The 143,733-nt window shown below is 36.5% G+C and overlaps 13 protein-coding genes and 4 pseudogenes across 16 annotated transcripts in view; 9 read left to right on the top strand and 8 right to left on the bottom strand.

Annotated features, from left to right (window-relative positions):
* LOC143556421 (F-box/FBD/LRR-repeat protein At5g56420-like) overlaps nucleotides 1–12,321 on the bottom strand; it is a 21,272-nt gene extending 8,951 nt beyond the window's left edge. Inside the window, exon 1 of the mRNA XM_077045745.1 lies at nucleotides 12,292–12,321. Coding sequence (XP_076901860.1) covers nucleotides 12,292–12,321 — 30 coding nt within the window. The remainder of the gene's footprint in view (nucleotides 1–12,291) is intronic.
* A 5,904-nt stretch (nucleotides 12,322–18,225) lies between these two features.
* LOC143556420 (FBD-associated F-box protein At5g22730-like) lies at nucleotides 18,226–20,532 on the bottom strand. The gene is made up of 4 exons (XM_077045744.1): nucleotides 20,503–20,532; nucleotides 18,834–19,673; nucleotides 18,616–18,759; nucleotides 18,226–18,528 (listed from the first exon to the last, which is right to left on the bottom strand). Exons 1-4 carry the CDS (start codon nucleotides 20,530–20,532, stop codon nucleotides 18,226–18,228), a joined length of 1,317 nt encoding a protein of 438 aa, XP_076901859.1.
* A 30,147-nt stretch (nucleotides 20,533–50,679) lies between these two features.
* LOC143556419 (carbamoyl phosphate synthase arginine-specific large chain, chloroplastic-like) lies at nucleotides 50,680–65,812 on the top strand. The gene is made up of 4 exons (XM_077045743.1): nucleotides 50,680–51,856; nucleotides 64,398–64,459; nucleotides 64,619–65,311; nucleotides 65,792–65,812. The coding sequence occupies exons 1-4, from the start codon at nucleotides 50,680–50,682 to the stop codon at nucleotides 65,810–65,812; spliced, it is 1,953 nt and encodes a 650-aa protein (XP_076901858.1).
* On the top strand, nucleotides 65,234–67,467 carry LOC143556418 (carbamoyl phosphate synthase arginine-specific large chain, chloroplastic pseudogene; annotated as a pseudogene). The gene is made up of 3 exons (XR_013139375.1): nucleotides 65,234–65,311; nucleotides 65,841–67,367; nucleotides 67,433–67,467. The product of XR_013139375.1 is annotated as a carbamoyl phosphate synthase arginine-specific large chain, chloroplastic pseudogene (transcript).
* Nucleotides 67,468–68,857: 1,390 nt separating this feature from the next.
* LOC143556404 (amino acid transporter AVT6C-like) lies at nucleotides 68,858–72,443 on the bottom strand. The gene is made up of 5 exons (XM_077045731.1): nucleotides 72,064–72,443; nucleotides 71,436–71,588; nucleotides 70,760–70,963; nucleotides 69,647–70,112; nucleotides 68,858–69,085 (listed from the first exon to the last, which is right to left on the bottom strand). Exons 1-5 carry the CDS (start codon nucleotides 72,440–72,442, stop codon nucleotides 68,968–68,970), a joined length of 1,320 nt encoding a protein of 439 aa, XP_076901846.1. The 5' UTR covers nucleotide 72,443; the 3' UTR covers nucleotides 68,858–68,967.
* Nucleotides 72,444–76,032: 3,589 nt separating this feature from the next.
* On the bottom strand, nucleotides 76,033–78,963 carry LOC143556403 (amino acid transporter AVT6C-like). Its single transcript, XM_077045730.1, has 5 exons — nucleotides 78,550–78,963; nucleotides 77,754–77,906; nucleotides 77,472–77,678; nucleotides 76,803–77,268; nucleotides 76,033–76,209 (listed from the first exon to the last, which is right to left on the bottom strand). The coding sequence occupies exons 1-5, from the start codon at nucleotides 78,935–78,937 to the stop codon at nucleotides 76,083–76,085; spliced, it is 1,341 nt and encodes a 446-aa protein (XP_076901845.1). The 5' UTR covers nucleotides 78,938–78,963; the 3' UTR covers nucleotides 76,033–76,082.
* A 6,093-nt stretch (nucleotides 78,964–85,056) lies between these two features.
* On the bottom strand, nucleotides 85,057–86,786 carry LOC143556417 (uncharacterized). Its single transcript, XM_077045742.1, has 2 exons — nucleotides 86,104–86,786; nucleotides 85,057–85,948 (listed from the first exon to the last, which is right to left on the bottom strand). Exons 1-2 carry the CDS (start codon nucleotides 86,784–86,786, stop codon nucleotides 85,057–85,059), a joined length of 1,575 nt encoding a protein of 524 aa, XP_076901857.1.
* Nucleotides 86,787–87,217: 431 nt separating this feature from the next.
* LOC143556402 (alpha-soluble NSF attachment protein-like) lies at nucleotides 87,218–88,951 on the top strand. Its single transcript, XM_077045729.1, has 6 exons — nucleotides 87,218–87,294; nucleotides 87,378–87,529; nucleotides 87,604–87,763; nucleotides 87,827–87,874; nucleotides 87,938–88,018; nucleotides 88,731–88,951. The coding sequence occupies exons 1-6, from the start codon at nucleotides 87,253–87,255 to the stop codon at nucleotides 88,809–88,811; spliced, it is 564 nt and encodes a 187-aa protein (XP_076901844.1). The 5' UTR covers nucleotides 87,218–87,252; the 3' UTR covers nucleotides 88,812–88,951.
* A 1,276-nt stretch (nucleotides 88,952–90,227) lies between these two features.
* LOC143556408 (uncharacterized) lies at nucleotides 90,228–91,734 on the top strand. The gene has a single exon (XM_077045735.1). The coding sequence runs from the start codon at nucleotides 90,230–90,232 to the stop codon at nucleotides 90,971–90,973; it is 744 nt and encodes a 247-aa protein (XP_076901850.1). The 5' UTR covers nucleotides 90,228–90,229; the 3' UTR covers nucleotides 90,974–91,734.
* LOC143556416 (uncharacterized) lies at nucleotides 91,160–91,684 on the top strand. The gene has a single exon (XM_077045741.1). The coding sequence runs from the start codon at nucleotides 91,160–91,162 to the stop codon at nucleotides 91,682–91,684; it is 525 nt and encodes a 174-aa protein (XP_076901856.1).
* An 869-nt stretch (nucleotides 91,735–92,603) lies between the features above and the next one.
* LOC143556415 (putative 38.1 kDa protein) lies at nucleotides 92,604–94,657 on the bottom strand. Its single transcript, XM_077045740.1, has 7 exons — nucleotides 94,572–94,657; nucleotides 94,292–94,490; nucleotides 93,446–93,633; nucleotides 93,309–93,365; nucleotides 93,018–93,177; nucleotides 92,877–92,945; nucleotides 92,604–92,765 (listed from the first exon to the last, which is right to left on the bottom strand). The coding sequence occupies exons 1-7, from the start codon at nucleotides 94,655–94,657 to the stop codon at nucleotides 92,649–92,651; spliced, it is 876 nt and encodes a 291-aa protein (XP_076901855.1). The 3' UTR covers nucleotides 92,604–92,648.
* A 1,612-nt stretch (nucleotides 94,658–96,269) lies between these two features.
* LOC143556407 (uncharacterized) lies at nucleotides 96,270–100,698 on the bottom strand. Its single transcript, XM_077045734.1, has 9 exons — nucleotides 100,647–100,698; nucleotides 98,973–99,140; nucleotides 98,386–98,438; nucleotides 98,226–98,279; nucleotides 97,889–98,140; nucleotides 97,737–97,799; nucleotides 96,886–96,954; nucleotides 96,696–96,741; nucleotides 96,270–96,592 (listed from the first exon to the last, which is right to left on the bottom strand). The coding sequence occupies exons 1-9, from the start codon at nucleotides 100,678–100,680 to the stop codon at nucleotides 96,531–96,533; spliced, it is 801 nt and encodes a 266-aa protein (XP_076901849.1). The 5' UTR covers nucleotides 100,681–100,698; the 3' UTR covers nucleotides 96,270–96,530.
* A 4,046-nt stretch (nucleotides 100,699–104,744) lies between these two features.
* LOC143556414 (PRA1 family protein B3 pseudogene) lies at nucleotides 104,745–105,338 on the top strand (annotated as a pseudogene).
* A 6,501-nt stretch (nucleotides 105,339–111,839) lies between these two features.
* Nucleotides 111,840–114,854, top strand: LOC143556401 (putative leucine-rich repeat receptor-like protein kinase IMK3; annotated as a pseudogene). The gene is made up of 2 exons (XR_013139373.1): nucleotides 111,840–113,561; nucleotides 114,212–114,854. The product of XR_013139373.1 is annotated as a putative leucine-rich repeat receptor-like protein kinase IMK3 (transcript).
* A 5,386-nt stretch (nucleotides 114,855–120,240) lies between these two features.
* On the top strand, nucleotides 120,241–123,425 carry LOC143556400 (laccase-12-like; annotated as a pseudogene). The gene is made up of 6 exons (XR_013139372.1): nucleotides 120,241–120,490; nucleotides 120,560–120,711; nucleotides 120,794–121,039; nucleotides 121,572–121,700; nucleotides 121,784–122,727; nucleotides 123,210–123,425. The product of XR_013139372.1 is annotated as a laccase-12-like (transcript).
* A 2,726-nt stretch (nucleotides 123,426–126,151) lies between these two features.
* Nucleotides 126,152–128,363, top strand: LOC143556398 (uncharacterized). The gene is made up of 2 exons (XM_077045728.1): nucleotides 126,152–126,364; nucleotides 127,406–128,363. The coding sequence occupies exons 1-2, from the start codon at nucleotides 126,351–126,353 to the stop codon at nucleotides 128,361–128,363; spliced, it is 972 nt and encodes a 323-aa protein (XP_076901843.1). The 5' UTR covers nucleotides 126,152–126,350.
* Nucleotides 128,364–134,500: 6,137 nt separating this feature from the next.
* LOC143556413 (uncharacterized) lies at nucleotides 134,501–138,478 on the bottom strand. Its single transcript, XM_077045738.1, has 11 exons — nucleotides 138,305–138,478; nucleotides 136,508–136,550; nucleotides 136,300–136,353; nucleotides 136,130–136,226; nucleotides 136,035–136,091; nucleotides 135,843–135,946; nucleotides 135,705–135,743; nucleotides 135,513–135,601; nucleotides 135,356–135,434; nucleotides 134,739–134,786; nucleotides 134,501–134,646 (listed from the first exon to the last, which is right to left on the bottom strand). Exons 1-11 carry the CDS (start codon nucleotides 138,466–138,468, stop codon nucleotides 134,575–134,577), a joined length of 846 nt encoding a protein of 281 aa, XP_076901853.1. The 5' UTR covers nucleotides 138,469–138,478; the 3' UTR covers nucleotides 134,501–134,574.
* Between the last annotated feature and the right edge of the window lie 5,255 nt (nucleotides 138,479–143,733).

Raw genomic sequence — 143,733 nt, 5'->3', positions numbered from 1 at the left:
CCATATCTAGTTCGGAAGGCTGTCTTTGGCGCGTCTTCCTCATGGACCCTAAGTTGGTGGTATCCTGACCGTAGATCTATCTTCGAATAATAACTGGATCCCTGCAACTGGTCAAATAAGTCGTCAATCCTCGGTAAAGGGTACCGATTCTTGACTGTCAGCTTGTTCAGCTCCCTGTAGTCAATACACATTCTGAACGAACCATCCTTCTTCTTTACAAACAGTACTGGAGCTCCCCAAGGTGAGAAGCTTGGGCGAATGAAACCCTTATCCAATAGTTCCTGTAACTGATTGGATAGTTCTTGCATCTCAGATGGAGCTAATCGATAAGGCGCTCGTGCTACTGGCGCAGCTCCTGGGACCAAATCGATGCGAAATTCGACTTGTCGCGGCGGCGGTAATCCGGGCAGATCTTCAGGAAAAACTTCTGGAAATTCGCGCACTACCGGTAAGTCTTCAATTCTTCGCTCATCTTTCTTCTCTACTACATGCGCCAGGAAGGCGTAGCACCCTTTCCTTAGGCACTTACGCGCCTTTAGGCACGAAATCAGTTTCGTCGCAACTCCCTTTCTTTCCCCTTGAATCATCAAAGTTTCTCCGTTCAACAGTGGAATCCGAACCTGCTTCTCATGACAAACAATCTCCGCGAGATTCTCGACCAACCAATCCATACCTACCACAATATCGAAACTTCCCAAATCTATTGGCAACAAGTTTATATTGAACTCATGACCTCCCATGACTAATACACATTGCTCAGTCCTTTCATTCGCGCATAACTGCCTACCATTGGCTAGTTCTATAGTATAAGGTTTGTCTAGCCTACTGGTCGCTAAGCCCAGGGAGTTTTTAAACTCATGGGATATAAAACTTAGGTCAGCGCCAGTATCAAATAAGACAGATGCATAATGACCGTTAAGCAAAAACGTACCGGTTACCACATTCGGCTCTTCCTTTGCTTCACCCGCGCCGATCACAAAAGCTCTCCCGCGAGCTTGGTTTCCTTTCTGTGGGCAATCCCGGCTGAAGTGTCCAGGCTTCCCGCATGCGTAGCAGCTGTCGCTCGATCCAGCTTCTCTGATGCGACAATTCATCGCCTTGTGTCCTGGTCTGCCACATTTGGCGCATTCGATTTTCGCGCATTCACCCTCGTGGTGAAACTTGCATTTGCTGCACCATGGGCGAGGCCCGCTGTATCCTTTTCTTGATGGTTCCGCGGCTTGAATCGCGTAAACCCTTGTGCTTTCCTGCTTCTTGGGCGGTGGCTGCTTGAAGTCTGACCCTCGGTGGGAGTTCCATTTCCTCTTGGAGTCGGAGGTTCGCTGCTCGTTCAAGCGGGTGGTCAACATACCCGCACGAACCGTATCCCTTGTAAGGGTGATGGCTCGCGCAACCGCCTCGTCAAAGGTCGGAGGTGCGGCGGCGTTGAGCGGGACTCTAACGACAGGAGGTAACCCAAAGATGTACCTCTCGATTTTCTTTTCTTCTGTGTTTGCCATGTCTGGCACCAGCTGGCAAAGCTCGTTGAAACGATTGGTGTAGGCATCGATATCCGTTCCTACCATGGTGTGGTTCCAGAATTCTTGTTGCAAGCTCTGAATTTCTGCGCGAGAGCAGAACTTTCTCATCATCATTTCTTTCAATTCTTCCCAGGTCTTGTGAAGAGCAACTTCTCGCCCCAAAGTCTTTACTTGGAGCTTCCACCAAGACGAAGCTGCTTCTTGGAACATGCAGGTCGCGTAAAGGACCTTCTGGTTTTCACTACATCCGCTGATGGAGAGAACGGTCTCCATCTTGTCAATCCAATTGTAGAGCCCAATGGCTCCTTCGGTGCCTTTGAACGGCCAAGGCCTACAGGCCATGAATGTTTTATAGGAGCATCCTTTGTTCAAGGCTCCGGATTCGGGTTCTGGGGTCTCGTTCTCTTGGCGACCCTGACTAGATTCGGCCTTGCTGGCCTCATGTGTTGCAATCGCCTGCGCGATTATTTCTGCGAGCTCCTCGGGTGTCATGGTAATTCCCTTGGCTCTGGTTGGAGGCATTCTTTTCATAAAAAGAAAATATAACAAACTTAGCGCATGTACTCAGAGCACATAATGTTCTTATCTCTAGACACTGTGACCCGTGTTCCTAAGTGCGTGTGTGATTTTTCTTTTGAAAAGATTCTTTTGAAAATATTCTTTGAAAAATATTTCTTGCGATTCCCCAAAGGTTATAGTCTAGGTTAAAAACTTCTTTTCCTAGTTCGCTATAACCAGTGCTCTGATACCAATCTGTCACACCCGGCCCTGAGCGGCGGAAACAGCCGGGCGCGCACGAGTGGGGATTGATAATTAAGCACGGGCCATTGCAAAACATTCAAAGATTTTTATTGCGCATGAGAAGTTTATTACAAACACATTACATTGTTCAAAGATTACAAAAAGAAACATCCAAGTATAAAACTGAAGATTTCCTCGCCATATCCCCTTACGCGGCGGGTAACCATGCGCATCGAGGGGATAAAACCAAAATCTTCCAAAAAGCTTGTTTTAGATGTTCAGCGTGTGGTGCTCTAAGTGTGACTCCATGCGCTACCTAGTTATCTCCTGAAAGACACGTAAAAACATTTGAATCAGTATAAACTGAGTGAGTTCACAAGTTTTAGTAACTTGATAAAATCATTCTGAAACATTTCTGGCAACATCATTAACATCTGCTTGGTAAAATCGTATTAACACAATTCTGACAATATTCTGATAAAAAAAATCGTTCCGCGGGTTACGCGTGAACAAATTCTGGATACGGTGCTCGTCTATGTAAGTGGCGCAGCCACTACGAGCGAAAAATAACGTAAAACCGTCCCGCGAGTTACGCGCAGACGTTTCTGGAAAACTATGCTCGTCTATGCAAAGAGGCATTGCCCCTACGAGCTAAGGATACCGTCCCGCGGGTTACGCGCAGACGTTGTGCCGGAAAACAAGGCGCTCGTCCATGCAAAGAGGCGCGACCCCTACGAGCGGGCTCAACCCCATAGTACTGCCCCATGCCAGGCACTCGTCCATGCAAAGAGGTGCGACCCCTACGAGTGGGCGGATCAAACCAGCAGTCCCTACCCTTAGAGTTCCAATGGTAAAGTGATCACTTACTCGAGTTCTAGCGCACATACATTGAAAACCTTAGATAACCGTTTGCATTGCCCATCATGCAACATAACTTAAAACACATAATCGCTTGCATAGCTTGTAAGTATACCATGATAAAACATTATTTAAGTACGTGTCCCTCGCCCCGAAAGCAATTTAAAAACAGTGAAAACAGTGAAAATAGGGGCTGTGAGACTCACCTGAGGTTCTTGTTAAGGGTTTAATCGAGATTCGGGTTTTCTTGGTGTTGGCCTCGGAATCGAAGGTCTAGAATACGATTAAATAACAAGTATATATATTAAGATCAAGAAATAGGAGAATATAAGGGTTGGATAGTAGGTCTCAAGGTTATATTCTCGGCTTACCTAGTAACAGGATCGGAGCTGGAAACAACGGATGCTTGGGAAAGGATTAGTGCAAGTTTGTAGTTCTTTGAAGTGTGTTTTGGGTGATAATTTAGGCTACAAATTTATAGGCAAACTCAAGGGAACACAATCCCTTGCTTTAGGGGATTAAAATCTTTTCATATCTAAATGTAATGATGATAAAGTATGGAAGTTATTATTATTTACTTAAGAGTGGAGTGGTGGATAAAAGATTTTGATTTGATTTGGACAGAACATGCAGATCTGGGGTTGGTGAGAATAGGGTGGCTGACAGTTGACTTTTCATGTTACAGTGTGCTTTTTCAGGTACTTTTGTCAGTGTACAGTAAAAAGTGGAAAATCTCTGAAACACGCTACTGTTTCCTTTCGGGCGGGAGTAATCTCCTTAACTGGAGAATAGACCAAGTGTTCTGCGCGTATAACTTGGTGCGCATAGCTTTCTGCGTATAGGACATGTCTTTGCTGCGGGTAGGTGCGTAACCTTCTCGCAGTTAGGGACATTTGAGTTTCATTTGTAGATTCTCCAGGTGGTCTTGGTATTTCAACATAGTGATCAGTCATGTTGAAGTCAATTCCATCTTGGAGCTTCAGACAAACTAGCTCTCAACGTTCCCGCCATGCGGGTAGGTTAGTTCCCTTCCGCAAGCGCATAAACGATGTAGGATGCACCCGCCTTAGCATCATGCGGGATGGTCAACCCATAGACAACATAATGTTTAAGTTACATGAAAACATAAAGCCAAATCATTCACGCATGGCGCATATAACATATGCTCACGCTGGTTCTTAACATGGTGCGCTCGCGCAGGTTGCACATAACAACTGCACGCGCTGACTAACATGGCGCGCTCGCGCAGGGCGCACATAACATATGCACGCGCTTAATATTCACAATCACCTAATTATTAGGTTGATTACTTAGCTTATGGGTTTGGGAAAATTACCGGTTGTCACAGTGGGATAGGAAGGAACCGTTCGTATGTATCTATGTTTTCTAATAAAAGCCTACAAGTTTTGTCACTTGTTACTCACACGTTAAACCTCATTCTTTTTGAATACTTTAATATTTACTTCTAATTTATTTGTGCATGTATTGTATTTTGTTAATGTTTATAATTGTAAGGCTAAATTCGATAGGCTAATGTAACAACATAGTAGTTGGTTGCTTGTTTTGTGTATTTTTCTTGTATTTGGGCCTAGGGCCTCCATGTAATCCTAGAAGGCCTATGACTATATATAGCGTTATCATGTCAAGGCCCCCAACATGCAACAACTTCAATATAATATATATATTTCACACACTTAGGTACTGTTTTTTTTTCTAAAAAAAGTCTGTGTTGGGCCCTATTTTGTGTCATAGTCTTTTGTATTATTTCATATTGTCCACGATCTAATTTATTAGCTTTCGGTTTCATTTATGTATGTTTGGGACCGAGGCCTTGTATTTTAGAGCCCATTGGGCCGATTAAGGCCAGCCATAAGGGAGGGAACGCTCAGCCCCATGCCCATCCCCCATAGAGGGCCTATGGAATTTTTCTTAAAATTTTATTTATATATATTCATTTTTGGCACATATGGTTCGTTTGTTTAACACAGAATATGAATGAGATGAAGGAGATAGAATAAAGTTTGAGATTTACCTGCATAGTTGTATATGCTACTATTTAGTTCATATAGAAATATAACAGAGATGAATGAAGAAGATGATGCTTAAAGCATGGTTTTATGGTTAGATTTTTTTCTTTTTTAATTATTTCTTTCCCGACAAAAGCATGTTTTATTATTTCTTTGGTTTCTAGGTTATAGACTACAACTAGGGTAAATTGACTACACATTAGTTTTCTGGTTGACTTTTATTTTTGGATTATTTATTTATGTTTTTATTAGATTTACTTGTAGGTTAATTTTTATATACTATAAATAAATATATGTAACATAAATATGTGAAATATCAGCAAAATGTGGCTAACTAATGTAAACTTAGAAATCTATAAAAGTATATTATGACACTAATAAAATAACTGGAATGCCAATAAAAACCATGTATTTTATTATAAATTTGATAAATTTAATTTGACTTGTATTTATATATAAGACGTGATCCTGCTTGATCTCACCCGTAAATAATTTAATTACATTTGGTAATAAACAATAAACCCTTGTAAAAAGTATTTATTGGTCTGTCACTGGATTTCTCTGATCTCTAATTCCCTAAATTATCCATATATGAATTCTTCGTTCTACCAGGTTAGTTGTTTAGAATAATATATATGTAAAATTTTTCATTAACGTATTATTAAATTATTGATGTTTAATGACATTAATCAATGTTTTGAGTTTGTATTTAGGGTCTTTAGTTTTTCATGTCCTGGGCCCTATTTTTTTTTTTTTGTATTCTCGGAGACGGCCCTGGGGCCTATATAAAAGATGGGAGCATGGCATGGCTTCACCTATATAAAAGATGAAGCACGCACATGCTAAACCTAAACTTTTGGAAAAATTATATTGTCACACCCCAACCTACGTCGGAAATAACAAGGCCCAAACTAATTGCTAACAGCTCAAAGATACTATCATAAAATAAAAATATGACAATATCTATTAATTGTCATATATTTCAAATTAAAGTGCACAAATATTCAAATATGGCAAAAGCAATCCAAAACAAATAGATAGTCTCAAACAAATAATAAAAATATAAATAGTCTTCGTTATATTTCCTAAGATCTTTCTAGACGTTCTTTACGTCAAACTTCTAATCAACTGATAACCTGCATATGCGTAGAAAATAAAGTAGATTTCGTCAACACGAGGTTGAGTGAGAATATTTCCAATTTTCATGATACAATAATATATATAAATAAGCAAGGCGAAATAAATGCGGTAACAAATAATCAAACCGTGAGCAAATAATGTGTCAGTTGACCATTTCCATCATGCATATATATAAATAAGCAAGGCGAAATAAATGCGGTAACAAATAATCAAACCGTGAGCAAATAATGTGTCAGTTGACCATTTCCATGCGAGTGGGCGTTGGCTACTGTGACAGTCATATGATCATACTATAATTGATTATGATGAACCTTTCCGAATGCGATAAAATAAACACGTAAGCAAGTAACAAGCAACATTTGATCGAATACACACAATTATATGCTTGCTAGTTTGTGTATATATGTAATACAAAATAAGTATTAGTACGCACATGTCCCCAAAACTTTGATAAAATCAGTAAAGTAAAATAGAGGGGAATGATAAATCTCACCTTATAGTTTAGGCGAGTAAATAAAATAAGAATAAACGTAAGAAAAATAAGCAAATCGTCTTCTAACGCGTCGTCTGAGATAAACCGAATGAACCTGAAACTTTGAGAAAATTAACTACTATTAAAACCGAAAACATTGCCACTGAATCGTTCCAAACGGATGTCTAAAACTCAGGTTATGAGAAGTTAAACGTTTAAGCGAGCTGGTACTGACCAGAACCCGAACTGCGAGTCGGAAGTCAAGTTTTGGTAGCCCTAAAATCTCGAAAAAAAATAAAAGTCTTCTGGACCGAAATTCGGTTCCGACCAGAAGTATGAGAAATTGATTAGTCAAATTTATTGACCAATATACCCTTAAACGGGTTTGAGTTAAATTGACCTGTCAATACCCCTCAATCTCATAAATTGGTTGAGGGTTATTGACAAGTGAGTATTATTGAACGATTCATCAGTTAACAACTTACCCCGAAAATGCTTGAGTTGACGGGAAATCGAGGTCAAAGATCAGATAAACGTCAAAGTCAAACTGCAGCTTGTAAACTTCGAGTAATAAATAAAAAATGAGAGCGTAAACATCAGGTTACGCTCTAAAAATGCATTTTTAAGCGATTTTAAGAGTTTCTAAGGGTTATTTGGCACAATTGAAAGTTAAGGGATTATAAATTAAGTTACACACAATTATTTACTAATAATTGCATAATTTTATTGATAAGAAAGATCCGAATACATTCCCAAATCAGGTAAACAAATACAAATACAAATACAAATGCGGAAAAAACGAAATGTTACATCTATCTTATCATTCTACCAACCCTCTATACTCCCTCTCTTTTCTTTCCCTTTCGGCAATAATCCGAACACAACAAGATCCGAGATCTCGGTTCCTTGTGAGTGATTTTCAGCTAGCTCACGAGTGAGATTGATCCAAGAACATTAGTGTTTGATCCCGTCTCTAGGACCTACAGTCTGTATATATAGACTGTTTTGTCTGCACCACGCGGACAACATACAAACATTGCCATATGCAGACTGTTTGTTTTTCGAAGACGTTTCGTGAACTCTTCTTGGTGCAGACTTGGCCCATCCACTTTTAAGATCTTCTAAGGTCTACAGAGGCCGAGGGTTAAACACCACCACCTGCCAACACCCACTGTCCACCACCGCCACCAACCGCCCGCCGCCACCACCATCCACCACCCACTACCACTGTCACTACCATTGTCCACCATCATGCACCACCACGTACCACCGTCCACTACAACTATCATCAAGTACCACCACCCGCCACCACAATCCGTACACCACCATAGTTTATTTTAGCAGTCTACAAACACCGCCATAGTTTATTTGTCATCTCATAAATTATGAATTATTTTTTAACAATTACGGGCCTCGGTCCGTCGCCCTCCCTTTGACCGGGCCTGAGTCAACAACCCTAGCCAGAATCCACTGTTCTTATATTTTGCCATATGAATCGTAAAGGGTTTTAACTACTGATCAACAAGTTGATCTGCATATGAGGGTAACTAGGTTTTAAAGAAAGTTATATATAATGTCCATCAATGTTGGTTGATGGACTTAAACAAGGCCCAATTCAAACAAACGGTCATAATTTTGATTCAAAAATAAGAACCGCCGCTATAAAGACCTAAAATCTAGGTTCTTCATTAACTCTAGCATCTAAACCTCGACAATGGTTAACGGGAGTTCAAGTAGCAGCACCCACATGACGATGATGTCCTCCTGGTCGGCTCCGCCCCCGCCTCCGCCCCCATCGCCAAGGCAGACATCGAATGCAGCCATCAAGAAGCCCCCCAAAGGCAGAATCCGAATCCGGGCATATGCCCGCAACTTTTACCATGAAAAAGCCCTTAACGGGCATATAAGATGGCATACCCCAGAAGAAAGACTCGGGCTATGGGATCACAGCCGCGATGGCCGCGGCAATGCCGAGGAGATACTAGACACCTGATTTGAACCTGCTGCTGCTAGAAAGCGATGATGAAGGCGAAGGCTACAATTGAATGCGTGTTTGTGTTAATTTTATAATAAAGGCCCATGTTTATCATTAAAAGTTGGGGGCTATTTTATGGTATGTAATATAGTGCTTTGACAGACTATAGTGTTAAACGAGACATTTGGACCATATAAGATTTATATTTATTTCTACATGGATATTTAATAATCTAGTATTAGAGTCAAATTCGACACTAAAAAAAACCCTCATTTTAAGAATATAAAACAATTGTCGGGTAATCTTTCTCGGTTTAAAAATATTAAACAATCGTTTGGGATAGAAACCCGAATATGAGGAAATACTATTGCATTCATTAATTAAGGGTATTGGGAAAGTAATTTTAGATATTGATTAAAATAAGATCAAAATTGACAGTGTTTATTGTTCCCCTCGTCTAGATAAGAATGTGTTAAGCCTACGACAATTAAGGCTTCAAGGGACTGTGACTGAAATGGACGGTAACAAATGTTCACTCAAAAATATGTTTGAAAAATCCCATGATGTTGTTTCAAACAACACTAAATTGTTATATAATCTGGGAAATCCATCAGTTCATGAAAATTATGAACAAGAGCATCTTAACTCTTATTTTGAACTATTGGAATTAAGTCAAGATCAGACTCGGTTTCACAAAATAAAACATGATAAATGATCTAGAATTTAATTCCGTTGATGATTGTGTTGCTCTGTTGGATTTGATCGAAACAACAAACGAAGTTTGGTCCCACCGTGAAGTGTTTAAAGATAAATTTCTGCAAATGGTTGTTCATGGGTTCTTATATTTTTATCTGGTGATGTCAAACCGTCCAATCCCTCCAACATTCAAGATGAATAAAAGAGTGGAATTATTTGATCTCTACATGATGGTCAAGATGGAAGGAGGATATAAACGGGTCACAGAATACAACATGTGGGTCATAATTGCAAAAGATTTAAATCTCGACTATGAAGATTGTGATTTGGTTCAGATCCTCTATGCTCAATATCTTGATGGTCAACATGGAAACTCAAGAAACAGAAGACAAAGGGACTGCATGAATTATTGAAGAAGAATATGCACTCTATCTGGGAGGAGACTGGAAAGTAGCAAAGAGATTAATCAAGCGAAAGAAAATTGACTTTGCAAAAGAAACCGCAGCAGCGATGAAATCCCATTCGAGTCTGCCCAAGAATCCTCTTAAACTTAATAATGTTTAAGGGGGCATATTAGATAAAGATAAACATTATTAATTATATTTAAGTTTGTATTATTACTGTGACATATTTGTAATAGTTATTTATTAGGTTAAGACTTAGGGTTATTTGGGTATGCGCTTAATAAAACACGGGAATAGATAAACCGTTGAAAAACGGTTTCCTATTTAACCGTCGCATCAGTTGGAAACGACGCATCCCTTTGATCCCTAGTCTATATATGAACGATTTCTGAACAGTTGTAATTTACCAAGATTAATCATATTATTATTTATTAGTCCAATTCCTGTTGTTATTTACAATTTCAGTTGTGATGTCCTTCTGATTTCCAATATAACCAAAGGCGTGAAGCTGCTCAAAAACACTGTGATTTAATCAATCCATGTTGCTTCTTTAATTACTTAGCTATCAAATTTTGTAATTTTGAAGGATTTAATTTTGTTGTTTTTGTTGACGTTGCATTCGACTCGTTTAAAATTTTAAGGTATACGTCGAAATCACACATCGATTATCCCAAAACTTTGACAATCTACGATCTAGGTCTGCTTCTAGGAAATTCGTCAGAAAGGAGATTATGTTGAAATTGTTGGCTAAATCTACATAATACCATGAATAATAACTGTTGGGCCAATATTATATATTGTTTTCAGGATTGTGTAGGTCCCGAAACCGGATCCGACAACGAACGGTTTTGTTCTTGATAAGCACACGAGACGGGTGCAGTAAATCAAACGACCGGACATAATATAAAGATAATATAAAGTATATAGGAACGATCTCGTTATCGGTAAACAGATTATAGTATTAAACGAACCGACCCCACCCAAGGTGAGCTCTCCTTGGGTGGGTGATTTACACCATGAAAACACATACTAAAATAAAATACAAAGTTCCTATTTATAGCCTAACACATAGTCTAGAAGTTTTCTTGTTGAAGTTAAACGCGTGTCGAAGCTCTCGTCTCGTGTCCGTATTTCTCGCCCACTTTAATTATTAACTTGACAGTGAATAAATAATGGGTTTCGTAATTTGATATCGCAAGTCATAAATATTGGCCTTACAGATTGTATATGTCGTTTTAGTTTGCTTTTAGTCAGTATAGTACGTACTCGGTATGTTTATTTTATAGGTTTATTATGTAAACTTTGGAGAAATGGGGACCCTATATAAAAGACACACCCATTTCTCCATTACTCCAACACAACTCCAACTCTTTCACAACATATTCCACACAACTCAAGGAAATAAAGTCCCTCTCTACTTTTCTTCATTTTCTCTCTTTTATAATAACAAACTAAGATCCAGGATCCGAGTGTCGTTGATGATTTCCGCTAACCAACAACACGAATTAATCCGAGTCAAGTTGTGAGATCCATCTAGAGGACCTACAAGTGGTATCAACTCTTTCACAACTCATTCCACACAACTCAAGGAAATAAAGTATCTCTCTACTTTTCTTCATTTTCTCTCTTTTATAATAACAAACTAAGATCCGAGATCCGAGTGTCGTTGGTGATTTCCGCTAACCAACAACACGGATTGATCCGAGTCAAGTTGTGAGATCCATCCAGAGGACCTACAATAACTTAAGAAAATATAACGAAGAATTTATTAACATTAATTCGAACCACTACATCATTGCGTTCTTGTGTTTTTTTAAGGAAAAACATTAATCAACTGGCTGAACTTTAGAGTGTTTTAAGTAGTATAATGTTGATAACGATTAACTTTTCGTTGTCTTTTTTTCTCTCACAAAAATTGCATTGAGTAACTTAAGTAGACCACTTTATCTTTCTTTATTGTTATCGTATGGCATTCTACTAATAGTTAGATTATTTAACATATTGTTCATAGAATTGTGCCTAACGATATTTTATTGCATAAATATTTTTAAATTGGACCTGGTCTGTTTTAACTATTTTACCAAGAACTAACATGTTTCATGTGATAAATCAAATCCCGATTCGTTTTGGATAAACCGGGGAGGCTTGGAAGATCTCATGGGGAGAAAAAGGAGGAGATCACATCTATCCATTTAATATTTTATATTTAACTAAATGTTCGTTTTGTTTTTTGAATTAGTTTCATTGTTTGAGTCAAATTAGAATTAGTATGCTATAAATATGGTTTATTGAGTTTCGTATTCTGAAGTTTATGTTTCTCTCGTTCATATAATAAAAAGAGTCTTGCAGGTTGTTTCCAAATACTTGTGAATATCAATTGTTTGTTCCAACAATTGGTATCGGAGCGTAGGCGATCTACGATCTCTGGAAAGAATAAGATCGGTGTGGGGCGACTAACCACATCTGGTGACGGAAACGTTCCAGCCATAAGGAGTACGGCTCACGGTTTCTCGGATCAAACTAGAAGAAACAGGAAGAACTCGAAAAGCAGGTACCATGGCAGAAGGAGCAGCACCTGGGAACCATGCGAGAGAACCGAGCTCGACATCTCTGCAGTGTCTGAAGCTCACAAAAACAAACTACAACACATGGGTTGTAATCATGGAGTCGATCCTTGATGCTCAAGGATTATGGGAAGTGGTGGATCCGACTAGAAACGATGTAGACGAAAGGAAAAACAAGTTGGCAAGGGCTATTATTCTTCAAGCCTTGCCGGAAGGCGTTCTTATGCAAGTTGCAAGAAGCCGGAGTGCCCGAGAGATATGGGAATCGATACTGGTCAGATTTCTTGGAGCGGATAGAGTGCAGCAAGCTCGCTTACGATCGTTAAAGCGAGAATTCGATCAGCTAAAGATGGGAGAAAAAGATTCCCTTGAAGAGTATGCCAGTAAGATAACGGAATATGCCTCACAATTTGATAGTCTTGGAAGCCCGATGGAAGAAGTAGATCTCGTGAAGAAACTGTGTCCCGATCGATTTATAGCTATTGTGGCAACCATAGAATAATGGGCAGATCTTTCCTCAATGCTTTTTGAAGACTGTATTGTAAGGCTTAAAGCATTTGAGGAACGGATAAAAGGAAAGGAAGTTGCTGCCGAGATGGCAAGCTTCTCTATTCTAAAACCGATAATCAAGGAAGACGGGACGCCATTATGGTCGGTGCCGGGGTTTCATGAACCATGACCAACGCGGTTGCGGTAGAGGCCGAGGACGGGGTTTCGGCAGGGGACAAGGCCGTAATAACCAAGCACATGACAACCGTAGAGAAGGAAATCAATCGAATCAAAACATCCAAGGTAACCAAAATAACCAAGGGAGAGATAAAAGTGGTGTTCAGTGCTATAATTGTAATGAACTCGGACCATTCGCTTGGGAGTGTACGATACAACCGACTCAAGAAACTAGTTTAAATCAAACCGAAACTAAAGCGCCAGCCCTTATTATGGCATCGGTTGAGTCGGAAGATGATAAAATCCTACTAAATGAAGATAAATTTCATCCGAAGTTGTATGCAAACGACTCTGAGGATGCGATAGTTTGGTATTTGGACAATGGGGCATCAAATCAAATGACCAGAAGCGAATCCTATTTTCCAAAGATCGATTACAAGGTGAGTGGTCTTGTTAAGTTTGGATATGGGTCCAAAGTGTGCATTAAAGGAAGAGGTTCGATTGTGTTTAACTGCAAGAATGGGGAGCAGCGAGTTATGAATGAGGTTTACTATAATGTGTGAAACTTCTAACTTATTTATTAGTTACCAAAAAACAAAGCATGAAAATTTTACTAATATGTCCTAGTAATTAATTAAACATAAAATAAAAGGAAAATTATATGATTGGCTCGAAGGACTTCTCGCAATAAGAAAACTTATGAAATGAACATAATCCTATATATATATATATATATATATATATATATATATATATATATATATATATATATATATATATATGATATAAAAATATGAATTAGATACGCATATGTCCCCAGAAGTTATTAAAATCAGTAAAATAAAAGGCGAAAGATATATGTAGACGAGTGTGCGAGAAATAAGAATAAAAACACAATTAAATGAACGAATCGTCCTTTAACGTGCTGACTGAGATAAACTGAATAGACCTAAAACTTGGAGATAGTAAACTATGATTATAACCGAGAACATAGCCACTGGAATCGATCCAAGCGGATGTCTAGAACTCCGGTTATGAGATAATTAACGTTTAAGCGAGCTAGTACTGACCAGAATCAGAACAGCAAGTTGGAAGTCGGGTTTTTGTCAGTAACCTTAAAATCTTGAAATAAAAATAAAAGTCTTCTTAACCGAAAGTCGGTTTAGACCAGAAGTGATAGAATACAATTGGTCAAAGTTGTTGACCAATATGCCTTTAAACGGGTTTAAGTCAAATTGACCAGTCAATTCCCTTCAATCTCAAAAATTGATTAAGGGTTATTAACTAATGAATAATAATGAACAACTTATAGTAAACAACTTACCCGGAAAGTACTTGAATTGATGAGAAAGTTGAGTTAAAGGATGAGAATGCTTGAAAGTCAAACCAAACACTTATAACTTCTAGTAAAATAGCAAGAGCGGAAGAGAAACCGAGGGTTTAATGAGGGTGACGACCGGGAGAGTTGTTTATTAGGGTTCAGGGATGAGTTTGGCAGATAATTAAAGGCTTGTTTATATATGATAGGTAAGCATAAGTTAATTTTAGTTAAAAAGCTCGTTTAAAGTAACCGAATCTCGTTTAATGACGAAATTAACTAAAAACTTCATCAAAATTCGTTCTGGTTGAAGGGGTTAATGAATTTGGGCATGTACCAAGCCTAGATTAGTTTTCTTGGGGCTTAAAACATGCTATTTGGTCCAAATATAATTGATTTTGCACTAAAATACGAACTAAGAGTTAAACTAACAAAAATGAGTTGTGCAAACCTGTGGTCGCGCCCCGCGGCCACCACAACTCCCTTGGTCATGCAGCGTGGCGTGGTCAAGGGGTGGGGAACTTTGTGTTTTGGCAGATTTAGTCCTTGTGCTTTAAAAATGCTAATTTTTGATATTTTAAGAGTTTTTAAGCAAGAAATGGTAAGTGTAAACAACACAAAGGGTATGAAATGAAAATACCTCCATGAATACTTTTAAATACATTATTTTATTAATAATAAAGATCCGAATTACGTTCTCGAATCGGTTTAAACATAAACGAATACAAATACGAAAAGTCCGAGATGTTACAATAGGTATGTATATAGGCACCTGAAATAGAATTGTTGAAGATGAAGAAAGCCGCTCGATCTTCGCACCATCTGAAAAGAATCGTTCCAATGAAGCCATCAAGCGTTAAGCTGCTCACACTTTAATTCAAATTTCATTGGATAATGACTAAAATTGGAGAATATTTTTTGGTATTGAATGAAAATTTTCAAAGCTTAACTAGATGTCTATTTTCTTTTGGTTTTTGGCCTGTGTTGATGGTTGTATTCGGCACTTTTACTTACCAAATCTATACTCTCCAATAAAAAGATACAAGTTTTGTCACTTGTCACTCTCACATTAAACCTCACAATTTTTTACAAATTTATAATAGTAAAAATAATATTTACCATTCTTAAAATTTATGGTTTAAAATTTGTTAATTTAATATTTACTTCTTTTTTTTCAAACTTTTGATATTTATAATAATCTTTTACTTTAAAGTTGTTTTAAAGAATATTGTGCAACGACTGTGTAATAATAGTGTTTAATAGATTTATTTTTCTTGTATATCGATTGTTTATCAAATATAATATTTTCAAGAAATACCCATGTAGCAGACGGATCTCAAACTAGTAATTAATAACGTGTTGGACATGGTTTCCTATATGTTTAAGAATTGATACGGATACATAGATTATAACTAATCTAACTAATATATTAAAACAACACAATTTTGTCCACATGTCCTTCACCTAGGTTGTCCATATAGGCTTTCATGTCATCAACCTTCCATAAATCTAATTTTCACATATTCACAATAAAATTTTAATCAATGATATTGACTTTTATATTTTTGTAACTTATTAATATAATTATGATATTAATTATTCTAATTATTGCTAGAATTTAAAAAAAATTATTAAATTTACTAGGTTTAAATTATTCATTGTTTCTTCTTTAAAAGGCAAATGCTTCATTCAAAAATCATAATGCTCCTCATCGTTTGTAACCAGGTTTTTCGCCTCATTTATAACCGGTTCTTCATGATTTGTCGGTGTTATAATCCAAACAACATCAAATATATTTCATCGTTTGCAATTATCAGGTATGATTTATATTTTAGTGTTTAATCGATTTTTGTGAAGAACAATATCAAATTGATTCACTTTTATTGGATTTAGGGTTTAACTGCATGATTTTTTTATACTAACGGTTAATAGATTTGATATTTAATCTTTTCCTATTAATCGATTTATGTTTTTTGTTCTCATGTTATAAGTTATAAAGATGTTTTAACTTTTTATTTATCTTTGTTAGTATTTGTATGGTTTTGTATTTGAATTAAAGTAACAATTTAATGTCTCATAATTTATGTAAAGGTATCCTTTTTATATAAATAGGGCATTTGCATTTTACTAGATTTATAATATACACATATATATTACCTTTTAAATATGTTCTAACCGTGTGTAACACGGACACTATCCTAGTAATTTTATATGTGTACACCTTTGAACAATGTAGACAAAGTTTATATTTGGCAAGATATTGGTCTTTTGCCAACTTGTAAACATCGGCGTCACTAGTACCACTCTTTCGATTGTTCATATCGTTAATGTATATCAAGTTAAACCACGGAAACTTTCTACCCATATCCCTCCACTTTCCGTTTAGGGAATTATTTTTCCTATTAGTCACTTGTCATAACATTTCATGAAATTTGATTGTGGCAACCTCAAAAAAACACGGTTCCGATTATGTGTTTCCTAATAAGATATCAACAATTTTAAACTATTACTAACGTCAAAATGGATCAGTGAGTTGCGAACCCCCTCAGGGAGAACCCGTGTGATCAGGGAAGAGGCGGCACGGTGTTTCACGGACATATGAGCGCCTGGTCATCCATGACCTGTAGGTCGTAAATACATGATCAAACAACTATGTTCTTGGATCAATCTCACGCTAAGCTAACAGAAATCACTTGTGTGTAACCGAGATCTCGGATCTTGTGTGTTTGAGTTTATGTCTAGAAATAGAAACAAATAAAGGATAAGGAAGAGAGAGAGTAGGTGAAAGTTGGTAATTTAGACAAAAGGTTGTGTTGTGCATGTAAGTTCCATGCACCCATGCTTTTATTACTTCGCTCCAATGGGCTCTTCATTACATTACATGGCCTCCGTCCAAACATTACAAGACTAAGAAGATACAAAAGCGTACAATCAACAATAAACGGAAATAATACAAAAGACTAAACGACATAATAGGGACCAACAGGACCCACACCCAACAGCCTTAGAGAACATGTTATTTCCGGTCACAAATGTCTAACTATTAACTATTGATGATTTGCTTTTGGTGAAGAAGGGTCACGAGGCATCAAATTCAAAGACTTCCATCAACAGCTTACCATTCGAAATTCTTATTTTGATACCGTCATTTTTTACCGGAAAAGACATTGTGGTCACCAGCAGTGCTTGCAAAAATGGAGGTTCTTGTGGTGTGGTGTCTAAACAATTCGAACAGGTGAACCGTGTCATTCAAAGTTACAACCATCCGGTGGTTCTCGGATTTATTTTTGTACGAGTAATTTATTTATTAATGGCTCCAGTTTGCAGTAAACAAAAAGGTTGAGATTCTTGAACTAGATATGCAAACCAATGTCCTTCCTATAACATTATCAAATGCTACGGCCGTTGAGCCTGTCTATTTAAAGAAACTTTACTTGATTACTTGACTAACATTATGGTGAGAGACGCAGATCTTGAAGAATTATTAATTTTGTGGTGCATGTGACGACTAATTAAGCTGGCAACTATTATTAGAGTGACTTATCCTATCAAATATTGATTTCTTGAAACTGAAACCAATGTTAACATTATTAAATTATTATCAACCAAATGTACTCACCAAATTTGCATAATAGGTTTTAAAACAAGAGTCAAGTTCGATTTTATCAAGATCACTCATTAAAACTAAGGATAATTATTGAGATAGCATTTTAATAATTCTTAGCATCCAAAAGCATTAACACGTTCCTACAGTAGTTTATAGATTTAAAAACGTAAAGTAGAACTTTTATGAGGGATAAATCGAAGCAATGAAGCAGTAGAAACTTGTACGACATGCGATACATTACAGTATGGCCAAATTGACACCTGGAGGCAATAGTGATGTGAGCTGGCGCTTTGCAGCAGATCGAGCAGCTCGTTCTCTCTTCAACTTGTCATATGCAGTTACCCCAAAAGGGTGGCAGCCAGGATCTATAACTATATCTTTTAGTGCAACAGCGTTGTCTATGGCATATACAGCAAGCTCAAGGTCACTGATTCGGCCATCATATCCATTAATCTCCACAAGCTTAAGGTGTTTGTGGCCTTCAGGAGCTACAACTCGCCTTACTTTCCTCCTCCTTTTCAGAGGTGATAACCATAGCAGCTGCAAAAACAAAATAGCCACTTTATGGTCTAGTTATAATTAATTCAAATATATATATATAATGGCATATATAGCACAAGTACTTACAGATATTGAAAAAGTCTCCAACCTTGGACATGCCTGAGCTATTGACATGAACTCTAGTAGACAGTTATCTTCTTCAGCTCCCACTGCCAGCTTTAGCTTCTTGACATTTGGAAATTTGGGAATGGCATTCACATCTAAAATTTTCTGAAAAACATGAAAACATTCACGGTATTGTAATTATTGAAGATTACGAACAAAAATAGAAAATAATTACTAACCTCTGGATGCCTCACTTCCAACTGAAGATCCTCAAGGTAGGAAGCACAAGATGAGATCTTCCTGAACACGTTATTCTCCAATCCTAGACTAGCTTCACCAATTCCGAGTATTGTAAGCTTTGGAAGTTCAGTAAGATGCAATCCTATTTTTTGACCACGGTATTGGAAAAATTTAAGGTCAAAATCAAATAAAGAGACAGATTTGATCCCAGCACAAGCCACTAGTTGAAATTTTTTCAACTTAACGTCCCGCCCACCAACACGAATATGAGGGAACAAAATGGAGCCAAACATGGATAGGCCTTCAAGATGTGGAGAATTCTTCAAGATTGCATTTAGGTTTGGTTCGTTTAAGTTGACACGACGCAAGGTCAGCACTCTAAGAGTAAGAGACATTGTATTTAATGATGGTAACATGAAATTGTAGCTTTTGTCTAGATCATGAAGACGATCACTTTTGTCCAGTAAATTCAGTTCCAGCACCTGAACTTTCTTCTCTATAGAAAACTGAAACCATTTGCCAATACATTCAGAGTAACTGCGATCCAAATCGAAGCGAATCCGAAAAAGCTGGACCATCCCGTCATTGTGACTGCTAATGACATTATTCACCTGCTTGATGAACTTACGCCGCTCTAAATCACAGAGCATCTCATCATCGCCCATCTTATCTAAAGTTTCAGTGCCATCAAAGTTCAGCCAGAACAAATTACGCCACAAGTGCCTCCATCTTTTGGAGAGACTGCCTGTGACCGCGGCACCTTTTACTTCCAACCGTGATAGTATCTTAACAAGAATATCATCCGGCATTTTGCTGATGTGATCAATCAAATGACCCCCCTACACAAATGCAAGCCATCAACAGTTAAGAGTAATCCCATACACAAGTAAAACAGTAAACCAAATGTACTGATTGTGCTTTTGGAAATCAAGCCCTTGACCAAACACACAAGCACGAGACTGAACAAATTCGTCCGACTCACTTATTATTATAAAATAAACAAAAAAAAATAACTACATAAAACCCTATTTAGAAAGACCCAATCCTAAACCTATCAGGACTCAAACACCTATTTTAATAAATATTATAAATCCAAACTAGATAAACATATAACCCATTTAAATATAAATACTAATAATTAACTGGACCTAACAACTCCATAATCAAACCATAACAAACTTTATCTTCAACCTCTTGATTTATCTCAAACACACTTCAAACCCGATTAGGATTAAACCCATTATGTATGTGCAACATTCACATAATTAAGTGAAATTAACCCTAGAACAATAATATGCAAATTTCAGCGTTTAAATCACTTAACTTTATGTTCAATTTTGATTCAGCTATTTTCCATTTTCATTTCGTGAATCATTATAAATTAGGTAAACAGTAATGATTAGTGATTGCATACACAAATGAAGCAGTAAACCTAATGTACAATAAAAACAGAAAATAAATATTTTATTGCGATTCAAAAAGGGGTAGCGGCGCAGCTTGTTGCCCGCTTGCCTTCTGTTTCGATGTAATCCAATAAACAATCATATATTATATTTTTGTTCAATGAAACGTGAAAAGTCATTTAAAAAAAAAAATTGTTAAATCACTTGATAAATTCATGCCGACTTTACAGCGAATTAATAAATTGAAACTAAAAAAACTAATCACCTTCTTTTGAGCAGCAGATCGAAGCATCATTTTGTTTTGCAAAGTAGTGCGGAGAAAACGGTGATTTTGCATTAAACTTGCGATCTTTTTTATATAGAATCTGTGATTGCTATTGGGCCGGGCCGGGCTGGGCCAGGCTTACGGACTATGAGCTGGGGCTGGAGTTAGACTATTACGGTGATAGTTTTTATGGTACAAATCAAAAACCGATTTTAATATTGATTTTGTGTATGCCTTTATTAAATGGTGAGGATTCTCTTAGGATAGGAAGGAACCGATTTTAATATTGATTTTGCTATTGGGTGGTTTTTTTTGTTAAAAAAATTAATAATTAGTAGTAGTTACATTAAATAATGTATAATGTAGTGAATTAAATATACATTACTAAATGCAGTGAATTAAATAACTAAACATGGATTATAAATAATGTATGCTAATTACTAGTGGCTATAAAAGACAATTTTATCTTTTAAAAAACTTATATAACTTTAAGTAAATTGATAAAGTGTTGGTGTGTAATATGAGTAAAGCTTATAAACTCTTAAAATAAAAAACTTCTTAACATGTGCGAGAAGTGATATTAGTGTGAAAAGTGCGAGTCATTGATTCAGTGTAGGGATGAGTTCGGTACCGATCCCAAATTTCCCAAAGTTCTGGTACCGGTAAAACAAAAAAGCCATTGAGTCTGCTATCGGTATGGTACCACTTTGGTACTTGTAACCGGTACCATTTGTTCATCCCGGTACCATTTATTCATCCCTTATTTAGTGTAATCAGTGCTCCAAAATAAAAATGGTAATTTTGTAATTAACAAGAAACTAATTGCCTAGGATCAGTGTTGCAAAAATCACGACTAAGCGCCGATTAATCGCTAGTCCCCAGTTCACTGATTAGTTTTGAACTAATAGGTCAGTTTTTAATTGGTCAATGGTAATCCGGCCAAAATCAGGATTAATCGGCTTTTCCTAATGAGGTTCTGGCCAAAATCTACAGTTTCTAGAGAGATTCCGGCCAAAATCAACGGTTTCGGACGTTATTCCAGCCAAATAAGGGATCCATTGATAATCCAGCCAATTCATGGCCAAAATGTATGTAGAAATTGAAAATTACATATAAAATTGTGTGCTTGTATATATAAAACTGAAAATCATACATTAAAATCCGATCTAATTAATCCTAACTAATCGCAAGTCCCCGCATCACCGTCCGACTAACGACTAGCGGTTTTTATAACACTGACTGGGATTTTAATAAAAGTGATAGTTTAGTCTTGTAAACTTAAAATAGTCAAAAGGAGTTATTAGTGACTTTTAATTGATATTTATTATTAATTAATACAAAGTTACAAATCAATTTTCTTAGATTTTAGTTTTGGTAATTTATTTTTTAATTGAAATTATTGTTAATAAAATATCATTTCCTTTTTATTTAAATACCAAAATATCTTCATTTATAATTCGTCAAATGCGTCAAATATGCCAGATGTTTTATGTATACAGATTCATGTATTGCCTACATAAATTTTAGTGTACAGTGTTGGTGGTAGTACGAATGTGTATATGAAAAGGTAACAAATATAGGTTATTAGTATGCTTTTAGTTTTATGTGTAAAATAGAAAAAAAGTAATGAAATATTGAAGACAAAGAACCGTCATTCCACACTTTTTTCGCCCGTAGATGCTCATACTGCTAAGAAATCTAGTTCAAGTGTTTTGATAGCCACTCAGAGGGGAAGGGACACTCATGGGTATTACCCATGCACCAGTCAATCATGTAATGCCACTTCATTTCTACACTTAATTACCCACAAACCACAAAGTTACTTGCAACACCTACCCACAAATACCCTAGAACTTTATTAATTCATTTTAATTCTTCAATGGTTAACATGAATCAATTTTGTGTGACAAACCTTTGCCATAGAATGAAGTCATGCATCTTACCCACATGAGATGAGGTGGTGTTACTATGTGGTTTGGAAGCCATACATCCTACCCATATGGGTGCCCCTTCCTCTCTGAGTTGTATGTTGAAACCAGTGCATTTGTGATTTGCCCTGGGTAAATTTGGAGTTGTGCAGTGACCATAGCCCGATTCTAATGTTCTAAAGGAAAATTATTATGTCTTGCCAATATGAATTGTGAAGAGCCAACTACTAATCAATAACTACATGTGAGGCTCATTGGCTTTAAAGGAAAATTAAATAATTAATGTGCTTTTTAATTTCATTGCAGTAGACGAATCTATGAATTATTATGGTAATCTATCTGCTACACTATTAAAACAATATCTCTTTTTATAATAATATGTTTTTTTGGAATTTCTTTCTAATAAAATAATTCAAAATTATATTAAATCACATTCAACAAATTCTAATCTACTATACTATTAATATATGTGTTTCTTAATAAGTTTGTTGTTTTCTCAAAGTTTCATGGCAATTATTTTTTATTTAGGTTTCATTTTGGATTTTGGCTTTTGTTCGTTTTCAGCTTTTATAAATTTGTTTCGGTTCAGTTTTGTTTTTTTTTCTTAGTTTCGTTTTAGGCGGGTTTAACTTTATTCAATTTTTCGTTTTGGTTTTTACAGTTTTTGTTATTGGTTCGGTTTCAGATTTATTGGTTAATTTTTCAGTTTCATTTCGGTATTTGTTTTAGTTTTAATTAGGTTTTTGGTTTTGGTTTTGTTTTGTTTTATTTTTTTTTTCAATGTAGTTTTGTTTCAATTCATATATAGTTTGGTGTTTGGTTTTAGCGCCTATTGAAAAACAAAAGAATATAGAGGGTTCACAAACTAAGTGAAAGGTTCACATGAGTTTCAACCTTGCCGATGCGCTTCTTTTAGAGGAAATCAAAGCAAATCAAAGACAAGAGGTAGAGGCAAAGCAAAGGAATAAATTTGTTTTTTTTTTATTTTTTTCTTAATTTTATAAAGATTTTAGTGTTTTTTATTAAAAAATATGTTTTAGTTTATAATATTGATTTAAATTTGAGAAAAAACAGAAAATTCGTTAAAGCCCCGTTCACCTGAATCACGGGTCAGGTGGCTTTAGCAGGGGCTTCAACGAGTGCGCAGTCAGCGTCAGCCACAGCCAACACTAACACTGATAGCTTCATTAACAACACACAATCTAAGATAATGGTTTCGTTTTATATTATTTAATGATTAACTCTTAATGTTTAATAGTGTTTAACTTTTTTCTCTAGAGTACTGCTAATAGTGTTTATACTTAATAGTTTTATTGGTAAATAATATATGCAGTGGAGTAGACTTATAAATTATAATCATTATTTTTACACTAGTCTTATTTGTGGCCGAACAAAATAAAGCCAACACAACAAACGAAATTGAAGCTTATTTATGCATTTTGCGGACATAAAAGCCCACCAAAATAGCATCCCTTTCGCAACTTGTTACTTAACCCAAAACCCTATTTAAATCAACCCGATACAACTCGACTCAATAAACCCTAGAACCAAAAAAGACAAATCTAAAATGGTTGGTTATCGAATTAGATTCCACCATTGAAAATCAGAAGAACCCGGCATGATAAACTAGGGATGAGCTCGGGATGGTACCGGTACCGACCGTTACCGATCCCGAAATTCGGAAATAGTTGGTACCGGTACCGAAATGTTCGGTTCGGTACCAGTATTTCGTGAAAAATTCGAGAAATACCGGTACTCTACCGAACCGTACCGATACTGAAAACTCAAAAATTGGTACTGATTCGGTATGGACAGTACCAAATCGGTACCGATACCAATCGGTACTCGTACCGATAACACTCATCCCTATGATAAACCCAAAACCCGATAAAACCCACGTATATACTAATAGGGAGTTGAATTAAAATCTCATAATCGTAAACATTAATATTACCATATGCGTTAAATTGCCTTCTATGAACGATCAACATGTTATGATGTGTTCTTCACTGTCCTGAAGCATGAAACCGATAACAAGTAAGCCTGCTATATTGGTGAAAGAATCGAAAGCTTACAATAAAATTAATACATATTTCTCTCACAATAAAAATCCCAACAAGATAGAAAAAATGCATGTAACAAAACAAGATTTAAAGAATGTTTACCATGGGATGATGTTTCTTTTCCTCTATCATTGTAATGAATCGTTACCATTTAGGGTTGCTGATGACGGCGGCGACGGCTTGGTGCTATTGAAATTATGAATGGAGATTTAGGTTAATGATTTGGCGTGGAGTGTGGTGTGATATTTATAGTTTATCTTATGGGCCACTAAAGAAAATTGGTTAACATGCTAGGCCTAAATGGCCTATTGACACCAAAATGAATAATATACGGAAAGTTAATAAGCACGACATAGAGATTCGAACCAAGATCAAGAGGGCCACAGTGTGGGATACTTCTAATAAATAATAACATATTTGATCAAATAATTAAATTACATAATAATGTCCTGTTACATGTATATTTTTTTAATGTAGCCCAAAACTGTTGAGGACGAAGCTTTTACTTATCTTCAAATAAAATTAAAAACTATATTAGGTTTTCACATACGCATGTAAATCATATGTACTTATCCTGCTATTATAATAAAAAAAATTTGTGACACGGGTCGTTTTGTGTTCAAGCCTCACAACTATTTTCCTTCCTAAACTAATATCTTAATTAACCCTAATATATGTCATGGATTAATAATTATTCATTTTTATTTTACACTATATTTATGTTATATTTGTACATCTTTATAAAAATAAATATTAACATATTATATTATTATATATTTCAAAATATATTTGGTGAAATTCAAAAATCAACAACAAACCATGTTTATTAAAGATTGAAAAGAATATAATTTTAAATTTTCTCATTAAATATTATACTATGTATATTGCTAAAGATTTAAAAAAAAAAAACTAAACTCGAATGTGCTTTCATTTTACGAAGCAATTTTTTAACCACTAAATTATATTATGTATATTGCTAAAGATAATGTCGCTTTTATCCGTAAAAGACGCTGTGGTCACCGGTAGTGTTTGCAAAAAATGGAGGTACTTGTGGTTTGGTTTAACCCAATTGAACTTTGATGCTACTGAGAGTTTGTACAAGATCACAAAGAATAACTTGCTATATCGTTCAGAGCGGTCCAAGTACATCGAGCAGGTTAACAATGTCAACAGAAGTTACAACCACCTAGCAGTTCATAAATTCCGGGTTAATCTTGATTTGAATAGATCATGAGTAAAGTATTTATTTCGGATATGTTAATTAACTAACTGAACTACCTTAGATATTGCTGGTAATATGGTATGATGAAGAACGTAATACTTTAAAGCTCTATTGTTTTTATTCATATATGAACTCGTATATGGATATATTTATGCTATTGGATGCAAAAATTTTATGCTTGGATATCTTTTCTGTTGGTATGTTCTAATTGTGCCCATTTATATACCCAAAAAATAAACGTATCCGCACAAACCGGTGATGTTGGGTTTCCTTATTTTCTATGCTAAAGTTTACATATAAATCACATGTGCTTGAGATGACAAAATTAAGGGTGAGTCAAATTTTGGGACCCATTTTGTAGCAAAACCTTTATAAATGAGATTGCCCCGGCCCGAACTTTATTGGTACATATTTTGTGACTATGGACCACAATTGTAAGGTCAAAATTGTGGCTTGCGATATTAATGTGACGAAACTCGAGCCAATCAATCAGTTTAAGTTGGCGTGTAATCCGGATCCGAGATGATTGCTTCGATGCACACGATTGACTTCAACATGGAGAAAACTACTAGAATGTTAGGATTTTGTGTTTAGCTATAAATAGAAAACTTGTTTTCTATTTTTAGTGTGTACTTTCTTGGTGTAAATCACCCACCCAAGGGGAGGTCACCTTGGGTGGGATCGGTGTTTATTCAATATTTGGATCTCTTTTATATCGATTACGGAATCGTTTAACATTTATATTATCTTTACATTTTTCTTCGATCGTCAGATTTTCCATGCCCGTCTCGATCGATTATCAAGAGCAAATTCGTATGTTTGATAGATCTGTGTTTTAGGAGATCTATATATGGTATCAGAGCGGGTTGAATCATTTTATTCAACCTTGCTCTTGATATTCGGGTTCTAATTCCATGATTACTAAACAAGACGTTCATTTTTAAAAAGTTTGGAAAAAAAGTTTGAAGATTTTGGATATAAATGTTCTTAAAGTTTGTCTTGGGTTCGTAGATCTGGATTCGGCTGTTTAAAGGTATGTTTTTTAATTGATTTTGAGTTGAAAAGGGTGTAATCTTTGTGTTCTTGCTCGGTTCGAACATGGTTCGGTTTTACTTAGATCTAGTCCGATTGGAGGTGTTTCGGGATGAAGCTTCAATATTTGGCTGATATTGGTTCAGATCTAGAGTTACACAACCTTTGGTTCATGAATTAGAAAGCTTTAAGGGCTGCCTTTTTTTTTGTTGTTTTTTTTGAAATTGGTGTTTGTTATCGGATCTGGTACAAAATGATGAGCCGTACACCAGAACCATGGCTAGATCTGGATCTGTAATTGTTTTTGGTAACTATAAAGATGTTCCAAATGTTGAAGTTGATGTTAAGGTGAGGTTACCGGAATAATTAAGATTTTCCGGTCGGTAGTTTGCAGGCGGCGATTGATGTTGATAGCGGTTTAAGAGGATGACGATAATGATGTTGAAGAGTTACCGGTCGAAGTGGGGCTGTTTGGCGATGGGTGGCTGGTGACCTCAGGTGTGCAAGATGAAGCATGGCGGTTGATGCTAAGGTTTTTTTTTTCTAATGTCACCTGTTCATTTCTGTTGATGTCATTTGTCCACCTCCCCATCTGGTAAGTAATATTTTTGTGAAAATACATTATGTGTTGGTAGCCTAAACTACATCAGAAAACATATTATTTGCGGGACAAAACGTTTTTTATCCAGCATGTTGAACCTTTTGTGGGCTAGGCCTATTTCTAACCTACCATGGGCTGCTATATTGGGTTGGATATTTATCCAGGTTGTTTTTGGGTCTGATTATGGTTGTGGGCTGCTAGAATATTTGATTTGGGCTTATTCACACAAAGTTTTTTTTTTTTTTTTTACAAAGGCAAGGACAGAATAGTTATATTTCTTGTGCCCCGTGGGTGCAATCGTTGGTGGTTCATTAGGCAAAGGAATCTATCCCGACTTATGGGAGTGCAATCATTGAAAGAAACCGAACTATGGTTTCATCCCCGGGTCTGAAACTTTAGGGAGGAGTTCTTTAATAGATGCAATATGTGACATTTGTCAATTTCGAGTTATTTTATACTTGTATTCTTAATATAAATCCGACCCGTTTTGTATCCCGAACCTTTCGATATTATCAAAATGATGAATTTTATGTTACATATTTGTTTTATACAAATAGTTGTTGGATCTAAATAAAACACCCTTTTCGGTTCTTAAAATGCCCCGAAAACGCTCAAAACGAACTCCAGGGATTAAAACTACCAAAATGGAGATTTAAAGGACCCATTTGTATTTTGTGCTTTCTTGGGTCTATAACCAACCACTTTCATGCAACACCCTTTATGAAAGATCCATTCAACTTACCCTATATATACACACCCATCTTCTTCATTTGTGCTTGCTCATTTCCTCATTTCTCTCCCAAATTCTTGAATTCTAAGGTTGTTCTTCATAAGCTAATCTTTCATTTTAACTAACTTCTCAATACTTAAAGCTTGATGTTACAACATATATATAATATACACTCTTTGTTTACCTTCGGTCTTTCATTTCTCCGGTCTCGGCCGGTTGAAATGTCGGGCTAGTGAGGCAAGGTTACATGGAGGACTTTGTAGTCCTTGTTTATATATTTAACAAATCTAACCGTATAACTTGTTATACTTACTTAACTTCTGCATATTTTAGTTTATTGTTCATATTTGTCAAATTCCATGGTATTGGGTATGTGGTGACTAGCCTCGGTTTCATCCCGAGTTGAGAACCGAACCAAAAACTGAACTTTTGTTTAAAAGCTTTATTGTTAATTTTTTGAGTGTAAAACTTGAGTATTATTATTTATAAGTTATTTTACAAGTTCCATGGTAATTGGGTATGTGGTAACCATCCTCGGTCTTATTCCGAGTCAAGGACCGAACCAAAAAAACCGAACTAAACCGAGTTCACTCGCTTAAGACACACAAGTGTGTTTTTAGCCACCAAAACTCATATTTTTCTTCAAGATTATATTTTAAATCAATTTTAGTTAATTTCTAAACATACTTGGCATGTCGGTAACCAACTTGATCTTATAACAAGTTCGGACCGATAAAGTCGTATACTCGCTTAACGAACGTTAAGGTTCTTCACAATAGAACTACATACTTGGTTAATTCTATTTTGATTTTTATGGAGTTATCTCATAACATTTATTATTTTGGGAAGTTAACTTTGAGCTTGGTCAATTATCAAGTCTCGAACTGACAAACCCGAACACTCGTTTAAACCTCGGTATTCTTATAACCAAGGGTTTTGCAATATTGCATTTTAACCCACATTGTTACTTAACATAGGTTGAATAAAAAAAAGAAAAAGAAAATGAATAGAATACCGAGACCTGGTTTCGAGTAAACTTATTTTACAAAACTCGTTTCTTTAATTTCTCAAATATTTACATTTTAAATCCTAAACTTTATTTATTTACTTTATTTGTCATGTATTTTATTTTAAACCCTTCCAAGACTACCTACTAACACAAGACCCGTTTAATATAGGTCTTGCTCGTTAAACCGATCTCTCCGATTATTCACGACACTATCTTTCAAGTTACTTGTTAATGTGAGTACTTTTTCATCCCCCGTTTTCCATCTTTCCTTTTGGGGGTGGCATTGCATACTTATTCAAATTCAAATGATTTATACTTGAGCCTTAAACCACAACACTTATTGTATATGTTTACTTAAATAAATGCTCGATTTGGTGTTATATGCTTTACATGATTATGTGCAAATTCTTGAATGCGAAGGCGGGTAGCCTCTTGAATGCTAAGGCGGGTAGCCTCATCAAAGTATGATCATACGTTAATTCCGCGTATATATGGTATCCCCATATAGAAAGGTGTCGTCAATGTATTCTTATTGACGATTTCATTATTGTCGTCAATGTATTCTTATTGACAGTTTTATTATCTAAATTGTTGCTATTATTTATTGTTTTCATATACTAGTTGTGGATTTCATACTATATACTTATTGTTCAAAACTATGAAAATTGCTCACCAACCTTTGTGTTGACAAACTCTATTTTATGCAATGTTATAGGTTTGATGTTAGCTTGATTGGATTACTTGAAGAAACTGAAAGAGCTTGGTTAGGATCTAGAACTTATGATTACGACGATACATGATGTTTAGGTATACAATTAAGGTCGATATACGCTATGATTGATACGAATGATGTGAGAGAATGAATTGGCAGAGTAACAAGAGAGAATCGATAAACAAACTTGAAAAAAACCTTTTTTAATGAATAAGTTACAGCTTATAAATAGGGGATGACCACATTCGTTAACACAACAGTTAACGAATGTGTCATTCTTTACATTAAACCACACGAATGAACTCTTCATTCGTTAATACATTTAACATATAACGAGTAGCCCTCATTCGTTATCTCATTAGTTAATCTGGGTTAACGAATGAGTTTACAGATTAGACGAATGTGTTACATTCGTTACAGGGTAACGAATGTAACTTACATTAGAGCGAATGGCCCATTTAGCCTTATTTACATTAAAATCCTATACTTTAAACTAATTACATTAATGTCCTGATAAAGACTGAGACGTACAAAATGTGTATCAACAAACTCCCCCTCGTCTCGAGCTCTTTATCATACTTTAGCGTTGAAACATCTTTGTCTTCCAATCAACGTAGCTATGAATTTTGTATGCGTAGCAGATACGAACAACCCTCTGAAACTGCATTGCAAGATCATAATCCTTTACATTAGCAAATCTGATCTGACTAGTGAATAATGCATCATTGTCAGACTCAGATAGATTGACCAGCCACATCGGATCAAATACACGTAACGTCTTCGTGCGTGAACCCTGGCCATAAACAATAACCGCTTCACCTGTACGATTATCATAATACCAATAATTAAATGAGGTGAATAGACTCTGAGGGAATATCTTCATTGGAACCCTCTTCATCGTCTTCGGCGACTTCACTATTAAAATTAACTTCCTCCATCCTGTGCGTGCATTTATTTCGTCAATATACTTGTGTGTCGGCACCTGAGGCTGGAAGAATTTGAAACGAAAGCGAGTTTCATGCAATAACTGCCTGTAGAACCAGCTAGCCCATTTATCGTCTCCATGATTAACAAATGGACGATTAGCTAAGGTTCGTACATCCCATCGAGGCATAGATAAAATATCGTGTGGGCGTCTGAAATAATAAATACCGTGTTCCCACTTCACGATATATACCTTAAGATCTGAATCGTACTGCCAGGCCACCATATCACCTTTAACGTCTTTAGCAGGCTTGTACTTATTCATCTGGTATGCAGATTCCCGAGCTTTCTCAACTTTCACATCTTCTCGGTCATGATATCTGAAAGTCTCGATCATCTTATTCATCTTCTCAACATTATGCTCAAACATACCATCAAAAGCACGTTTCTCTTCTTCTCTGTAGTGGACACATGGCTCGATTCTGTAGCTTTTAACTTATCTTTTTCCGGGGTTTAAATCTTTTTCCTTTTCTCAATGATTTAATTCGCAAGCTTGGCAAATCGAAACTAAAGCAGAAAAAAAAATAAAAATACAAAATCTTTTTGTATATTTTGAAAATTTTCAAGTAGTAAAGAACTAAACATAGTAAATGAAAAGCAGTACATATTTTTGTGAGTTGAGCAGGGAATCATATTGACTAATAACGTCCTAGACTACACTTCAATTTTGACATTATTATGCACGTAACCTAAAGAAGATTGTAGATATAATTGTCCACTTTAAACTTTAGACAGATCCGTCCGTAACTTTACGATACATTTTAAGGTTCAATTAAGCACAAATCTTATGTGGAACCCACCTGTCAGACACAGTTTCATATCTCTTATACATTGAATTTCACATGTACGTTTTTCTTCTTTGAATTGATTAGTTGTGACTCATACAAAAATAACGAAAAGAAAATAAAGCAGAAAGTTAAAATTTTCCCTTAAGATCGGTATTACTACACGCAGATAAGGTTCCATTTTAACAAAAATAACAAGATAAAATAAGTTGAAGTTGCATAAAATCTTAACTCTCAATTCGGATAATCCCGTATTATCGCGCAGAGAAAGTCTAAGATTTTATACGAAACACCAAGAAAATAAAGCAGAATATCCAAATCTTAACCCTCAGGTCGGATAATCTTATCGCGCAGGAGAGGATCCAAGATTTGAATAAAAAAAATAAAGAAAAAAATGAAGTTGAATTTCTTTGCAAAATTAAAGATAAACCAAAACAGAATTTTCTTCAAAAATGAATGTATGCACACACAGCAATCTTTAAAGTTTTTTTTTATACTTAATACAGATATTAGCTATGCATCAAGATGTAACACCACTAGATTTGGCAAGCATTTAGGTTTATATCTTTTCAGTACTTATACGATCTGTTAAGCCTATCATACACATCATGCAATTGATCTTACGGCACTTTTTAGTCTACTTTATTCATGTGTTAGGTCCGCTAAGTCAATGTACTATCATTTTCCCTTTTTGGTTCAAAAACTCAATATTGAGGAGCATTTTTCAATGTTTTTGTATTTTTCAATATTTGAATGTTTTTGGAGTTTATAGAATTTTTCTGTACAAACTAAAACACAATATTTTTGTATTTATCTATTTTCTCCCCCTAAAAACAGTAAAAATTGAAATAACAAAACAAAAAAATGATCTAACCAAGCTTTTGAATTTCTGTGAAAGATTTTAAACCGTTTATACCAAGCAAGTATTGAAAACGCGTCTTGTCAAAAGCTTTGGTATAAAGGTCAGCCTTTTGAAAATCCGTATGAATTTTTTCAATTGATATTAATTTCTTTTCATAGCAATCACGTATAAAGTGATAACGGATTTCAATATGTTTTCTTTTTTAATGTTGAACCGGATTTTTGGTGATAGAGATTGCAGCAGAATTATCAATAAAAATAGGAGTAGTAAGAAACTTCAAACCATAATCCGCAAATGTTGCTGGATCCAGAGAACCTGTGAAAAGCAACTCGATGCCGCCACATACTCCGCTTCGGCTGTTGAAGTAGAGACCGTTGTCTGCTTCTTACACTGCCAGGAAACAAGCCGGTTTCCTAAGAATTGACATCCCGCTGTTGTCGATTTGAAATTGATCTTGCAACCTCCATAGTCCGAGTCAGTAAAGGCGGTGAGATCGAATTTATCGTCGTTGGGGTACCATAACCCGATGTCTGGAGTTCCCCTCAGATAATGTAAGATACGCCTTACTGCCGCTAGGTGAGTCACTCGGGGACTCGATTGATACCTAGCGCACAAACAAAAAGCAAACATAATGTCCGGTCGAGAAGCAGTCAAATACATGATTGATCCAATCATGGCTCGATATAGGGTCGGATCTACGGTATCTTCCAATTCATCCGGTGATAAATTGTGAGTAGAGGGAATTTTGCCATCGGATATCCTGAATCGGCTCAAGACATCGTTCACATATTTTGTCTGATGGATAAAGATCCCGGCGTCAGATTGGTGAACTTGCAAACCCAGAAAGAAACTCATTTCTCCCATCGAACTCATCTTGAATTTTGTCTGCATCGTTTTCTCGAATTCTTTGCATAAACTATCGTTTGTCGAACCGAAAATAATATCATCCACGTAAATTTGGACGAGGAGCAGATCATCACCCATATTCTTGTAAAATAACGTACAATCCACAGTTCCCCTCGTGAATCCACTTTCAATCAGATGGTCAGCCAATGTACTATACCAGGCTCTCGGGGCCTGATGCAAACCATATACAGCTTTGTTTAAACGATAAACACGCTCAGGAAAGTCTGGATCCTCGAAGCCAGGAGGCTGTTTCAGTACACTTCTTCATGAATTGCTCCATTCAAGAATGCCGATTTCACATCCATTTGATAAATTTTGAAGTTTTTGTAAGCTGCATAGGCAAGAAAGATTCGTATAGCCTCCAGTCGTGCCACCGGAGCATACACTTCTGTATAATCTATGCCTTCCTGTTGATTATAACCAAGAACGACCAATCGTGCCTTATTTCGCACGATAACCCCACGGTCGTCCTTCTTGCACTTAAAAACCCATTTTGTAGGAATCGCCTTTTTAACGCGATCGGGTTTGTCAATTAAGTCCCATACACCCAGTCTAACAAACTGTTGCAGCTCCTCCTGCATAGCTTCAACCCATGATGGTTCCGTGAGTGCCATTGCGACACTTGTCGGTTCTATCTGTGATAGAAAGCAGGTGTATTGTGCGATACTAAGGATACCCGAAGAGTGCAAATCCGCATAAGCACAAACAATCGAATCCTCAGTAGGAGATACGTTATGATCAGATTGATCATCACATATGTTAGCCAATTGGTGCCTTGTGCGAACCCCGTCGTTCACATCACCAATTATCTGATCCTGTGGATGTTGCAAATGAATCCGTAATGTAGGATTCGCAGGAACATATACATTATCACCCAAATTGGTGATATTCTCCTCCGCAGTGTCTAAAGAGACAGATGATGAATCATCACTGATTAGAATAGGCTCTGTAGTTTCTTGAGCTTCATCTATCATTACAGATGATGAATCAACAAACTCAGCATCATCGGAGAATTCAGAAACATCGATTGACGTTTCAGATACATTAGGAGAGTCACTTGCATCAACCGAAGAAAACCTTGGACTTGGAAGACATTGGGCCTCTAAATACGATCTAACAAGATCTTCAGGTATGTCATTAACTATTAATGTAAATGAGTTAAATAATCGATCGTAGTCGAACATCCAATCGAGACCTGTACCAGTTGGTGGAGTCGTATAACTTTGACAATCAACGTGATACCATTCCTCCACGTAACCAGAAGAAATATTGAAAATCCGCTTCTTTGGAGAGTTATAACCCAAGAAATAACCCTCAAAAGCTTTCTCATCGAACTTTCCAACGTCTTTCTTCAACACAGTACATGGACACCCAAATGGTTCCAAATGCTTTAAGTTCGGCTTACAATTATGTAGAAGCTCGTAACAAGTCTTCTTGAGCTTCTTTACCGTTAGTACGCGATTTAATGTGTAGCAGGCGGTATTCATAGCTTCGTTCCAGAATTGAACAGGTAGCTTTGAATCAGCCAGCATTGTACGTGCAGCTTCAATCAGTGTACGGTTCTTTCGTTCAGACACCCAATTCTGTTGAGGAACATAAGGTGCACTGAATTCCCGATGAATTCCTTTCTGTATACAGAAGAAATCCAATACATTATTCCTGAACTCAGTTCCATTGTCACTACGAATTCGTCTCACTTTCAGTTTGTAAAGTGATTCGATCTTTGTAATAAGGTTCTGAATTAGCACAGGAGTTTGATCTTTCGATCCCATAAATAATACCCACGAGTAACGAGAGAAATCATCCGTCACAACTAAACAATAAAAATCTCCAGCAATGCTAGCACTGTTCACTGGACCAAAGAGATCCATATGAAGTCGTTCCAGAGGAGTAACGATATCGTTTAGTGATTTGGTCGGGTGAGATTTCTTCTTTTGTTTCCCCTTCTTGCATGCGACGCAATTATCATTAAATTTAAAGTTCTTGAGGGACACTCCATTCACTAAATCATTTGTCATCAAAAAGTTCATTTTCTTAAGTGAATGTGTCCCATGCGTCTATGCCAAAGAATAGAATCTTTCTCTGTTGCTTTAGACACGAAGCAAGTAGATGAGGGCGAAACTTTGACATCGTAACACATGTCAAGTACATAAATATCATTTGATCGAGGTGATCGCATGACAACCATGTCTTCTGGAATTGTGTATCCCGGTTGAAGAATAACACATTCCTTGTCGGTGAATATGGTGATGAACTTCTTATCGCAAATCTGTGAAACACTCAACAGATTGTGATCCACCTTTTCACAATAATTGACTTTTTCAAACGTTATTCTACCGTTTGAAACTTCCCCTTCTTTTGTAATCATTCCTCCTTGATTACCATCAAACGCCACATAACCCCCTTGAATATCTTTAATGTTGTTCAGAAGGTCTAAGTTGTCGGTGATATGCCGAGAACATCCTCTATCCAATATCCATTTTTGACTTGATACGGACCTAGATGTACCCTACACAAACAAGTAAAATGATTAGTCCAAAAAGGCAGCCCAAGCCTCAGTCTTGGGCTCTCCCTTTGAAACTTTTGGAGAACTTAATAATTTAACACACGTATTCGGTACATGAGAATAAGTGGCAGTTTTCTTGGTTTTCTTCTTAAGATAACCATCACGGATTCTTTCCGAATCTGTGTTTAAACAGATGGGTTGAGCACGATCAACACATGAGTTTAATACTTTAAGAGTTTCAACCCGAATTACTTTCATCGGATTGATATTTGAATACATTATCATAGAATCATCAACTTGATTTTCCTTTGTGTTTGAAAAATATTTAGTCTTGCAAGTTGAATAATCTTTGATATTGTTGATCTTTTCTTTGCATCGTCTTGAAACATGACCCGGTTCACCACACTTGAAACACAGTCGAGAGTCATTTAAATTTTATTGTGATGATGTACCAGTTGTTTGTGATATCCAAGTTTTAAGATCAACAAATTTAGGTGTCTCAAATGTGGCCTTCTTTGATGACTCATGTTTTAAACCCTTCTTTGTTTTGTAAAATTCAAGATTTGTCAAATTTGATGAATTTTCCAAACCTGACGATTTTATGAATTTTATAGGTTTGAAAACATTTGTTTTTTGTTTTTGAACATTACTAGTTTTTGATTGAAATAATTTCTTCTCAAGTTCAGTCATTTCAGTAGTTTCATCTTGAAATACACTTTCAATCAATTCTGGTTTAAGAAGATTCAATGGAACTTCTTTGTCTGAAAACACTTTTGAGAGACCTTTTAATTTAAATATTTTTCCAGTTGAAGTTTTCAGAGGAGGATTAATGAATCGTATTAATTCCTCATCAGATATTAAAAGCTTGTCTGTGGAAGTTACATTAACATGTTCCTTTAGAATTACTTTAGGAACACGTGAATTGTTTGCAGAAACACTTGAGGATTTTGCACCATAAACAGCTTTTTCAAAATCTTCTGGTTCACACAGAATGTGATTGTCAATTGGAATGTCCTTATTTTTAACAATCACATCTGTTTCAGTCAGCTCCTCAATTGAACCATCCATTTCATTTTTGGTAAACACCTTTTTGCTTTCAATATTAACTGGTTCACGAGTCGGTTCAAATGAATCAACATTTTCAGGTTTATCAGTAAGCATATTTAAAGAATTTTCTGCCTTAGGAATGCTACTGTAATCCTGATTAAATGGAGGAGGAATTTCTACGTATCCCAAACCTGCTTTTTCATTCTTTTTATGTGAATGATTAACCTTGATTATTTCATTCAACAAGAAAGAAGAATCTCTGAATTTACTAAGTTTATGATTTAATTCCATTTTTTCTTGTTCAAGATTTGAAATGCAAGTTCAAAGACGAAGAATCTCCTTTAAATATTGATCCACTTCAATAATTTTATAATGAACCTTAGCTTTAAGATCATGATTACTATCTGAGAATTTCTGAATTTTCAGATTAGCTTGCTCAAGCAATTTTGTCTTTTGCTTATAGCATTCCTTGATAGTAAAGTAATCATTAGTAAATGTATTGTTTTGAGTTAATGCTGTTTCAAGTTTGGCTTTTAACACAGCACACTCAGAACAATCCATCATTATTGATGCAGGATCATTTACATTAATTTGAGGTGTAGGACATACCTCATCTATCTTAGCCATGCAGGCATAAGATTCAGTTTTCTCAAGAGTTGATTCTGGTTGAGATGACAGAGATTGATCACTGTCAGTTTCCGAGTCAGATAATCACTACTCTCCAACACATTTTCACTACTGGCATCCTCAAAATTCTCCACAGGCTCAACGATAGCAACGTTTTCCTGGTTTCCCAATAAGCGCTGAGACCAATCAACTCCATCATTTACCAATAAAGCTTGAGTAACAGGAGATTTGTCTTGATCACCAGAGCCAGCAGTGTTACTTTTATCTCCTCCAGATGAAGACTTTGTAGAAGCACGGTCAGAATTGCGTGAGCCAGAATAATCTTTCTTCGGCTTGTCACACTCTTTGGCAAAGTGGCCAAATTCACTGCAATTATAACACTTGACTTTTAACTTATCAAACCCAACCCTTTTGTTCAACGTAGGAAGATCTTTTCCCGTTCGTTGCATGAATATTTTAACCTTTTGAACAATCATGGCCATGTTCCACTTCAAATCCATAAGCTCAAGATCATCTGGGTCGATTTGATCGTAGTCCTCATCTGTGAGATCGCTCGTAGCAATCTTACTTCCCACCAGTTGCTCATAAGAAGTCATGAACGCACATACAAAAGCGAACTGTTGTTCAGCTTCTTGTAAATTGACCTTGGGTAAGCTTGAAGTATGAGCATTTGAGTTGCCAGTTGTACCACTCGTCATGAAACATACATTATGAGGACTGTTTACGTTAGGATCCTCTTGGGATTGAGCAAAGAATGCATTAATAGGCACTGAGCTTGTCGCATTATTTGCTGGTAATGCAGCACCATAAAGTAACGGGTTTTGAGTTGACGACTGCTGATGTTGATTTTCTTTCAAAGTAGATTGACATTTAAGATTGAATTCCCTTTCTTCGATCTTATTAATGAATTGTACAGCAGTCAGTTCAGGTTTCTGAAAGAATCCGTTCTCTTTAAGCACAAACAGGAACGTCGAATAGTCTGTAGGTAAAGCATTCTTCAAAGTATCAATCTTGTCCTGTTCTGTAGGCTCAAGATCAACAGAAGACATTTCAACAATCAAGTGGCTGAAACGGTTGATCATTTCTTCTACAGTTTCATTTTTCATCAGAATAAAGTTTCTGAATTGGAATTTCACTAAAGTCTTCTTGCTTTCGAGAGTATTGCCCAAACTTCTGGTTTTCAAGGTAGTAAACAGTGAAGCACAGACTTTGATCGTACTATATTGATGAAAAATATGTTCCGGTAAAGCCATAGTGAGTGTAGAATAAACTTTCGTCTCACTTTCAAAGTCCTTCAACTCATGTGTCTCATACTCTTTAAACGGTTTCGGAGTCCAACTCGTGTTGTCATTACCGATCAGTGGTGCAGCATAAACATCATCAAGAAAACGAACACTGCTAGGATGCACTGATCCCAGATGTGCACGGAATCTTGGTTCCCAACGGGCAAAGTCCGATAGTTTCAACAGCTTGGGACATTTATTATGACTGCCTATCTCGTTATCCATCGTCAGCATCTGTTGCAATAAGACGTTCTGTGACGCTAACACATAATAAGATGAATTCTGAGCAGCCATCACAAACCAACTGATAAACTTCAGGGATTTAACAAAGTTTACTGTTCACACAAATGAACTAGTAACGAATGAACAAGTAACGAATGGGTTTTAATGAATCTCTTCACATTCGTTAACCCAGATTAACGAATGAGCTAATAACGAATAGGTTTTAACAAATGGAATATTCGTTAAAACTGAGATACTTTAACGAATGGGATATTCGTTAAAAGTTGATTACTTTAGCGAATGTCTAAGATATTTGTTAACGAATATGGCTTAACGAATCAGGCTTTAACGAAGAAGGTTGAACGAATAAGGTTTGATCTTAGCATATGAGTGTAACGAATCAGTCTTCATCCTAACGAATAAGACTTCATCGTAACGAATCAGTCTTCAACGATTCAAACTTCCAATTTCAACTTCAAACTCGTCCGAATCTTACTGAAACTACTTAAAACTTATACCATAACAATCCAACACCAAATCTGAACCTATCTAGCCATGTCCAAAGTCACAAACATTCTTCAATCAAGTTCAATTTAACTAATAACCAGTCTCTGGTTTTGAACTTCAATTAAATCACAAAATCAATCAATTCATGTTCGAAATTGATCAATTGATTACGATTTTAACTCGATTATGTATCGAAGATCAGATCCAAGGCTCTGATACCACTTGAAAGAGCTTGGTTAGGATCTAGAACTTATGATTACGACGATACATGATGTTTAGGTATACGATTAAGGTCGATATACGTTATGATTGATACGAATGATATGAGAGAATGAATTGGCAGAGTAACAAGAGAGAATCGATAAACAAACTTGAAAAAAACCTTTTTTAATGAATAAGTTACAGCTTATAAATAGGGGGATGACCACATTCGTTAACATAACAGTTAACGAATGTGTCATTCTTTACATTAAACCACACGAATGAACTCTTCATTCGTTAATACATTTAACATATAACGAGTAGCCCTCATTCGTTAATTTGGGTTAACGAATGAGTTTACAGATTAGACGAATGTGTTACATTCGTTACAGGGTAACGAATGTAACTTACATTAGAGCGAATGGCCCATTTAGCCATATTTACATTAAGATCCCTATACTTTAAACTAATTAAATTAATGTCCTAATAAAGACTGAGACGTACAAAACGTGTATAAACAGAAACTTATCATCTTGGCTTTAGGATATTAGAAAATGAAAGAACAAGTTATTTGTTTATCTATCTATTTGGCATTTTGTATGAATAATTGTTGTGTTATTTATGATGATATGGATTTAAATGAGGTGTTTAAATATTGTAACTTTATAGTGTCGTTGTGCAATGAGCAATCATGTCGCGCCTCGATGTTTCCACCTTCATTGGTCGGGGTGTGACACAATATATTAAGAAGAAGAAGAAGAAGAAATCATAGTGGCTGCAATTGTTTATGATCGTTCTAATGCACCAAATAGAGCTTTAAAACTGGTATATAAGAGAAGATGATTGTAGGTTAAATGTTTCGGTAACGTGCATCTTGGAATCCCACTTTAGCTTAAGTTGATTTTCGGGAGTCTAATGAGGAGAAAGCTAAAGAGGATTCGGCTATGTTTGGGATTCCTTATTCGGACTAAAGTTGTATGTTTGACTTGTAGAAGAATGTGGGTTTTAAGATGAAGAGCCAATGATGGATGTTAATGATGGAGTTGATGTGATTAAATTGATGCTTAAAGTCAACAAGTGATGTGACAAAAATAATTATAAATCAAGCCGCACGGGTTTACTTATTTAAACCTGAAAGCCTTACAAGACTCATGGTTGAGTCTTCTTTAAGCCCGAAGAATTTGATGCGGGAGCATTCGACCTGATATTGTGACCTGATTGGTTTGCACGTGTGGAAGAAACATAGTCGACCTGATAGCCAGACTATGTTTTTTCTTAGCGGCCCACCCTGGCTTCAAAGTTTGGCTTGGGCGTTCCCCCGAAAACTATACCGTCGACTACCACTTGACAGTCGTTGTGCTTATCTATTATTATTATTATTATTTCAAATTCCTATTTTAATTATTTCCTAGTTTGTCTAGTTTATATATATATATATATATATATATATAGAGAGAGAGAGAGAGAGAGAGAGATAGATTTGGTTATAGGTTTTGGGTAGATTGCATTGATCAAAAAATATAGTAATCTTCTTTAGAGACATCGAGACAATATTCCTGACTAACTAACTGGAACTATTCGCTTCAAAGCCAATGAATAACTCATTAAGTTCTTGAGCCATTTGAGTAATTATGTGGATGCGGTATCATTAAAATTAAGTGATGCAAGAACAAAACAGTTAAATAACTTAATAACTCGGTTATTAAAATCAATCGCTTTAACAAACCGAATGGTTCAAAGAAACCTCAAAGGTGATCTTTACAATAATCAAAACTCAAAAAAAAATTGCATTCAACCCTAACTTATACTAAACACAAAACAGATAAACATGAAAACATAAAAAGATAGCAGATAAACCAGCAAATAAAAGATAACGCCATCATATTCTCCAAAGAAAATAAAACCTTCCAACCAACTCAAATGAATCACAATTAGTCACTGTTCGTGGTGGGTTTGAGTCAGATTAGAACTTGATCTGTAATTGCATCACTTGTTGCTCTTGGTAGCCTGCTCCGTTTATCAAAGAAGTGTATTGAAGGGCATAGCCTATATTGAGAAAACATAATCGAATTAAATGGAATAAAGCAAATGAGATACTGAAAAAAAAAACAATTTTGATTCATAAATAATAATAAATGGTGTACCACAAAACTTTATGTTCAAATGTGTAATAATCAGTTAATCATCAACTAATAAAATAATTTTAACTCATAGTTTAACAAAATAATTTTGGGTTCAAAGTTTTTGGGCCAAGATTCATTATTTGGGCCTTTTTTGGGCCCCAAGTTTTTCAAGGTCAAATAGTAATACCGAAAATCTAAAACAAATCTAAACAATTTTGAAACCGAAAATATAGAACGTTTCAAACTGAAACTAAACCATGCATACCCCTATTAAGAAACATATATGAAAATCTTAAGGTGTGATCTTTAATAATAACAACAGGTAAACCCGATATTGAGTTATCGGACTAGATTAAAATACCCATTTAGCTAAGATCACCTCCACACATTTAATAGGGAGAACATTTATTTACCACATACCGATATTGACTAAACAATTTCGATACATATACTCGTTGGGAAAAGTTAAAAGGCAAAGGGAGACAAATATAGAAGTGTGATAAGAATTTGTGCAAAAAAAAAAACCTTAAAAAAATTCAAAAAAAAATTAAAAAAAATCATAATTCAAAATATAAATAAAAAACAAAAAAATTTAAAAAACTAAAAATGTTTCCCCTGTCAATCCCATTCCAAAAAAACGATGAAAAAACAAAATGTCGAGTAACAAGACACAATAACGAATATAAACAAAAAAGAACACAATGATAAATAAAAAAAGACATAATAACTCGCAAATATAGCACAATGTCGAATAAAACATAATACAATGTTGAGTAATATAACACAATATCAAGAAAAAAAAAAGACACGATGTCAAGAAAAAAGACACAATGAATGACGAAAATATACAAAAAAAAAACACAATAATAAATAAAAATGACACAATAGTCTTTTCTCCTTAACATTGTGTATTTGTTTTAGAATGAGAAACAGGGTGGAAACATTTTTGTGGTTTTATTTTTTTCGTTTTTTTGTTAAAGTTTGAGCCATGTTTTCTTTTACTAATTTTTTATTACTTTTTTTAGGATTTTTTTTTTTTGCTATAAATCATTCTTATCCTTCTCATTTTTGTCCTCCTACGTAGAATATCCTGACCCTATACACGTTATCATGCTTTCAGTTTCGGTATTTTCAATAGTACCGGTACTGATCGGGCGGTATTTGCTATATGGTTTAACTTTTTTTGTTATCGATATTTTTTTGGGATCTTATCCCTACTTTTTACATAATCAAATTAGTTAAAAATTAACTTATTATATATAAAAAACTTTGTTAAGAAAGATAACTCATAAAAATTGAAGTATGTTATAAAAAATAATATTTTTTAATATAAACATTACATATTTTATTATTTTTTATCTAATTACTATACTATACTTAAAATGACTTAAGATAGAAATTAAATATTATATAAAAATCATTAAAGGACGTGGTGTATCTGTCTATATATGTAGATAAAGCACTAAAACTTAAATTGGAAATTTAAGGAAATAAAAACGCACTTAAATAATTGATTATACCCAAAAAATAAAAGGGCGATGCTTTAACCTTGAAAGTTTAAGGGTATAAAAGAGTCGAGCCTGACCTCTAAAGCTCCAGTTCAGTTTATAAGTAATTTCTAAACCTTGAAAACACTTAGACTAAACTCATTTGTTATTTTTTAATTAGTTTATACATGTTTATAACTATTTTTCATTAATACATATTATTTATTTATTAATGTCATTATGTATGATAAATAGTTAATATATTAAATGCAAGTCATATAAATAACCGGTTCGTTTAGACTCACGAGCTCAAAAACTGATGTATTTAAGAGATATGTATAAACACTCATGCAGGTGCCTTAACATGTGTTTTAAGAGCCTACAATGGTCTTAGAATCGGTATTTGGTTGTGTGCGCGCACGTCATGCGCACGTGTGCGGGTGCGGGTGCGGGTGCGTGTGTACACGGCGCTCAAACTCGATAAATTCGATAAATATAACTTATTTGCAAGCTATCATTAAATAAATCACTTTTTAAGCTCAACCTTGTTTCAATTCGGTTTAATTTAAACTTCTAATAAACCAGTCTCCGATAGCTCACGAACAACTTAACTCGTTTACGCAACGAGTTAAGTGCTACTCTCTAGTCTCCATCGATCTTGCCCTAACATGGGCCACAAGCCATACCTTCTTCAAAGTGGAACATGATATTTTAGACAAACTAAAAGTAAAGTTGAGTGGTAATCAAATAAACCTAATATACGCCGCTATCTTTTATATTCTTCTACTGCAAAGCGCCAGCTCACATCACTATTGCCTCCAGGTGTCAATTTGGCCATACTGTAATGTCTCGTTTGTCGTACAAGTTTCTACTGCTTCATTGCTTCGATTTATCCCTCATAAAAGTTCTACTTTACGTTTTTACGTTTTTAAATATATAAACTACTGTAGGAAGGTGTTAATGTTTTTGGATGCTAAGCATTATTAAAATGCCATCTCATTAATTATCCTTAGTTTTAATGAGTGTAAAATCGAACTTGACTCTTGTTTTGAAACCTATTATGCAAATTTGGTGAGTACATTCGTCATAGGCACCGCAACGTTAATGATTCTTCAAGAAATTAAATTATAATAAACTTTGTTATTTATGAAAGTGATTGGTATATACCATCCTTACATTTTAACACATATATAGTTTATTAAATTAACCGAAAAAATAAAAGGAAAGATTTAAGGCATATATTTATAATTTCAAATTTATATGACAATTTACAAAATAATAATAATATTAATAATAGATAAATGGGTTAATTTTAAAAAAATATATTGACTTTTATGCATATATATATATAATTTAGTTATTAAAAAATTGCTTCGTAAAATGAAATCATATTCGAGTTTAGTTTTTTTTAATATTCAGCAACATACATAGTATAATATTTGATGAGAAAATCTAAAATTATATTCTTTTCAATCTTTAACAAACATGGTTTGTTGTTGATTTTTGGATTTCACCAAATATATTTTGGAATATATAGTAATATAATATGTTAATATTTATTTTTATAAAAATGTATAGATATAACATTAATATTTTTTAATGAAAGTGAATAATTATTTATCCATGACATATATTAGGGTTAATTTAAAATATTAATTTAGAATGGAAAATAGTTGTGAGGTTTAAACCACAAAATGACACGTGTCACAATTTTTTTTATTAGAAGAGCAAGATATGATTTACATGTATATGTGAAGGCCTAATATAATTTTTAATTTTATTTGAAGATAAGTAAGAGTCCCGTACTCAAAAGTTTTTGGCCACATTAAAAGTATATATATATATATATGTAATTTAAATTATTTTATCAATTATGTTATTATTTACTAGAAGTATTCCACACTGTGGCCCTCTTGATCTTGGTTCGAATCTCTGTGTCATGCTTATTAACTTTCCGTATATTTTAACATTTGTTTTTTGTGTCAATAGGCCATTTAGGCCCAACATGTTAACTGATTTTCTTTAGTGGCCCATAACATAAACTATTAAATATCACACCACTCTCCGCGTCAAATCATTAACCTAAATCTCCATTCATAAATTCAATAGCACCAAGTTGCCGCCGCCGTCGTCAGCAACCCTAAATTGTAACGATTCATTACAATGATAGAGGAAAAGAAATATCATCCCAGGGTAAACATTCTTTAATTCTTATTTCATTACACGCATTTTTTTCTATCTTGTTTGGATAACTATTGTGAGAGAAATATGTTTTGATTTTATTGTAAGCTTTCGATTCTTTCACCAATATAGCAGGCTTACTTGTTATCGGTTTCATGCTGCAGGACAGTGAAGAACACATCATAACATGTTGATCGTTCATAGAAGTGTTTTATATGTGGTAATATTAATGTTTACAATTATGAGATTTTAATTCAATTCCCTATTATTATATATGTGGGTTTTATTGGGTTTTGGGTTTATCATGTCGGGTTCTTTTGATTTTTAGTGGTGGAAATCTAACTTGATAACCCAACCATTTTAGATTTGTCTTTTTTGGTTCTAGGGTTTATTGAGTCGAGTCGAGTTGGATCGGGTCGATTTAAATCGGGTTTTGGGTTAAGTAACAAATTGCGAAAGGGATGCTATTTTGGTGGGCTTTTATGTCTGCGAAGTGCATAGACAAGCTTCAATTTCGTTTGTTGTGTTGGCTTTATTTTGTTTGGCCACAAATAAGATTAGTGTAAAAATAATGATTATAACTTTATATGTCTACTCCACTGCATATATTATTTACCAATAAAACAATTAAGTATAAACACTATTAGCAGTACTCTAGAGAAAAAAGTTAAACAATATCAAACATCAAGAGTTAATCATTAAATAATATAAAACAAAACCATTATCGTAGACTGTGTGTTGTCGATGAAGCTATCAGTCAACAGCGTTGGCTGGACGTTGACTGCGCACTTCATGAAGCCCCTGCTCACTTCAAGATCTGCGTCTCTCACCACAACGTTAGTCAAGTAAAGTTTCTTTAAATACACAAGCTCAGCAACCCTAGCATTTGATAACGTTATAACAACGACATTGGTTTGCATATCTAGATCAAGAATCTCAACCTTTTTGTTTGCCACAGACCGGAGCCATTCATCAATAATTTCCGGAGTGAAAAAACTATTACGAAAATTATTCCGGAATTTATGAACCACGGGATGGTTATAACTTCGGAGGCACTGTTCACTTGCTCGATTTGCTTAGAGTGCTGAGGATAGAAATTCACATTAGAAAAAAAGTTCAAGTTGGTTAAACGACGCCACAAGAACCTCCAGTTTTTGCAAACACCGCTCGTGGCCACAACGTCTTTTACAGACAAAAGTGACAGTATCATAAGAAGAATTTCATATGGCAGGTTGGTGATGGAAGTCTTTGAATTCGATTCTCCGTAACCCCCCTAAGTCACAAAATGCAATTAGTCGTCAAAAGAAGATAATCAACTGTAACTAAAGCTTCTCGAAGACTCTAAAAACTTTTGTTGTTTCTATCTTTAGTTATTTTGTCTTTTCAAGTTATGCATTGTAATGACTCTTTATTTAATTATGGTATTGGATAATTTCAATTTGGATTATTTAACTTTTGCACGTTTTATCTCATGAATAAAGTTTCTTTTATTTATCAAGTTTAATTTCTTTTGATATCATACTCCCGTCTTATTTTCTTATTCTTGTTCATCATGATCCATTTCAATATTCGCTTCAAGAAATCCAATCCTTTTCAAATTTTCAAGATTTATATTTTTACATCAAAAATTGTTTTAGAAATTTCATTGTTTTATTAAGCAACTCGAACATTCATTTTTAGAAATGTTTTGTACATTGATGGTTTTTTGGTTTATATTTAAATTTATTAAAACTTTTGCTTTCTCTCAAAATTATGTTGTAAGGCCCCCGACCCGGGAACCCTACTTTCTCGCTGGTTGGATTTACTCGTTCACAAAATTTTTAAAATCAGAGTTAATTAAAACATTTCGCGGAGTTAAAAGTCATTCATTCGCTCATACCATAACCATCTTGTCTTAAAATATCATAACATAAATCCATAAAACATAAAACGACACGGGTGTCTTCTTCATAGCGATGCCAGTCTTCCTCTTATTGCCACGTGTCCTCATCAAGCAACTTGCCTCATTCTAATTGCCTGCATACATACTAAAAGTCAGCTACGCTGAGTGAGTTCTAGTTAATTAACATACATTGCATTCACTTACTTACTAATACGCGTCCGAAGATACGTATTAATACTTACCTGTTCCTTTATTAATCAATCATACATACATACATTCATACATTCCTACATTCATACTTCTTATTAATCACATACCTCGGATACTATAAAGATCCGGTCCTCACTTACCTTGGATATTATAAGGGTCCAGTGCCCTACATACCTCGGAATTTATAAGGATCCGGTGTCCTTCATACCTTGGATCTCCTCAGAGTTCAATCCCTACTTACCTTGGATATTATAAGGGTCCAATTCCCCACATACCTCGGTTATTATTAGGGCCCGGTGCCCTCTAACACATCATACCATTCTATCTTCGTTACATTTCCTTTCTATTACTTTCAATCATACTAATATAACATGATGTGCATAGTTAAACAATCCATATCATTCACATTCATACACAACCATATTTCTAAAATACACTTACCATTTAAGTGAAGTGTATAAATCTAAACACATCGTAGTATGCACACAGCCCCGAAAACATAACACAAAAAGGAGCTAGAACTCACCTGGATCCTGTTACGTTCACCGTTTATAGTAATTCCCTTCCTGCGTTGTGCGCGGCTAACTGTTTAACATAATTATTCATTAATTAACCACGTACTAACATAATTAATTAGATTTGTATTTATTAATCTAGCGTACTTGATAAGCTAGGCTCGTATGTTTGGGCTAACAAATCTAACGAAATAACTTTATTTAACGACGGTCATTATTTTGCGTTCATATCCTCCCATTATATATATATATATTTCTCTTCATTAATACATGTTCATTTCCTTTAATATATTATTGTGTGTGTGTATATATACATGTACCTTTCTTTTAATTATATATATATATACAAATATATTCCTTTTCTTTAATTGATTATTTATCTTAAAATATATCGGGTTATACGGAGATAACGAAGTTGGTTGGTTTGGTTTATTTTGATGGTTTATCTTGGATTAACTAAAAATGGCCCAGTTCACATCATATGGCTCAGTTCGCTTCGCATGAGCTGGTTCACTTCGCTTGAACTGGTTCGCTTCGCTTCGCATGGCCTCGGTTCGCTTCGCATGGCCTGGGTCCATTTGAGTTGCATAAACCAAAAATGGGTTGTGTGAACCGGGACTCTAACCCGGGTGATCTCACACCCACAACAGTGGACTAACCACCCAGCTACCAATGTAATGATGTTTCATGACTCCAACTAAATGCCGTCATGGCCATTTATTATTTGGCGTCAAGTTCAAATCTTAACTTCCAAGGTCTGACCATCAATTCTCATATATGATAAATTATTGTTTGCTTCACTTATTTATTTATTATTATTATTATTATTATTATTATCATTATGACGTTACGATACTACTGGTTACTACGGTTACTTAAACGAGCTTTTTAACTAAAATTAACTTATGCTTACCTATCCTATACAAACAAGCCATTAATCATCTACCAAACTCATACCTAAACCCTAATAAATAACTCTCCCAGTCTTCACCCTCACTAAACCCTCGGTTTCTCTTCCGCTCTTGCTATTTTACTTGAAGGTATAAGTATTTGGTTTGACTTTCAAGCATTCTCAACCTTTGACTTCGGTTTCTCATCGATTCAAGTACTTTTCGGGAAAGTTGTTTACTATAAGTTGTTCATTTTTATTCATTAGTCAATAACCCTCAATCAATTTATGAGATTGAGGGGAATTGACGGGTCAATTTGACTCAAACCCATTTAAGGGTATATTGGTCAACAACTTTGACCAATCGTTTTCTATCACTTCTGGTCGAAACCGACTTTCGGTTCAGAAAACTTTTATTTTTTTTAAGATTTTAAGACTACTGACCAAAACCCGACTTCCGACTCGCTGTTCGGATTCTGGTCAGTACCAGCTCGCTTAAACGTTAATTATCTCATAGCCGGAGTTCTAGACATCCGTTTGGATCAATTCCAACGGCTATGCTCTCGGTTTTAATCATAGTTTATTATCTCTAAGTTTCAAGTCTGTTCGGTTTATCTCAGTCAGCACGTTAAGGACGGTTCGTTTGTTTGATTGTGATTTTATTCTTTTTTCTCGCACACTCACCTAAACAATAAGGTGAGATATCAATCCCCTTTTATTTACTGATTTTAATTACTATACTATACTTAAAATGACTTAAGATAGAAATTAAATATTATATAAAAATCATTAAAGGACGTGGTGTATCTGTCTATATATGTAGATAAAGCACTAAAACTTAAATTGGAAATTTGAGGAAATAAAAACGCACTTAAATAATTGATTAGACCCAAAAAATAAAAGGGCGTTGCTTTAACCTCGAAAGTTTAAGGGTATAAAAGAGTCGAGTCCGACCTCTAAAGCTCCAGTTCAGTTCGTAAGTAATTTCTAAACCTTGAAAACACTTAGACTCAACTCATTTGTTATTTTTTAATTAATTTATACATGTTTATAACTATTTTTAATTAATATATATTATTTATTTATTAATGTCATTATGTAGTTAGTACATTAAATGCAAGTCATATAAATAACCGGCTCGTTTAGACTCACGAGCTCAGAAACTGATGTATTTAAGATATATGTATAAACACCCATGTAGGTGCCTTAATACGTGTTTTAAGAGCCTACAATGGTCTTAGAATCGGTCTTTGGTTGTGTGCGCGCACGTCATGCGCACATGTGCATGTGCGTGTGTACAAGGCGCTCAAACTCGATAAATATAACTTATTTGCAAGCCATCATTAAGTAAATCACTTTTTAAGCTCAACCTTGTTTCAACTCGGTTTAATTTAAACTTCTAACAAACCAGTCTCCGATAGCTCATGAACAGCTTAACTCGATTATGCAACGAGTTAAGTGCTACTCTCTAGTCTCCATCTTGCCCTATAAGGGTTAGTGTCACATGGGCCACAAGCCATACCTTCTTCCAAGTGGAACATGATATTTTGGACAAACTAAAGTTGAGTAGTAATCAAATAAACCTAATATACGCTGCTATCTTTTATATTCTTCTCATCATCTTCTTCAGTCTTTCACTCTCAACCATTTTCAACCCGCAACTATGGCGGCTCACTGCTTCAACCCATGTGACAACATCCTCATAACACCCACCAACACCTCTGCTTTCATTACCCACAAACCCAAATCAAACCCCTTTTCGTTATTCTCCAAAATAACCCGTCAATTTTCCACTTCTGAAACACGCACACCAAGTGTTCGACGAATTGCCTGCACTTCAAAAACCCCTCAAAAACCCACCAAATCGACTCAAGATCACAAACCACATGTGGGTAAGCGAACTGACATTAAAAAGATCATGATTTTAGGCGCTGGCCCGATTGTTATCGGGCAAGCGTGCGAGTTTGACTACTCGGGTACTCAGGCGTGTAAAGCTTTGAGGGAAAACGGTTATGAGGTTGTGCTGATTAATTCGAACCCTGCTACTATTATGACTGACCCGGAAATGGCTGACCGGACTTATATCGAGCCTATGACACCGGAATTAGTCGAGCAGGTGATCGCGCAAGAGAGACCGGATGCGATTTTGCCCACGATGGGTGAGCAAACCGCGCTTAATCTTGCGGTTGCGTTGGCCGAAAGAGGGGTGCTTGATAAGTACAATGTGGAGTTAATTGGAGCGAAACTTGAAGCGATTAAGAAGGCGGAGGATAGAGAGCTGTTTAAGCAGGCAATGAAGAATATTGGGCTCAAAACGCCACCGTCCGGAATTGGTACTACCCTCGAAGAATGCTTCCGAATTGCCGATGAAATTGGTGAGTTTCCATTGATTATTAGGCCTGCTTTTACTTTAGGAGGTTCGGGTGGGGGTATTGTGTATAATAAAGAGGAATTTGAGGCGATTTGCAAGTCGGGACTTGCGGCGAGTGTGACATCACAGGTGTTAGTTGAGAAGTCTTTATTAGGATGGAAAGAATATGAGCTTGAGGTTATGAGGGATTTGGCAGATAATGTGGTTATTATTTGTTCAATTGAGAATATTGATCCGATGGGTGTGCACACGGGTGATTCGATTACTGTTGCGCCTGCGCAGACTTTGACCGACAAGGAGTACCAACGGCTTCGTGATTATTCAATTGCGATTATTAGGGAAATTGGGGTTGAATGTGGTGGGTCGAATGTGCAGTTTGCGGTGAATCCTGCAGATGGTGAGGTTATGGTTATCGAGATGAATCCTCGGGTTTCGAGGTCGTCTGCTTTGGCTTCTGAAGAAACACTAAGTGACCCCTGGCAGATTATGGGTAATCTGGGGGCTAAGTAATGTTTCCCACGAAGGTTAGGTCCAGCAGAGTAAGTTGTACTTCAAGGAACCTGCAAAACAGACACCGTAAGCTCGTCACTGAGAAGGGGGGGGGGTTCCTCCTTGTGACCACCCTCCGGCGTGAGAATCAGTCTATATTGCTCTTTAAATATAAAAGTATATGAATACTATTAGAGTAATTATCAAGTAAGTTATACGAGATCGTAGATGATCCAATGATAATACCATTTGCTGTCTTTTATAGCCGAAGGTGGGTTTCCAAGGGGTTTAGCCGGCCCAACACGCTACCAACTGTAACCTATGCACGTGCCCTACCTGTGAGTGGTGGATAGGTAGCGGCTGACACAGAGCAGGCGTGCCGTGCACTCTTCGTCTTCTGCCCACTGCAGGCTAGGCACGTGGTCTGGCAGGAGTTGGTGGGCAGGCGGCGGCTATTGGTCACAGTGCTGTGGCGTGCTGTCTGCCACGCTGCTGTCAGTGAGCTGTCGCATTCTTGGTCAGATCTTTTGTCTTTACCTCGTCAGGTATCACGCAAAAGATCCTCCATCATACAGACTGGCCCATTTTGGCGGGAGTTTTCCCCCTCCCGCCTCTGCTCATTCTTTCAGGTGACACTGAATATTTGTAAGTGTTAAGCCTTATGCGTGTAGCTATGCTGTGCGGGTAGCCTTCCCTGATGGCTTGTATCCGCAACTGCGGGAACAGGCGGGTTACTTTACCATTGGGAGGCTTTTCCCTGCGTATGCAGCTTGCATACTGCGCGTAGGCTTCTCTGAGCATGGTGGGTCCTGCGGGAGTAGATGGTCTTTGCGCAGACATCCCTGTTCAAGGTGAGTCATGCGGGACCAACTGAGCCCTGCTGGGACCTACCTCTTCAAGTCCCCCCAGTCCAATGTTCTTTTCACGAATGTCTAATAAAGTGAGGTGAACTTTTGGACTTATAAGCAAAGGGTTTTGAAAAGGGGTTTTTGTAAGGTTTTCCATGGGGGTTCTTCCCGCGGAAGTCCTTGTCACTTGCAGAAATTCCCGAGTTTCCTGCTTGGTCTTTGGGTATGATGCGGGTAGGTCTGTAACCTCCTCGCAAGTCAGGAGCATTGAGTCTTAGTTGTGCGGATTCTCCCTATGGTTCTGGTAGTTTTTTGAACATAGTGATCAATTATGTTTAAACCACCAATTCCATCTTGGAGCCTCAAACAACGTAGTACTCGATGTTCCCGCTATGCGGGGATATTATTTCCGTTTTCACAAGCATTGCCCAGAAGATCCTTCCTGGTTTCAATTCTCAGCGGGTGCTAGGTATGTGAAGGGTTTTGCCTTTACACTGTACCTGCATCCGTCTTATGGTTACTTTACTTCCAAGGTATTCCTGGCGTCCATTCCCTGCGGGTGCTAGGTATGTGAAGGGTTTTGCCTTTACACTGTACCCGCACCCGTCTTATGGTTACTTGGTTGCCAAATATTTTGGCTTCAATTCCCTGCGGGTGTTAGGTATGTGAAGGGTTTTGCCTTTACACTGTACCCACACCCGGCTTATGGTTACTTGTTTGCCAAGGTAAGGGGTATTTTCCCGCTTACTTTTTTGAACCTTAGTCTTCAAAAAATTTTTTAAATTTTGAAATTTGAAGAGTTGGTGGATGGATAACAACCCAATACCTCAAACGTCGTGCGACGGTTTCTTCTGACTGTGTCAGGACGTGCCAGAAGTTATGGCGACATGACATTATGTGGTCATTCCAGTTGCTTTTTCAGGCGCGTGGGCACGGGATTCCGGGCGCGTAGCCGCGAAATCTCTGGCACACGTCCTTTTGACAGCTGTTGCCAGCTTGCCTTTGCCACGTGTCATAGTTTCATTGCACCTTTGACTTCTCTCTCTTCCGTATTAATTTCATCGCATTAATTGCGATTACTATATAAAGGGGGAGAGGGTAATTTGCAATTCACACTTTCCACTTTCATCTCTTCTTCTCCAGTAATTTCCGGCGAATTTCTCTTTTCAGTAAAGCATTACTCTGAAATCTCTTCTTTCTTCCACCATGCCTTCTCATGATGCTGATGACCAGAAGACTGCTGGCGAGTGCCAGTGCTCTCTTCCTGTCGATCTGTACCAGTATATTGTCAGGAAGTTCATGCTCGAGTCTCTCGAGCCTGAGTTTCCTGAACCCCACCATACTGTGTACGATGCCCCTAGTGGCAAGATCGGGGTTTATGCTGCATTCTTTGTCTACGGAAACCTTAGGTTTCCGTTGACAAAGTTTGTGTACCGTGTTCTGGAGAGGCACGGTGTGCACCTGACAGAGGTGCACCCCATGGCCATTGCCAAGGTCCGGCACTTTGAGTGGGTGTGCCGGATACTGGGCCTTGAGCCCCTCGTTGACCGTCTGATGACCTTCTACACTTGGAGGTGCATCCAGGGGTGGTACACTCTTACAACCCGTATCAAGGGTTTAAAGATTTGTACCACCGAGCGGAGTCTTCGCTCGTGGAGAAGAGAGTTCTTCTTCATATCCGCTCGCGCCATCCCCATCGCCATGAAGTTCAAGAATGGCCAGGCGCTTCCGAACCTTCCCGCCCTCAACTACGAGGAGGCGGAATGGTTCTCGAAGATATCCCGGGTCCAGTCCCCGGTTTTCCGTTTTCCGGAGTCGGCGATGGTGATGCTGGGGATGAGCCGGGTGTGGAAGGCGGCGAATGCGGATAAGGTTCCGATCGTCCTTGAATATGGTTCGAACTCTGTCCCTTATGGTACGTCTTGTTTCATTTTGCTGACTTCGATTTTTTCTAACTTTCTTGTTGATTTCAGAGGGGAACGATCTTCAGTCGCTCCTGAACCCGCGGGAGGAAGATGGTCCCGCGCGGATGGGTACTCGTGCTCTGGACGAGAACGAGTTGCCCATCTTAGAGCAGACCGCGGGTCGGTTCGTGGAGGTTTACCCGCCAGGCCAAGAGATCCTGAGCCACCGACGGCCAGGTAAGCCTATCTTCTACCCTGAACCTCTCAATGCTGTGCCTGCTGCTGGAGTTGACATTTCTTCTTCTGAGGAATCCGCAGAAGGTCCTCCACTGGTGCGGAAGAAAAAGGCTGCCGTCGGGAAAGGCAAGGAGAAGGTGGCCTCTACGGCCGACCCGGTAGTCCTATCTGACTCGGAGTCAGATAGTGCAGAGGTGGCGGGGGAGCCCGGTGGTGAGGAGACCACCGCTCCGGAGGCTGTAGCTGTTACCTCCGGGGAGGCAGCGACGACGACGGTTACCGGTGTCAAGAGGCCGGCTCCATCGGGTTCGCCCCCGCTCGTCCGTACGTTCAAGCTCAAGAAACCCCGTAAGTGCCCCCATAATTCTTGTCTAGATTTGTTGTTTCAAATAAATTTTTCTAACACTTTTGCTTGTGCAGGTGTGGATGTTGACGCATTCCAGGGTGGAGTTGGAGCAAGTATTCCCCCGCCAATGAGGGAAGGCTCGGTCAGCCTTCCCGAGGCGTCGATCCAGGCGTCTGTGCCCGCTTCCGCTGGTTCCAGCCTTCCTGAGGCTGTTCCAGCTGAGAAGTTGTCTCCGCCGGCCGTGAGTGCAATTTTTACAGCATCTTTCACGGAGCCGGCGGTTACTGTTGCTGAGGAGGTGGCGCCAACAATGGCTACCACAGCGGCTGCCACTATACCTGCGCCACCGGCACCGATGGCCGGACCATCAGGTACGCGCCGGGCTTCCCGCCGATCTATGCCACCTTCCCGTCTACCTGACCTGTTGGATGGATTTCCTTTAGGTTCAGGTGATGGGTTTGGCGGCTATCGGCCTGTTATTGACCCTACAGGTACGTAGGGTTCTTTTTCCTCTGTATATTTTTATCATCTTTTCCTAACTGCCTTTGTTTCTTTTGCAGTGTCGGATTCCAATGAAGTGTATGTTCCAAGATGGAACATACGCCGAGGAACAACCCTTCGTACCCCTGTGGAGTGCGTGGACTGGGCTCGCCACGCTGCTCCTCATGGTGCGTTGGGGGAAGCCATGGCTAGCTACCAAGAGGGTAGGCTAACCAATGAGCTTCGGGTTCTCCAGGCCCGGACGCAGCCCCGCGTCGAGCTGCTTTGTCGTGAAAACGACAAGTTAAAAGCAGCTCGCGCCAAAGATGTATCTGAAGCGCGGGCTCTTCGGGAGGAGAACCGGCAGTTGGCCGCTGCCGCAGCCGAGAAGGAGAAGGCATTCAAGGCCCTCGAGGTTGAGGTCCAGGCGCGACTCGAGGCCCGCTCCAAGGCTGCCCAAGCTGTGAATGAACAGCTTCGGCTGGCTAAGGAGACTGCGCGAAACTCAACTGAGAGGGCTGCCAAGGCTGAAGCTGTTGCTGAGCCGCTTCGCGAAGAGAATGAGCAGCTTAAATGCAAATTAAAGGCTCTTCAGCATGCTCATGACGCCTTGGCAATGGAAGATGCCAAGAAGCTGCAGGAGATCCTTGACCAGAGGGGGGTGCTTGACCGCACTGAAAGGAAACTCAAAAGCGTCGAAGAGGCTGCCGCCAAGGAAGTTCAACTTGCCAACCTTGATAAAAGCGGAGCCGAACGTGCTTACAAAGAAAGTCAAGCTACCCTCCAATGGCTGCTTCGAGAAGCGTTGCCTCAGGTATCTTTATCTTTTTCTTTACGCTTTCCGCTCGTAATTAGAAAATGTTCTAACTTGTATTCTTTTGTAGGTTGTGCGTCGGGTCCTTTCAGAGACCTCTTATGACGATGCGATGAGCGCAGCCCTCAACGCTTCTCATGAGGATGGGGAGAAGACTGGCTTCCTGCTTGGTCTAGGGTTTGCTGAGAGAGGCTTTCCGCCCTCCAACTTCCCTTTATTCAATGTTAATACTGAAGCTGCTTATGACCAAGCTGTGAACCAGTACGCTTCCTTCCCGCATCCAGTGGTGGAAAAGGTGAATGAAGCTGCTGCTGCTGATGATGGGCTAAACATCCTTAAGGCTTTCCTTGGGCAGCCGCGCTCTGACGGTGCTGGTCCAAGCGGAGGTGGCCCTGAAGCCTGATCCTGAAGATCTTTTCCCACTGCTAGGATAGACTTGGCTTTGTATAGATTTCTTTTAGGCGGGTAGTTACCCAGCCATTCTTGTAATAGATTGTGAAATATTAATCTTTTTGCGTATAAGATTGTTATTTCCTTCCTTGGGTTCTTTGCTTTATAAACTTATGACTTGCATACTTAGTTTGAATTAGCAATTTTTCAAGTGTTTAGAATAAGGACCTTTGAACGTGGTTGATGATGGGTTAAAGTTTTGCCTCCTCCTTCGTGATTGTGCGGGTAAAACCGTCACTTGCACTTGGTAGGATGGCTAATCTTTACCCTCTATCTGACCTGCGTGTAGGTTTTCCTTTTCGAAATTTCTAAGGCATTAAGTTAAACCTTTGAACGTGGTTGATAATGGACTAAAGTTTTCGCTTCCTCTTTCGTGATTGTGCGGGTGCAACCGTCACTTGCACTTAGTAGGATGGCTTTAACTTTAGACCTATATCTGACCTGCGTGTAGGTTTTTCTTATCCTTTTTTAAGTGTTCATAAGTTAACCTTTTAACGTGGTAGATGGTAAGTTTGGCTTCCTTGTTTGTGATTGTGCGGGTAAGACCGTCACTTGCACTTACAAGGATGGCTAAACTTTACCTACATCTGACCTGCGTGTAGGTTTTCCTTAGAACTTTTTAACATTTTGGCGTTGTGTTTATGCGGGTATTGCCGCCTTCCACACGCAACTACTTCTTCCCGTAAGGGAAGTTCATAGGTTACAAGCTATCAATACATCATGAAAGGAGAATCATTTCCATTAGAAGTGGCTCTAGGCCTTTTCTTTACAAGTTGGAATTGATCTACATATAACATTTGCGTAATTGAGCTCCATTCCATGTTCTAGGGATGGGAGTGCCATCGAGCCTTTCGAGCCGGTATGCGCCCTTTCCCAGAACTTCTTTGATAACGTATGGCCCTTCCCAAATCGGGGCCAACTTTCCTGGGCGTTGTTGGTTCGAAGCCTCGTTGTTACGCAGTATGTAGTCTCCTTTATTGAAATTGCAGAGTTTTACCCGCGTGTTGTAGTATTTTTGCATTTGTCGTTTGTAGTTTTCTTCACGCACGGCGGCTAAGTCTCTGCGCTCTTCGGTTAGCATAAGGTCTAACCGTCTTTCCGCATCATTGTCTTCTGGTTGGATTAAGACCCTTGGTGAGGGTAAACCGATTTCGACTGGGATCATGGCTTCAGTGCCATAAGTGAGACTGAACGGGGTTTCTCCCGTACTGGTCTTCTTCAGCGTTCTGTTTGCCCAAAGGACGTGTGGAAGCTCGTCCACCCAACCGGATCTATGTTCCAAGAGTCTTCTCTTTATGCCTTCGACGATGCTCTTATTTGCTCTTTCCACCTCACCGTTACCTTGCGGGTGTGCCACTGAGGTAAAGGTGTGGGTGATTTGAAGTTCTTTCAGCCACTGCTGTAGCTTCTTGTCAGCAAAGTTGGTGCCATTATCGCTTACCAAATTCTGTGGAAGTCCAAAACGACAAATAATAAATTCCCAAATAAATTTTTTGATATGCTTTGCGGTTGTTTGGGCTAAAGGTTTCGCTTCTATCCATTTGGTGAAGTAGTCAATGGCTACCACTAGGAACTGAACATTCCCAGCTGCTGTAGGAAATGGGCCTGTCACGTCAATGGCCCACTTCTGAAATGGCCACGAGGAAGTGACAGGAACAAGTTCATTTTTCGGGCGATGCGTGTTGGGTGCGTAAAGCTGGCAAGATCTGCATTTTCTGATGTATGCCAACGCGTCCATATGCATCCCCGGCCAGAAGTATCCCGCGTTGTTTAGCTTGGCTACCACAGCGCGGGGGCCTGCGTGTACTCCACAGATGCCTTCGTGAACCTCCCTTAGGAGGTAGTCGGCATCTTGGTTGTCCACGCATCTTAACAATGGGCCAAGAAAGCTACGTCTGTAAAGGATGTCATTGACCAGCTGATAATTCAGTGCTTTACAGCGTAGTTTTCTTGCCTGTGACTTCGACTCTGGTAACGTTCCTGCTTCAAGGTATTTTATTATTGGGGTCATCCATGTTTCTGTACCGGTTTGGATGACACAGATTTCCTTGTGCGGGACTGATGGTGTTTCGAGGAGTTCCACGCGGATGTCCTTTCCCAAGTGGGTGAAGGCCAGTGATGCAAGCTTGCTTAACGCATCCGCAGATTTGTTTTCGCTGCGCTTGACGTGTATCACTTTACAATCATTAAAATCGCGCATGATGGCTTTGGCCTGGGCAAGGTACAGGGCCATTGTGTCGTTCACAGCCGTGTACGTCCCGTTTATTTGGTTTGCCACTAGCATGGAATCTACATGGGCTTCCAAATTTTTTACACCCATTTTACGCGCAATCCTCAATCCGGCCAGGAATGCTTCATATTCAGCCTCGTTATTCGTACTTGGAAAATCCAGCCGAATAGCATAAGTATATTCCTGGCCTGCTGGATTTGTTAATTTTAACCCTGCGCCTGAACCCTCGTTACTAGCTGCTCCATCAGTGTAGAGTCGCCAGACCTCATTGATTTCGTGTGCTGGGGAGGGTTGAACCTCCTCCTGGCACTCTTTCTCCCGTGAAGCGGGGACTTCTGCAATAAAATCAGCCAGGACCTGGCCTTTAATGGCCGGTCTCGGCTTGTATTGAATCGCATATTCTCCCAATTCAATTGCCCACTTGGCTAGACGTCCCGATAACTCGGGTTTGCCTAGAACATTTGAGAGTTTGAAGTTGGTGAGAATAGTGATTGGGTGACCCTGGAAATATCGTCTCAACCTGCGTGAAGCGTGAATAAGTGCCAAGACCAGTTTTTCCAGGGTAGAGTACCGGGTTTCCGCGTCTGCCAGCACGCGGCTAACATAATAGATTGGCATCTGGATGCCTTTTCGTTCTACAAGCAGGACTGCCCCGGTTGCTCTATCTGTTGCGGAGATGTATAGGATTAACTCCTCCCCCGCTTGTGGTGCTGTGAGTGTTGGGAGTTCGATCAGGCGTGATCGAATCTCTTGAAAAGCTGCTTCCGCTTCTGGTGTCCAGCGGAAGTGCGTTTTCTTTAAACAATTTCTTAGCGTTGACACAAATGGGAACGACCTATCCGCATGGTTTGCCAAAAAGCGGTTAAGCGCGACTAGTCGTCCATTCAGTGTTTGAGCCTGTTTTATGGTGGTAGGTGATTCCATTTTGACAATGGCTTCGACCTTTTCAGGGTTCGCTCTGAAGCCATCTTTAGTAATAATGACTCCCAAGAACTTCCCTTCTTCCACCCCAAATGAACACTTGCTCGGGTTGAGCTTCATGTTTATCTTTCTAAGTGTGTTGAAAGTTTCCTCAATGTCTTTCAACATCGCCTCTGGCTCGGGGCTTTTGATGACCAAATCATCCATATAGACTTCCAAGTTTCTCCCAATTTGGGCGTGAAACTCTTTGTCCATTAGTCGTTGGTACGTGGATCCCGCGTTCTTAAGTCCGAATGGCATCATTTTATAACAAAATGTGCCATCGGGCGTCCGAAAGGCGGTTTTGTCCTGGTCATCTACAGCCATGTGGATTTGATGGTACCCCTTATACGCATCCAAGAAGCATTTAAGGCGAAATGGTGCCACCGAATCCACCTTGAGATCAATTTCTGGCAACGGATAACAATCTTTGGGGCATGCTTTATTCAAATCTTTGAAATCTATGCACATGCGCCATTGTTTGTTATTCTTCGGTACCATTACGGGATTTGCAACCCACGTTTGATATTTGCTAAAGCGCACGATGCCCGCATCAAGGAGTTCCTTGACTTGGGTTCTGCACGCGTTGGTTTGCTCGGGCCCCATTACTCTGCGCTTTTGTACGATCGGCGTAACGGCCGGATCGCATTTGAGCTTATGCTCTGCCTTACCCCGGGGTACACCAGTCATGTCGGCTGGTGTCCACGCGAAGATGTCTGCGTTTCGCTGCAGTAAGCGCTTGAGTAAGGTGCGTGTTGGATCAACAATTGTCGGGCCAATGGTAACGGCCTGATCGGGATATTTCCCATTGAATGCCCACTGTTCAGGTTCAGTGATGGTTTGTTTGGCCATCTTCGGTTTGGGTTTAGAGGAGACAGATGCGATGCATACCTGGGGAATGCCCGTGATCATCGCTACGCCTTCAGTTGTTGGCCATCCCATCATGCCGTGGACTGAGGATACCACGGCGTTGAATCTTGCCATCCCGTCTCTCCCGAATAGGATGTCATACGTATGATGTGGTTTTTTCATTACAACAAAATCCACATCCTCCGTGCGTGAATAATTCCCATCGGTGAGAGTGACGGGGAAAGATAGGATGCCCAAGGGAGTGTTCATGCTGCCGTCAAACCCTTCCATTGAAGCGTAGACCGTCTCCAGGCGTTCCTTGTCTTCATCGTCGAGCTTGTCGAAGAACTGCCTGTACATCACTGTCGACGATGCGCCATTGTCAACGAGGGTGCGGGAAGTGATGTAGTGCCCCAGCTGGCTTTTAATGACAATGGGGCCTTCTTTGTTTGGGCCTCCCGGCACTCGCGGGAAGCGCACTTCTGCTTCCTTCCATGCGCATGGTTCGGTTATCGGTCTCTTTCTTCCTCTGACCTTACCCTGGACCATGTTGATGCTAATGTCGACGGGCTTTCGTCCGTTACCCCTGTACCTGTTGTCGTTCCTTCCTCCCTTCTTGATAGATGCCACGAGGTGTGCGAGCCTCCCATCCTTGACAAATGTCTCGACGATGTCCCTCAAGGATGTGCACTCCTCAGTGCTATGGCCCTTTGTCCCATGGAAGTCACAAGACTTGCTTTGATCCGCATTGGGTTTCTGTCGGATCGCTGGGGCTTTTGGCCATGGCAGTTTTTCCGTGGCAAATATCTCCGTGACGCTCTTGGTGAGTGGCGTCCAACGGTTTTTCCGGTTCGAAGGGTGCGTGTTGTCCCTTCCGCCAACCAGAGGGCGAGAGCTTGAGGGGGTGTCAAAGTTTATCCTTGACTGCCAAATACCTTGCCGCCTCTTTTTGTTTAGCCGGGCGGTTCTCACATTGTTCTCCCTTGTCCTCTGCGTGTAGAGGTTTGTATTCTGGGGGAGATCTCTTCCCAGCTGTTTCTCCGTTTCGGCAAAGCGTTTGGCTGCCGTCATTATGGCATCCCACGTGGATGGCATGCCGTCTTTACCCGTCAGAGTGCGGATGAGTTCTGGGTATTCAGCGCCCTGAATGAAAGCGGCGCGAACGAGGTCTTCACTGATGTTGCCCAGACTCAGCTTCTTGGAGTTGAAGCGGGTGATGAAGTCCAGTAAGGATTCATCCTCTTCTCTCACACAGTTGAGGATCGTCCACTGCTCCTCAGTGTGCTTCCTCTGTTGACTAAACTGTTGACTGAACTTGTTCTGGAAGTCTGCCCAGTCATAAATGTGGTGGACCGGTAAACGGTCGAACCATGCTCTGGCTGCTCCTACCAGAGTCATCTGGAACATGTAGCACCACGTGGGTTCCGTCCAGTTACTGACGGTTGCCCCCGCAATGAACCTGTTCAGATGGTCATCTGGGTCGGATATACCATCGTATGTGCCAATATTGGACATTTGTTTGGCACTCCTCGGGGCGATTGCTTCTGCAATGTCCCTTGCAAATTTTGACCTTCCTGCGTTTGTGGCAGTAGGTCTAAAGGCCTTGGAGAAGTCACGCGAGCTTTTTTCCGTGACTGGTTGGAATGCTTCCCCAAAATTCCTTTTTGGCTGGGGATCCGTTTCCTTACGCTTCCCTTTCGCCCTATGGCGAGGGTTCGCGTCGGTGTCGGAGTCTTCCCTCTCGGCGTCTGAGTACTCGTACTCACTACTCATGTTGAGGTGCTGGCGAGTACTACCGAATTCCTCAGCTTGTTGGACTGAACGCAAGCGTTCGTCCAACTCAGCCTGAAATTCTCTTTGACGTGCCTCGGCCCATGCCTTCACTTGATCAAATGTTTGGCGAGGGGCTCGAGTTCGTTTTTCCAGCTGGGCATCAGTGAATCCCAGTGGAATATTTACTCCACTTGCCCCTACATGAGTGACTGGGGTAGTGTTCGTAAAATGTACTTCACTTGCCCCAGCTTGGGTGGCTGGGGTAGTGTTTGTAAACATTGTGTTGCCGGTGTTTACCCCAGTGGCTGGGGTTGTGGTTACCGGAATTTCTCTAGTCATCTTGGAAGTTTTGAAAAACTGGAGAAAGATGTAGTTCTAGCTTTATGCACGGATGGCGCCAATGAAGAAACACTAAGTGACCCCTGGCAGATTATGGGTAATCTGGGGGCTAAGTAATGTTTCCCACGAAGGTTAGGTCCAGCAGAGTAAGTTGTACTTCAAGGAACCTGCAAAACAGACACCGTAAGCTCGTCACTGAGAAGGGGGGGGGGTTCCTCCTTGTGACCACCCTCCGGCGTGAGAATCAGTCTATATTGCTCTTTAAATATAAAAGTATATGAATACTATTAGAGTAATTATCAAGTAAGTTATACGAGATCGTAGATGATCCAATGATAATACCATTTGCTGTCTTTTATAGCCGAAGGTGGGTTTCCAAGGGGTTTAGCCGGCCCAACACGCTACCAACTGTAACCTATGCACGTGCCCTACCTGTGAGTGGTGGATAGGTAGCGGCTGACACAGAGCAGGCGTGCCGTGCACTCTTCGTCTTCTGCCCACTGCAGGCTAGGCACGTGGTCTGGCAGGAGTTGGTGGGCAGGCGGCGGCTATTGGTCACAGTGCTGTGGCGTGCTGTCTGCCACGCTGCTGTCAGTGAGCTGTCGCATTCTTGGTCAGATCTTTTGTCTTTACCTCGTCAGGTATCACGCAAAAGATCCTCCATCATACAGACTGGCCCATTTTGGCGGGAGTTTTCCCCCTCCCGCCTCTGCTCATTCTTTCAGGTGACACTGAATATTTGTAAGTGTTAAGCCTTATGCGTGTAGCTATGTTGTGCGGGTAGCCTTCCCTGATGGCTTGTATCCGCAACTGCGGGAACAGGCGGGTTACTTTACCATTGGGAGGCTTTTCCCTGCGTATGCAGCTTGCATACTGCGCGTAGGCTTCTCTGAGCATGGTGGGTCCTGCGGGAGTAGATGGTCTTTGCGCAGACATCCCTGTTCAAGGTGAGTCATGCGGGACCAACTGAGCCCTGCTGGGACCTACCTCTTCAGCTTCTAAAGCTACGGGCTTTCCGATTGCTAAAATGGCTGCTAAGTTGTCGGTTGGGTATTCTTTGGATCAGATTCCGAATGATATTACTTTGAAGACACCGGCTAGTTTTGAACCGTCGATTGATTATGTTGTCACAAAGGTTAGAACCGTCTTTGACCTTTATATTATGTTTTTCACTTTCTTCATGTTAAATGTTGGTGCTTGGCTATGTTTTTCACTTTGGCTGGTGTTAAAAAATCTTGTTTTATTACAACAGTAGATTATGAGATTTTAATATTTGTAAAAACACATGCAGTTGCTAAGTGGCTGATTTTTTATATGGGTCAAGGAATTATTTTGGATAATGAGAGTAAGACTGTAAGATACATTAAAGTTACTGACTTATTCTTTTATCTTAATTTAAGAGATTTTTTACCCTCATTTTACAGGATTTATACATTTTTTTTACAAAAATGGTTTTTTTTGGTTAATTACTTATTTTGCTATTAATTTCATAAGTCTACAATTTGGTTTCAGATACCGAGATTTGCGTTCGAGAAATTCCCAGGATCTCAACCAGTATTGACAACACAAATGAAGTCGGTTGGTGAGTCCATGGCAGTCGGACGCACATTTCAAGAATCTTTTCAGAAGGCAGTTAGATCACTTGAATGTGGTTACTCGGGTTGGGGCTGTGCACCAATCAAAGAGCTTGATTGGGACTGGGAAAAAATCAAATACAGTTTGCGGGTCCCAAACCCGGACCGTATTCACGCCCTATACGCTGCAATGAAACGAGGCATGAAAGTTGATGCAATCCATGAAATAAGCTTCATTGACAAATGGTTTTTAACGCAACTTAAAGATTTAGTAGATGTTGAACAGTATATAATGGCGAAAAGTTTATCTCAGTTGAGTAAAGATGAGTTTTACGAGGTTAAGAAGCGCGGGTTTAGTGATAAACAGATTGCGTTTGCTACAAAGTCAACTGAGAAAGAAGTTCGGGTCAAACGGTTGACTTTAGGAGTTGTCCCGGCTTACAAACGGGTTGATACTTGTGCTGCTGAGTTTGAAGCGAACACTCCTTATATGTATTCATCTTATGATTACGAATGTGAATCGGCTCCAACTAAAACGAAAAAAGTTTTGATTTTGGGTGGTGGGCCCAATCGAATTGGTCAAGGGATTGAGTTTGACTATTGTTGCTGTCATGCTTCATTTGCTCTTCAGGTTAGTCTTATTTTCTTTACTCTGTTCTATGTCACTAACTTACTGTTTTTTACTAGTTTTTATTTTTACTAATTCGTACTAATTCCTTTACCAACTTGTACTATTTTTACTAATCTTTTTTATTTTTACTAGTTTCTTACTAGTTTTTACCAATCCTTACTATTTTGTACTAATATTTATAATTTATATTAATATTTACTAATTTTTACTAGCTTTACTATTTTTTACTAAGCTTTACTAATCTTTTTTTATATATATAGTTAGTTTTTTTACTAACATTTACTAAATTTTACTAATCTTTACTAATTTTGTTACTAACTTTAAGTCTTTAACAAGTGTTGACAGTTTTATAATAATTATTTACTAATCTTTAATGACTTTTGCTAATCTTTACTAATTTTTCATGAACTTTTACTAATATTTACTGATCCTTAATAATTTTTGCTAATCTTTACTAATTTTTAACTGAATTTTAACTAGTTTTTACCAGTTGTTTACTAATGCTATTAATTTAATTAAACTTTTGTAGGAGGCAGGATATGAACTATGATGATGAATTCAAATCCCGAAACCGTATCCACTGACTACGATACAAGTGACCGTCTCTACTTTGAGCCCTTAACAGTTGAGGACGTACTTAACGTTATCGACATCGAACGGCCTGATGGGATCATTGTGCAGTTTGGTGGTCAGACCCCTCTAAAACTCGCCCTGCCCATCCAACGCCACCTAGACGAACACAAACCACCATCGGCTAGTGGCGGTCGGGTCCAAATTTGGGGCACATCCCCTGACTCCATTGATGCAGCCGAGGACCGCGAACGGTTCAATGCTATTTTAAAAGAGTTACAAATTGAACAACCGAAAGGCGGGATTGCTAAAAGTGAAGCCGATGCGTTAGCTATTGCGTCTGAAATCGGGTACCCGGTTGTGGTAAGACCGTCTTATGTTTTGGGTGGTCTGGCCATGGAGATTGTATACAGTGACGAGAAGTTAATAACATATCTTGAAACTGCGGTTGAGGTTGACCCGGAGCGACCAGTTTTGGTTGACCGGTATTTATCAGACGTTATTGAAATCGACATTGATTCACTCGCGGATTTGCACGGGAACGTGGTGATTGGTGGAATCATGGAACATATCGAGCAAGCGGGTGTTCATTCCGGTGATTCCGCGTGTATGATTCCAACAAAAACGGTTTCAAAGTCGAGCCTTGAAACGATCCGATCATGGACCACGAAATTGGCTAAACGGTTAAACGTATGCGGGCTTATGAACTGCCAGTATGCGATTACGGGATCAGGAGAAGTTTTCTTGCTTGAAGCAAACCCGCGGGCCTCGCGTACGGTCCCGTTCGTTTCAAAAGCGATCGGACGCCCGTTAGCCAAATACGCATCACTTGTAATGTCGGGAATGTCGCTTAACGAGCTCGGTTTAACACACGAAATCATCCCAAAACACATTTCGGTCAAAGAAGCGGTTTTACCATTCGAGAAGTTTCAAGGGTGTGACGTGTTTCTCGGGCCCGAGATGCGTAGCACGGGTGAAGTAATGGGCGTGGACACCGAGTTCCCAATCGCGTTCGCAAAGTCTCAAATCGCAGCGGGCCAAAAACTACCTGTTTCGGGGTCTGTTTTCCTTAGTCTAAACGATATGACAAAACCGCATTTGGGAAAACTTGCACGCGCTTTTTTGGAGCTTGGGTTTATGATAGTTGCAACTTCTGGGACCGCTCATGTTTTGGAAATGGATGGAGTTCCAGTTGAGCGGGTTTTGAAGTTGCATGAAGGTCGACCACATGCGGGGGATATGGTTGCAAACGGGTTAATTAATTTAATGGTGATTACGAGTTCTAACGACGATCTGGACCAGATTGATGGGCGTCAGTTGAGGCGAATGGCACTCGCTTACAAGATTCCTGTTATTACGACGGTTTCGGGCGCTTTGGCCCCTTGTGAAGCTATAAGAAGCTTGAAAAATTCCAAGTTTAAAATGGTTGCTATTCAAGATTACTTTGTGGAGCAAGAAATTGGTAACACAATATTTTTATTATGTTGTGTTTTATTATAATTATTAAGTACAAAGTCACTGATTTTTTTTTTTTTTTTTTTTTTTTTGCAGGTAAGACAGCTGCGGCGGTTGCGAGGGAGTTGTAGGTTTATGTTGCAGTGATTTTTTGTTATGTGTTATGATGAACACAGTGTTATGCTTTTCACCTTTGCGATGCTTGTTTATGTAACAGAAGACACGTAATAAGGTGGTGTTTGTAAGAACTAATTTTTTTATATAGCCTGTTTGAAGATTTTAGTTTTGGTTTTGTAAATTATGTTACTGATATGAATGTGGTAAGTGATTTATAATGTTTGGTAGGTTGTTGGGCTGAAAATATGGTGGCAGTTTTCTATAAGAAATAATCATGGTAATGCAGAAATCATAATAAAAGAAAGCAACATAAAATCATAATTGGATCTTGGCAAAGATAAACCAATGTGCAAAAATACATTGGGTCTGATAAGTGTTAGTAATCGCTGGTTGGTTGGTGAGATTGGGGCTAACAACTAATCGGGAAAATTTATCGGTCCCGGTTATAGTCTGGTATTTGACTGGTTTTTCTGGTTTTTTTTAGGTTTCGGGTAAGTTAGGGTCGGGTTTTGACTGGGTATTTCGGGTTCGGCGGTCCAGGTCGGTTCCGGGTACGGCTCCAGGGAGAATCGTGTACCAAGACAGGTCGGGTACGGGTAGAAACCGGTTCCGAGTCCGGTTCTGGATCCGGGTATTTTGTGCACTTGCCCCACATGTTTCCACAAACATGATAAACCTGAATATGGTTCGGCAGCCCATGTGTTGAAAAGAAATACACTAATACGAGTTCTTTAATAATTTAAGTCAACTAAAAGGGAGTGTGGAAGCTTTGTCATATGGTATAACATGAAAAAACTTGTACCTCCAAATAAAAGAAATAATATGAATTTTATAAACTAATACCCCTCACTCCTAAAAATATTTTATGTGTAGTAAACTATATAAAGCTAAGAAAGTCAAGAACAAGATAACTCATGGTACATATAATGGTATTGCGAGGCTAGTCAAACTTGGTATAAGAAGCGTGGGTGGGAGCTCGTTTATTAGAATAGCTCCATCTTAAACTCAACCTCATTGAAGCTCGGTTTGATTCAAGGTATAATAAATCCAATATCGACTAGCTCACGATCAACTCATTTACGGCTACATATAGTTTCTAATCTAGCAGTCAATGTACCATCCACCAAATGAGCATGTCAAACCAAAGGTTATGATTGTTTACTTTATGTTTGAACCTATCACCTTATTATGAATCATTGTGTCTGTATGGGGTCCTTAACTACTCATTTTGTGGTTCACACCCACAACACCTCTTTTAAGCCTTCACCTCTTCTTTATTGTTGAGATGTAATATCTTTTTCAAATTCCTTAAAAATGCATCTAGGAACATATTATTTCCTTAAAAGTTAAGAACATTTTATTTTATATCAATAAGCTTTCAACTGTTTCCTCATAAATAATTTATAATTTGTGATACATCACATATAAATACCAATTTCTCTTCCATACAAAAAAAGCAAACTAGCAAGAACTATTATACAAATAATCACAACAAAAGAATCATAACTAGCTAGCTAGCTTCCTAAACTGTAAATGTTGGAGGAGATTGCAATTGTGCTTGTAATTACAGCCAGAAGTATCATTGTTGCTCCAATTATCTTGTCCTTTCTTGAAGATATACCATGAACATCTCTGCACAAAACTAAAAATTTTGAGAATATATAAAAAATTTCATTTTTAGTGCAATAACAAATAATAATTTCACACATGTACATAACCCTTAACCAAAAAAAAATACTAGAAATAGTTATGCCAATTAGATTCAAGTATCTAACTTTCTGTATTCACGTTTTCCTAAAAAAATGATGTTCATGTTGTGTCACATAAATGATATGTGAACCATACCTATGCAACTTATGGTGTGTGTCTCATGGTTTGTATCATGTATGTGTGAATTTGTTCGGACGTGACTATATACGGAAATAACACGCTAAGAAAAATGGTTACTATTTGCTCTAAATTATTTCAATAATGATATAAATTTTTTATTAAAAAAATTTTGGAAAAGCAATTTTGTGTGTTCGTTCGCACTAACGCGTAAAAACATATATAAACGTAAGATACATGCGCGCACGCATATTACTGTGAAAGGTTTCCCACATCACACCCTCCCCAAACCCAACTAATAGCTAACTGAGATTTTACAAGATATATTTGTTTTTACGCATGCAGGGGTGTACACACACGACTTACCTCAAAGCAAGCGCGCCAGGGAAAATGAAGGCAATGCAAACCGCAGATGTTGATCCCATGAACTGAAAGAAATACCATATATTCGGAATGGCTATGGCAATAAGGTAAGCTATTGCCAAGAGAAAAAATGTGAGGCACAAAAATCTTTTTGTGTCTTTAACAAGAAGAGCCTTATCGGGGAAAAGTAGCTCATCAATGTTTGCCCTTAAAGAGAAGTTTAATAAAGGGAACACAAGCATCAAGTGGAGCGCGTAGCTTAGTCGAACAGTATCATTTAATAATGATCCAATTGTTGATCCGGTTGATTGATCAAAGTTTACTAAAATGTCGGATTCGATTGAGTCTCCAAATAAAATGTAGCCGAATATCCCGATAGAGAAGTAAATAAGAGCACATAGTATTAGAGAGATTCGAACTGCGGATGCCATTGCAGCCGGTTTTCCTAGCTCAATGCCAATAGCATGCACTGCAACAACAAAAACAAATATATGTTGTATTCAGATAAAAAAATAGCCCTGCTTGCGGTGCGCACATATGATGTATATATGTGTGAACCCTCGGGTGGGCAAAAGTGAAATTGCACTAATTTTGACGTTATTTTACTAATCTCGTGAAAATAACGTTAAAAGTGACGGACGGTTAATCAGGCATCATGTAGTGGCGTTGATAGCTGAAAGATAAGGGTACATGCACCGATCAGCCGGTGTCCCGATGATTGAGTGCTATGTGCCTTATGTCCAAGGCTTGATGCAAAACTACTATCGAGCCGGGGGTCTCACCGGAAGCAGCCTCTCTATCCCTATGGGGTAGAGGTAAGGCTGCCTACATCTTACCCTCCTCAGACCCTACCATAGCTTTGCTATTGGTGGGATATACTGAGTACGATGATGATGATGATGATGATGATTCAGATAAAAAAAATATTAAATATTTTAGAATCATTAAAAAGTTAAGAACTACTTTATTTTTTAAATTGTTCTCAAATTTTTAGTGGCATTAAACCAATAAATACCAAGTGATTTTAAAAAGAACTAACAAAGTAACAAGTAACTTTTTAGGTGCATTATCTAAGTATATTATTATCTAAGTATTATAAAGAAGTTCAATTCTTACCATTGAAATGGAAAGTAAAAGCTGTAACAATAACAGGAATGGCAGTAAAGAGGTTGAAGAAAGCAGCTTGATCATCAAGCTGAGGCAACAGTCTAATACTCCTTGACTGACCTTTGACCGCCGCGGCTACCGCCATGGCTGTGCATATTCCGACAAACACCACCGCTAGCAGAACTGCCACTAACGAGCTCATTGATAGCAATTCTGTTTGTACAAATCAAATTCATTAATAATTTAAGATAAAGAATTGAATGAAACAATAAAAGAAGTTCGTTAGGTTTATGTCACAGTCATAGATTTGGAATAAATGATATAACAATAATAATAAGTGACCAATACACACGGCATCTGATCCTATACCGTTTCAAATGACCATTTAGATAGAGGTCGCACGAGCTGTTTTGATGCAAAAAAAAAAGTTTGATTGTTTATGGTTAGAACAACTGTTCGAATATTTTTCAAGCGGCCCTGTACAATAATTTATAAAGTTTGGCTCCCAATGGCCAGAACACCGTCCGAATTTTGTTCAAACGGTTGTTCTTGGCCCAACATATTTCAAAGCTTTTGAATTTGTTTTTTCAAAACGGCTGTCTGGGTGTTTTACAGACGGTCATTTGATGGTGTGAAATCAGATGGGACAGTGTAAGTGTAGCTATAGCATGACCCTTATACTTACCAACACGGCGGAACAAGACCAACGGAAGCATAATGAATACAACGATAAACAAGATAGCCACGGCACGTGTATTCCACCACTGAATACCAAACCATTCCTGCAACACGCCTAAATGAACAGATTCTCCCGATGGATCGCCAGACAACACGTCTCCTGATCATACAACACGAATTAATCATAAAACTTAACTAAATAAAAAAAAATTTGTTGTAGATCTATCATCTATAATCACAAATATAATCAATTAAACCAAAATGTTCCAAATTAAACGAAAATCAGAGTGTTACATTTTACAAACAACTGAACAAGTCAAACCCGAGTTCCACTAGACTCAAGTTGACTTACTAGAGCGCAAGCTCGAGCTCAGCTTGTTTATTATCTATTAATTAATTTATATACACTTTTATTTATTTTATATATTTTGAGAATAACTTCAAACGAGGCATGGTTCGTGTGTTGTACCTTAACAAGCCAAAGCTCGGCTTCGCAGTGTACGGTTAATATTTAAAATTCCAAAAGAGTTAAAACTTTAAAATTATACAAAGCTCGAGCTCGGACCTGATTAATAAACCAGCTTTATTTGAGGCGCGGGCCCAACTTTTTATTGATTTTGGTTATAATTACGTACCGATTATAATAAGATAAATAATTAAACACCCGAGGTTCGTGATCATAACCGAAACCTGAACCGCAACCGATCCAACCCGTCCAAACGACTCCTTCATCACACCGGCGTACGTCGTCGATCCACCGGCGTACGTAAACCTCAACAAGAACTCCACCGACACATCCACCAGAACCGCAATCAATACAATTAACACAAACGCCGGAACAACTCCGAGCACCTTAAGAGTCGCCGGAATCGACATGATTCCGGCACCGATAATACTCGTCGAAACATTGAACACAGCTCCGGACACCGACGGCTGCTTCACCGGAGAATCATGTTCCGGTAATAATGGAGTTATGCTATCGGAGTTTGCTGACGTCATCACTGTATCTGTCATTATTATTGATTTATTGGACGTGTTGAGTTTGTTATTTTTGGTTTTATAATTTGATTGGGGTGGGTGAAATTACGGAAATGGGTATGGTGAGGTGGTTATGTGGAGGGTAGAATTGGAAAATTGGGGGACATGTATAACTGGAATGTTGGTGGGGTGGATGTGGCGAGTGGTGTAGGATTAAATGTATGTGGACGATTTTGGGGTTAGATGGTTATTGATTAATACTAAGTGCAAGTGTTGTGTACTTGTGTGTGATTGTTGTAGTATGCATAAAAATGGTGGGAGTGAATTTATTAATTCATGAAGGAGGCTTAAAACATGTGAAGTGAGAAAAAAGAAGGCGAAATGTGGGAGAAAATGTTATTAGATGATACCGGACTTAATTATCTGAAATATACAATATTTTATCAAACGATGTTTTTTCTTTTAAAGGTAAATTTCTTTACTGTTAGTGGGACTTGAACCTAGATCTTGATGTTAAGAGACTTTGTCTCTACCATTAGGCCACCACCCCAATGACTTACCAAACGATGTTTAAAACAGACTTTTAATTGTTTTTATTTTATTTTGTGTTTAGATTATGGAAGGCTAAAATAAAATATAAAGGAAAAAAGAGGGTGGCATGTGTAATTAGTGATGCAATTAAATGTATGTAGACGCTAATGAGGTAAGAATGTAAGATGATAAAGACAAACAACATTTTAATACTTAATTATTTGACTCAGAGCAATTCAACTTGGAATCCGGACGTCCAACCTGGAACCCATTGTCCTCTTTTTTTTTTTGTTTCTTTTTCTTTCAATCATTTCTTTCTTCTATTCATTCTCACCCCTCCATGTTGGTGTTTTTTTTACTTGTAAGTTATAAAGGAGGAATGATTTAATTTCTTAATCTAAGTCTCTTTTAAATAAGTTTTTTCTCTTTTTTTTTTCCTGAACTTGGATGGAACTTTCTACATTCCTAAACTACTCTAAACCATCTTTTATTTGATCATTTCAAATAAATAATTAATAATACAGATTAATTATAAGTATAAAAACTAGTTTATATAACATAATTGTAAATAAAAACAACATTTTGTTAATTATCTATATATGGTAAAGTAAAAGTTTGGTGCCAGAGACCATTGATTGGTTCACGTGGCACCAAACGATTATGCCACGTCATTATTTTTTAATGTTATTCTTTTTATATCAACTCATTGTCGTAACGTTTGGGAGTTCATGTTTGCCAAAGCACGGGTTTTACCGGCCCCTTTGTTTTTTTCTGGTGCCATAACATACGTAAGCAAAACCGATCAAATTTGTGTTGACTCATTGTTTTGTTTTAGTTCTGGTACCGTGACGGACATAAGAAAACCAACTGCATACCAGTTTGTTTTTTTTAGATTCGATACCGTAATGAACGTGACAGACACCAGCCGAATTTGCGCAGATTCGTCGCCTCAATACTCATGATCAACAATGCTCGGGGTTACAAGTGATTTATGTGATTTTAGTAATAGCATACAAAATGTGACTTACAACCCCAAAAGCACCCATTCAAACATGTGCCCATTTGCCAATGACACCCCTTTGTACATGAATACGTCGAACTTGTCAAAGGATAACCAAAAAAATAACCGAATTTGATGACAGAACCCAAAACATAGAATGGGCATTCGGGTATGGTACCCAGTACAGTATTAGATGTTATATGACCTTGTTAATTAAAACAGTATTAGATGTTTAATCGAATAATATAAAAAAAAAATCCATTGTATACTCATCTTTCTTGGTCCTTGGGTGATAAGAGTAATATACTAATACACTAACATTTTTATATTTCTAATTTCCTTATGTAATAAAGTTATAAAAATTAGATTGTCTAAAAAGTACTTTGGAATCTTATAGATTTTAACAAAATAACATATATACTCGATACATGCAGATATATCAATACCCGACCGTTAATCACTAGTTGAGTACCCATCGAGTATTTACATCGGGTATATGATTGAGACCGTCGATGCTTATCCATGTTCCACGACTTGTCTCATTACTATCTCTAGTCAATTGAAAATTTTTATTAACTATTGAAAAGCAATGAGGTCAATGGTATATCCACCCTATCAAATCTTTTCATATGCTTTAGACTTTTATTATTTTTTAGTAATACTTTATTTATCTTTTAATTCGATATTTCTATTAACTTGCGTTCATTATTTTTTTAAATAAATCTAAACACACAATTACATTATATATATTTTTTGTATTTGGGCATAATTAAATTTTGTTAAAAGCAATGTTATGTTTAAAATAAAGCATTTTATTATATCATAAACTATTCTATTGATACCGTACTACTATAGTGTTGCATCGTTAACATACGGAACAGAACCGGTACCGAACTAGCAACATCGTTACTAGTATCGATACTTTTTTTTATGGTTTAGTGTCAATACAAGTCGGTTGATTTTTTATTTATTTATTTTTTCATATTTTGCATTACACGTACATACGGTTTGTGTGTATACCGAACCTACCGTATCGCGCCCGAGAATCCCACTAGATTGTCTTTAATGGAACTAAAGAATGAATATATGAAATGTATTATTGTTGTATCATTAATTATAATACTGAAAACTTCATAATTTAAATATTAGAAATAATATCATAAATGTTATTGTATAACACCTCACACAACTATCAATTAAAATAATTATATAAGTGCTGGCAATGTTGAAAACCACTTGGATTCAATCCTTGAGAAGATCCCATTGGGTTGGAGTTATTTGGAAGTTGATACTTTTTGTTAAATATATAGGTTTGAATGTAATCTACATGAATCATGATAAATAATTGAAAGGCATCAATGGATACAATAAAAATATATATATTATAAAAAGTAGTACTATATAATATCACACATGTTAAAATGAGATCATTTGAAAGTTTATGAAGCAAGGAGTGACTTCTGTCACATGTATCTATTTTTGTTTGAAGCTATCCCCAATATTTGAGTAAGTAAACTTGAGACGGAATGTTAATCGTTCACATTGAATTTTGACGTTCCAGACCTGACTCACCCAGAACAACATCAAGGAGGAAACGCACTACCGTGAGAAACCCTCTTAAGTCAGGTTTCGAGCATGAGACCTTTAAGATCCTAGGTCTTATGCCAATTGGGCATGTATCCTTTTTCTAAACGTGACTTTTTTAGATTTTATAGTAGGTTTTAAGAATATATTTCCAATGAAAGGTTCATTGTATTTCCTTAGGCTTTTGCGTACACATCTTTTCTACTATAAAGATTCGAATCCTTTCAAGATAGAATTAAAATATAGTTAAATAAAAGTTGAGGTCATGTTATTTATAAAACCAACTTGAAAAACTTTTGTTGTTAATATCATTATAAACCGACAGAAAAATGAATAGGTAGGCCATAACCTTTTAATCTTATTGTTAAATATTATTATATTCTGGACATGAAAAAGAAGACAAACGTTAGCAAACAAAACGTTTTGTTTTATAATGAACAACCAAACATTCTAACAAACAAAAAAAGAAATAAGTACAATATGCATAACTGAGTTTGCAAGACAATATTATAAATCATATTTAGTATCATTTATGTTCTTTTGATTACAATAAATAAAAAATTAGGAATTGTTTCCAAATGAACTATACAAATTGGATGAAATGGCAATGACACTAGTCACCACAGCCAAGATCACCACGACTATCGCCATCGTGCGATCTACTTTCGAAGAAATCCCGTGAACGTCCCTGAACAAAAAAAAGGTGTCGGTTTTGATCCATTACAAACGAATGATTTAAGAATTAAGATACATTTTAAGAACAGTAAATGAACCACACAAACATTAACAGGGGGTTTGTTCATGTTTTGTTCATGTTCGCACCAGAAAAACAACAAAAAAAACTACAACAGACACGGAAAGTTATCTTGTTTAAATTTAACCAAAAACTTGATAAATTTTGTTGTTCGTAGTCGTTTGTTATGTAAAGAAATTTGCTAATGTTTGTACATTTATGAGAGAAATGAACATTAACGAACAAACAACAATTATATTCATGAAAAATATAAAACACTTAGAAAATATCGGTCTTATATGTTGTTCATGTTGGTTCATATAGGTATATATACCAGTAAAAATATTTAATATATATAGTATTTTGTGCATACACGAACAAAAACTTTTTCAAACGTTTACGTAAGTGAGACCTTGTTTGTGTGCGTTCATTTAACTAAGTGAACATATAATCATGTTTATTCATTCGTTTAATAAATTAACGAACTTAACGACACTAGATTAATTTGCAACCAACGAATATGAAACGAGTGAAATTATTAATATTACCTCAAAACAATAGCACCCGGGAACACAAACGCGATGCAAGCAACGGTAGTTGATCCCATGAACTGAAAGAAGTACCAAATGTTTGGGACCGCAATCGCTACAAAATAGATGAAAGCTAGTAACATGCACGTGATCGATACAAATCGCGTAGTATCACTGGCTAGAAGAGATTTTCGCGGGAAAATCATTTCGTCCACATTAGCTCTTAGACTATAAAAAATAACTGGAAAAACGAGCATTAGATGTAACGCGTAACTTAATCTAACAACCGCGTTAACCAACAAACCGCCAGGCAAATTAGCTGTTTGATCAAAGTTCACTAACATATCTGCCATGATCGAGTCACCAAAAAGAAGGTAGCCCACGAACCCAACCACTATGTAGATTGCAACACTTAGAACTAGAGATATCCGGACCGCTGATTTCATGTTTGATTGATTTTCAAGCTCCGCTCGCACGGGATGAACTATATAAAAAATAAAAGTGCGTCAGACCATATCCACATGGTCAGACTAGAGACCCGTTGTTGAGTCGCATTGTATAATGTCCAACCCAACAATGGGTATCAAATCAATTCCACATAGTTGGACTCGTTGTTGGGTTGCAGTTGCACTGACATGCAACCCAACAACGGGTATGCAATAATAATATATGAAAGTAAAATATTACTAGTGACATGGCAGGAAAAGGCGGTGGCAATGACGGGTATGGTCGTGAAAAGATTGAAAACCGAAGACGACCCTTCACTAAAATCAGGGACGAGTTTAAGTTCTTGAGTTTTGCCTTCCAGCATCGCATAAATCACCATCCCAGTGATGACGACAATGAAGACAACTGCTAAAAGGATTGATACAGCTGAAGCATGACCTAATGACTCTGTCAACAAGAATAACAAGTGTTAAACCAGTTTGACCTTAAAGGTCAAAATTAGTCAATGTTATAGGTACCAACCTACTCGAGGAAGCAAAAGAAGGGGCAACATAACAAAGAGCACGATGAACAAGACCGAATAAGCTCGTGCATTCCACCAATGAAACCCGAAACATTCTTGTAAGATCCCTGAATGTAGTACCCCATCGGATTGAGCTCCCGACAGAACATCACCTGCAAAAGGAAAATAATCAAAATGTTTGATCAAACCGAACCCGAATGGCTACATGCCATACGACCGTATGTTCACATGTAGGGTTGCAAATGAGCCAATTCGCTAGCTAAAAAGCCTAAAAATTTTGAATCAAGCCGAGTTAAAACGAGTTCAGGCCTAAAAATAAGCTTGTTTAATAACATCGTCTGAGCCCGAGCCCCAAGTTTTAAGTATCGAGTTCAAACTGGCTCACAAGCTTAGGGCATATTATTTATGTAACTTTTATATTGAACTTATATATTTTTGTAATATAATTTTATTATACATAAAATGGTAAAACTATGACATAACTCATAAGTAACGTATATTATCTTATATCTAAAAATCATAATTAAACTCTATACAAAAAAATTATAAATATATATAAATCATTAACGAATAATAAACGAGCCAAGCTCAAGCTTTAAAAATAAAGCTAAAATAAAGCTAAAATAGAGTTCAAAATGAGCTAAGCTCAAACTCAAAGCCATCATAATGTTTCTGCGTAGCATCACTGGCTACCAAACGAGCTTGCTGCCACTTACCTGTCTCTTTATTATAATCGGATATTTTTTAACTTTTAATGATTATTAATCAATATATTTAATAAAAGTAACCACTTACCGATAATAATCAAGTAAATAATAAGTGCACCAAGGTTCGAAACCATGACACATATCTGCAGCCCAACCGAACCCACCTTCCCAAACGACTCCGCTATCACGCCACCGTAAGTACTCACCTCGCCGGAGTAATTAGTGTACCGTAGCAAGAACTCCACCGTCACTTCCACCAACACCGCCATTGCCATTATCACAGCAAACCCGGGTATTATTCCAAGGACCTTTAAAGTCGCCGGAATCGACATGATTCCGGCGCCGATCATGCTGGTGGATACGTTAAACACGGCGCCGGAGATGGAAGATTCGCCGGAGAGTTCGTTTTCCGGCGGGTGGGTTTTGGGAAGAAGGGGTAGTGTTGAAGATGGATCCGGGTTGATTTCGGGTTTCATGATGGAATTGAATGGTGTGGATGTTTGGTGATGGTGATGGGATTATATAATAATAATATTAAGGAGAAGTAGAAACAAGTGTGTGATTGTCAACAGCGGTGTTGATTAAATGATTTATAAAAGGTATGGTTATGGGGTTTGGATTTGTTTTTATTATCGAATCACTCAACTCAAGAAATGTATGTAAGAGATTTTATAAAAGGAAAAGAATTAAAGTTAAGATAATAATAATAATAATAAAATATGATCAAAATGTCAAGGGTGACATCTCAGTTCTCACCCATAGTGGTGATCCATAAGTTTTATTCCCATCCTGTGGTGATACTGTGATAGCAGGGCTGTTTATGAGTTGAGTCAGAGTGGTTTTAAGATCGGGTTTGAAGCTAAACGAGGCAGGTTTTAGCTCGATTTTGAAGTTAAACGAGCTTAAGATTGAGCCAGCGAGCCGAGTCTGGGTCGATTTTGGCTCGGTTACATAAATGATATAAGTCAACTCGGAATGTTTCAAATCAACTTTTTATAGTTGATTTTATTCGAGCTTTTATCAAGCGAACCTCGAGCTTTTTGAACAGCGCTAGTGATATGATTCATGCCTTCATGAGTTGTAGAAACTGTCACGCAAAGTGTAATCTCATTACCACATCATTTTGACACTAAGTTAAAAGGGTGGGGTGTGATTTACAACTTTCTACGTGGTTTGAAAAGTGTCGTGTCTTTAATGATTTTTTTAAAAAGGAACTATTAATTAAAAAATTAATATAAAATAAATAAAAAAAAGATAATAAAAAGTTGATTAAAAACTAGAGTTAATTGTTGTGATTAAGTGTCGGGATGTGTTTCACTAAATCCGCTCCGAAATTGTTGTGCGTTTTAGGATATGCGTTTATTTGGCACTATTTAGAGTTTTTTTTTTTCACCACTCACCAAATTCTATTCATCCAATTCCCATCTGAAACATATTTTTTGTAGACCATGAGTTTCACCCTCCAAACGACCAAAATTGGAAGGTTTAATCATCAAAAGCTAATAGGTAACGGAGGCGTGAAATGGATTTTGGTGGAGGACTGATCTTAGTATATTTAAATCCAATCTAATAAATAAAGATAATTTTAATTATTAATGATTTATAAACAGACTATAAAAAGGTGAACAGAGATAATTAAATTATTTTTTTTTTCTAATTTTATTTTTTATCCAATCATTGTGTGTTACAAATTCATTATTTGTCGTTGATTATATGAAACTTTTTTTAATAATTTTAATTGAATCACATGTATATTGATAGATTAAGATCTTATAAATTTTATTTATGGAATATATATAAATAGATTCATATGGTTTTGATTCTTGAACCTAAGCAAAATCATATCCCGTTTCTCTTGAGATAAAAAAAAGAAAGGACAACTAAGATTTTACTTAATTTACAGTTATTTGCATGTAATTTGTTACACAGTAAATATTTTAAGCCAACACATTTTTGATAAATAAGTTCCCTAGCAATACTCTTTTGACATTTTTTTTAAATCCTACAAATTTAATCCCAAATAATTGAAAATTTACTTCGAGCTGGATGCTTTAACACAATTTAAATGTTTACTTTTTATTTTCTTTCTAAATTCTAATAAAAGTAATGTAAGCTGACGGTTATCAAAGTATGTATCATGCATATGCATTCTTGCTTTATTTATTTTAACTTTAACAAAAAATATCATATAACAAAAATTTTCTTAAGTTTTTTTAGTAGACAGCAATTTCAAAATATATTATGACCATATATATATATTCTATAAAAATAAGTTATGGACTTTTGTAAAGGTTAACGTCGTTTTCATTATTTAACCTTGTTATTCAAATTGTTGTAAACGGGATCGTAGTTTTAATATGCTAATGCCTTTAAAAGTTACATACATTATCCATTAGAAAACACATGTTTTTATAAAATAAAAATCTTCGCTTTTATGACAAAGTGCTACCATAAATAAACTCTCAAGAGTTCTTAAAAAGGTATTGTATTTACGTATTGTGCCAACTAGACGCTCATATGTGATAGTAGTTTTCTATATATAAGTGTAAGATATGATTTTCAATTATGCAAGTATTAATGGTTGTTTTTAAATATAAGTAAAAAAATGGTAAGTTACAAAATATAAAAAAGAATAACAAATAAAAGAGAGAAACTTTTTTCATTTAAATAACCATTTTCCTAAATAAATTATTCACAATATATTTATAGTTAGATGTAATTATAAAAGTTAATTGTGTAGAATAGAAGGTCAATTGTTCAATTTATGTAAAGTATAACATTTAGTCGTTAAAAAAAGTATAAAAGTTAATATATAAAAATGCTTTGTATATTTGAAAGATCCATATAAATCTAATTATAAGAGGGCGGTCAAGATTTTCGTATACAAATAACAATAAAAAAAATAAGACGGGCGGCTAGCCCCCGCCTATTTATAAGCTTACCTAGGTCTGCCTCTGTTTACTTCAGCACCTCAGGATTGTTGGGCGTATCATATGAACTAATGAGTGATCCTTCATATATTTTGAGCTTAAAGTCAATAGCGTAAACATTTTTGCATATATAGTTTCGTTTGTCTCAGCTTTCGTAGCCACAATCACAAGACTGCTCATTGTCAATATAGCATCATAAAAACTTAAAAATGTTAAGAATCACCATGAATAGAGGTTTAATTAGATAATAGTTGGTTATCACAAATGTTCACACATAAAAAAGTCCTTTTCTTTTTACCGTGAACTTTTATAAACAGTCAATGCCAATCAAACATCAAGAACACCAAGTCACCAACAACAAGCAACCTCCACACCTTGGAGAGAAACTAAAAAAACAAAAAAAAGAGAACACAAATTACATGAGCTCAAAATTGCACCCATTCAACCAATCTATTAATTTATATTTTAACTTATTCTTGAATCAAAGAAACAACACACATAAAAGAGTCCTAAACCAACCTAGAAGATAAACAAACATGCAAAAAGCCAAAAATATTAGAAAATCATGAGACTCTTGAAAATATGAAATTGCGCTAACCACCCCTAGAAACTATCAAAAAATTCTAATGTCTTTTTTTGGTTGCTTTATTACTTTTTATAATTTGTTTTATTTCAACTTCTGATGTTGATAACCAGCCTTAATAGATGCTAAAGTTGACGTATAATAATATTAAAAAAAAGGGAGGGATTTTTATATATTTTCCCTTCCTAAACAAAGGAAATTACATGTTTCTCTAAAATACAAGTTTTTAATGCAAAATGTAAAATGCTTTTTAAGCATGGTTTGGAGAAATATGTAATTTCAAAGTTTATGAATGAGAAATATGTAAATGCCAAAAAAAAAACAAAAAAAAAACTATAAGATAACAACAAATATGATAATCCTCACGTGTATAGAAAATCTTCATGATTGTTACCGCTTGTCATTGTAAAACTCTTAAATAATACCATTACTATATCCAGTGGCGAATCTTGGACGAGAGTGTCGAGGGGGGCGGACCAAAATGTATTGGAAAAATCGTAAGCGAGGGGGGCCGGGCTCAATTTTCAGTTGAAAAAGGGTAAATTTACACTACGTATAATAATTTACTGACGAAAAACGGGCAAATTTATACTACTGGGCAGAAAAACAAGGGGGCTAGGACCATCCCTTACCCTAAAGAAGCTTCGCCATTGACTATGCCATAGAAAAATTACTTCAATACCATTCAATCTTTTAGTCAGTCGGCCATATAGGACGCGCCTAATCATTATTCATCGTCGAGGTTTCTTAAACAACAATAAATGTTACTTATCAAAATGATTGACATATATAAATGCTACTCACATAGATTATATGTTTTATACACACTACACAGACGATTTTTATATATGACATTACCTGACTTATAGCTGTGCCCTATCACTTATGGGGTATAACGTTACCTGACATATATAAATGTTACTCACATAAGACAGGTTATTAAAATAAACAAACAAACCAACCTGTATTGTAAAGTCTTATAGGAAAAAATAAAATAATATATGGATACAACGCAAATATCGAACGACTAGTTTTGAGTTTGACAAATCAAAATAATATTTTACGTTTTTTTTTATTCTGCGTCTTCTTCCCGGGAAAAAACAAAAGAACAAAAATAACAGAATGTCGGATCAAATCGCAAAAGGTGAAGAATTAGAGAAGCAAGCAGATAAGAAGCTTACCGACTGGAACTTCTTTGGTAATAAACATGAAGACGCCGCCGATTTATTAGAAAAAGCGGGCAATTTTTATAAAATCGGCAAATCATGTAAGTCATGATAATTGTCACGGATCTAATATATTATGTTATGATTTTTATTTTTATTTTGATGTAAATGTTATAATGCTAGGGCGTTATGCGTGTTTGTTAGGATTTGTATGGTGTCATGATGTTGACGCGTTGGTGCGTTTGTGACGAGCGTTTTCTGTTTTGTATATTTTTTTGATTGATTTATGATTGCACCACGTAATAGAAATTATAATAAAGATTGAATACATTGGAGGTTTTGGACCGGACCCTATATCTCCTTCTTAGGGCCCGCCCGATCACTGTGCTTGTAATTCTCTCGTCATGGACATAGGCCAGCTTAAACTGAACCACATGTGTTATTACTTTTCTTAGTTTGTTTGTGTGTGTGTTTGCAACCCGATCCTAACAAAAATCAATAGATATTACGAACAATTTGGAAACCGCATTAGAATCGATGTATTTGTTCATAATTTTTGCGTTTTTGCAGGGGATCAAGCTGGGGCTGTATATGTGAAATTGGCTGAATGCTATTTGAAGGTAAATTATTCACATTAGCAATTGCAACTGGTCAAAGTTTGCTATGTAAAAAGCATTAATTTTATTTTTTTGGTATATTGGTTTTTATTAATCTTAACTATCGTCTTTTGGTCACTAACGGTCCCAACTAACGAGCTGGCTGTTGCTGGTCCCAACTTTTAACGTATTTGTTTCTAACGGTCTGCGACTAACAGAATCCTAACGTCGTTGGTTTCATGTTGCCGGAAAACTCAATTTTTTCCCGAAAACTCAACATTCCTGTCCAAACATCTTGGTAATTTTGTATTGGACCTTTAGGAACCTTTTTCTAGCAGAAGCCCCAATTATTGAGGTCGATGGAAACCCTAGAACCATCGTTGATGGTGCTCAAGTGGTGGTAGTTGGTTGGCGGTGAGTCAATTAGTGGTGATTGCGGTGTTTAGGTGGTGTTTTCCGGCAACAAATTTGACTTTTCCGGCCAAAAACGTTTTTCCGATGATCTGAAACTAACGGCGTTAGTATTCTGTTAGTCGCAGATCATTAGGAATAAATACGTTAAAAGTTGGGACCGTTAGTAGCCAATTCATTAGTTGGGACCGGTAGTGACCAAAAAATAATAGTTGAGATTAATAAAAACCAGTATATATCTATTTTTTAAAATAAAAAACATTGATTCTAATGGAGAAAAACGCGATTTTTAGATGATAATATGAATTTTTACACTACATAATGTTAGGAGGAAAATGCAACTAGTTTTTTAAAGGAAAATACGAGTTTTCGTACTATGTTAAAAAGAAAATATATGTCGACCCTCCGACTGAGAGGTTCTGGTTCTGTCATTAATGCGACTTCATGGTCATGGACTCATGGACTGCTAAAATCTTGTAATTATAATATGTTTTTGTTTGCAGTTGGATAGCAAACAGGAAGCTGCAAATGCTTATGCTGATGCAGGCCATTGTTATAAGAAAACACACACTACAGGTGTCCATCTTTTTTACTTCCATACATTATTTTGTTACAATTTATACGGATAAACAGTTTCTTTACCGTTCAAGTTTCTCGAAAATTAGTTTATGTTTGTTTGTTTATAAACGAATGAACATAACAAAACTTTTTGTTCATTTAGTTAAATGAATGAACATGAAGACATGTCTCGGTTTGTTTCTTTTAGGTTCATGAACGTTCTTTTACATTCATTTATGTTTGTTAACGTTCAGTCGTGCATATTCATTTAAATTTATCCGGAACATTACAATTTAGTCTAGGTTTCATATTAGTTTTTTATTAATATTATTGATGTTTACACCGGGACAATTACAGACTAACGGCAGATAGACGGGCAACAAGCTGCGCCGCTACCCCCTTCTGAATAGCAAACCCTACCCTACTAAACACAACGTTCCCTTTAGCATGGGCGGAGTTACTGCTGACCACCTGCTGAACCCGCTTAAGGAACTGAACCGCGTCAGGGCCGAGAGCGCCAAAGGTGTCAAAAGCAAACGGTATGAACACGTGCTGATTCTCAAGGCAAGCTTTCTCGTGCTTAGCTACTTTACCCGCCTCTGCCTTGTTTATCGCATGACCCACCACAAACCCATGGTCCCGTAGCCCAACGAGGGGGGACACACCTGTCAAATCAACGCACGCGTGCTTCCCTTTTTCCCATCCAAAAACAAGAATGTCAGCGGGTCGTAGGGTTGATCTCCTATCTAAAGGGTCGGTTAAGAAGTTCACCGGGGCTTCCTTTTTTGCCGAGATCCCGGCCCGCTTAAGGACGTCGTAAAGCACATCTCGAACTAGATCATGTCGATATTTAAAGCCTGGTAATTCTTTGCAATGGACTGCATGCTCCCCAAAAGAATCCAAACAAGCCTTTCGGCATACGGGACACGGGTCATCCACCGGGAAAAGGGGTACCATCAACCGGTATTTGAGGATGGCCCGATATTCCACTGGCGACATACATTGCCCTAAACCTTCAATGGGAACAACTGACAGGAAATCCAGAGCGTGAGGGGCACGTAAACACTCAAACACGGCTCGCTGTCGCGGGGACAAAGCGAACTTCTCTTCAACTGTCTTGACGATTTCACCATATAAGGCATTCGCCAAAATTTTCTGGGCTTTAGGAGGGGCGGTGTCTTTAAAGTCGAAACCGCCAAGATCAAGATCAGGAAGAGAATTATGCAGGGTATCCAACGCACCCCTATAATCAGAGTCAAACAACCCACCCCACACTCCCGTAGGATGTGGTCTTGAAGAACCCAAGATTGGGCCCTTGAAGCCACAAAAGCGTAGGAAGAGGCATCCTCGGCCGAGCAAATCCCAAGACCCCCAAAACGGGTTGGGAGGGAAGCTTACCTCCATTGGAGGTCCCCAAAAAAGGCACCACCACAAACAACAATGTCCTCGATCGCTTTCCGAAGACCCGTGTCAAAAACAGAGACGGCTCCTCCGACATAGGAAGGCTGACACGTCCTAAGCCCAAACAGTAGTTTAGCGACCCCCATACACGAACGAAGCAAGAGGAGTTCACTTTGAGGGTCACGAAGGCCTTTGAGGCATTCCATCAGCTCAACCGCACGTTTTGCTCTTTTGAGGGCCAAGCCACTAATAAACTCCTCGTTTCTACTGACAGCACCACCCAAAAGTTTCACACCATGCACCGGCCTACCAATCTCCCGCGGAAATAAACCCTCTTGAGTCTTCGCCCCATCACATGTAGGCCAAAAAACTTCAGTTTTTTTTATGTTGAGAAGGAGGCCCAAAGAGGGGCCCTCCACTCTGATGATGTCTAAAGCCTTGGCAACCTGAGTAGCGTCTCCAATAAGGGTCCCATCATCCAGGTACCAGGCGTGAAAAAGAAGCTTACAGCGATCTCTGATCCGGTGGACAAGGGGGTGTAAAACAAGGGCAAACAGGAGAGGCCCTAAGGGATCCCCTTGCTGAACCCCTGTGGAAGACCAAATATTATCATTTCCCACATAAAGCCTAGCTGGTTGCCCGTATAAAAAATCAACCCAAGCAGAGATGGATGGACACATTTTCCTTACCTCATTTAAAAGAGCAGTTCTATCCACAAGGTTAAAGGCATTCGAAAAATCGACGGTAAGCATAGCCAACGACCCGTCTAGGTTTGTATGCTCAATGTTCAAGTTTACTTTAATTGGTATATTCCTGCATGCGCCTTTTTCAACTCGATAAATCAGAAAAGAATCGAGGCAAAGTATTCCACAAATCCTATTGTGTTTGTGTGTGTAATGAAAATTGACAGGACCGCATTTTAAACCAACGTTTTATGGTTCAGTATTTGTATTTATAGCGTACTTTATTTGATTTCTCTGAAGATTTACGCAATCACATGATATCTCTCGTTTCTCCCTCTAAGTTACCATGTAAAAAGTATCATGTTTTTCAATCACCGTTTATTTAAAAAAAAAGTTTATCTTGATATTGTCTTTATACTATGCAGAGTGCATTTCTCGCCTCGAGCAAGCAGTAGATTTATTAATGGAAATCGGGAGGTTAAGCATGTCTGCAAAGTTCTGTAAGGTACTATATTGCATAAGACCTTGAAACAAATCTTAAGAATAACAGACTATAAGTGGACCGAACTTTGACTTTGTTTTATGCAGGAAATAGCCGAGTTATATGAACAGGAACAAAACCTCGAGAAAGCTATGGTTTATTATGATAAAGCGGCTGATCTTTATCAAGGAGAAGAATCCATCAGTAATGCAAATCAATGCAGGCTCAAAATTGCAGAACATGTTGCTGAGATGCGACAGTATGCATAGTACTAAAACACCCTTTAATGTTATGTGTTGAAATAACTAATTATATCCAAAATGTGTGTTTCAGGTATCAGAAGGCAATTGAAATATTTGAAGATATAGCAAAGCAGGCACTCAGTAATAATCTGCTTAAATTTGGAGTTAGAGGGCATCTACTCAATGCTGGCATTTGCCAGCTTTGTAAAGGTGATGACGTGGCCATTACAAACGCGTTGGAAAAATATCAGGTCGCGGGTTAGATGCATTTTTATGTTTAGAGATATGATCTGAATATGTGCTTGTTTTTGTAGGATTTGGATCCGACTTTTGCAGGAACGCGCGAATATAAATTGTTGGCGGTATGTTGTATTTTGGTGATATTGATAATGGTTTTATGTCTGAATTATGTTAATATTTGGTAGGATTTGACTGCTTCGATTGAAGAGGAAGATGTTACGAAGTTTACTGATGCGATTAAGGAATTCGATAGCATGACTAAACTGGTAAGTATCTTTTTTACATAAAGGATTAATTCTTTTTCTTATAGAATGTAAAAATCTATGTGTTCAATTAAACAATGATGTTCCTCCGTTTAAATTCACGTTTTTTTTCTCGCAAAAACTAATGTTTTCCTCTTAGGTAATGGCAATTCGAAGAGCTCAAATTCTAGACTTGTGTAAACAAGCCCAGCCTGAGCTTGTTTAAGCTCGAGCTTGGCTCATTTAACTTAAGTGAGCTCGAGGTGGCTCGTTTCAAACGCTATTTCTAAAGCCTGAGCTCGGCTCATGAATAGTTTTTCAAAATCGAGCACGACTCGTTTATTATTTAACAATTGTTTTATTATTTAATTTACATACATTTTGGTTTCTATATGCATTTTCTAAAGTTATAATAATTATAGATTTTACATATAGCATATTGTATATTATTACTTTATCCTAATTTTAATAATAATAATTAGTATTATACAAGTATACGTTTAATACATTAAGTGAAAGGTATATTATGAATATGGCCCTGTTTAGGCACTCGAGCTCGAATAGTAAAGCTCAAGCTCAAGCTTGTCTTTATAAAACGAGCTTATTTTTAAACTCGAGCTTCTAGCAAGCCAATCTCGAGTAGCTCACGAGCGGCTCGACTCATTTGCACCCCTAGACTTGACACAAGCCTTGTAAACAACAGATATAATTAGTTTATGTATTTTGTCAAAAACAGGATGCATGGAAGACAACCCTTTTATTAAGAGTGAAGGACTTGTTGAAGGCCAAGGAGATGGAGGAGGATGATCTTACTTAACTCTCTAATTTCTTTAAACAAATATGTTTAATTAATTTGTTATTAATCCATGGTTGCATAATTATTGCCTTTTGTGAGGCCTCATTGCAGCCTTGCTAATAGAATGCTTTTGTTCCTTTGAATTTGTGATGTCAATTTGAAGACTTGTCATACCACCAACTCTATGACACAATCTTTGTGCCTATACAAATTGGTGATAATTTTTTCTAAAACATTAACCATTTGTAATATACTATTTATTAATAAACTATTTATAATATAATATTGGGTGTACCGTGTATCCTAAGAAATTGGGGTCGTATTATGAGCAGTCAAGTCCTCTAAGATCCCTTGACAGACTAAATCAAATGTTTGAATATCCTTCGAGAGATGAAGAAAGTGAGTCACATAACAATATTAAATTATAAATATTACCGTGTAATCAATCTGATTTATTTCGTACCGTTTGCTCAATGAAAAAACGAGTCCAATTCTAAGGGTTAAGGAATAATATAAAAAAAGAGAGGGAGTCAATGTTTAATCTAAAACGGTATTGTTTTGAGTCCCAAGATAATTGTCGGTAAAAATAAAAAATTTATTAACTAATGGTAATTGGTAACTAAGTAAGCTAGGAGTATGCATGGTAGCATGGATTTGTTCGGGCTGGTTTTGGGTTAAAACCAAACAAACTCTGAAACTTAAGTTTTTGAAAACTGCTCGATTTCGGTTTTCTCCGTTTTATCATTTGTGCCTGAAAATTTTGTGAAAAAAAAAAAGCTTGGTCAAAAACAATGAATTTGAACCTGAATTTTTTTTTTAATTCAACAAAAAATGAAATCTATAAGTTCGATTCGGTTTTCCAGTTTTAATTATACGCAAAACCAGAACCCAACTGAAAGTTCTATTTTTACATAAACATAAAACCAAACCATCAGTTTATTTGGTTTAGCTATTTCGGTTTGGTCTTTTCGGTTTCCTGTCAGGACAAGCTAAAATAATAACGTGAACAGTTATTTTAAACATAACGCCACATATGTATAACTCCAAGGTCCTATTTATCAACAGAACAATCTAAGAGGACCAACAACATAAAAAAACAAAACACAAAACAACGTGTGTCACTGTTCCATCCGCCCGCCACTTAGTCATCGTCTTCTCGAAGGGCACGGAACAAAAACATCGTCAAAACGTTGTCGTTCCACCGTACTTCCTGGCAACAACAATTTATATTGTCTTCTCGAAGCTGACGTCACCATGAACACTTTATCAACTAGTCAATATTTTTGTTCTTCGTTCCTTTATTCAACTCTCACTTATATTCTTTCGTACAAGTTTTCATTTATATCTCCATCAAATGTCTTATTATTATTATTATTATTACTATTATTATTAACAAAAAAATATGAACTCCATCTCAAATTCGTTTTTCAATTTCTTTAATGGAAAATAACGGAAAATTTGAACGTTTGACACGCGAGAACGATGAGTTGGAGTTCTCACGTGCCATACCTTCAACCAGTAACAATAACAGTAGCAGTAATAATAATAATAGTAACAGCATTAGTAACGGTATGTTTAGAAGAAGTATCCGTAGGGTTTTGGGTAAGAAATTCGATTACGAGTTACTTAAAAGCATGGCTAGAGAATGGATCAAGAATCCAATGAACATGGTTCTATTGTTATGGATTGTTTGTGTTGCGATATCCGGGGCGATATTGTTTCTTGTGATGACGGGTATGTTGAACCACGCGCTTCCTAGGAAATCGCAAAGGAACCCGTGGTTTGAGGTGAACAACCAGATTCTTAATGCGTTGTTTACGCTCATGTGTTTGTACCAACACCCTCACCGGATTTATCATCTTGTGATGCTTTTGAGGTGGAGACCGGAAGATGTTGTGAAGTTGAGGAAATTGTATTGTAAGAATGGGACTTACAAGCCGAATGAGTGGGCGCATATGATGGCGGTCGTGTTGTTGTTGCATCTTAATTGTTTTGCGCAATATCCGTTATGTGGTTTGAACGTTGGGTACAAGAGGTTAGAGAGACCAGCAATTGGAGTGGCGCTGACTGTCACTGTAGCAATCGGCGCCCCTGCAATTGCTGGTGTGTATAGTGTCATGAGTCCTCTTGGGAAGGACTATGACACTGGTTCTTCTGATGAAGAATCCCAACTAAAAAAATAGGGTAGTACCGGGTCGACTCGAAAAATACTGGAACCGTTTGAACGGAGATTCTCGTTTGCATTAAAAGACGATTCGAGGACTAGCATAAGTAGTCCAATATGGAGTGGAGGTGTGTTTGATTTTTGGGATGATATCTCCTTAGCATATCTATCATTGTTTTGTAGTTGTTGCGTGTTCGGGTGGAATATGGAGAGGCTCGGTTTTGGAAACATGTATGTGCATATCGCAACGTTTCTGTTATTCTGTTTCGCGCCGTTTTGGATATTTAATTTGGCTGCCATTAATATTGATAATGAGACGATGAGAGAACTCTTGGGGATAACAGGGGTGATTCTTTGTCTATTTGGTTTACTTTATGGTGGATTTTGGAGGATTCAAATGAGGAAAAGGTTCAATTTGCCACAATATGATTTCTGTTGTGGTAAATCCGCAGTTACCGATTGTGCGTTGTGGCTATGTTGTTGTTGGTGTTCGCTCGTTCAAGAAGTCCGGACGGGAAACGCGTATGATATTGTTGAAAATAAGTTTTATCACAAAAACGAGACGGAAGCTAGTGAAATTACGATATCGCCCTTGCCTCGAGAAAGGGTTAGGAAGGATTATCAGAACCCGAACAAGCATTTATCAATGGCAGAAGAAGATTCTTTAAGTGATAATGGTGTGACTCTCGAACCACCTGTTCAATCGCGAATACGAAGAGATGAAAGCTAAGAAATTTTAAGATTTTTTTAAATATTTTTTGCCATTATGATTTGTGGTTTGAAGTTTGAGGTTGCAAGTGCTAGAGCTTGTTGGTGTTTTTGTGCATGTACATTGATATGTAGAGCTGTTTTGTATGTAAGTTATTGTTTTGTTGTATTCATGTTGGGGATATTAGATAGTAACATTGTAAATCCTCAAGCTTTGTCAATCTTTATTACATTTAAAGCAATTTTATTAATGATCTCGGTCAGTGCCAGCTCAACGATGTTGGAGGCCTAAATCGAAATGAGATTTTGTAGCCCTTTTAAAACAATTGTGTATTTGTGTTAAAACCAAAATAAAAAAATAAAAAGAATTGTTACTAACCAGTCTCGAGCCAAGGACCTAAAACTAAGCAACACATAAGGTTACCACTAGACAAATAGTTATTATGCTTCTACTATGCCGATTAAATATATATCTATATATAATGTTTTCTTTTTTTAATTTGGAGGCCTTAATTAAGTGTGGGCCTAAAGCCATATTTCATTTCGCTAGCCCACGGGCCGGCCGTGATCTCGTTATATTTTGTGATTGCTTTTCTTCTAGGGGTGTTCACGATCCGGTTTGATATGATTTATCTTAAATTCTGAGCTAGGAAACGCCAAACCAACCTGCCGAGCTGGGTGGGTTGGTTGAAGCAGCCGGTTTGAAGATCAGGTTTTGACAGTTTAAACAGCTTTTTTTTTTCAAATCATTAAAATATTAAACTTTCAAAAACAATAAAGATGGTTCATGAATATAACGCACCCGTATTTAACCGCCAAAACTGACAATATGAACCTCAAACCAGCGGTAGAAGTGTATAACCTATAAATACTAGCAACAAAGAAACAACTAAAACCCTTGTAAATAAATGTAGCAACAAACAACATGAGCGACAACAAACCTCGAGCGCGCCACATCAGCAACAGACATGGACCCACTTTGCCAACTAAACATGCGCACGTGAATGTCTATTTTCGCGCTGATCCTTCCTCCATACCCATGGCATTTCAGGATATGATGATTCCCATAACCCGACCCTCTTAGCCCGAGCATCTTTCTCCCACTAACATCATCAAACCAATTCAACCATTTTCACACAGTATAAATAAATAAATAGATAAACTATTATCATCATTAACACAGTCATGAAGTCAGTAATCGCTAAGACACTAACCTTCTCTAACTCAGGTCGTTTGTCGTAATCCGTGTAGTGCCACGCAAGTCCTTTCTTCAACAACAATTCCTATGTAAACAAGTTTAACAAATATTAGTGTTACATTTGCAGGGACATGATAATGTGGCATCAGCGACTTACCTGCATAAACATGCCATTACAATAAACATCTCCAACAAAACGGCCATAACGATCTTCACCATATATTAATATTTTCAGACGCTTGCCTTCGATTATCTTCACGAGCTCATCCTTAGCCTCTTTTCCGTAAGGCATTGAAAGTTCGGCCGCATCTATTCCCCTGTTTATATTCACTTATATTACACCAAATTTAGCAAATTTTAAATTATTCCTTTTAATTCTATAAATGAATTTATTAATTCATGTATTTTTTTTTAAATAAAGTCTATTTCAAAACTATATTTAAGATACCTTAGTCTAATTCGGTATTTTCGTGCTAGAATATCCTGATTATCGATATGCACTACCCTGTGAGTCCACAAATAATATTATTCAAAAAGAGTTTAAAACCTATAATATCAAACAAAATTACAAATACGAGTAAATACCGATAGCCCGCATGTGTGAGTTGTTTTTGCAATGCATCTGCTTTGGTATAGTTCCTTTCGGCCCGTGCTTTGTTACATTCAACTGCAGCCATTTGTACATTTTGGGGAACGCGTGATGACTCCCGAGCATCCGATGCACTAACATAGACTGTTACAGTATCTCCATCTGCTACTGCCTTTGCATCCACCTATTTTAAATCAAATGCATTTGCAAAAGTAGTAAGAATTTGAGTTTGTAGAAATTCCAAGTTCGAGTTTGGGCCGTAAATGAGCCGAGCCAGAGTGGGCTCGGGCTTGTTCGTTTACAAACCGAGCAGATTCATCGCTCGTTTATTCTACATTTTTAAGATTTTTTTAAAAAAAAATTGTATTTTTTTAGGTAATATAAAAACTAAAAATAATATTTGTAACATATACATAATGCAGAACTTCTACAAAAATTCATAATTTAGCTATATTAAAATTTGGGTTATAACTTTGAGTTATACTTTATATATATATTAAAAATCTGGGCTTTAGTTATAAACGAGCCAACAAGCCAGCCACGAGCCGAACTGACCTGGCTGGTTTGTTTATACCCTTCACATTTAATACTTTTGGTTTCCCGGCGCCAGAGGCTATACTTAGTCTTGTTAATGGGTCATGCGTAGTAATGTACGACCCCTAATTTATGAATGTTATTTTTAAACGACTTAATTTTGCTATCCAAAAAAAGCTAGCGGTGCAGCTTGTTGCCCGTTTGTTCGTCTGTATCTATGTAAACACTATCTTTTAATAAATGAAAAATTAAATTCCCAAAAAAAAAAACGAGCAGATTTCAAGCGAATCGCGAGCTTTTTTTCTTACGGGAAGTGTGTGTAACTCGAACTTGAGCCCGTCGGCAAGCGGCGGCGCTTCGCGGGCGGTGAGTTCAACGAGCCAATGCGGAAGAGGGAGACCGTAAAACGACGATAAGCGGACATGATCGGGTGTTGGGTATGGGTGCAGGGTGCTAATTACAAGGCTGGAAGCTGCTTCTTCATGTGTCTTTGATAAATGCTTATACCTTCAATTCATTTGTTAATATGTCAAAACCTAGGGTTTTAAATTTGTTAATATTAAATTGGGGGTGAGAGTGTGTGTGTACCTGGGAGGTGATTTAAAGGTGATAGAGGTGTTGGGTGGAGATACCGACGATGGATATTGAACCGCCGTGGTGGCTAAGTGCTTCATCGCCGGCGGCGCCGTCTGTGGTGGTGGTGGTGGTGGACGGTGGCGGTTGGTGGTTGGGAACAATTAGGGATGGTGGTTGTGGGTTTCTTTTTAGAAAAGTTAATAGTTACCGGTTTCGTCTTGTCTTGGACTCGGAGGTCAATTGCTTCCGACGAGTGATACGATACGCTTAGGCCCTCCGTAATGCGATGAGTGAGTGGTTTGTAATCCGAGGTGATTCGGTGTAACTGAGTAGATATGATATTCAAACATTTGGCGTGTTATATTGTAGTGTTGTGTTATGAAAGTTAAAAGTATGATGTTGTAGTTGTTCAAAGTTAGAGGAATATGAAATGTTAATTAGCAACAATCGTAACGATAAATGGGATGAGCTAGTTGAATCGTTTGTATGTAAAAGTAATCTTAGATGCAGTCGTGAATGAGGCTATGTGTAATGGGCTCACACTCCTTATGCATCATCTCCTATCACGCTCATCACATCGCCCCTGCGTCATGTGAAGGGGGTGTTGTCCTTTCTCCGATGAAGGCCTTCACGACGTTAGCCTCGCATACATTTTTTTATTTAATTTTTTGAGTCAATCCACAAGCAACCACATCATTATCTTTTCTTTAATTGTTATTCTTTTATTTAATCAAAACATTATCTATATGAGACAATTACACACCTTAATGAGTATAAAAAATGAAGCCTCATATGTCTACGTGTTGGTGATGTCCATTTTCACTCACTTAATGAGACCATTTTGCACAGCCTAAAAACCTGTTATGTTCAAACCGACATCTCTTTGATTATATTACAATAATATAATTTGACAATTATACAAACATTTTACTTTTAGTTAATTATTTATAACCCAAAATAATACTCGATTACTTTTTATCCCTAGTTTATATCTAGATAAAATATTTTTCTGATTACATATAATGCTATACACTTTTTATATGGTCGATTATGTATATGAGCGTCCTTTTCAAAAACTATGAGCATGTTTGAGATTGAGTTTAAAAAATACTTATTGGCTTATTAGTGTTTTCAAAAAACAAATAAATTAAAATGTGTTTAACAATCACAAAAATATTTCTTATTTTAGATTTTTGAAAGGGTTTAAAAACAGTTTTTCAAAAGCCTCAAATCCTGGATTTTAAAAGTGACTTTTTAAAAAAACCAATAAGCATTTTTCAAACTCAATCCCAAACACTATATTGGATATCATAAAAACAACATAATACATTATATCTATTACTTTGAATATGATACACAAGATGGTTATTTAATCGTCCATGTTTTTCTCCCCGCTACTGATAGGAAAACGTCTAGTAGCGACAAAAGTAGGTGTGAGACTCTTAGCTAATCAGCGATTTGTTACTCTATAACTCTATAAGCATGCACGCCCCTGAAAATGATTAATATCCATGATCTTCTGATAATGGGTGGGACGCAAAAAAGACAAGTTTACCCTCGTATCCAGGACACATGACCAGATTTCACGACATTAAGGACTAATATTGTTATGAAGTACCAAATAATTGGTACCATTGGCGTAATTCTAATAGTTAAAAGACAAAATCCAATATATGACTGTAACACAAAGAACTCGTATAATTTAATAAGTTATAATGATAAGTGCAGCCTGACCTGCACAACAAATTATCATAAGTTCATAACATATCATCGTGTGGCTGCCACATGACAATTACAGATTATAAGCTTTCTAGTCGACGAAATTCACGATCTGTTTTGTTTTTTGTTGCAGATCGAAAGTTATGTTCAATACAAAATTGGCAAAATAATAAAAACGTTAAGAATACAAAAGATTTAAAATCAGAAGCAAACCACAAGCCTTAGGACCCCAAAAGGTGACTCGGTGTTATTTTACTTGATATCGTGAAAGGAAGGTGCCACTGCAATAAGGGGATCCCCATACCCGACTGCCTCTGTAATTCACAAATTTTAATTAACAAAACATAAATAAATATTGAATTTTTTTATCTGTGATTATTGGTTCTACAACCAAAAAAACTGGAGCGAATATCATACCTCCATCATTGAAGAGGATCTTTATGACTTCTCCAGCTGCATCCGACTGCATAATAATGATATTCACAAAATATATCATCAGATGATAACAATAATTATTATTATTATTATTAATATTATTATCACTACTACTACTATTACTATTTTTGTATTATTGAAATTATTATTGTTTTAACTCTGAAATTCTCACCTTGACTGGTAGTTCAGTGCCAAACTGGTCCAAATAGCATATAGTTTGTCCTTCCTTAATAACAACACCCTGTTAATGCAAAAACATTGACTTATCAGCGGGTCGCTTGGGTCAAGTTTCATCTTTGAAGGCCCAAATGATCTGAATCCACTTAAGTATATTTGTAATGTGTAAAACCTCCCATGTCATTTTATTTTAATCAAAAAAATATATTGTTTTTTTAATTTTTTATTCAATACAAAAGTTATTGTTAACTTGTTATTTGATACTCTTAGAAAACAGATACAAAAAAATATATTGTTACTGAAACAATATTTTTGGTAATCGTATTTGGCACGCCAATACGAAGAATATTTCGGGTCAACCCAACCCATAACTAGGGGTCAACCCAACCCATAACCAGTCAAAGTCAACTGGTCATGTCTTGGCAAGAATTAAGCAAGGCCCTTGATTGTTGCAGCCGTTACTTTTCTTGCAGTTAGAAAGTATTTGTTTTTCCTACAAATAGTTTGTAGAATTAGTTTGCAATATGTACCAATTCCTTCCTTTGAATTAATAGGAAAAAAAAAGTTCAGGAGTTATCCTAAAAATCGGTGCTGTATTTTGTTCTTTTGATTCAATTGTCTTAACAAGAAATAGAGCTCAAAATGAGCCGAGCTCCAGCTCTCTGCAAGTTAAATGAGCTGAGCTTGAGCCTAGTTGAGCTTGAGCTCGGCTACACCATGCCCGTAACAAAAAGTATTTGTTTCAATCAGAACCCATTTTGTACCTACTTGAAGTAACTACAAAACAAATATGGGTCCAGCAAAACAGGTCTCCTTGACAAAAACAAGCTCACATGTATTATCTACCTCTTTAATGAGAGCAGGCTGCTTCTTCCCCTTGAGTGTCCTGCCGTTCCGGAATGTTCCAACCTAATAATAAATACAAAAAAAATAAGATGATGAAACACGAACCTGTAAAGCTTTTGTGTAAAGAAAATATAAGGTATGCAATATTATACTGTTGGACACGAGACTAGAACATAACCAGTAGCTCCAGAAGCTTCTAGTGCTGCTAGCTTCTTTGACTTTTCAACGGCAATATTTGTAAACGGGGTTACTTTTTGGGAGGTTGGTGGTGATGGTGGGGTAGCAGGGGCAGATTCGGTCATTGGTTTGCTGGGAATTGGTGGTGCTTCCGTAGGGGAAGCAATAGGGATGAATGCTTCTGCTGATTTAATGTTTCTCTTCAGATGCATTTCAAATCCACCAATCTATATAAAATAAAATTAGTTTTCATATTTAACCTCAATTTTAATAAGTTAAAATGTTTAGTTGATGATATATGAGCTTACTTACCTTCATTTTCAGCTCAGCGATCTGTGTCTCATCACAGACACCAAGGACAAGTTCCTGAAAATAAATGGTGGGAATGTCAGTAATATTAATACACACACACACAAACACAAACACATACGCATATATATAGTGGACTAGTGGTATGTTTGAAGACACAGACCTCAAAGCCATTAGGAAAAGTTGCACCTGTTGAAGTTTTTTTGTCCATGGATCCTTAAAATAGAAATGCCACAAGCGACGATCATTAGTATCAAGGTAAAAACTAAATACTTTTACATTCATCTAACAAAGCATTTGATGCAGGGAACTAGTATAACACAATCTCTATTGTTGCAGAAGAGTAAATCACATAATTACTAGAAAATAAATTCCCATAATTTTACTGATGTTATATTTTACTTTGGAAAATGAATTTCCTCCCAATCATGGGATACATCTTTATTTATAGTCAAAAGGAAAAAAAATTAATGAAATTACCAATGATCAAAAGTGAACGAATTATAACCTAATGTCATGTGAATCAAATTATTATTGTCTGATGTCATGTCTCTGTAATCATGCATTAACTTCGATCTAGCTAGTGTCAGCATAAAATCCTATAGTAGTATCGTAGGATTAAAGATAAGGGGTAGTTTACTATTAACAAAATCAGATCAAGAAACAAGTTCTTTTTTCATGTTGTTCAAACAATGATGATTAATATACACTATAGAAGTTGATGCTTGACTGAAAAAAGAAAACACTCACCATTTGACTTTTCAACAACAGCAACATCAGACTTTGCACATGCCACAAGAGCCCCTGCACGTTTTCTCTGAGAAGAAATAAGGTCACAACCGAATGATGCATTATGCATAGATACCACGCCAACTCTCTCACATGCAGAACGCAAAGGTGAGACAGTGCCCACAGAATCTGCAATCATAAGATTACATATCATTTCAGTTCCACAAAAACAAAAGTAAATACATATCTTTCAGAAAACTCTTTGGTAGAAAAATAAAAATGGTGAACTGTACAGGCCCTGCAATAAAAGAGATGGCTAAAAACACCCATACATTAACTTATGCTCTGATATTTCATTCAATCTGATCATCTATAAATTTAGAATCACATACACTTGCAAACTATTCGAACCCTAACACATAAGGATGCCTAACTTTTAGCTAAATCATCGACAGATTACAGTAGTAACAGAACACGTCAATCTGTACCAAATATAGCTCAATTAGTCAATTGCTTCAAAAACATATGATAACAGCCATATAGCTCTGTAAGGAATCAAACAAAACACACTATGCTTAAACAGACGCACACATTTACAAATTATTTAAACCTTATCACACAACAATGCCTAAGTGTTTAAGCTAAATCATCGAGAAAAGAACAATACTGGCAGATAACCAGAACTACAAACTTGCATAATCGATCAAACCTACACATTTTCACTACCATACCACATTAATTTGTACCAAATATAGCTCAATTGGTACAACTATATATGATAACCACTAAATAGATCTCTAAGAATCAAATGAAACACGCGATGCTTAACAGACACAGTTACAAATCACTTAAACCCTAACACATAAGGATGCCTGTGTTTTTAGCTAAATCATCGAGAGAAGATCACACCTACACACTTTCACTATCAGAACACGTAAATTTGTAACAAATATAGCTCAATCAGCACAAGAAACACATGATAACAAAAACTAGCTCCCATAAGGAATCAAATAAAACACACTGTGCGTAAACAGGCACGCACAACTACAAGTAACTGAGACCCTAACACATAAGTGGCATAACGATTGCCCAATTTTTTTTAGCTAAATCATCGAGAGAAGGTCAAACCTATATACTTTCACTATCAGAACACGTCAATTTGTAACAAATATAGCTCAATCAGCACAAAAAACACATGATAACAAAAACTAGCTCAATTCGTAAGGAATCAAATAGAACACAGTAAACAGACACACACAACTACAAGTAACTTAGACCCTAACACATAAGTGACATAACGATTGCCCAATTTTTTTAGCTAGATCATCAACATAAGATCAAACCTACACGCTTTCACCATCAGAACACGTCAACTTGTACCGTATACAACTCAATCAGTACAAAACACATATGATATGATATAGCATCTAACTCAATCCGTAAGGAATCAAATAAAACACACAGTTACAAATTACTTAAACCCTAAAACATAACAATGCCTAAGCTTTGTAGGTAAATCATCAAATCAACGCATACGTAACAAATGCAGCTGAATCAGTACAAAATCATAACAAGCATCTATTAATGAATCAGTACGTACGCTCGATCTGTAATGAATAAAATAAAACACGCTGATGCAACTATTTAAAACAGATCTGTAAAGGATCACGTGATTGAATTAGAGAGGCAACTTACAGTTGAAAGAGCGGAAAACAGTTGCAGAATCCATGAATGAATGGAGTGGAAATGAAGAAGGTGGTTAATGAATTAGGTTTTATAGTTGAAGATATGGTGAAGTAGTGTCTTCGTGATGTCCGCCCTGTTTCATCAGTTTCTTCACCCACCTCACTCGTCTTATAATTTTGGTGTTCTTGCTGCGGTTTGGGATTAAATTAGATTAGATTTACCCTAACAAATCAAAATCAGTACATTTTTTTTCATCAGTTTAGGTTTGTGGTCGATTTTTGTTTATACCTTTCGGTCGGTTGGTTTTAAAAGTTTCAAACCGTAATAAACGGTTTGGTTTACAGTTTATATCAAAAACCAGAACGTAAAGCATTTTAGATGTTTTGTATTAGGTATAAGAGCATTCCCAACCCTATATTCATATATATCATATAATTACACTACAAATTATTATTTTTTCTCTCTCCTGTTTAATTAAATAATAATTTTTATACCTTTATCATTATATTTTATCTTTCCTTCACTCACATTCACTTTTCAAAAATATTAAAAAATTATAGGGTATGAATAGAGAATTCTTAATTTTAACTTTCACCTATAACATTTTCTCTCTCCTCTACTCACAACCACTCATAACCATACCATATAATTTACAAATTCTCCTTACATTATTTTAAAGGAATGGGCTGAGAATGCTCTAAGTTATGTAATTTGGCAAACTGAGCTAAGTAACCGACCTACCGGGTTAATTGATGTTAAATGGGCTAACAAGCTAATTTAAATATTTAATGAGCGTTGGCCAATATATTCCACTCATGGCAGCACATCCTTTATTTTTTAACTCCATTCCTTTCACCCATGACCCATCGATTTAACCGTTTAATTTTATATTTTATTTGTTTGTTGACTATTTAATGCTTAAATACTTACTTAATGGCAGCCTTGAGTTGATTGAAGTGCGTGATTAATAATCAAATTTAATTGCTAATTATTTTGTTGATCTGAATGATCTTTAAAGATTTGAGAAATTGCCTTTTATAGTTGTGAGATAAATTCAATATTTTGTACTAGTGCGCTATTGGAATTGTGATTATGATAAGAATATAAACTAGAACTGTGATTATAGTTTTGCAGCAAATAGTGTTCTTTTCACCAGTCAATAAGTTTTATAGCAAAATTTTTATACTAGCACTTTAACAAGGCAAAATTAAACCATGAAACCAAACTGGAACCAAACCGTGGGTAACGGTTCGGTTTGGTTCGATTTTATTTTTCAACGCTTCAGTTTCGGTTTTCGATTACATAACCATTACAAACGGTTTGGTTCACGGTTTGAGCCAAAAACCGTCAAAACCGTATCGTAAACACCCCTAGAATGTGTGATCTAAGAGGAAAATTATGTTGGTACCGTTAAATTGTTAATTATGTTTTGATAGCCCCATATTAAATCAATAAGATTGGTTGGTTAGTCAACCGAATCAGAAAAAAATGGATCGGGTTTGAATCGCCTTTTAGAACATTTGGAGTTTTTCAATGTGATGTGCATCTATGTTCATTTTAGAGGGTTCGCACGTGTATAGCCATAACCTATGCGAACATATGTCAAGTAGATACTTTTACTTGTATATCAACCATTGTACTCGTTGATAAAAGAGTAAGTGCATGTGTCACGCAATTGAATATGTATCAACTTTGAATATGCATACGTGTTGTATGATCGATGAATCACTAGGATACGTGATATCAAATCGTGTATAAATCACATATAACAGTATTGCTCAAACATAATTAAATGTTTAAGGACGTTAGGACAGGCATATTTTAAAGTTTGCTATTAAATGTGGATTACTAATTACTAATCATATATTTATGTTTTTACCAGATTGTGATCTTGAACAATCGTCCAATGCTTTCTGAAGGAGGACCAGAGTACCATTCAGATAGAGGACACATTCGAGAAGGTAACATATGATGTTATATCACCTTACACTCATTGAGAAGACCATGACTTCATCTTCTATTATCCCGGAAACGCAATTCATCGAATATTCAATAAATGATAATTGTGGGCATGGACCATAATAAAAAACTTGTACATCCATTTACTATTGATGAGTGATAAAGGTAGGTCGTTGTAAATTTATATAAGCTTTAGTTTGTAATTATCCTAAACTATCTCATATATTGTAAATCAACAATTTTTAGCATCATACATACGTTTGTGTTATTAAACAGATGCTACAGTATTAGCAGGTTACTACATGTGGGATTATGATGTCTTGGACAATTCTACCAACATGTTTTAACAAGTTATAAGTTACATGAGACATGTTAACACAATGTTCTTCATGTTGACAAGACAATTAAAATTTATCTTATAGTTACTTATCATGAGATTCCTCAATGAAATTATTGATTTCTGAATTAACTTCGGATCCTAAAATGTTTGTCATCTTTGCTCTAGAAGTTTTTGTGTACAATATATTCTATTGAGTCATGGGCCTCATGGACCTAGATTGGAATATATTATGAGAATTAGAAACGATCACTTGATTGGGCTGGTTGGGTTGGGTTGGTCTGGGTCTCTGGGATAAAGTCGTTCTCAAATTGTTAAAATCGAAATGTAAAATGGTAGATTCTCTCAAACATAAGTAGAGACTAGAGGTGTACAATACCGGTTTTAAACGCAAACCGAACCGGTTTATAAACCGAATCGGTTTGGTCAACGGCTGATCAAAACCGTTTGACTTAAACCGGTTCGGTTTATAAATCGGTTTAGAAGCAAGATAGGCGGCCTGGTCACGTCTGTTCAGTTCGGTTTATAAACCGGTTTTAACCAGTTTTTCTCAAACCGGTTTGGTGGATTTTAAGGGGAACCGGTCCTGATGACGGTTTGGGTCAGTTTGAAAACCTGTTTGGGTGAAACTGGTTTTAAACCCAAACCGGTTCGGTTCGGTTTGCCTAAAACCAGTTTTTTTTACACCTCTAAATAATAGGAATACAATAGAGTTTTGACAAAATCTACAAGTTGATCATGACACTAAAATAAATGTGTATGTATAATTATACTCTCACATTCTTACAACCGTACCATTTACTTACCTTTTCCTAACGAAATAATATACACTATAAGGATGGATGAGATGACATTATAAGACTAGGCAGTGGGGTAATAATAAATAAATATGAAGATTTCATTTTAGAACTAATACGTTCCTAAGATTATCATGATTCAAGCTTAAACTTTGCACATGCCTTAAATTTTCAAATAAACGATGTTTTTGTAATGTAAAAAGGTAAAGGAAACAAGAATCCATTCATCATATTTTGTGTTACAAGAGATCGAGTATACTACTAAGTACTAACTATTATTCAATTCGGTACGATCCATGAAAAAAATTACGTATTATTTACACTTTAAAAAACGAAGCTTTTTACCAGTGTAATAGCCTAAAAGATTTTTTCTTTTAAATACTATATCCAAACTTATATCAATCTACATGAATATTTATCTAACTTATGAGGATTAATTAAAGTCATCAATTATCATTCTTTTTGGCCATCCAAACCGCCTCATAACCTTCAAACTTGTTTCTTATTGAAATTTTTAGAGTGTAAAAGATATAAATAATGCTCGAAAAATGCTCGATTCAATTTTGGCTCGTTTTGATTTTCACTCGGTTTGATTTTCAGCCGTTCGATTTGATTATAAACGAGCCAAGCAACTAGCAAGCCTTACGTCGATTCGGCTCTGCTCGTGAGCAATCCTAATTCTTTTAACTATGGTCTAATCATCTTTAGCTACTAATGATAAAATTCAAAGAAAGAAAGGAGGTAATAGTGTACACCAAACCAAAACATAAGGTGAAAAACATAAACTGATAACGAAAATAACTGCTTTTTTACCGTCTCACCTCCCTCCAAAATCAGTTAACCACCTCCACTCTTTCACCACCACCACCACCCGCCATGCCAACGGTACACCACAAAACAACCGCCTCCTCATCCCGCCACCCCACCACCACCCAATGGTCCCACCAACCCACCCAACGGTCCCACCAACCACCACCATCACCAACCCACGCTCCCACCTATTAACCCCCCCATCCCACCCCACCACCCAACCCCGACCTCCGCCCCCTCTTCTCCCGCCTCTCCGCCTCCCTCCGCCACTCGTTCGCCCAACGCCGCCCTTGGTTCGAAATCGTGGACCGCTCCACCTTCCAACGCCCCGAAACCATCTCCGAAGCCACCTCCCGCGTCAGGAAAAACGTATCCTACTTCCGAATCAACTACGCAGCCATTATCGCAGTCGTCGCCGTCTTATCCCTCCTCTCCCACCCATTCTCCCTCTTCTTCCTCATTTCCCTCCTCGCCGCATGGCTCTATTTATACCTTTACCGCCCGCCCGACCAACCCGCGGTCCTATTCGACCGCACCTTCTCCGACCGAGAAATCCTTGGGATATTAATCATTTCGACGATTATGATCGTGTTCTTAACCGGCTTGGGATCGTTATTAATCTCTTCTGTTATCGTTGGATTGGTGATCACGTGTGTGCATGGGGCTTTTAGGGTTCCACAAGAGGTGTTTGTGGATAATCAACAACCCTTGCATAATGAGATCCTTTCGTATATTATTGGGACCGCTGCCTCGGCTGCGGTCACCACTACTCCTCCGCCCGCTATGCGGCGCGTTTGACGGCAGTCATGAGTGTGATTGAAGCCGAATGTTTGTTAATATATGTGTAATTTGCCAATTTGGGCACTTTCTCATCTGGGAGGGACAATGTTAGAGCTTGTTCGAACCGAGCTAAGAATAGCTCGGGCTTGAATAATACGAGCTGAGTCAACTCAACTGAGTATTGCAGTTGAGCTGAAACTTAGCTCGTATTTTACCGTTTCCCAGTTAAGGAGCCGGTTAATTTATATAAGTTTTGAAAATTTTGTATCTGTTATTTTTAAAGTATCAAATAACAATTTAACTATTTTTGCATTTAGCATTTGTTCAAGTATCCAACCTAGGGAGTCAATTGAATATATAAGCTAACATATGAGTTACTCGACTCATAGCTCGAATTCAGCTCGGACACATATATGTACACTGATACAGCAAACTCGAGCTAAATCACTCAAGCTTTTAATAAAAAAGTGATAATTATGTTAGTGGGGTTGCTCTAGGCAACAAAAGTGAAAGCTAGGATTTTCACTGATTGAATTATAAGTATAGATTATCATCGGTCAATAGGTGATAGTTGGTATTATTAAAATTTGGTTTCCTTTAATAAATGTTCATGGTATGCTCTTAGCGAACTGGGCTTTTGTTCATACGCGTATGGGTCGGTCCTAGGATTATTTCTGTATCTGGTGGATGGTGAGTGTATACCAACACCACAATACCACATTCACACATATGGCACTTAGGGTCTACAACTCTTTGTCCGCTCTGATTACTAATATTATTGTAACTGTTATCTGGACAAATATGGGGTATTTCCATACATTTGAATCTTCTAACTTCTAATCTGTCTGCAATCTGATAACAATGAACTGTTAATTTGAACTATGTAATAGTGTGATGTGTTGTTATGATATATGATAAGTAAACTATCAATATGGCGTGTTAATATAAAATATGATATTTGTTAATGATGTGTTACGTTATTGTGAAAATTGACAATCTAACTTGTTAATTTGAAATCAGTAATCTAGTGTTTTATTATCTCCATGTATGCATATGTGATATGTGTACTGTAGCGCACTCGTTATGATATTTGTGTCCGCTCCCTTTAATTATCTGTTCACTAAGCACGTGTTCACTGTTCAGCGGCATTGTTATTTTCCCGGTAGCCGGTAGGTAGGCAGACAATCACAAGAATGAATGAAGAGGGCCAATAGACATGTTAGGAGAAGTTAATAAATTCCAAAGTTAAATTCTATTTTTGTCCCTCAAACTCATTAATTCCAAAAATTACCCCTTCAACTCATCTTTTACCATGTGTTAGGAAATCTAACGCGTCTTTGACGACGTGCTATGCTAACATGTCGTCAAAGACATGTTAGATTTTCTAACACATGATTAAAGATAAGTTAGAGATGGACATTTTTAAAACTATTAAGTTTGAGGGGACAAAAATGAAATATATTTCCAAATTAAAATAGGGTCATTTTGAGAATTTCCCCTAAAACATTGGCATGTATGAGACATTTAATCTTTTATTTTTGAAGACATTTAAGGATATTTGCATCAACTTATTTAATTTTGTCTTTATTAATAATCTGATTACCATATTATATGACACGTCAACCATGATCTTGCATGATTCTGACGAAATACTTGTTACAAATAAAGTTTTTATTATCCTTTTCAATGTGGCGTAGTGATAGGAAGTTAGTGTTTCTTAATAGGGACCAGGTTCAATATTCCCCACAACCAACACTTTGGAAGGGGTTGTGACTCAATGACGGAAGACTGATATATTTGTGATCTCCAGCTTGATTGTAAGGGCTTTCAGGTTTTACCAATAGTGGGCCTTCAGGCGATGGGTTTTTCTCGGAACTGGAGTTAACTGGAGGTGCTAATTAAAGGCTCCGTACAACTGGGTTGGGCCGGCTGACGGTGACTTTGTCATTGAGTCACTCCGCACAGAATTCCTAAACAATTCTCAGTTTGTAGACCGTTAAAAAAATGTGTCAAATCACCCTATCTATAGTAAATTGAAGAAAAGTTAGTTGGGTTTGGTTGTTGAAAGTTGAAACGTTGAAACCTGTCAACCACAAGTAAATGAGGCTATAATGGTAAGTGGTCCATATAAGGATTTCCATCAAATACTAATTATTGATGAATTTCTTGTCACTAAGGATTCAAAAGTTTAAAGAAAATACAAACACGTAATAACTAAATTTAAGTAAATTGTTTCAGGTAGAGATCAACATTTGAATAGAATCTTGTTAAGAAAAAATAATAATAATTACATGACTAAGCGAGATGTCTTAATTGATTCACCAGGGTATGTAGCTTGGTTACTCGATCTTGATATATAGTCCATGGATTATCACTTGCTTAATATATATTCCATTCCCGAAGCAAGTTTGGGCATGTGTATATGACTGGTGTCATGCCCTAGGGATGACAGTCAGCACGATAGTACAAGTGCGAGAGATTTCTTAACAGTTTTAATAACTTGATTCTTTGGAAAAGGCGCTGGAGTAGATCTTCCTATCATCCTTGTGGGTTTGTGGCATTTGTAAGTAGAGAGAAACGGCCGACTATTTAGAAACGAGTCAAAATATTCAGTTGGAGTCTTGGAAAGATAACAAGATGAACGTTTATATTGGGTTAAAATAGGGTGAGCTAGGCTACATGGGATTCAGTTTCTTGGTTTGTATCTGAAATTTAGCTTGTAATCCAATATCTCATTGTAATTTGCCTCCTAGTTTAGCATCGATGATGCTAGTAGCAGTTTTTATAACTTTTAATTAAAATGACACGTGTTTGAAAAAAATTAATTTATAATTCTTTCGTTACGTTTTCAAGCTTACTATGAACCGGTTTATGATGTTTTCTAATAAATAAATAACAATTTAACTTAAATACGATTACAGTTAAATGTGCTTGATCTAAGAAAAAAAAATAAATATGAATAAAGTCATAGTCAAGGCAACAAATTTTGAATTTGAGGCATGAATAACAAGATTGATTTTTTATCCGGACATACATATTTTAAAGACCGTAATTACTTATATTATATTTTAGACTTTACATACAAAGTAATTATAATGAATTCCACACTTCTTCATACGTGATAAAAAATTAGTTCTTCAATAAGTAATTTTACGCTAGCTAGGTAGCGTGTATTAGTTCTTCATACGTAGACAAATGTATGACACAAAAAAAAGTGTGTATTAGTGAAAAGAATGTGCCATCATCATGAACACGTTAAGTATTTTGTTTAAGCTTAAAAACATGTGAAATGCGAGTTATCTTGTGTGAAGATTTAAACAAATAAGAATGTATTTATACAAACACAAGTTAATAGTAAGTGTCCTGCCTTTCAAAAATAATAATAAGTTTTCTAAGATTTCACTTTATCAAAAAAAAAGTAACACAATTAAAGCAAGGGAGTCCAACCAAAACATATGTAATTAGTTGAACAGAAAAAACAAAAAAAAATTAAGAGAAAGATTAAAAGAAGGGGAATTCTATGCACATCCATCCCTTTTTGTTAAAAAAAAAACTAACTAATACGTTTTGTATAAGACTATACGGTGCGTATAGGGTTTCATATATCTCTGTATAGTCTTATACGAAACGTATAGGTTCCCGTATAATTTATAAAAGATGTATTAAGTGGTGTTGGATGTTCATAGTATGACCCAATAAGAAATTTGATTGTGAGTCGTGATGAGGGTCAAAGTTTAGGAGTCAAAGATACCTCGTATAAAAGAAAAGCCTATCAGGAGTCAAGCACACAAGCCTAGATGCTCATTGCATCAAATCCCAAAAAGGTTTTATGGGTATTATCGTCATTTTATTACATCATGCCTCCATTTTTCCAATTCATTTCCCCCAATAATTTTTTTTTTAAATTTAATTGCTTTATATTAACTTTTTTAACCACCCCCCCCCCCCCCAAAAACAAATAGCCTTTCTTTTAAAAATTTTAATAGCTTTATATTTTTTTTAGCGGCCAACGAATCCTTTAAATGAGTTACTGGCTTAATAGTTTTATATTAAGTTTTTAAATTTATATAAAAACTAGAGTTGTGTATTCTAAATTGCATATAACACACATATTTATATAAAACCATATTTATTATTTGTTTACAAAAAATCAATTTTCAGTATAAATTTTTGTAGAACCACTATTTAGTAAAAAGATATAATTATTACTTAAGCACGTATAATTCAATACCTTTTTACTCATATTATATTTAACAAGCACTACATGTGTCTATTCTTGACATAGAAGATAATGTGGATTAGAAAGTCTTGTTCCTTCGCTGGCTATGGAATTCAGAATAAGAAGTTTTTTATAATCACTTCAAAATATCTAATTAAAACACAAAAATATAAGTCGATTGCCTCTAATCCTAGTGGCGTTAGATGTTTCTTTTCATCGAAATGGTGCAGATTCAAGTTCCATAAAACGTCATTATGAGGATTTCGGGAGTATATTTTATAAGGGGTATCATCGTCGTTAAAAAAATATACAAAATATCTATTTATGGGAACAAAATTATGTGAACTATTTTGTTAGCTTATAATTTTTAAAGAAGCTATAACTGAAGAAGAGCCAAAATGCCTTATAATGAATGAAATTAAACTAATTAGTAACTTTTTTTAATATCCATGCAAAATAATTTCTCTCTCTATTGGTGATGAAAGTCAACCGTTGAGAGAGGGCGTCGGTGGCCGTTGCATTTAATTGATTTAAAAATAATAAATAATAAAACATGAAAAACTAGCCGTTAGACTCAGGGGCATGTGAGAGAGGGGGAGCCTCTGACATATTCTCTCTCACCCAAAAAATGCCACTTTCTGTGTTTTCCATTTCATTATTACAAAAAAAATAATAATAATAAATCATTTTTATTAATCCGAATATTGGTGAAAAAAGAACATAATATTTTTATTCGGTTTTTAAGTTAAATATTAATAGTCATTAAACGAGTTTTTTACAGTAATAACATGGTTTATATTATTTCATGTATTTTAACATATGTTTGTGTACAATTGAAAATATATTGAAATTTATAAGTGAACTTTTTATAATCTATTTTTCACATATATAGATTATGCACATAATTAGAAATGTGTTGAGATTACAAACATGACATGCTTAACAATTTTTTTCATCAGTTAATGCCATTTTATTATTTAATATCTATTTTTCACATACCTAATTTATTTTTCATGTATATTTGTAGGTTGAATCTAAACATATAATGAATTCACTATGATCATACATCCTAAGTGTTAGTATTCAATATTCGATTTTTATGTTTAGTATACAAACAAAGGTAAAAACACCATGAGGCCTCGCCAGTGAGAATACACAAAAATAAATGGATATGCTAAGTTTGTTCGTGCGTTTTATTCTTTAAAATATATTAAAAAAACATAAGTTCGTTACAATACATAAGAAAAATAAATAAATAGTTTGTGCGTTTCGGTAAAAAAAAACCCTTAAACATACATCTATAATTTTTCTTATTTTTCAACTTCTATAAATTTTATTTATTTTTTACTTAGCATGTAATTCTATTTTTCATAATTAAAGCAAATAATTTATCTTTCAACTAAAACAAAAGAAATAATACTTCCAACAAAAAAATGTAAAAAAAATAAACATAATCTTCAACTTCATGAAATAATAAATATAATAATAAACCATTCATAACTGAATTATTAACAATTCATATTTGGCCAAAGAGCGTTACAATCACGTGCACCACCTGCAAACTCAACACCACCATCACCAGGGGCGGACCCACATAGTGTGGATCGGGGTCCCGAGACACCAATGTTTTTTAAAAATTTATTAGAAGCGGTATATTAAATTTTTTGAGGACCCCATAAGATTTAATACTTGGAACCCATACTATTAATGTTGATGTGGTCTGGTGGAAAGTCCCTTGTTTTATCTTTGAAAGGTCATGGGTTCAAGTCTTACAAGGCTCAGTTTTTGGTTTTTTGTGTTAATTTTTAGTGTTAATCAATCATTTGATTGCTAATGTTGCAATGATAACTTTGGAAACATTCAAACACCTCTAAAATACATATCATTGTTTTCAACTTTATGCATGGTTTTCTTTAGAAACATTCAAACACTTTAAAATATCAGTTTTATTTTTCACTAGTTTAAGTTAATGGTTTTCAACACATGCTTATGAAAGGGTGGATCTAGGTTCTATCTCAAAAATGTTTAAGAAAGGGAAAACAAAGTGTTTATGTGTCAACCCGACCCATTTTGACCCGTTCAGGTAGTGATGATTGAAAAGAAAGTTTTATTATGATATTGTTTTTTATTATGTTCTTCGCCTCGACCCGACCTGAACAACGACCGACCCGAAAAATTTGAACACCGAAAATATGGGACCCCATTGGCAAAAAATCCTGGGTCCGCCACTGATCATCACTACAAAACCTTCTTCCTAACACTATTAATCATCTCACTGTATATCATCTTCCACTTCACTTCCTCAACTTAATTAACACCCAATGGAGTCCAAATTCAAGACTCCTAATTCCACCTTAATCATCACCATCCTCCTAACAACACTAATCCACCTCACCACCCGCGCCACACCGCAATCCTGGGACGGCATAATCGTCACCGAATCCGACTTCCAAGCCCTCCAATCCTTCAAACAAGCGCTTATCGACCCCAACGGGTTCTTAAAATCATGGAACGATAGCGGCTATGGCGCGTGCTCTGGGGGTTGGCAAGGCATCAAATGCGCCCAGGGACAAGTTATCGTAATCCAGCTCCCCTGGCGTGGATTACGTGGACAACTTACAACAAAAATAGGTCAACTTCAAGCGCTGAGAAAACTCAGTCTTCATGACAATGCAATTGGGGGTTCAATTCCCAAAGAACTCGGGTTGTTACCCAACCTTAGAGGTCTTCAGTTATTTAATAATAAGTTTATAGGCACAGTCCCACCTACATTGGGATCGTGTCCATCTCTTCAAGTGCTAGACTTGAGTAATAATAAGTTAGTGGGTGAGATACCCGCACCCCTAGCGAACTGCCCGAAGCTTTTTCGGGTTAATTTGAGTTCTAATTCGTTGTTGGGTTCGATCCCGGATTCGATTGTGGGGTCGAATTCGATTATTTTTCTCGCTTTAAGTAATAATAATTTTTCCGGGTTTATTCCGGATTCTTGGGGGAGTAAGGGGGATGGAGTCAAACCCTTGTTTCAATCGTTGACTTTTGACCATAATTTCTTCTATGGCCCACTTCCGGTTTCGTTGACCAAGTTGACTGATCTTGAAGAGTTTTCAGTTGGTAATAATAGGATTAGTGGGAATATTCCAGTTGAATTTGGTGGGCTTTCAAAGCTTAAAAGTATTGATTTTTCTTATAATTTTATTAATGGTACAATTCCCACAAGTTTTCAAAATTTGACTTTGTTAAAGTCAATGAATTTGGCTCACTACAATCTCACTGGTGAAATCCCATTATTCATTGGTGACAAATTGAATCTTTCATCTTTTAATGTGTCCTACAACAACCTTTCGGGCCCGGTCCCACCGAATCTTTCGTCGAAATTCGATTCGTCCGCGTTTATCGGGAATCTTGATCTTTGCGGATACAGCCCCGCCACCGCGTGCCCCCCATCGCACCCGCCCTCCACTGCCCCACCGCCACGACAAAACCGAGGCAACAAGATAAGCACAAAAGTGATCATCCTAATCGTGGCGGGGGCGGTGATCGCGCTCTTATTATTAATATGTTGCATACTTTTATGTTGCTTGTTAAAAAAAAAGGAGGGGGCGCGCGAAAAGATACAGAAGGGGGTGGGGGTGGGGCCGCTGCAGAAAAAGGGGCTGCAGCGGCCCCACAAGCTAAAACGGCCGAGGGGGCTAGGGAGGCAGGTGGGAAGCTTGTGCATTTTGAGGGGACAATGGGGTTTACAGCAGATGATTTGTTGTCTGCAACTGCTGAGATAATGGGAAAGAGTACTTATGGGACAGTTTATAAGGCAACATTGGAAGATGGTGATCAAGTGGAGGTTAAAAGATTAAGGGAAAAGATAACTAAAAACCAAAGGGAGTTTGAAGTTGAAGTGAATTTGCTTGGGAAAATTAAGCATCCTAATTTGTTGGCAATGAGGGCTTATTATTTAGGGCCAAAAGGGGAGAAACTTCTTGTTTTTGATTACATGCCTAGAGGAAGCCTTGCTACTTTTCTTCATGGTAAGCATATGTTCTTTAATCATTATTGGACTATTAAAGGAATTTTTTATAATATGTGTAATTTGAAAGTTAAGGAATCTCGAATGCCCGAGAACGGTCATAATTGATAATTGATTGTTGAACTCGGGCATTCAGAAACAAGTAAATGGGAATTGAAATCGGATCTTATGTCACACTTGTATTGTAACTTGAAAGGTATAACATGTGTAACATATCATCATAACCGAACTTTAAAAAAAAACAGTTTTTTGTCGCTGTACTTTTTAAATTTTTGTTTAAAACTTGAGAAAATGCTAGTTTTCAAATGTTAAGAAAAAAAAATCATAAGTTATATTTGTCTACAAGAAATAGTATTCTTTTTGTAACTTTTTATTGTAGAGTGGTGGTCACTTTTTAGAAAATATTATAGCTTTCAAGAAGGAACAAATTTAACAACCATTTTTTTGTAACATTTTGTGTTTACACCTTCTCATGTTATTCTAACTTTTTAGTGCTTTGTCATATTAATTTAACTTTATGTTGCAAATTGTCAATATAGTTAAGAAAATGCCAAAAGATCAGTTAGTTTATATATTAAACAAACAACATTTAAATGCAACATTAGCTATTCTTGTTGTCTAATCATATACTTATTGTCTGCTTAAATGCAGCTCGAGGACCCGAAACACCTGTCGATTGGCCAACGCGAATGCAAATAGCGAAAGGAATGTTACTTAGCCTCCACACCCATCACAACATAATCCACGGAAACCTAACATCAAGCAACGTATTGCTCGATGAAAACATAAACCCAAAAATTGCTGATTTCGGCTTGTCACGGCTCATGACAGCTGCTGCAAACTCAAACGTGATTGCAACAGCCGGGGCCCTGGGATACAGGGACCCCGAGCTTTCCAAGCTCAAAAAAGCCAACACCAAAACCGACGTCTACAGTTTGGGTGTAATAGTATTAGAACTTTTAACCGGGAAGTCACCTGGCGAGGGGATGAACGGTGTGGATTTACCGCAATGGGTTGCTTCGATTGTGAAAGAGGAGTGGACTAACGAAGTTTTTGATCTTGAATTAATGAAAGATGCTTCTACAATTGGTGATGAGTTGTTGAACACTTTGAAACTAGCCTTGCATTGTGTTGACCCGTCACCGTCGGCTAGGCCCGAGGTTCAGTTGGTTCTTCAGCAGTTGGAGGAGATTAGACCGGAAACCGCCACGAGTTCGGGTGATGATGGTGGTGCTGGACCTTCAGTGAGTGAGTGAATGTGGAGGTTTAGGAGATTATTATTATTATTATTATTATTATTATTATTATTATTCTTTTATTCTTGGGTTAAGGTCTGGTTATTGTAAATATAAGTTTGCATTTATTTTGTTTTAGAGACTTTTGTGTGAAATTCTTGATTCATTTTGTTCAATGAAGTTGAAATTTTGGTGCTCAGACTCAATAAATTTGAATAGATTTTAATGAGTTTTCCCGTGGCTAGTGATGATGCAAACGAGCCTGAGCTTAGTTCGTTTTATGTTTAAAGCTCGAGTTCATCTTATGAATAGTTTGTCAAGTTTTGCTCGTGAGTAGGTTTTTAAACTCAAACTCGACTCATCTTGTATTCATTAATCATATGATTTTTTTTATATGATTATCTTATTTATTTACATGCATTTGCTCTTTTTATGCATAATATAATATACAGTTAATTTTATCATATTCATTATATCAAAAACAAAAACTATAGTCTAACTGATCTAATATGAACTACAGATTCATGCCAAACCATTTTGTTATGCCAAAATAGTCAGTCACTTGCAGTGCCAAATAAAGTGACAGTTTGACTTTTCAGTCTGGCTTGAACACCACTAATTACAACATCAAATCCATTCTTATTTTCCCTTAATTATGATAAAGCAAACTCAGCTCTGTTGCATTTAGTCACTGCAACATTTTGAACAAGAAAGTCAAAATTCAAAATCCCAAATCAATTCCTTATCAAGTTCAAGTTTTGAACAAAAAAGTCAAAATTCAAAATTTAATTAATTTCACTCACAGTCATACAAGCCGCATCAAATTCATAATAGTAAAAAAATATTGTACTAAAAAAAGGCAAATAAACATTGTTTCTTCGGTCTTTCTACATGCTGCAAAATAGAGATTACATAAATCTTAATGCCATCTTCATCGACTCAACCTTGCCAAAAACATCTAAATATAATACTAACAATTAGAATTTAAACAAAAAAAAATAGTATTTGTTATTGAAAAAATAATAATCTTTGCCTTTTGCGAACTCGTCAAATTTCTCAAAGCATTCCCTTTGTTAATTTCTTTTCTCCCCTTTAGAATCCAGTCTTTCGAGCAAATTAGCGCCTCGATGATGATGGGGGATAACAAACTTCTACGCAGACTTGGAAGCTATGGTTGAAACCGGAATAGCCAACAAATTTGAAATTTTTTTTTTTTTAAATTTAATGTTTATGTAAGAAATAAATTTTACCTTTCACCATTCATGCCACAGTTGGATAACTGGATTGCTTGAACCGGCATGATTTAAAACCTCGTAATCTTTTAATGTTTGCTGCAACTAAAATTTCACCTCATCAAGCATATCTTTTAACCTTTTCTCAAACTCGCATTCAACACACCCGATTCATTCAACAAGTTACATTTTATTTTGACAAGCCAATTCTACCGATATACGTTTCACTCGTTGATCAAAGATTAGTTTATTAGTCCTAAGATGATCTTTAAATTATTTTTGAAATTTAAATTTTATGGTTGGTACCATCGCTATAAATGAACCAATTTGGTTATCATCATTTAAAATATATTTAAGGTGCTCACCAACTCTCAAAACTTCAGCATACACCTCATGCGCTATCACATAATTAGAACAAGACATCTCTACTGTTTTTGTTTTAAAAAGTTTTTTTTCTTTCAATTTTCTTGCATATGCCTAGACACTTTTATCCGGCACCTGGTCTAAAAGATGGTATTTGTCAGAAAGACTTAGATATCCCCCATTCAACAAGACACTCCTGAATCGCCCCCGCAGATGATCCTCGTTAAACAGACATGTTAGCAATTGCAAAGAGATACCAGCAAATGTGGAAAAAAAAATCAACCGAACTAGGTCTTAAACAACAATGAAGATGGCTAAGGTACGTTGAAAACATGGAAGTTTGATCCTGATAAGATTAGAAAGTGATTAATTAAGATGATTATAGTAGACGAGCTTCCTTTTTGTTTGAAAAAACGGGAAGAGTTTAGGGAAGCCCTGTGCCCTAATTTTAAGGTCCCTTCCCAATTCACAGTGGCCCGTGCTATATTAGATTACTTTTTGGATGAAAAAAAGAAACTACGTAATTTTTTTGTTAATAATAAACTACAAGTTTCTTTTACAACATACACATGAACATCAATCCAGCGTGTCAATTATATGTGCTTAACTGCACATTTTATTAATAATAACTGACAAAACCATAAGAGAATAATAAGTTTTAAACAAATACTTTGTCATAAGGGTGAAGATATCGCGGGGGCGATTCAAGAGTATCTTGTTGAATTTCGCCCCCGTGATATCTTCACACTTATGGTAAAGTATTTGTTTAAAACTTATTATTCTATTAAGGTATTATCAGTTATTAACGATAAAATGTGTAGTTAAGCACATATAATTGACATGTTGGATTGATATCCACATGTTTGTTGTAAACAAAACTCGTTGGTTAATTAACGAAAAAATCATGTTAATTTTTTGTATCCAAAAAATAATCTAATGTATCAAGGGCCGTTATAAATCGGGAAGTGACCTTAAAATTAGAGCATAAGGGTTCCATAAACTCCCTAAACTCTTCCCGTTCTACAAACGAAAAAGGAAGCTCATCTACTGTAATCATCTTAATTAATAACTTCCTAATATTACCAGGATCAAACTTCCACGCTTTCAACGTACCTTGGCCATCTTCATTCTTGTTTAAGACCAAGCTCAGTTGATTTTTCCGCATTTGCCGGATTCTCTTTACAATTGTTAACATGCTTGCTTAATGAGGATGCTTCGTTTTTTGTTTGTTTTCCAGCTTGTGTCTCATCAATGGTTTGTGTTTCTTCATTGTCATCGCTCGAAACAAACTATGGATCCTTCCTCCTTTTCGGTTTCACCTTTTCTTTCCTGGCTTGTCTCATTAACGGTTTGTGTTTGTTCATTGCCGTCGTGCGAAATAGACTGTTGGTCCATTCTGTGTACATCACAACACAAATACAAGTTCATTAACGTTTCGATAACAAGACATATCATGAAAATTTGGATGTATGATTTTTGTGGATCAATAATCACATGAAACGAAAAAAAAATGAATAAATATTCATGTTTTCAACACTTAACCAGGATTTTATGCAATGACTGATAATATCATATAATTTTATGGAACTTTTTGTTGTTATTGTAGGAGATTAATATTTAGATACTTAACATAGTTGCTAACATAAAATAATATAAAGTTTAAGAATAGTTACATGATCAATTGATCATTATTCATTAACAGTTTATGATCATTAACAAGTTTATGTAAATAACCACCAGCTTGTGTTAATCAATGGATCAAGTAACAGTTTGTGAATAAATAACTAGTTATAATTAACAAAAGATCATTAACAGTTAATACGATTAATAAGAACTTACGATTGATGGTTGATCATGATTGACAATACAGTTCCGAGTTTGTGATGAATATTGATATGGTTGTTAATGTTAAGAGTATTTATGAAGATGATGATGAATCAAATTAGGTTTAGGATTTGTTTATTTTGGAACCAAATCTTATACTAATTATATGATAATAATAATAATAATAATATCACAACAGAAATACAATTAGAAGGTGATCGAATCCTAAAATTATCCTATATTCAAAATTTAAAAAGGATTGTATTAGGATACGAACCGTCTAAAATTAACTAGGACCCGACCCGATACCCGTTTGGTTTGCAGCTTATTTTCAAACCCTTGAATCGATTTGAATCTAGGTCTAATACATGGTTAGGTAATCGGTTTTACGGATATGGCCCTTATCTTCCTCACCCTTACGGTGATACTAATAACTAACTATCATTGTCACTTAGGAACATTCATAACTAATTGTAGTTGAAACAATCCAACAATATTCTCACCTAATTGGTTAACGACTTTTTGACAATATGACACAATCTCATTGAACTCCCCAATCAACAATTTCTTTTTACTAATCAAACTTAATGTTATTATCATTTTGATGGAGAGGTTATAACGAATAAATAATATTAAAATAAATGGTGTTAAAACTTAAAATTATTGTTATTTAAATTCAAGCGAGTAAAATCATTTAAAGGGTGACATAATAATAATAATAATAATAATAATAATAATAACAATGTGATAATGAGCACAAGCCATAGTGTCAGGTTAATGGGTTGAATAACGGGCCATGTTTTTATGTTTCAAAAATACCAACCCTAACCAGTGCATTTAAATTCGTGTAACCCGACTACCCGAGCATGATCCATTTAACCCATTTATCTAAATGTTGCATATCTGTCAGCTGATAATAATCAAGTTGTAAACGTATTAATCGGGTAGATGTGAACAGTAAAAAATGGGTCAAACAAGTCATAAACGTGTTAGTGGGTCGACATGTTTACATCTTCTATGTTAAAAACAATAGATACCTCGTAAATTAATTGGAACAAAAGAAAATATGAATGATTTAATTGAAACAAACTTAAAATTTGATTACCATTCTATAGTGTTTTCCCATTAACGAAACATTACCTTAATTATGAGACAAATAATATAAAAATTTAAGATTTTAATTAGGCGGTTAAGTATTTATTGAGGTATACAAATGCACACACCACATAAATATATAAAATATTAAATATATAGTGAATTTGGTAATTGGTCAACTTGTTGCAGTTAAAATTATAATCATGCTGAATTTCTAGCTTGTAAAACAAAAGATATTGACTTGTGAATCAAGTATTGATTAAAAGTCATTGGTGCACCAACTTGCTAATGTAATCTAAGGGGGTGTTTGGTACAGAGAAAAAGAATGGGAAGAAATGGAAATAGAAATGGGAGAGAAATGGAATTGGAGAGAAATAGAAATGGGTGGAGAATTGACAATCATTTCCTTTGTTTGGTACAATAGAGAAATGGGTGGAGAAACGGGAGCAGAGACGTGATTAGGGTTCCGCCTCGGCATCATCATGGTGGAGAAATGGTGGCTCAGAGACGCGTCGCAACACCGCGAACGGAGTAGAGCGTCATCATCATCGCCGCGCAACATCAACACCGCGATTTAGGGTTCCGCCTCGCAACACCGCCTCGCGATTTAGGGTTTCGTTTTGGCTCTGAGACGCGAACGAACGTGGCTGCGGCGTCGGCCGCCGTGCCGGACGTCGGCATCATCATCACCATCGCCGGTCGGAGCATCATCATCATCATACGCGAACGGAGTAGAGCAGTGACGCGATTTAGAAGCAGAGAGAATTCCATTTCTCTTCCAAATGGAGAGAATTGGATTTCTCTACTTTTTGCCTACACCCAATTCTCAGAGAAAACCAATTCTCCGCCCAATTCTCCGCCGAATTCTCCCAAACAAGAGAAACCTAATTCTCCACCCTCAAATCTCTCTACCAAACACCCCCTAAGTACTTGTATCTCTTAATCCCATAACCTACTTTGCCTACCTCCAAACAACCCCATATCCCTTCACTATATAAACCAACCATAGCCCATGTTAACTCTCACAACAAACTCATCTACAAACCCAACCACGACTCAAACCGATCGAACCCATGGCTCGACTAACCGGCATTGTTAGCCACTTGTTCTTAAGCTTCCTTCTCATCTTTTCAAGTTTAGCATCATTCACAAATGCTAAAACTCACTTCCATGGGTTCACTGTATGTGTCCATAACTTGTTTTAACTTTTATATGTTTTTCTTGAGACTAATTGTTTGAAATGAAAATAGGTTCAAGCGACGAAAGTGACCCGATTGTGCAAGACCCATAATTCTATTACGGTTAACGGGCAGTTTCCAGGCCCCACTTTGGAAGTTAACAATGGTGATACTTTAGTGATAAAGGTTGTCAACAAAGCTAAATACAATGTCACCATTCACTGGTATATCAAAACTCTTATCTAAAATAATATTACATATAACTTACATATGTTCACTAAATATTATTAATTTTGAAATTTTCAGGCATGGTGTTAGACAGATTAGAACTGCATGGGCCGATGGACCCGAGTTCATCACTCAATGTCCCATTAGACCGGGACAAAGTTACACGTATCGGTTTACAATCTCGGGTCAAGAAGGAACACTGTGGTGGCATGCACATAGCTCATGGCTTAGAGCAACGGTTTATGGTTCTATTATTATTTCACCCGAAACAAGGAGATTCTTACCCGTTCCCTAAGCCAAATCGCGAGTCGGTCATTATGCTCGGTACATAACTATAAATACAAGAGTGAACTGCGGTTTTTGTCCCTGTGGTTTGTCAAAATATGCGGTTTTAGTCCAATAGTTTCAAATTTGCGATTTTCATCCATGTGATTTCATTTTACTTGCAACTAAACCCGAATTCACTAATCTCGTTAAGTGTGATCGTTAAACCCCTCAGCGTGCCCTTCACGTGAGGGGCAGTTTTGTCCTTTTTTCCCAAATACACCCCAGCCCCTCACATGAGAAGGCTTTGCGAATTAGGAGTGGGGTTTATTTGGGGGAAAAAAGGACAAAACTGCCCCTCACGTGATGGGTTCAACAACCAGACTTGACGGGATTGGTGGGCTTGGGTTTTATTGCAAGTGAAATGAAACCACAAGGACGAAAATCGCAAATTTGAAACTATTGAATGAAAACCGCATATTTGAACAAACCACAGAACGAAAACCACAGTTTACTCTAAATACAATTAGAAAGGAAAACATAAATAAAAAAAATTAACTTTAGCTTAAGTTAATAATGTTGTCATTAATAGGTGAATGGTGGGACGCGAACCCGATTGATGTTATTAACGAAGCGAGAAGAACCGGTGGCGCTCCAAATGTTTCTGATGCGTTTACCATCAACGGTCAACCTGGTGATCTTTATAACTGCTCAAGCAAAGGTTTGTTTCAAGTTTCAACAATGTTATAAACAAAACATAATATTATTAGCAAAAACTAATGACACATTGTTTTTTGAACATAGATACTATAACAGTTCCGATAAGCTCAGGAGAAACAAACCTTGTTCGGGTGATTAACGCTGCGTTAAACCAGCAGCTGTTTTTCAAAATCGCTAACCACAACTTAACCGTCGTGGGAGCCGATGCTTCGTATGTGAAACCCTTCACAACCTCGGTTTTAATGCTCGGGCCAGGACAAACCACAGATGTATTAATAAAAGGTGATCAAACACCGGGCCGATATTATATGGCAGCACGTGCGTATGCAAGTGCACAAGGCGCACCGTTCGACAACACCACCACTACAGCCATTTTGAAATACATGACCGCTAAGGGAGTTTCGTCTAAACCAATTATGCCTGTCCTACCACGTTATAACGACACCAATACCGCTACCGCCTACACCACCAGTTTTAGGAGCCAGGGCAAAACCCTGGTTCCTAAAACAGTCGATGAGAATCTTTTCATCACCGCGGGCCTTGGTATCAACAAGTGCCCCCCAAAAGCCAAGGCGAGCACATGTCAAGCACCAAATGGGACCCGCTTCACTGCGAGCATGAACAATGTGTCTTTTGTGCTACCGTCCAACTTCTCACTGCTGCAAGCACACCACCATGGGATTCCCGGGTTTTCACAACCGATTTTCCAGCTAACCCTCCGGTTACCTTCGACTACACGGGTAATGTGAGTCGGGCCCTATGGCAACCGACACGCGGGACCAAGGTTTATAGGCTGAAATATGGGGATAAGGTGCAAGTGGTGTTGCAAGGAACAAGTATTTTCACAAGTGAAAACCACCCAATACATCTTCATGGATACGATTTCTATGTTGTCGCAGAAGGGTTCGGGAACTTTAACCCGAAAACTGATACTTCTAAGTTCAACCTTATCGACCCGCCTCTAAGAAATACAGTTAGTTTACCTGTCAACGGGTGGGCCGTTATCAGATTCGTTGCAGACAATCCAGGTAAATTAATTTGGGCATGCATGGGTTGATTTGGGTCGGTTTTGGAAAAAGGAATTTTTGAAAGCCGTTCGGGTTTGATTTTTTGGTTTTTATAGTGGGTTCGGTTCGGTTTTGCCATTTGGGCTGAAAAAAATGAAACTTTGGACCTATGTTTTTTTGTTAGTTAATGATTAACTGATTATTAGACAGTCGGGTCTAAAATTTGTCGGCGCCACATATAATCCATAAATCAATAGCAAAAGTCAGTTTTTACTTGCTCGGTATTTCAGGTACATGCAAAACCAAAACCGAACCAAAAAAATCGGTCTTTGAAAAACCAAACCATCGGTTCTGCATTGGGCTCAGTTATGTCGCCTTTTTTATTAAGGATCGATTTTTTTTTATTTCACGCACACCCCTTCAAATTAACAAACATATTTACATGCTCAAACAGCTTAAATGTTCAAGAAATGTTACTAAAATGCTTAATATTATGTTTTCAGGTACATGGATTATGCACTGTCACTTAGACGTGCACATCGGTTGGGGTCTAGCTATGGTGTTTGTAGTCGATAACAGGATTGGACTTATGGAGACACTAGAGCAACCACCCAAAGACTTGCCAGTTTGTTGACAGTTGAGACACCAAAAACAAATACAAAATCATCATAACAGCAATCTAGTTGTTTAATATTATTGAATTTTAATGTTGTTCTTTCCCCAATTTGTGGATGTATCATTTTTTCCCTATTCCAATTTGTAATCTGATACTCAAATTTATACAAATTTTTATTAGTTTCTTTGTTTCTAAGGGTCTATATGATCATTATTTGTTCCCAATTGCATCATCTATCTAATCTATCCATCAAAAATTTCGACTTTCGAGAGCTCGAGCGCTGCTCGTTTGGAGCTCTTGTTTAAAGCTCAAGCGCGGCTCGTGAGTTGCTTTTTCAAGCTCGGGATCAGCTCGTCAATATTAATTACTTAACTTATATTCAATTTAATTATTTTTTATATTTTTTGAGAAAAATCTTAAACAAACCTAAGTTCGGCTCGAACTCTGGTGTGCGGTGTGAAATTAATATATAGAAGTCCAGAAAACATAAAACTTAAAACTACACATATCACGTTCTAAACGAGCTTCCCATACAAGGCTCGAGCATGGGCTCCATAACAATACGAGTATTTTTTTTAATGCTTTAAAAATAATCCAAACTTTGAAATTTTGATCAAACTTAATAACCGATATTGTTCGTATAAATTTTTATCAGACAAATTGATGATTAAAAACCCAGAGGGTTGGGTTTGAAAACATTTTTCAAATAAGTTAATAAGCATTTTTCAAACTCAATCCCAAACATGCTCTTATTTTTTATTTTTGCAGCACGGACGTACGAGTATGGCTGCTTTTGTTTTCGGACGAGAGTGAACCGTTAGCCCGTGAAAGGGTGAGAGATAAGGTTTTCCGGTAACCGGCAGCGGGAACATAACCTTTATACTATTGACACGAGGGCCTATTTTATTGTCCCTTTTTTTTATTATATTTCTATAAATAAAGTTTTATCGGATAATAGATATTAATAATCTCTTGAGGTGCACGAACTGGTTTAAAACTCAAAATCGGTTTAGGTTAAATTCGGGTTGATCAATAAAAGTCAAAACCGGTTTACGATCGTTTTGGTTCGGGTTTTGACTGATTTCGGTTCGGTTAACCTATTTGGAACCAGTTTTGGTGAAGAAAACTACAAACCGATTCTGAACCTACGGTTTCAATCGGTTCCAAACCGGTTTTTACATTATCGGTTTCAAACCGGTTCGGTTTCGGTTTGATACCGGTTTATTTGCCCACCTCCAATCTCAGCCAAAAACAATTAGTTGACAATAATCCCAACTGAGTTTACCGTCACTAGTGGCCCTAAATTTAAAAAAAGTTGTTCTCGATGTCTCCCCGCTAAAAATTAGTAGTCTTAAACTTTTTCCTAATTTCAAATCGATTTTTTATGGCATTTGATCGGAAGGACGATACGAGTCGATTGATGTAAACCTAGCTCGAAACGATGCTCCAAACGGATTGATTAGTGCTTCAATGCGGGTGTTTGAACTTCCAATTAACAAAAATTAAGTCGTTTGAAGCATCGTTACAGTCTAAGTTTTACATTAATTGACTCGTATCATCATTCTGATTAAAAGCCCTAAAAATTCAGAAAAAAGTTAACGTTGTTAAGTTATTTTTTAATGGAGATCCACTAAGAGCCAATTTTTTAAAATTTGAAACCGCTGTTGACGATAAACCTAGTTGGGATTATTATAGGCCAATTATCTTTAGTTAGAATTATTAAAATCCAATACCCCAAGTTCCATTTATACGTATTAACATATAAAGGATTTATATAGGATTATTTACGAGCCAAATCGAGCATCGCAAGGGCAAGCTCAATCTCAAGCTCGTTAGTATTTAGATTTTAGAAGAACGAAAAGCCATGATATTAATTGGACATACTAATGATATAGAGTTGGACTCAAAAGATTAAAATGTCTTTTACTTAAGCTATAAAATTTCAGAGGGTGTGTTTGGGACTGATTATTTAAGTGAAAAAAGACTTATTGGCTTATGGTTTTTTTAAAAGAAGTTTTCAAAAAATTGTTTGGATTAACTTATGTGTTAGAGAAAACCAAAATGACTAAAAATGACACTCTTTTTTATAAGGAGTGTAATCGAGCATCAAACCCATTAAGTTAATAAGTTACAGATTCCTAACTTTTCAAAACTCCTTTATTTTGCCTTCTCCATAAGTTAAAATTCATAAGGTCTTGTGGTTTGCAAACACCTTATACATTTTATCTACTTTTTAAAAAGTTTATAAGTTATAAGTTGATGAAAATCCAAAGTTGGAGTTAACATCGGCTCGGGTTCGTCACTCCAGCTTGTTTACAAACCAAGTTAATTTTGAATGACTTTTTTTCAAGCTTTAAACAAACTTCAAGCCATGAGCTATTTAGAGTCTCTTTCGTTTAAATCTAGTGATACATTTTAAATCTAAACTCAAAACAGTACATGCTTAATTTAAACTACATGGTTTTTATTTTGCTACAAAATTGTTTTTAACAATAAATTCGTTGAAATAAATTACAAATTACGGAGTAAATAAAGTACGATGAGGTCTCTATAGATGAGGACTGCCGTTACGAGAAAAGTTGGTGCCATTTCCATAAAGATTTGGTACCTAAGCAAACTATCTCTTCGCCAGCAAGAAACGAGGTTACTAGAAACCAGCCGCAATCCAAACTCCATCACCCGCCACGTGTCAAACTTCCCGTACCCCAACAAGCCACGGATCGATCAAATCATGGAACACGTCATCCTCATTACTGTCCGGATATTTAATCATTAAAAAACATAAATTGTAATAATATCAAATATTAATTAATTAATTTAGATAAGTCTAGACAAGGCTATATATGTATATATCCCCATCAAGTTGGACTCACATCGTTTTATTTGCTTTTGCTTGTGACGTTGTTGCTGAATCCAACAGAAAAACCGCGAAGATTCTACTTATCCATTAGCCCAAAATCTGTACGGATAAAGACAAGTTTTTACAGATTTGTACAGACGGAATTGAAGAGTTTTTGATTCGTGCAACATGTTTATCAATCGGTATGTATCAAGTTTAATTTCAGTTTCACCTGCAATATGATTTTTGAAGTCTCATGTTTGATTATTTGGATGATTCATGCTTAAGCTATGATTGCTGTTCACTTCTATCTAAATCTTCACATTTTAATAGAAGATCACTGAATCGAAAACAAATCGGTAAAACTGAATGGAAACAAAAATTGACAGTTTAGTTTTATGTTTTTATAAAAATTGATTATGTTTAAGTTTTACATGGTTTTTAATAGTTTTACATGGCATAAAAACTGAAAAAAATGAAATGAACCGAGTCGAATTTATAGATTTTTCTTTTAAATAAGAAGATTTTTCTTTTAAATAAGAACTTAGTGCATACGTAACAAAATTTTTTAGTTTAATTTATAATAATCAATTAGTAATTAATTTAATTAACAACATGATTTATATCCAAATTTGGTATTTTGGGCTACCTTTCATTTTCTGTTGGCCAAAATTTTTAGCTCAAATTAAAATATTAGTTAAATTTGGTATTTTGGGCTACTTTTCATTTTCTATTGGCCAAAAATTTTAGCTCAAATTATAATATTTAGTTTCTAAATAATAAAATGATTAGGATCCAAATTCGTATTTGGGGCTATTTTTATTTTGTTCTTTTGACCATAAATTTTCAAGCTTAATTGGTGAAACAAAAAAAAAAACCTAATAACTTATGTCAAAAAATCGAAATCATACATTTTTTTGACAAAAAAGTTTCAGTTTTTTTACCAAACTGAACCGTACATACACAACCCAAGTTTCGAGATAAACAACAATGGGAGCAAATAAACTTTGGTTCCAAATTTTTAGCCTTTCTTTTTTTTTTCCTCCTAATATTAGCGTACCAAAATAGTCTATTGCTTCGGCCCCAAGCAAGCCTAGTAGATCGGTCTTTGTTTAGTAAACGCTCTGGTTGCTTCGTGTTATGCACGTCAGAGATTTGAGAACCTTAAAGTTCACGTTAATTATGACTATATCTATCCTTACATATTACTTCCGTTTGATTGATGTTCTTTGTTTTGCCTACAGTAATACAGAAATGAGTCTTTCAAATACACAATCAAACACAGTTTCTTCTTCAAATGATTCCTCTAGAAAGAAGCGAACACGAACCCGACGTGACGGACCTAAATGCGTAGTGGAAACCCTCGCGAAATGGAAGGAGTACAACAATAAAATCGATGCCTTAGACGAGAAGGCGAAACCGGTACGCAAAGTTCCCGCCAAGGGTTCAAAAAAAGGTTGTATGAAAGGTAAGGGCGGACCCGAAAACTCGAGGTGCAAGTTTAGAGGTGTGAGACAAAGGACATGGGGTAAATGGGTGGCCGAGATTCGAGAACCGAATAGGGGAAGGAGGTTATGGCTCGGGACGTTTGGGTCGGCCGTGGAAGCTGCCTTGGCGTATGATGAAGCTGCCCGGGTTATGTATGGGTCGTGTGCGAGGTTGAATTTGCCGAATTGTGGTTCGGTGGTGTCTAATGGTGCGTCGAGTTGTGACTCGACGACTACTTGTAGTCATTCGGTGGACTTTAAACGGGAGGATTATAAGCGGGTTAAACAGGATGAAGGTGAAGGCGAATCGAATAGTACACCGTTGACCATGGTCAAACAAGAAGTTAAAGACGAACCGGTTGAAGATGATGAACAAAACGAGTTTAAGTTTCATAATGATATGTTTGATATGGAAGAGCTTCTTGAAATGATGGGTCAAAGGGATCCAGGAATCGGGACAGATCAGGTCGGGTCACATAACATAGACCATGAGTATGAGCGGCAACAAGATACTTGTGGGTCTGGTTATGGGCCGGGTTTTCTCAACCCGGGTCAGCCCGAGGTGGATCACGTCGAGTTCCAAAAACTCGACGATAGTCTTTGGCTGGAGCCGAATAGTCAACACGGTTATGGGTTTGAGGGTGATTACGGGTTTGACTTTCTAATGCCGGGTCGACCCGAAGATTGTAACTTTGGGTTGGATGATCTAGGGTAATCACGGGTTTGACTTTCTGATGCCGGGTCGACCCGAAGATTGTAACTTTGGGTTGGATGATCTAGGGTTTCAATTTGGGGGATGATTTGCCGGGTCGACCCGAAGATTGTAACTTTGGGTTGGATGATCTAGGGTTTCAATTTGGGGGCTGATTTGGTAGACGGGCAGAAATAACGTGATTTTCGACCATCTATTGATGAAAACGGTGTTCGCTTTGCAAGTGAGACACTAAATTTCCGGATGTTTTTTTCTTCTGAATTCAGAACTTGGAGCTAAGATTTTAGTTTTTTTCTTGGGACACTAAAATTTTAGTTTTTTCCTCTTGATTCGGACGTTAAGTTGAGCATCTAAGTTTATAGATGGAGTTATGGATAACTTTGGTTGAAAGTGGAAATAAGCACCTTGTTATATTATCATTTGAATAGTAAGTGTTCTTTCTTTTTTGTCATTTGATACTTTAAAGTTTGTATTTGTGTATTGTATTATACATCTTTTGTATCAAAAAATGTAAATAAGATCATCAAAATCTTTCAGTTTGTGGTTACTTTTTTGTTGATCAAGTGTTTATGATTTAGGTTAAATGCTCCACTTTGGATATTTTATGTTTTAACTCTAGGTTTGGAAAAGAAAAACTATCACTTGAATTTTAAGTATTTATACTCCGTGGACTCCTGAATCTCAAATCAATTCGATTAGGGGTCTATACAAAGAGATTTAAGGTCAATTCTTATTCTTTGCCGTAGCTTCATCGATATTACCTACCAGATAAATACCAGATAAAAGGCATGTTCGGGAAGACCAAAAAGGATTAACTGAAAGTCTTTTAACTGTTGATGCTAAACCAACATTTTTCCCGTAAATAAAGATAAAGCTGGATTTATATTAAAAATAATGAGACGAGTTAGATACAAATATAAAGATTAAAGATTTTTCTATTTTATATATAGCAAAAGAAAACGAATTTTTTTTTCGTGAGAGAGTTGAATATTCCTATAACACAATAACATAATAAATCAATCGATTTGTGAAGAGAAGAAGACACCCAAGATTGGGTTTCCTGTCGCTTTGGAAGGTATTCATGTTTGGCTTACTGCTTCTACAACTCAAATCAATGAAACTCAAGAATGTATTTGTTTGCGTTAATTATGAACCGTTTAATTTCTCGTTTAGTTAATAATGTATGTTTTGCGTGCAATGAGGGAATGCATTTCTTTGTTTCGACGCTTCCTATTTTAAGAGTTCAGTAATACTTCAAGTCTTCAATGGGTATCCAAAATACAAACGATACTCATACTTAACGGTGACCGATGAGAATTTGAACATTAAATCTCAAACTTGATAATAAAGAACATGGGAGTGATCTAAACAGTTATGGAGAACTTGAAACCTTAGTTGTATAGTCATACAGAACATTTGTGAGTACTACCAAGATTAAGTAATTGATGGCCTTGAATATATAGAGAAGAGTTGTGATCTTTTAAAGGTTACGAAACCTTAAAAATTATTGAATCCTATTAAAAGTTTCAAAACTTATAACTGTTGTCCCAAAATATTTTTATCCATAATTCAAGATCCAACTATAACTGTTGAGTTATCGTGCCCAAATTAAAGTAAAAATAAAACATATATATATATATATATATATATATATATATATAAAAGTAAACAAAGTAGCGACGAACAGGAGAAGAGTCGAATGGTCAACTGCCGAATAATCGACCACCTAGTCCACCACCATTAGCCATCGTCGATTCCACCAATAGGCCACCATTGATCACCAAGGTATGTTTTATTTTTTACCTTTTCTAATTTCTTGATGCGCTCAATTTAGCCATAATTTGTTATTTCTACTTTAGCTTTGTATTCGGTGTTTTGTTAATATATTATATTTTTGTTATGTTTATTGTTATAGCGTTAATCTTTGTTTAAAATATTAGATCATATAATTTGTTACTTGTTATGGCCGAAAGGCTTTTTCCATTCGACTCGGCTGAAACACTTAAATCTTTAGTACCAACCCTGGTAATATTATATAATATATTGTTCCACGTTATGAAAACTGAAAATTGGATTGATCACAATCGTTCAAAGTCATCAACTTTCGATCTAGACCGTTTAAACCCCAAAAAAAATGTTCTGGAAGCAGCAGTTTGTGGAGGTTATGCACTCTCTCACCTTCTCTGCAAACTGCCGTAAACCACTTTCCTCGGTAGCAAACCGCCACCAACACCATAAATAAACAAGCGGTGCCTTCAATTGCCAATTTGTACAGCTTTAACATCGATACTCTTCTAAAGGTATTCAAAATTCCTGCATCTTTGATTTGAATAATTGAAACATATCCACCATTAGAGATGATTTGAGTAAGTTTTGATTTGTAAATCCCCACATCTGATTTGTGATGTGTAATACTATCTATGATTGCAGGTATAGTGGCTGAGACTCATCATCATAAGGAAGTGGCTTAATCATTTTCTATCAACTCATAATACACGATTAGGTTAAATTCAGTCAGCACTTGATAATATAAGTTCTCTAGATATTGATTCAACTCTGTCAATTTTAAATCTGTCTACTACAAACACGGGGCTGCCTGGTAATCACATAATCCAGACAACTATGCTTAGTGACAATATCTTATACTTTTAATTGATTAAAGTATGCATAAAACTTTGCAGGCATAGGCTAGAATATGGTATGTTCTTGCAAACTATTTTCTATCAGCTGGGAGCCATCATGAAGAGAAAATAGTAATGTGTGCTCTAGATTCTCTAAGACAACTTCACATGAAATACTTGGAGCTTGCAGAATGGTATTTTTCATATTCCAAAGGACATCTTGAAACCGTTTGTTGTGCTTATGAGGAATAGCCGGAGTGAATCAAGCAGAAGATTAAGTGTTGATTGCATTGTTCAGGTATGCCTTCTTGATTCTAACGTCTTTTGGCTTTTGACCATAGAATAGAATTGGATTTATTAAAGCAAGATGATGTTTTCCAAACAGATGATAAACTCACAAGTTGGAACCACTAAACCTGGTTGGTGAAGTGTTTGCTTGATATTCACAGCTGCTGCTAATGATGACTTGTGCCAATTGTTGAAAGTTTGTTCAGAGCGAAATGATAATCAGAATGTACCAGCGTTCGTATGGCCCGGGTTCGTTTAAAGTGGAAAGGAGGCGGTTTGATGGTGGGGCAACTGCGGGGATCACTTTAACGTGGTCGGGTGAACCGCTTTATACCGTGTCGGCGTTGGTCCCAGATGTCGCGAGGAGTTCGGGGTCGCATCAGCAGCAGTAGCAGGAGGAGGCATGATGGTATACAGTTAGTAATTATTCTTTGTAGGAGGTAAAAATATGTTACTAGATGATTATTATTCTTTTATTCATTTGTTACAGACAGTGGCGGACCCAGGATTTTTTGCCAATGGGGTCCCATATTTTCGGTGTTCAAATTTTTCGGGTCGGTCGTTGTTCAGGTCGGGTCGAGGCGAAGAACATAATAAAAAACAATATCATAATAAAACTTTCTTTTCAATCATCACTACCTGAACGGGTCAAAATGGGTCGGGTTGACACATAAACACTTTGTTTTCCCTTTCTTAAACATTTTTGAGATAGAACCTAGATCCACCCTTTCATAAGCATGTGTTGAAAACCATTAACTTAAACTAGTGAAAAATAAAACTGATATTTTAAAGTGTTTGAATGTTTCTAAAGAAAACCATGCATAAAGTTGAAAACAATGATATGTATTTTAGAGGTGTTTGAATGTTTCCAAAGTTATCATTGCAACATTAGCAATCAAATGATTGATTAACACTAAAAACCAAAAACTGAGCCTTGTAAGACTTGAACCCATGACCTTTCAAAGATAAAACAAGGGACTTTCCACCAGACCACATCAACATTAATAGTATGGGTTCCAAGTATTAAATCTTATGGGGTCCTCAAAAAATTTAATATACCGCTTCTAATAAATTTTTAAAAAACATTGGTGTCCCGGGACCCCGATCCACACTATGTGGGTCCGCCCCTGGTTACAGATAGAAATTTGTTTAGAAAATGGTCATTTGGAGTTGTTTATGTTTGATTCTTTGATTGTTTATAAAGTTATTGTAATCAAATAGTTTGACTTTGGAATTATATATGATGTTTTACAGTTTGACTATATTTGTAATTTGGTTTGGATGAGTTTACATATTTATTTTTAGTAGCTTGCAGTATTTAATATATTTGTGCTTTGAAAGTTAAGTTATGGCCCAACTCAATTACCTCTAAATCTGGTTGGCGAAGTGTTTACTTGATATTCACGCCGAAGTGTTTACGAATGCTGGTACATTCTGCTACAAAATTCATGTTTCTATGACATAGATCCATGGTTACTTGATCATCTTAAAAAGATATATCAGATCCGGTTGTTTCAAGATCCAAAGGAATTCAGATTACATATGTTGAAATGGTGTTTGGAAATATGAATTCAAGTTGTCAACATGTGTTGTTTGATACTTATTTTTGTATTCAGTACATATAATAAATATTAAATGGAAGAGTGGAGGTATTGCTTTATAGTAATCCAATATGTTCATTTATTAAATGACTGTTCAAAGGAATATATGATTATTTGATGAAAAAAAGATTTAGTTGCAGGGTTTATATGTCTTAATTGAGTTATTTTATATGTTACTTATGCCAAATTTCATTCATAAATCATAAATTTTTCCTTTGTTCACTCTGTTTTATTTTCATCATAAAATATATATTGCATTTATGAGTCCATATGTCTTGTTGTTTCTTTTAGCGTAGTTGATTATTTTTTACTCATAAGTTAAAATGAGCTGTACTTTGATCCTATCTTAAACAAATATATTTTTGTTTGCAATGTAAAGAAAATTAGTCATGTTATTATAAGCTTATAATTCCCGTCCACCTGACGGGTATAAAACTAGTTGTTATGTGGTTTTGGAAGTTGGAATATATTTAGTGTTGAATTGGATTTGTAGTACATCATAACAAAATATGTATGCATAGTAGGATTTTTTTTCTTAACATAAAAATTGGTTGTGCAATGAACTAATGGATATTCACTTGAATGAATAGTTTGGAACGAGTTAAGGTCAAATGGATAATGGACATCGGTTGATAAGTCATAAGTGAGAACAAGTGGATATGGATATCGGTTGCCATATCCCATTCATGGAGGTACGAATTAATGTTCTGAACTTAACGTTTTTGTTTCATTTTTCAAATAAAATGTTTTTCTTGTTTTTTGGTCAATATACTTATCACATCATCTTAAAGTTTATTTTTAATTACTTAAATATTAAAGTTTATAAATATGTTTTAAGTTTTCTTATTTTAATCTTGTTTTTAAGAATCAAGTCCGTATTTTTATAAAGTTTATTTTTTGTTTTTAGCTATCAAGTATTTTTTTTTATAATATTTATACAGATTTTTTTATTTTTTCTCTTTATTTTTTTTCCTTTTGGAATCAAAGCAGTATTTGGTAAAAGCATTTTATATTTTTAAAAATCTTTTAGTTCGCTTTTTTGGTATGAAAGGGTTTTTATATTATATATATTATATATATACTTTTTAAATTTTTTTGGCACTCAACATGGATGCACTAGGAACTCAAGACATATAAGGGATCCCAGACTGTACAAATAATAGAGCGTACATATATTTAAATGCAACTAGCTACTTGGTTGCTTGAAATTCATGAACAACACAGGATATGTGGAACACAAAAGATTGCTTAGGGCAGTTGACGATGATGGTTTTAGATGATCGACGATAGTACATGTAAACAAACAAACAAACATACCTGATAAAATCTCAATCATAATTTGCATGGTCTAGAGATGGTGCGGTTTGGACAAGCCTTTCTCTACCCGCAAGGGATATAGTATATCGGATAACACAAATGTAGCTATGATAATTAAAACAAAGCAACAACCGTAAAAAATACTAAAAAATATAGAATTAAACTACAGTTAACATGAAATAGTGGGTAAAACTATAATAGCAAAACATAATAGATTAAATAAACTACAAAAGGTTTCACTAACAATAAAATTATAAAAAATTTTATCAAAAAGCAGATGAACTGACATCAAAAGAAGATAGATATAACATAAAATCCGCATTGTACAACTCAAATATAAATCAAGATTACAGTTATGATAAAGTACAAATAATACTCATGAATAACTCAGAAATTCATAGAAGAATATGAGCTATGTGACTGTCCTCTAAATCTTCTAACCAAAGACATAAATGCACTCTGCAAAATCAACCACCAAAATTAGATATCAAACAATTTATATCTTATTTTCTAAATAACTTACAAAAAGTTACAAAAATATGGTGTAACACCTTTGCTCTATGAGGCAAGCTGGCCCAAAATTCCAAGTTAGGTATAATCTGAAGGAGATATATACAAAGGTTAATAAAAGCCAAACAATAATAGTACATAATTACATACATATGCATATAACTAAATAGATACACGTATATAATACACATGCAATCAGATACGCGCGCGCGCACACACACATATATATATACATAAAATTGTGCATACATATATAGGGGAGATATCTACGCATAAGACAACTTTTTACGAGAATGAAATAAATGATTTATTTTTTTTTTAACTTTAAAGAGAAAATGATTAGAATGCAATGTTTTTTCATCTCTTTTAACATTCTAAAAAACATTAAACAAAGTTCGTTTATTTATAATTCCTATGCATGTATAGGTAGACGTTTAAAAGTGAAAGAAAAAACCTATGAACAAATTAGTTTAATGATTTTTTTTAACTATATAACATAGACTGATAGACATTTGAAAGTAAAAGTTTTTAAAAATATGAACCATTAGTTTAAAAAACCTATGAACAAAGTAGTTTAGTTTTCGATAATGAACCTCTCCCCGCACACGCGCGAGAGAGAGAACTGCATAATAAATGATAAGCGCATGGGGAAACTTACATCTATACCACGAATGTGAAGATAGAAATAGCGATAAGCAGCTCCGGCTATTAGATAACCTCCAAAGAGAACCAAAACTCTGAACAAGTAACAGATTTAAGACAAATTAATAGGTAAAAAAAATAAGGGAGGGGGGGGGGAGGCCTTAGCGCCTTACATGATTAGAAGGGTACCAAACCAACCCAAGCCGTTGTTATTTGATGATACGATGTTGGCACAACCGGATGGATGCCTCAATTGAGTAGCCTGTGTGATTAAAAACATTTGCGTATTTAATTCCATAGTTTGTTGGGACACGTTCATCACGGAACTAATTTTAAGTAATTGACATCATGATTCATTGACTCACATAATCACAAAGGCCAACTTTCTCTAATATTGTTGGACCCTGCAAAAGACATTAAACTGCTGATTAGTAACATGAAAAATAAGCTTCTGCGCAATAACAATAACAATAACAATAAAGGACAAATGAACATCGTCTCACTTGAACTTGCTTTGAATCGCATAAAACCGAGACAGAAAGTGAACAATTTACTACACCATTGTGCCACATTTTAACAATAAGACCCATACGGGGACTTTTTTTATCTGCAATATCAGAACCAAGAATAGTAACATTATTATATCTAACAAACATAAAAGATATGAACACTTTTTGTAAAATATTGCATGTTACCAATAAGCTCGGTTGTGATGGTTGAAGCGCGTCCAATAGTAGTACATAACGGATATCCTGTATTTGAAATCATACAACTTATATACGTATTATACTGTGTGTATAAAAAAGTATTATAAAGAATATACCGTTTATGTTATTTGACATAAGCGCACTGCAGCCCATGCCACACCGAGCTGATCCACCACATTCCTGTAAAGTTTAAAATAGCAAATCATCATGAGAATACATATTAACTTGCATAATTAGAAAGTACAAAACTTACCGAACAATCAAAGCATTTAGGCGGGTCATGGTTAAAAATCATTGACTCGCAGAGCTGGTCCACACAAAAGAAGATAGAAAGTCAACTTTAAGCAAAACGAATCTCGTGAAACCGTGGTTAAATATAAGCTTGCTGCTATTTATAAATGTGACAAAAGATTTAAAAAAAAATACTAAAACAATAATAGATGTAACCTGGTAGAGCCAACCTGAAACCACACCACTGTCCCATTAGATGAAACCTTGTAATATCTGCTCCAATTTATTAAATAAATACATGGTTAGAAGGCGTACCAAAGCTATAAAATCCCGAGCCAAGGCGCAAAAGCACGCTGTATTTTGTACGCCACGCAAGGTATGTATAAATTCTTTTATATTTATGATAGGTTTCTAGCATCATCCACAAGTTAGATATTAATAAGCTTTATATAATATATATAGCTCAATATACAAATAGCCTATATGTACAACCTAAAAGGCTTAAAGGGACAACTAAACATTACAATAATTCCTTCTAATTATTAGGCGTGCAAGCGAGCCAAGCTGTTCGCAGGCTACTCAAGATTGGATCTATAAAAAGCTCAAAACGAGCCGAGCTTTTTGGAGCTTGACCCAAGCTTGAGCCTCAAATATAGCTTGTTTAGTTATCGAGCCCAAGTTCAACCCTTGTATAGGAAGCTCGTTTAGGATCATTGAGCTTTAACAAGCCTTGTGTATTTTCAAATTTTGCTTATATTAGACTTCCATGTATTAATTTCACATTTCACAGCCGAGGTATGGCTCAATTATGGTACTACACGAGCTCCAGCAGAGCTCTTGCTCTCTTAAAGTTCCTCTGAAAATATATAAATATAACTAAAAACATACATGCATTAACTAATAATAAATAATACACAAGCCCAGCCTGAGCTTGATAAAATGATTCACTAGCCGAGCTCGAGCTTTAGAAAAATAGCACGAAATAAGCCGGGCTCGAGCTCTTGTAAGTAAGTCAAAACGAGCCGTATAATTGTATATGCAATTAGTGGACAAATTGCTTACATAATTCCTTCTACTTGATAAAATTGACTTGAATTGAAGAAGCAATGACAATTAATAATAAAGATAAATAATTAGAGCATGTTTGGGATTGAGTTTGAAAACAACTTATTATTGACTTCTTGACTTTTTCAAAAAGTTAAAGCATGCTTGGGATTGAGTTTGAAAAATGCTTATTGACTTATTGGCTTTTTTAAAAAGCCAGGATTTGGGCTTTTGGAAAACTGCTTTTTAACCCTTTCAAAAAGCTAAAATAACAAAGATTTTTGTGATTGCCAAACATATTTTAACTTATTGGCTTTTTAAAAACACCAATAAGCCAATAAGCATTTTCCAAACTTAATCCCAAACATGCTTTTAATATGTTAACAAATTATTTGGCAAACATAAAAGTAAGTTTTATTTTAGCTTTTTGAAATCGTTAAAAAGCTGTTTTCAAAAAGCCACTTTTCAAAATAGCTTTTAGAAAAAAACCAATAAGACCGCGGTAGTGGATGGAGCCCCTATAGAGACGTTACGCCCACGTGGCGCCACATCACCGTAAGGGCTTTATGACTAAAAGGGATATAGTTGATGGAGCCCCTTCAAATCATTTCATCATTATTATTTTATTGTTATTTTTTATATTGAAAAAGAAAAAATAATAATAAAGCAACCAATCAGATTCCTCCTCCTTCCCCTTCCGGCGCTATGTGGAAAGCGCAACACCACCACTACCCCCCACGCGCGACAATGACGCCCCGGGGCAGTGTTCCCAATTAAACTCAATCCCAGACATGCCCATTGACAATTAAACAATTAATTTTAATTTTAAAACATCAATTTGACCTAAATAATAATAATAATAATAATAAGCTGCTGCAAGTCCCAATTTTAACAAAAATAAAACCAGCCCGATTATTACGCCACCAAATAAAATCATCAAAAGTTAACCAATCGCATATTCACATTACGAGTATTAAGCTTACCCGTCTTCGCTAAGAACGCCATGGGGGAACTGTGTAGAAGAAGCTGCTAAATCGTAGTTGTAGAGCTTGTTATGATCGGTGATGCTGTATTCGCAAACTGCAGCAGATAACGATGGAAGTAAACAGATGACTTGAAGAATAAGAAGACACCGTTGTAAGTACATTTGGCGATGGGTTTGAAGAATAAGATAAATGCTCGTGGATTTTGAGGTCCGTTTGTTTGCCTGTTTGATGATGGTGATGAGCACGAGTACTGACAGACAGTTGTGTTTGAAAGTGATTGCGGTCATGTGGTGTTTTGTTTCAGTCGGTTCGATAACGAAGTGGTATTATCGGTTTTTATTATTAGCAACTATCTTTTTTTCGATAACGCTAGTACCAACTAACGAATTAACTATATTATTTCCTAATAGTCCTTGACTAACAGGTGCTACCGTAGTCGTAGTTAGTTGCAGGTCGCAGGAAAAGTCAATTTTTTTGCCGGGAACACTATCACCACCACCAACTGACTCGCTACCAACCAACCACCATCACTTGAGCACCACCAACCGATTTCGACGATGGTTCTAGGTTTTTGCGACTCAATAATTGAAGCTTTTACTAGAAAAAAGTTCCTTAAGATCCGATATAAGGTTACAAAGATATTGTGATGAAAATTTTGAGTTTTCTGTAAAAAAAAATATGTGAGTTTTCAGGTCAAAAACGTTTTTCCGGTGACCTGTAACTAACGGCGTTAGTATTCTGTTAGTCGCGAACCGTTGGGGACAGTTATGATGAAAGGTGGGATCGTTATCAGCCAATTTATTAGTTGGGACCGACAGCAACCAAAAGCTAATAGCTGGAATTAATGAAAACCAATACACCACTAAATTAAAAGGTTATAAAGTAAGTTATGTTGTATTGAAAATTGTTTGTTATTTATGAAAAAAAAATGACTACGTTTTATTAGATGGTTATGATATTAGGACTAAAAAATGCTTCCTGATTTAACATTTTGTTATGAAATTCTTGAGGTTGATTAAATTAACCTTGAATGTTAGTGAGAGGTAGGGGTTCAAACCTCACTATCATCAATTTATATGGGAGATATGAGGGATGACTCTGGCTTGTCAGGGTTCTAGTCCTTATCACACCCAGTTTTACCGGCTTCTCGCTATCGTGCCGTTTGGCAGGCGTGGGTGTCGGGTTTTATCCGGGAAATCCCTCAATAGGTGGATCGCTAGGGGCTCCGTTCGTCCAGACTCGTGGCCGGCTCAGGCTACCTTTAGCTAATGGGGACCACGTACGAAGTACCCGGCGTTACTTAGTTGGTCGTTCCAAAAAAAAGAGGGGGGGAGTGTTGGTAGTACCTACCACCTTATAATGTGCCAAAAATCAAGAGTATTGAAAGGAGATTGGTAGCTAAGCTTCTAAATGAATCAAGCATTCAGTAAATTGTTTGGCGGAAAGTTCGTTTATTTATTCGTTTATGTTCATGTATTTGGGTTCATTTGTGTCCATTTATGTTCGTTCACATATTAATAGCAAATTATTAAGCATTATATATACTTAATGGTATTATATTTGTTCATTTGCGTTCATTTAAGTGTGTTCATATATGTTCGTTCATGTTAGTTTGTATTCATTTACATTTGTTCATATATGTTTATTTATTTTTGTTTATCTTTGTTTAGTTATGTTCATTTATGTTTATGAACTGTACATTTAGATTTTAAACAAACGAATATAAACGAAAACGAACTTAAAATATGTGTTTGATTAAGTGTTCTTGTCCGTATAAAGTTATAAATGAACGAACACGAACATTCCCTTGTTCGTGTTCGTTCGGTTCATTTAGATGCCTATTGGTAGTCCCTACCACCTCTACGCGTGTTCTAACACGTTAAAACATGAAATTATAAAATTCACACCGAAACGTAAAACAATATGGTATCAATTATTAACTAAGTTGTAAGGGTAAAAAAACTCACATTAAAAAGAAAAACAAAAAATAAAAAATTACTTTAATAATGTGTTCGTTATGCTTAGATGACTTGTACGCTATTACGTGCAACTTTATTTTGAAAGAAACTTACATCAAAACATAGATAAAAATAAGCACGTCGCAACGGTATATTTAGTATATTATAATGTAATAATGTAACATAATTTAAGCGTTATAAATGAAAAACCAACTCAAAATAAATCTCAAAATTGACTCGCATAATACTTGAGGTCACTAGTATCTCGGCATGACAACTCAAAATCAGAAAGAAGGCGAGAACCGAGTAATTGATGTTGGGGGATCTTGAGTTAGTTGATGTTGTAAACATTGACAAGAGGACTCACATAATTAGGAAGACACAAACTACTATTCAAAGCCACGAAAAATAAGACTACAATCATGTGTGTTACAAACGACTATCTTCTGTTTCGACTATAAATCCGCACACAAACCAGATATCTCATGAAAAAGAATGAATGAAGTATAACAGTAAATAAGAGTTAAGAGAATTGGTGGTCTAACAATCAAGGTAGACTCTTGGGCTTATGCTGCTAAGCTATCTTAGATGAATTTTTTGATTCTAGCGAGCCAATGAGTGAAATCATCTCATCTAAAAAAACTATGCTATCCACCTATGCGCACAGGAATGGGTACGTGACTGGGGTACGGGGGCGATATGGGTACGAGGAATAACAAAACTCAAAAATGCATGATACATGCACGGCAAATAAATAAATAAATAAATAAATAAAATATATTAAACAAAGTCTAAAATAGATATATATTAATGTAAAATATAAACTCCAAAAACACTACATCAACCATAGGTAATTAATTATTAATAATCAAATCATTTTCAAATTCATCAACTATAGGTAATTAATTATATATTGACGGAAGTAAACAAATTACTTGAAGAAGAAGAAGAATGAACCGCCGTAAGTACATTTGGCGATGGCAGTAAATGGAAATGAGTGGTTATGTCACGAATATCATTTTCAGATAAATGCTCGATCTTGTCGATGCTTAGGGTTCGATGATAGTACTACTATTGACAGTTGTGTTTGAAAATGATTGCGGTCATGTGCGGTATCTTCCAAAACTTATCCTTTTGTTAACACGATATGACAAAGGTTTTAATAGATTGTGTTTGAGTTACACTAGGATATAGCTCGCGTAATATACATGTGGTTAAAAAATGTGACAAGAAAATTATATTTAATATTATACATAATAACATGTTTTATAGATTCATAAGATATAAATAATAATAAATAAAATTTCATAATTTATAAATATCTAAAAATCTTATTTAATACAACATTGAAATAAGTTATATTTGTAGCTTTGTTAGTATAATTATAAAATGGTAATAATATTAGTTGGCATTCTAGTTGGTGACATGTGGGAGAATGATTTTGTTTTAATAGTATAGGTAGATGTTTCGTGTTTTAAATAGGTCAACTTGTTTAAGACATGCTTAAATTCGTGTCCTGACAAGTTAAAGACCTGCTAACCTATGTAGATTTTTAATTTAAAAAAATAAATAAATATGCACTCTTAAAGTCCTAAACCTAAAGTCATAATTACGTATGACATTTCACTCATGCCTATCAGAACCCGATATTATATTTTAAATAGATGTTATGTTTTGTTTCGATGGTTTTTTTTTTGCTTCAAGCATGTTACAGACTTGAGTTTTTTGTTTCAAGGTATGTCATGGATACGTGCCTTTTTGTTTCAAATATGTTATGAATTATCCATTAATTAAGACTTTATGCTCGTTTTGAAAATGTTTGTTTTATTACACATGTGTCATTCATTATGTTATGTCTTTAAACAACTCCCTTAACATGTTTTAGTAGGTTAACCTGTTACTAAACATGTTCATGTTCGTGTTTGAAAAAAATGACACGATTAGTTATCGTGTCGGGTTCGTGTTTAGTACGACAAGTCATCGTGTCTTATCGTGTTTTGTACAACACTAATTTTTCCATCAAAATTATCACATGATCAAATTATAAAAATTTTGAAATACATGCTCTAAACTCTAAACTAACAGTATTTGTGCTTATTTAAAATGAATTCCAACAAAGCAGATCTCAAGGAGAGAGGAAATGAACATGAGCTTTGATCTCACTATTCTAATAGTTAAGATTGATCAGCGACTTCATTGTAACACCTTAGATTTTTAAAAGACTCGTTATCTTATATAGTTACCAAAAATAAATCCCAAAATTTTTCCGCTTATAATAAACAACACTAACATTCACTTATATGCACACTTTACATGCATAAGTTTCAAACCTTACAAGATTATTAAAGTGAGAAATAAGATGGTGCATTTGTTGTTACGTCTAATAGCCCCATGAGTCCCCATGACTATTGACACAATTACAAAAATGGGTAGCGGCGTAGCTTGTTGTCCGCTTGCTTTCTGTTTCAATGTAATCTAAACATTTATATATAAAAAAAAATTAATTGCCAAATGTTATAATCTTTTAGATTTCAAGATGTGACATCTTGTGTTGTCTCGGGGACTTGATCGCTATCCACGGTCCATCATCTTATTCGTGAGCTTTCCCTAAGTCACTTACAATACCACAAAATATATCCCTAACTTGTCTTAATTACATTGCGTCTAATAATCCACCACACTAAAAATATTAAAAATTAAAAAAAATACATTAAGATTAAAAAACCTACATTAAAAGACTAAAAAATAAAATTACTAAATAAAATTAAAAAAAAACATAAAAGGTACTTAAAAATTCCTAAATAAAATTAAAAAAATACTAAATAAAATTAATTCTTAGGTTATCCTAATTTCCTCCCTTTCATTTTTAACATAGCCCGGACATTAGAGTCCGTGTCGGTGATGACGTCCAAATTCGACATCTTTTTCGCATTCCTTCCGTTTGAATACATTGGCGACCTCCTTATTGACTCGAACATGTTCCTCCCCAAGGTCGTGTATGTCTTGGAGTCGACGGTTCATTTCCCAAATTGGTTTGTGTAATCGACACCCGCACTTGCACCTGAGGACGACCCCGTCCCTTTCCCTTTCCTCTTCCCATTCCCACGACTTATTCTACTGTCCGGTCGAGTGAGCTCCACGTCCTTGTCGTCGTTGAGGTTCACGAACTCATTATCATTTTGGCTGACGTTTCGAGCATCGGACGTCGGTGTATCTGGATCGCGTGAAGATGAGGTTTTCGAATTTTTTGAGGGTCCCATGTTTCCGGACGTGACGAGGAGAATGAGGCCCCACATAGGATGATGATCCTTCATAATGTAATTGAAGGGCCCCATTGACGCTTACATACTCTGTCAACGCCTTTTCAATGATGTTCATGCCACTAGCACCACTACTCCATCCGTCTTTCACTTGTCCGTAAATCCCTTGAAAAAGTTGGCACTTACTGTTTTTATCGGCCCATTTTAA

Source organism: Bidens hawaiensis, unplaced genomic scaffold (genome assembly GCF_021521415.1).
Source record: "Bidens hawaiensis isolate Kalapana, Puna unplaced genomic scaffold, B.hawaiensis_p1.1 tig00018570_1, whole genome shotgun sequence".
In the NCBI taxonomy this organism is placed as follows: Eukaryota; Viridiplantae; Streptophyta; class Magnoliopsida; order Asterales; family Asteraceae; genus Bidens; species Bidens hawaiensis.
The sequence above is the reverse complement of the archived record's forward strand: the minus strand, read 5'-3'. Positions and strand labels throughout refer to the sequence as shown.

Excerpts from the sequence above, each read along its gene's own strand:
- LOC143556420 (XM_077045744.1), bottom strand. The coding sequence starts at position 20,532 with ATGATGCTTCGATCTGCTGCTCAAAAGAAG. Across the intron at positions 18,760-18,833 it reads TGGAAGTGAGGCATCCAGAG|AAAATTTTAGATGTGAATGC; the intron begins GTTAGTAATTAT and ends CATGTTTTTCAG. Across the intron at positions 18,529-18,615 it reads TGGAGACTTTTTCAATATCT|CTGCTATGGTTATCACCTCT; the intron begins GTAAGTACTTGT and ends TTGTTTTTGCAG.
- LOC143556419 (XM_077045743.1), top strand. The coding sequence starts at position 50,680 with ATGGCGGCTCACTGCTTCAACCCATGTGACAACATCCTCATAACACCC. Across the intron at positions 51,857-64,397 it reads GGCTTCTGAAGAAACACTAA|TTGCTAAGTGGCTGATTTTT; the intron begins GTGACCCCTGGC and ends AAACACATGCAG. Across the intron at positions 64,460-64,618 it reads TGGATAATGAGAGTAAGACT|ATACCGAGATTTGCGTTCGA; the intron begins GTAAGATACATT and ends ATTTGGTTTCAG.
- LOC143556404 (XM_077045731.1), bottom strand. The coding sequence starts at position 72,442 with ATGACAGATACAGTGATGACGTCAGCAAACTCCGATAGCATAACTCCA. Across the intron at positions 71,589-72,063 it reads TATTTATCTTATTATAATCG|GAGACGTGTTGTCTGGCGAT; the intron begins GTACGTAATTAT and ends TTGTATGATCAG. Across the intron at positions 70,964-71,435 it reads GGTCTTGTTCCGCCGTGTTG|AATTGCTATCAATGAGCTCG; the intron begins GTAAGTATAAGG and ends TTGTACAAACAG.
- LOC143556403 (XM_077045730.1), bottom strand. The coding sequence starts at position 78,937 with ATGAAACCCGAAATCAACCCGGATCCATCTTCAACACTACCCCTTCTT. Across the intron at positions 77,269-77,471 it reads CTTTTCCTGCCATGTCACTA|TTCATCCCGTGCGAGCGGAG; the intron begins GTAATATTTTAC and ends TTTTTTATATAG. Across the intron at positions 76,210-76,802 it reads CCGGGTGCTATTGTTTTGAG|GGACGTTCACGGGATTTCTT; the intron begins GTAATATTAATA and ends TTTTTTGTTCAG.
- LOC143556417 (XM_077045742.1), bottom strand. The coding sequence starts at position 86,786 with ATGTGTCCATCCATCTCTGCTTGGGTTGATTTTTTATACGGGCAACCA. Across the intron at positions 85,949-86,103 it reads TTTGGGGACCTCCAATGGAG|GGGTGCGTTGGATACCCTGC; the intron begins GTAAGCTTCCCT and ends CTCTGATTATAG.
- LOC143556402 (XM_077045729.1), top strand. The coding sequence starts at position 87,253 with ATGGAAATCGGGAGGTTAAGCATGTCTGCAAAGTTCTGTAAG. Across the intron at positions 87,530-87,603 it reads CATGTTGCTGAGATGCGACA|GTATCAGAAGGCAATTGAAA; the intron begins GTATGCATAGTA and ends TGTGTGTTTCAG. Across the intron at positions 87,764-87,826 it reads ACGCGTTGGAAAAATATCAG|GATTTGGATCCGACTTTTGC; the intron begins GTCGCGGGTTAG and ends TTGTTTTTGTAG.
- LOC143556408 (XM_077045735.1), top strand. The coding sequence starts at position 90,230 with ATGGAAAATAACGGAAAATTTGAACGTTTGACACGCGAGAACGATGAG.
- LOC143556416 (XM_077045741.1), top strand. The coding sequence starts at position 91,160 with ATGGAGAGGCTCGGTTTTGGAAACATGTATGTGCATATCGCAACGTTT.
- LOC143556415 (XM_077045740.1), bottom strand. The coding sequence starts at position 94,657 with ATGAAGCACTTAGCCACCACGGCGGTTCAATATCCATCGTCGGTATCT. Across the intron at positions 93,634-94,291 it reads TCGAGTTACACACACTTCCC|GTGGATGCAAAGGCAGTAGC; the intron begins GTAAGAAAAAAA and ends GATTTAAAATAG. Across the intron at positions 93,178-93,308 it reads AAATACCGAATTAGACTAAG|GGGAATAGATGCGGCCGAAC; the intron begins GTATCTTAAATA and ends GAATATAAACAG.
- LOC143556407 (XM_077045734.1), bottom strand. The coding sequence starts at position 100,680 with ATGGATTCTGCAACTGTTTTCCGCTCTTTCAACT. Across the intron at positions 98,141-98,225 it reads TCGCTGAGCTGAAAATGAAG|ATTGGTGGATTTGAAATGCA; the intron begins GTAAGTAAGCTC and ends TATTTTATATAG. Across the intron at positions 96,742-96,885 it reads GCACTGAACTACCAGTCAAG|TCGGATGCAGCTGGAGAAGT; the intron begins GTGAGAATTTCA and ends ATTATTATGCAG.
- LOC143556413 (XM_077045738.1), bottom strand. The coding sequence starts at position 138,468 with ATGTACTTACAACGGTGTCTTCTTATTCTTCAAGTCATCTGTTTACTT. Across the intron at positions 136,092-136,129 it reads AATACTTTTTTATACACACA|GATATCCGTTATGTACTACT; the intron begins GTATAATACGTA and ends TTTCAAATACAG. Across the intron at positions 135,435-135,512 it reads TTTGGTACCCTTCTAATCAT|AGTTTTGGTTCTCTTTGGAG; the intron begins GTAAGGCGCTAA and ends TTACTTGTTCAG.